We start from the raw sequence: 144,179 nt of genomic DNA on the forward strand, positions 1-144,179 counted from the left end.
CCACTCCAACTCTGAGCCCATCATACATCTGAACCCCCCTCCCTAAGCACATGGCATCCCCAAACTCCTGCACCACCCACATCCCAAACCTTGTGCCACAAGGTTTATTTTCCGCAAGATCAGCTTAGATGTAGCCATAGAGACATAGGTTATACTACCCAGAGGGCTTTTGCCAGTGTACCATCCACACACTGCAAACCTGTGCCCTGAGCTCATCATACACCCAACCCCTCTGCTCTGAGCCCATCATATACCCTAACCCAAAATCCTGTACCCCCACATCCACAAGCCTGTGGCTTGCTCCAGCACCCCAACACTCTCCAGCCTGGAGCCCTTTCCCCAAGCCAGCATCCCCTTCTCCCATCTCTTCCTGCACCCAAATTCCCTCCCAGAGCTTGTACCTCTTACCCCTTCCCACACCCAAATCCCGCATTCCCACCCCAGTCCTGCACCTCCTGTCTCAACCCAGTGAGGGTGAGTAAAGGCCGAGGACAAATGAGGAAGAGCTCTTGTGCAAAAAGGCTTATTCCTCAAAGAAAGAGGAATAACTCTTGCACAAAAAGCCCTGTCTTCTGACAATCTACTGTACTTTTTGTCGTGCAAAAACGCGCTTGTAGTGTGGACACTCTGCGAATTTTTGTGCAAAAACTCTGCACTGTAGGGCTACATCTAGATTGCATCCCTTTTTCATAAAAGGGATGCAAATTAGACGTATCGCAATTGCTAATGAAGCGGGGATTTAAATCCCCCCCCCCGCTTCATTAGCATAAAAATGGCTGCCGCTTTTTTTTGGCACGGAGCTTTGCCAGAAAAAAGCACCAGTCTAGACGCGGATCTTTCGGAAAATAAAGCCTTTTCCGAAAGATCCCTTATCCGTCTTAAAATAAGGGATAAGGGATCTTTCGGAAAAGGCTTTATTTTCCGCAAGATCAGCTTAGATGTAGCCATAGAGACATAGGTTATACTACCCAGAGGGCTTTTGCCAGTGTACCTCACTAGTTCCCCCAAACAAAAATAAGGTCTACTGACAAACTGACTTCTTTTGCTAGTAGAACTGAACCTCTCTTATCTGGGTGTCCCTTATCTAGGAACACCTGTGGTTTAGACCTTGGCAGGGGATGGAGGAAGTGGCTCTGTGCACTGCTGCTTTCACTCCTCCCCAATGGGGGAAATGGCAGCGCAGTGAAGTGCTTCTCCAGAGGCTTTTCCCCTCCTGCTCTCATGGCAGCAGGAGGTGGTGCCTAGGAACAGCAGGGGTGTGTGGAGCCACATGTGCCCACAGAAGTGGGGTGCCAGATAAGTGCTCCATCCTCTTCCTACACTCTCCCTCCTTCCCAGATCTCACCCTAATGCCCTCAAATGGTCTGAAAAATTCTTTAATCTGGCATACTTTGTTTCCCAGGGTTGCTGGATTAATGAGGTTCAAGTGTATTATATTAATGTGTCAACACTAAGATTTTTGCCAACACAGCCATGTGATTTAGGGATGCATTTTTCTTTATACTCTTAACTAACATAACTGTTGTTGGCAAAACTGTTAAGTTCAGGCCAAGTCTTAAGTGGCACTAAAATGTTGCCTAAACTTTCCAGAATGTTTTATGTAGCAGGAGCTAACCCTAACTACAACAGCTGGACAAGTTTTCTACACTCCTTGAAGGTGGCATCCTCTGCCAAAAATAGCTTGAGTCCTTTTTCTTGAGTGTAGGTTCAGCTTTAGAGCTCATTCATATGGTAGACTAGAGAAACCTGGATTTCCAATAGGGGAAATGTGTCTGTTATAGTACAGACCCATATTTCATAAAGGTATGGGGAAAACCTATTTCTAGCTTGCAATTTAAGCAATTATGACACGTCATTAAGCAGAGTCTATATTTGTATTAGGATGGTTTCAATTACCCTGGTCCTTAATGAGCAATCATAAACTCTTAGCTATGGCTCTAACCGTGTCTCTGGTGGGTAGGACTTCAAAGTGGTGGTGGCCTCCTCTTTGTGTTTCTGGACTATTGAAACCATGAGACTATTTGCTGTCTTAAGGGCACACAAACTGCTGTTCATCCAGTAGCAAGGAGCGGCGCTACTGGAGCAACCCAGCAGCACCCAAGCTGCTCTGCCCCAGGCGTCCCCAAGTCAGCCACTGCTGAAACTGACCAGCGCTGACTACAGGAAGCCCGAGGCAGAGTTGCTCTGCCCTGGGCTTCCTGGAATTAGCCACTGATCAGTTTCAGCAGCAGCTGACTTGGGGACGCCTGGGGTTCTTAAGTTGAATCTGTATGTAAGAACTGGCATCCAGATTCAGCCTGTTGAAACTGATCAACGGCTGATTCCAGGAAGCCCGGGGCAGAGCAACTCTGCCTCGGGCTTCCTGTAGTCAGCCGCTGATCAGTTTCAGCAGCAGCTGAATCTGGATGCAAGTTCCGACTTACATACAGATTCAACTTAAGAACAAACCTACAGTCCCTATCTTGTACGTAACCCGGGGACTGCCTGTATTGATGCAGCTGCAGATCTGAAAACATAAGCAGAATATAAAAATAGACCAATCTCCCACTGACTTGCTACAAATTATGCCTGAGAAAAGATTAGTGCCTAAAAGTTAATAAAAATCATGGTCAGAACCTTTTCCCTGTTGAAAGGTCTTCTGGGAATGGCAGTTATCTGCTGAAGATCGCTCTCACTTACTGGTCACAGCAAGCTGGTGAGGAGTGGGGAAAGACAGCTATAACTACCTGGTTTTTGAAGAATATGTGGGCCATATTAATCACAGTTAAAACTTCCTGGTGATTAAAAAAACCCAGGAAAGTCACTTATATACAGCCTGAACAAAACAATACTACAAACAAGGATACAAGGCCTGATACTTTGACATGCATTTGTGAAAACTAAATAAATGATCTCTTTCTGTTTTGAAGGTAATAGCTGATGTGTTGATGTAAAAGGTGTTCTCTGTGCTTTTAATTGTTTTGCCTCAGTTCACTAGTCAATTCTGTAATCTGTATATTAGGAATTACCTAGTGTTAATTCAATTATTTCCTAATGTGGACTAAAAACAGTTTTATGCTAATTTCAACTGTAAAACTTCTAGCAATTCAGCTCTGTATTGTTCTTGTAATGATCAGATTAGGTTCTGGCTACGTTGGGAGGAGAGGTCTGAGATCTTGCTTTGTCAGCTGCTGGCTAGGACATTCCATCCTCATGAAAACAATCTGCACTTTGAAATTCTGGAGATAATGGAATGTAAATACATCTAAAAAATGACAATTGTTTAAATGCCACTCATCCTGTAACCTCTTAGACCTTGAACTTTGTGTATTGGGTTAACAAGACTGTCTTGAAAAGCTAAGTACTTACACAAATACCAAAATTTAATGATTACTGGAATTTTTTTTACAAGGTCCTGTTGTTGTTAAAAAACTGCATTTGTCCAGTGGACAAGCCTGGACATTTGTCTCTCCAGTACAGTCAAGGGAATAGCTATACAGGCAGTCCCCGGGTTACGTACAAGATAGGGACTGTAGGTTTGTTCTTAAGTTGAATTTGTATGTAAGTCGGAACTGGTACATATTGTAGGGGAAACTCTAGCCAAACATTTCTCCAGAGCTCAGTTTTATTCTCCCACACCTCACTTCCCTCAGTCCTTTATTCTCAAGCTGAGGTGTCTGCTGAGAAAAGCCGCTCTACGTCTCCCTGGTCTGCTGGGGGGGGCGCTAGCTTTGTGTCTCCCTGGTCTGCTAGGGGGAAAAGCAGCTAGTGCGGGGTTGCCTCACCCCGTTTGTAAGTAGGGATCCGATGTAAGTCGGATCCATGTAACCTGGGGACTGCCTGTATTATAAATGGCTACAGCTGGGCCATTATAGTGTCATAACATAGATGGTTCCTGTATTGATGGAAGAGGTTTTTCTGTCTCTGTAATTCATTCACCTCTCTGAAAAGTGGTTGGTAGCTAGGTTGATGGAAAAATTCTTCTGTTGACTGAAATGTGTGTACTGTGGGGGCTACGCTGACCGAATTGCATCAAACAGGGAGCGAATTTTTTCACAGCCCTAAGCAATGAACCTAGGTCAATCTAATTTTTAGATGTAGACCAGGCCTATATTAGTTGTCATGAGCATGTAGCTTTATTGAGCTTTGGTAGCTATTACTCATTGCTGACAGGAGTACATCCTTAAACACAGGATCACGTCGTACAATGAAAATGTTCTTAATATCCAAAAACATAATGATCAAAACTTACACTATTAAATTGGTTACATAATAGCATTAGAATTAAACATGCACTCCCACCTTTATTTGCCTTGCACTCCCAAATAATTCAGGTTAGCTGACCTATGTAATTAACAGTATAATTAGTAAATACTATTACTAGAAACAAATTCTATTATTTAAATTAATTTAATTTTATCTTTTTAATTAAAAGGTCCTCTATATTTAAGTCTTGATTACAATATTACAATTAGAAAATTAGAATCAGGGATTAAGAGAAGGGGAGGATAAAGCAGCTTCCCCACCTCTTTTTGGACCGAGTAAGCAGCTTTTTCCCACAACTTTAACCACTGTTAGTAAACATCAGCAATGAGTATGGCTATTATAGGGGAGTTTGGAAACCAAACTAGTAAGCAAGAGTGTCTTCATCTGGTACCAAATAACTCATTCAATGCCAGATTAAAGTAAATTGTATGTTGCTAATATGAAAGGCTCTGAGCTTTTATTCACCTGGATGAAATGCCATGGGTCACAGTCAGTTGTTCTATAAATAATACACTGTATCTGGATGTATTAAAGGATTAGAAAACTTTAACATCAATAGTAATAATTTCTACAGAAATAAATGTAATAGAATCGTATACTTCAGAGTTTAAGATAATTGGCACAGAGGTCAGAGAGATTCCCTTTCCCCCATCCCACCTGTATGACATTGCACAACACTGGCAGTGTTCATAGTGGAAGCAAACAGTTAATACAGGAACTACTAGATGGCCCAATACAGTATAAAAATTATGTTCTTAATAAAAAGGTGAAAGAAAGATTTTCAGGAAAAACAAGAGGTATAGAGTAGATTTGTTATTAGTGCTGGTCCCTAATTTTCTTCATAAGTTCCCTTAACTTGTCGTTGTCACGTTGTTGGATTTTAAACTGAGCAGACAGATCACTGCTGCGCCCACGGAAGGGTGTTTGCCTTAAATTCAGTACAAAGTGGGCCAACTGAGGTATCAAATGAAAGCTTATGCTCTACTAGTCTGTGTATGATACTCATGTACTTATATGATGTTTGTATGTGGAGTTATAAATATGGGCTCTATGCTGGTACTGTGAATGTTCTCCATCTGAGACCTGGACTGCCTGTCCTGAGGAAGTAGTAGAGATCTTGCTAAAACAAAAGTCTGATCTTGCTAAAACAAAAGGAAAAACTATGTAGCAGTTTAAAGGCTAACAAGATGGTTTAATAGGTGATGAGCTTTTGTGGATCAGACCCACTTCATCAGATCATATTCTGGAAGAGAACTGGCATGACCATATATACCAAAGGAATACAAGGAAAAAAAGTAAACACATTATTAAACTGACAAATCCGATTTAGAACAGAAGGTGGGGTGAGGGAGAGGGGAAGGGAATAGCTGTTTATAAGTCAATGCATGGCTAATCATGGGTGATAAGTGGGGAAGCTGTCTTTATAATAGCGGCAAAGAGTCCTGTGATATCTTATAGACTAACTGAAGTGTTGGAGCATAAGCTTTCGTGGGCAAAGACCCACTTCGTCAGATACATGCATGCATCTGACAAAGTGGGTCTTTGCCCATGAAAGCTTATGCTCCAACACTCAGTTAGTCTATAAGGTGCCACAGGACTCCTCGCCGCTTTTGCAGATTCAGACTAACACGGCTACCCCTCTGTCTTTATAATGTGTAATGTAATTAGCATCTTTGTTAAGGCCCATTTGTAAAGTGCCAGATTTAAGCATGAATGAAAGTTCTGAAGTTTCGTAATCTGGTGTTAAAGTTTCTTTGAAGTAAGATGCATGTAGTAAGGTCGTTAAGACTGTCTCCAGTAGGTTGAAATGCAAACTGACAGGTTTTTCCTTCAGAAGATGTCTGTCGCCCTAGTGCCTTTTGTGCATTTTGCCTTCTCCTTGCTGTGCCATGGAGCCAGGGGTGGCCCTGTGCCTGCTCTGGCCCCACATGGCCATTTTGGAGTGCCTGCAGCTGTTGCTTCATGCTGCTGCGCTACTTCTGCAGGAGCTCGACACTGAACTCTCTCTGGACTCCTTTTCCCCGGATGCCTTCTCCAACCGTGGACAGGCGATATTGGAGACTGGACACCAGTACCAACTGGTGGGACCGCCTGGTCCTAGAGCAATGGGATGACCAGCAGTGGCTCCGGAACTTCAGAATGCGAAAGCAGATGTTCCTGGAGCTGTGTGCCTGGCTCACCCCTGCGCTCCTGAGACGTACCACCCAGCTGCGGCCTGCCATCCCGGTCAACAAGAGGGTCGCCATCGCCCTGTGGAAGCTGGCCACCCCAGACTGCTACCGCTTGGTGGCACACCAGATTGGGGTGGGCAGGTCCACAGTCGGTGCTGTGTTGATGCAGGTAAGTCCGGGGTGGAGGGGTGCTGCACTCTCTGCCCAGGGGAAGGGGAAGACTCACGGCTGGAGGGATAGGGAGAGTGGGGGAAGCCCCGTCACCCAGGGCTTGTGCCATCCCTTCCTCATACAGGCCTGCGGGTATGGGGGAGCTCTGGGGTGAGGGGGCATCACGGGGGCGAGCATCCCCCAAGGGCTCATGCACCTACCCTGCCTCATTCAGTGCATTCCCTTTGTTTATGTGTGCCCTTCTGAAAGTTGCCCGTGCCATTAATAACATCCTGCTCCAGAGGGTCATCCACCTGCGGGATGTGGCAGCAATGGTGGCTGGCTTCGCTGCCCTGGAGTTCCCCAGCTGCAGAGGAGCTGTGGATGGGACCCACATCCCCATCCATGCCCCAGAACATTGAGCAGCCCATTTCATAAACCGAAAGGGGTACTTCTCTGTAGTGCTCCAGGCCCTCGTGGACCACAGTGGCCGCTTCACAGACATTTATGTGGGGTCGTCTGGCAGGGCACATTATGCCCACATCCTCCATAACTCCAGCCTATATTACAGAATGGAAGCAGGCACTTTCTTTCCCCAGTGGGAATTTACAGTTGGGGATGTCCACATGCCTCTCATGCCCTGGTTGATGCGGCCATACACCAGATGGATGGACCCTGGCCGGGAACATTTCAATCAGCACCTGAACCGGGCCTGCAACCAGATTGAGTGCGCCTTTGGACAGCTGAAGGCACACTTCCGTTGTCTGCTCACCCATCTTAAGATGTGTGAGCAGAACATTTCTGAGGTTGTAGCAGCGTGTTGTATGTTCCACAACATAGCGGAGCAGAAGTGAGAGGCCTTCCTCCTGGCATGGATGACAGCTAAGGGCCAAGCGTTTGAGCAGCCCTGCACAGCCGCCAGGCGCACCATGATGGTATGTGCATCCAGGAGGCCCTGAAGGACATGTTCTCCCAGGCCCCATAGTAGGGTCACTTCTGTCTCCCATCTGCATTTCCCTCCCATCCCTAATCCTTCCCTCCCCCGCCTCCCCTCACCTTCCAATAAAAAAAAAAGTTTTTTTGTTCAAACAAGAGGCAACTTTTATTTTTATTTACAATAGGGAAGAAGTGTGGGCAGTGGGAGGGGGCTCTGAACTGGGAGGTGGAGGAGGAAAGGGCTCTGAACTGGGAGGGGGAGTTATTGCTGGGAGGAGCAGCTCCTGCCAGTGCCTCTGTGGGTGCGGAGGCCTCGGTGTCCTTCAGGCCAGGTTGGGGCAGGCAGCCTGGGACAGGACGGGGTGCAGCAGGTGGGGATATGGCAACGACATCTGGAGGGGCGGCTGGAGGGGACATGGGCATGCCAGGGGGCTGAGGCAAGGCCATGCCATAGTGCACGGCATGACCAATGTGCAACATCAGGGTGGTAATCGTGTCGCACATCTGTTTGCACCTCTGGAGGAACTGTCCCCACGCCTGCTGCCGCCACTCCGGTTCATCCTCGATCTTTCTGCTGACCACCGCCTCGACCCTTTCGATGGCCTGGCCATGCCGCTGGAGGAGCTGGTCCTGCTGCCAGGCCTGCTGGTCTGGTGCCTGGATGGTTGGTGGTGCCGCCACCGCAGGGCTGGAGAGTCCTTCGCTCCTGGGTGGTCCTGCTGCAGAAAACACAGAAAATGATGAGGCGCTCAGGCAGCCCTGCCCACACTGTCCCTGCGCCCCCTGCCCTGAGCTCCAGGCGACACCAAACAACTGTGGCTTGGGCCCAATGTTTGCATAAAGGACTCCCTGGAGTAAACTGATTCTCCATGGATTGTAACCCTTGGAAGACATCACTGTGAATGAAAACCCCTTGTCTGTGTCCTGGCCACTTGGCACGTGGTGTGTCATCCCGTGGAACTTCTTGCCAGGGGAGGCTGTGAAGGCTAGGACTATAACAGAGTTCAAAACAGAGCTCGATAAATTCATGGAGGTGAGGTCCATAACAGGCTATTAGCTAGGGGGTAAGGAATGGCGTCCCTGACCTCTGTTTGTCAGAAGCCGGAGATGGATGGCAGGAGACAAATCACTTGATCATTGTCTTTGGTCCACCTCCTCTGGGGCACCTGGTACTGGCTCCTGTTGGCAGACAGGATACTGGGCTAAAGGGACCTTTGGTCTGACCCAGTTGGGCCATTCTTATGCGTGTCTGCACTGCACTGTGCACGCTCCCTCCAAAGGTAGAGCACATGGCTTCAACTCTTGTCACTGTCTGTGAGCAACACACAACTGATGCTGTAGTCAAGTTTGCGTACACATTCCCACATTGCAGGGGAGCAGATGTGGCAGACGAGGTCTGGGTTCTTGGACCATTGTCAATTGATGTCCTTGGAGATGGAGCCAGGGCAACTGGGGAGTGTACTGGCCATGCAGCAAAACTGAAGTGGCCATAGGCCCAGGCTGGCCACTTCCCCGTTCCTGCTAGCCCTCACACAAGTAGCCCAGGGAAATGTGTGGCTGCAGTAAGGGGCTTTCACCAGGAGCAGCCGAGGGACTCCATGGGGGCCGTGCTCACAGGGCTGGCTCGCTGTGGTTTTCCCAGGAGCAGCTGCTGTGTCACATGGCCAGGTACTGTCTGTGTGCAGCACCCTTTGAGAGGTGTGGGGTCTGGCCTGAGCTCTTGGAGCCTTGGTTGCTTCCAGCCAGCATCCCCCCTGGGCAGGATGTGTGAGAGCAGCAGGGTCCCAGGTGCGCCCTGGAGCTGCCTGCCACATCCACATGCCATAGTCAGGCTGCACAAGGTTGCACGTGCTGCGTACTGCTGCACAGTGTGCAGCTCAAACTGCCTGAGTGACACTCCCTCTCCCTCCCCCCTGGTTACCTGTCTCCCCCTGCCCTTGCGAGTGAGAAGCATAACACTCACCAGAGGCTCCATCAACAGCCTCAGATGAAGCCCGGGAGATGTCCTGGCTGCTAAGCACTGGTTCCAGGTGCAGGGTGACGGTGCTGCTGCAGTCATCACCCTCATCCTCAGACCCGGACCCAGACCCACTGGGAAGGTCACCCTCCTCCTCTGCATCAGGTGGCCTGGTCACTGGGGGGTGCAGGCTGGTCCACTGTCACCAAGGGTCCTGGGACTGCTGTCTCACCCGAGGATGGCGTGAAGGCGGTTGTAGTGGGGGCATGTGTCGGCTCCTGCCCCCTCACCCTCGATGGCCCGGACATAGCCCAGGCGCAGCTCCTTAACCTTGTCCCGGGCCTGTTCAAGGGTCCAGGCCAGATGGCCTTGATCCGAGAACACCTGGACCATGTGGCTGAAAAAGTCCGCGTTGCGGCAACAGGCACAGGGTCGTGGAGGGCTTCCTCTTCTGCCTCCAGGTCCAACAGGGCCTCTGCCTTAGCCCAGGACCAGCAAGGTGCACATCGCTTGGTGCCCCTCTGGGCCTACTGAGAGCCCTGGGATGGCTGCTGGGTGCCTGTGGAGCAGACATCTGGGCTCCTGCATGCAGTAGGGCAGAGCCACGTAGTGGAGCTGCTGGCTGAGCTGCTGCTACTGTGCGGCGTCTGCAGGCTGCATGTAGTTTTAAGGGGGCGATCTGGCAACCAGGAAGTAAGGAGCTGTGAGTGTGGGTACGGAGTGTCCAATCAGCCACTTGGGTTTTTTCCTGGGAGGCCAGTTCTTGCGCAAAAACTCTTGGCTGCCTGTCCGCACTGCCCTCTTGTGAAAGAATGCATGCGCAAGAAGGCTTCTTCCTGATACAGAGCGTCAGTCAGAGATCTCGCGCAAGAAGCCCTTTTTTCCAATGCTTTACTGTAAATTTACTTGCACAAGAATGCGCGTGCAGTGTAGAAGCTCAGCAAGGTTTTGCACAAGAAGCCTGCAATGTAGACAGCCTGCGATTTTAGATTGTAAAGGATTGGCTCAGCATGTCTTTTGGGTAAGATCCAAAGTGCAAACTGACCAGGAACTGTGGCTGGTTTTTTGGGATGAGGAAGATCTGTTCAGGATTGGTGAGATTGTGTTCTGTAACCCCTTACCTGTGTGTTGGCCTAGGGCTGATTGTGCACAGGAGGGCGAGCTGGGGTTTCTGAGGGGTTTTGCCCATAAGGTTTCCTGCTGGCCGGATTGACAGCTGAAGCACTCTGTGTAACTGGTTTGTGGCTGTATGTAGCCCTGGTTTTGAGCAATTCGTCCTGAGCTGATGCCCTCAGCGGTGCCCAGACCCGGCCCAGCCCATCACAGTCATGTCTACATCCAATTCATTTGTAATGAAATACTAGATAGTTTTACTAAAAAGGTGGACTTTGTGAGGCAAGAGGGAAAACATGAGCTGGAAAGGAAATGACTAGATACCTATAACATGTCACTCTTCCTTTCCTTTCCTGCCATTTTCCACATTACAGTTGAAACTGCTAAAATTGGTTCAACTGTTGTTCAAGTCTCAGAGGGATAGTAGACTTGTTAATCTCTCTCTCTCATATATATCTCATGAGCTTTCCTGGGCAAAACCCACTTCCTCAGATGAGCAGAGTGGAGGGTGAAAAAAAGAGCCTTTTTTTCCCCTCCAATCTGCTCATCTGAGGAAGTGGGTTTTGTCCATGAAAACTCATGATATTATCTAGATATTTGTTAGTCTCTGAGGTGCTGCAGGACTACTCCTTGTATTGTTGTTGAAGTGTGTTTTCCCTGTCCTCAAGCCTGGCTCCGGTAATATGCTGTAGTCCTGCAGAAACCAAGGTCTACGATGCAGGCTGCTACAGCCCAGTTCACCAAGCGGGGTGAAGGCGCGTGCCCCGGGCTCGGGCACCACCGCATCGGAGCAGGCAGCCGCCCAGTTTCGCAGCCTACTGGAGGACACGTGAGCGGGCCCAGGGGGGGCTGGCGCGGGGCTAGCGCAGGGGGGTGGCGGCGGGGGAGACGTGCAGAGGGCGGAGCGAGGCGCGTTGCGGGCCCCGCCGTGCTGGGCTCCTCGCGGCCGCTCCGTGTGTCTCGGCGGGCGGAGACAGCGCTCCCCGCCTCCCGCGGCTTCGAACAACAACAAGCCCGGGCTAAGCACCGGCCCCTCCCCCCGCCAGGTGGCTGCCTACGCGCAGCGAGGCCCGGCCCGGCGCAGGGACCCGGATGCAGCTGGGGCCGGGCCGCTCCCTTGGCCGCGAGGGGGCGCCCGTTTGCCGGCCGCGCCGCGCGGGGGACACGGCGGCGCTCGCAGCGGCCCTGGCCTTGGCCGTTCGCGGCGGGTAGCGCCTCTGCCCCAGCGGGGCCGCGCGGAGAGCCCGGCGGCGGGCGGTGCGTGGGGGCGGGGCGGGGCTGGCTGGGGGGGGGTGCCCGGCTCCGCGGAGGGAGGCCGCTCGCGGGGAGGCGGCGGCGGCGCGGGGCGGGGGCTGAAGCAGGTTGGCGCGGGGCGGGCCGAGGCGGCCGCCGCCCCAGCCGCGGGGTGACTCAGCAGCGTCGCGCCCGGGTCGTGCTCGGACATGCCGGGCCGCGGCGGGCGGAGGAGCTAAGCCCCGACTTGTCCGCGCCTGGCGACGCTATTTAAAGGCGGCCCGGCCCCGCCGCCGCTCCGAGCCAGCGCAGCGCTTCAGCTCGCGCCAAGGGGGCGCGTGAGGCCGGCTCGGCTCGTGTGGCTGCTCCGCGCGCTCCCTGCCGCACCCTTGCGGGGCCCGGGTTGCGCTGTCGGGCGGGCTCCCCGCGGCGAGCTGCTCACGCCGGCCGCCTTCATTTCAGGCCAATGTGCAACACCACGATGTCAGCTGGGTCGGACGACCAACTGGCCGCCTCTCCCGCCCCTCCCGCCGAGCAGGAGGCACTGGTGAGTAGCCCCCGGCTCTCGGACACCCACCTTTGGCTGCTAGCTGCGGGGCTTGGTTGCAGCGGTCCTGCTGGTAGAGGAGGCCGGTGTCGAGAATTTTAATGCCCGACTGATTGCTACTGTATAAATGCTAGGAAACTACTGGATTAAAACTAAGGAAGTGAAGGTGGATTCTGTTCAATCGCACAGTGGAGGAGCAAATCTGCTTTCTTGGGTGGGGAATGAAGGATGGCTCAGCTTTGTGTTTCTGGGAATTTTTTTTGAACATTTAAATATGTTCTCAAAGAAATGTTTTATCACCAGTGTTTGATTTGAATTCCACATTGGAGCCCCAAATGTTAGTCTGTATCTGCATAAACCACCAGAACACTTGTGGCACCTTAGACTAACAGGATTTATTGGAGCATAAGCTTTTGTGGGAAAAAAACCCACTTTGTCAGATGCATGAGTTCTCAGTCCATTAGCTGTAGCTTTTGGATATGTCACAGTACTATCTTACCATAGAACACTACAATTGGAAGGGACCTCGAGAGGTTATCAAGTCCAGTTCCCTGCCTTCTGGGCAGAACCCAGTTCCATGAGTCATGTTATGCCATGTTAGATCTTAAAAGCAAATAGGGAAGAGACATAGACCTTCTAATGAAAAGCCCAGGAGTGTGATGATTCATTAACTGTGTCACTTTTCTGGCTGAGTACTGTACCAGTGATGCTGCAATAACATTTGTCACTGTTTTATGGTTTCTTTCACATCACGTGTCTTCAGTTATTAATCTGATATGATTAAGTGGGTTTTACCGGTTGAATCTGTTAGTCTGTAAGGGTGTGTCTACACTTTCACCGTCTTTCGAGAGGGATGCAAATGAAGCCGGGATTTAAATATCCCATGCTTCATTTGCATATTTGCATTATGGCGCTGTTTCGCCATAATGCAAATATGCAAATGAAGCGTGGGATATTTAAATCCCGACTTAATTTGCAATTCCAAATGTCTTCATTTGCATTCCTCTCTTGAAAGAGGGTGCAAGTGTAGACATAAGGTGCTACAGGACTCTTTATCCACCAAAAAAAAAAAGTAACATGGCTACACTTCTCTGGAAAAAAAATATAGATAGAGAGAGATTATTTAACTTTTGAGTTTGATGTGCCTGTCTTTCTGTGTGTGTCTGCAAGTCCATTTGTTCAAAAATTCTTCTGATCCCTGCTGTGCCTCTGCTTAGCTGTTACTATATTTAAAATGCAGAGCTGCAGCGCTGGTGGCTTTGGAGTGGGTATGAGCCATGACTGCTCAGTCCCAGCTGGAGTCAGCTACTCTGGAGCTACCCCCACTGTGGTTGTGCAGGCACTTATCAACTAAATGTATAATCCGTACAAATTGTATCAACTATGGGATTAGCCATATAATCACATTTTAACAACCGTGGCCCAGTCTCACAGTTTTGTGAGATCCCTTTGTAACTCTTCAGAGTCAGCTTTGGATTTAACAATCTTGAGTATTTTTATACTGTCTGCCAACCTAATTGTTTACCCCCTTTTCTAGATCATTTAAGAATATATTGAACAGTACTGATCCCAGTATCCTTTAGGAACCCTGCTATTTACCTATTTCCATTTTGAAAATTGTTCACTTATTTCTATCCTTTGTTTCATATATTTTAATACTGATTATGAGAACACGTTCTCTCTTATTCCATGACTACTTAATTTGCTTAAGAGTATTTTGGTGAGAGACCTTGTTAAAGGCTTTCTAAAAATCCAGGTATTTCCCCAGGATCGATTTTTGTCCACATGTTAAACACCTTCAAAGAATTCTTCTAGATTGGATTCTGCATGTTTTCCTTTTACAAAAGCTATTTTGATTATTTCCCAACATACCCTGTTGAAATATGGGGGTGGGGAGTAGTCAGTAGGTGAAATCTGGACTGCCAGACACTTGAACAAACAACAAAATCTTTTTTTATTATAATTATTGTTAGTGTACTATATTATTTTCTCTGGAGTCTGGACTTTTGCCTATATCTTGACCAAGATATTTGGACCTTGAGAAAAAATAAATGACTGCCCTTGATCTATAGTAAAGAACACAATTATCAGAAACCGTTTCAGCCAGTTTCCCTAGTACTGAAGTTAAGCTTTCCATCTTGGAATTGTACTTGGGTTTAAGAAGTACAAAAATGCTGTAAAACTTGAAACAAAAATGCAGTTTTCTCCAAATTTCAGTTGTGTTGACGTACCCCCTAGACATCTCTCGAGTACCCCTAAGGGTACTCATACCACTGGTTGAGAGAACTTACCTAGCTAACTAAAATCTTGCAGGACCATGGTTGTCAGATTGGAAAGATTCTACTTGTACTTGCTGCTTCAAATGCTTTCTTGGACTCTTTAATTATTATTCTTACACTTGATTTCACAGAGTTCATGTTCCTCTCTGTTCTATATCCATCTTGCGTTTCAGTGATATGTTTTTTATTGTTGGGATGAGCCAGCATTTAGGTTCCTGTGGCCTTTGTGTTTTTAGAAGCTGTAACAGAGTCCTAGTTTGCATCAAATGTTTGAAATATGGCAGAAGGAAAATCCTGATATGTTTTTTATTGTTGGGATGAGCCAGCATTTAGGTGCCTGTGGCCTTTGTGTTTTTAGAAGCTGTAACAGAGTCCTAGTTTGCATCAAATGTTTGAAATATGGCAGAAGGAAAATCCTAGGATCAAAGAGCTTTCTATTTTACCCCATGATATTGTTAAGGTTTTTACTTAGAGATTCATTTTTGGAAAAGGACATTTCCCTTCTTTGACTTGTTCTTCAGAAATATTTTGTCACAATTCAGAAATAATTAAACATATTAGGATCCAGTTCATGTATGTGTTAGGAAACAGCAACAGCAGCATTACACTCTGTATTGGGAACACTAGGAACTCTTACAGCAGCTGTAGCCAAGAAGATGAGGGGAAAGAGACACAGGGGCTTGCACGCAAACCCAGCAAATGGCTCTAATGAGCTATTTCTTCCCCTCCCTTTGGGGGTTATCATGTGGGACAGAAGCTGCCACATCTCCTAGTGGTGGAAGAGATCTAGACTAGGTCCCCTCCTCCCCCTTTAGGATGACAGCCTTCTACTTACTAGCTAATGTAGTGTCTTGTAATTTACGGAGAAGCAGCTTTTGCTACATTGCTGAAGGTTCAGGGTTCACACCCAAGTGATGAAGTATGATTTGGGGGATGAGGAGATTGTTATATTTGCATGTAATAGGATTTGTTTATATGAGAGAGGGAAAACGGAGAGGGTAATGTTTTTTCTGCGGGATGACAGAGTGACCGTCGTCATGTCATTCTGCATCCCGCAGTCTCTGCCCTCCCATGACCTCCTGCCCCAGACACTGTTCAGGGACCAGCAAAGCCACCTGGTAGCCCAGCCTGAGCAGATTTTGCTTTCTGAAAGGCTGCGGGCAGGACCCTTCAGAGGCAGAATCTGCCCAGGCTGGGCTGCCTGATAGCTTTGCCTGTCCCCAAACAGTGTCTGGGGCAGTGAGTGATTCCATTTAGGGCCTGGGTGCTGCTCCAGATCAGCCTGCCTCAGGGAATGGGGCTGTGGCAGCACCACCGCCATTACTCAGAGAGGAAATTCCAGGTAGAAGGTGTGGGGCGGCTCGACCCTGGGATATTGGGGACCTTCCAAGCGTCCAGGGAGCCTGCGGTGCCACATGGGAGCAGGGCCACAGGGGAAGCGGTGCGGGGCCTGGTGGCTAAGGGAAGGTTCTGGCTGTGCACCATGCTGGCCCTGATGGCCTCCTGTTCTGGAGAAGCACTCACTGATCCATATCCCCTTTTGGCAATTATCTTTGGTGTGCAACTGCATGTGTGAGGTGGGCTGAGTTTTGTCTTGCTGCCTGGGGACGGGGGCCGCAAGACTGTGCTCCTCCCAGGTGGGAGCTTTCAGCCCCCTATTCCAGAGGGCTGCTTCAGCTGGTGCAAGGCCCAGGGCACAGTCTGCTCAAACTGGGCTCCCTGGCGCTCTTTCCATCCTCCATGTGTGTCCTCAGCCCCTCTCCTGCCCCCTCACAAGCTCCCATCCTCCCTTCTTAACCTGGCATACCAAAGGAGCCCCTGGTCTCTGACTATCCCTCCAACCTCTGTCTCTGCATCCTTTCCATTTCTTCTGCCCTCAGACATCCTATTTCACAGCACCCCAGCAATGCCACCTTTGCTGCCCCTTCTCTCTAGGCAGCTTCCCAGATCCTGCTGTCACAGCCTCCCTCTTCCCCCCTCTTCCTCCTCCAAAATTCCTGCACATGGGTCTGGTGCTGTTTCTTTGCTTGTTGGGTTGCCTGTTCCTGGGAGGGAGGAAAGGTGATAAGGGTGTATGTGGGGATGGGTGATGTGGTAACGGGGGCTGGTGAGGGTGAGAGGGGTATAGGAATGGAGGCGGGGGTTGAGGGGAGGCAGTGTGGGAGTGCAGAGGGAGAGAGGTTAGGAAAGGATGGGGGTGTAGGAATATGGAGGAAGGAGGTGGGAGGGAAATGCAGGGGGAGGAAGAAGAGGGATTAGGGAGGATGGTGAGGGTAGGAATGGGGAAGCAGGAGAATGGTGTAGTAATGGAGGACAGAGGTGAGGCTAGGGGTGAAAGGAGGGGGATGGGCTGTGGTCCATGGAATATATTATTGGCAGGTGGGGCAGGAGTGGGAAGGGTGCAGGCAGGGAAGACTGGCTGGCAATTGAAGGGCATGAGTGGGTGGGCTGGACTGAAAGCATTCAGATAGAGGATCCCATCCAGGGATGTGAGTGATGTGGGGCCATGGAGAGCTCAGCTGGGCTTGGTGCAAGATTAACAGACTCTTTAGCCGCAAAATCAGCCAGCCAGAAGGGGAGGCTGGCTAGTGTAGCGAGCAGGGGGCAGAGCCTCCTAGTTTTTCTTGAAAAGAAAAACCTAGGAAACACCATAAGTATGTTAAAGAATCTAATTTAAGTTGCAAAGAGTGGTGTTGTCTGTGCAACCTTAATTTAATCTCCATGCACATATGTATTTTGATACAATTTTCATGATTTGACACTTATTTTTCACAGGATCCTGGTTTTGTTACAAACAATAAATTCATTGCAGGGGAGGGGCAGACAAAAAATTAAAGTTGCACAGTGAACCAAAATTTGCTATGCCCTACCTTTGCGGTGATTTACTTTTAACATAATGTTTGTGGCTGTAATACACATCTAATCTATAGTGCTTTAGACTTTGTGGGGAGGATATGCACTACAAAATTGAAATTTTGCTTGCTTGCTTTTTTTTCAGTTTAAACCGAAGCCGCTGTTGTTGAAGTTGTTAAAATTTGCTGGTGCCCAAAAGGACACTTTTACAATGAAGGAGGTAACTTATCATAGCTTCTCATTAATAATGATGGATAGCGATAATATAATTTTCACTCTTACAAGTTTACTATACTCACTAGTTACTCTATAATGAAAGAGAAATAGTGTGGTTTATTGGATAGGACATGGGTGCAGAAGTTGGGAGGTGGTTCTATCCTGGCTTTCTTGTAAAATGGGGTACTGTTAGGGATGTTAAATTTAGTTTAATCAACTAGTTGATGGATTTTCTATCAATTAGTCGAAAAGTGGGGGAGCTGCCCACTGCAGCTCTGCCTTTTAAATGTATTAAGAACCGGCAGGCTCTTAATACATTTAAAAGGCCAGAGGCGCAGTGCCTGGGACTGGGAATCAGCTGATTCTCAGCTCGCTCTTGATACCCCTACCCCGTGCATTCTGCGGAGATAGTGCTTGAGGGGGAACCAGCTTTTAAGCCAGCTCCCCCCAGCTCCTGCTCTGCCACCTCCCCTCCCCCTGCTGCCTTTGGTAAGACAGCAGGAGGGCTACTAGTGGAGGGACTATTCGACTATCTGATAAGCTTTTGCTTATCGGATAGTTGACAAGTCGTTCAGATTGCTTACATCCCTACTGTGTATAGCTCGGAGAACTACATATGAAAACTGCTACATTAAGTATTTATTTATAATTCTGTTAATATTACTGTGGAGTTGCAGGTGATAATTGAAAGGAGAATAGATTCTTTGAGGGCTGAAATTTGTTTTATATTATCAAGTTATAAAGATATTTAATATAGCTATATTTGACTTGCATTGCAGGTAATATTCTATCTTGGCCAATATATTATGTCTAAACAACTATATGATGAAAAACAGCAGCATATTGTCCACTGTGCAAATGATCTTCTTGGAGATCTTTTTGGCGTACCAAGCTTTTCGGTAAAAGAACACAGGTAAATTTCACACACTCATTGTGAGAGAGATACGTATGAAATGTATTGTAACACACAGAATGTCGGTATTGGTTTGCAGTTTGTTGCATATTTTATTTGCCTACGTTATGACAGATGGAATTTTCATAATTGTATCTCACCTGGGCAGGGAGGCCCAGTTCAGCCTCCATTTATAGCTAACTGCCAGACCTCAGAAGCAAAATAGACTTCCGAGATTCAGTAATCTTAGAGCCTTTGTCTACTTTGAAGAGAGATTCTCCCATTTAGAGTAGGGATTTTAGCATATAGTTGTTTAAATGATTAACCAATGAGTTTGGGCTTATCAATTAATCCAAATTACTATACGCAGCCTCTTGCCCTCCCCCACACTGCCTCTGTATCAGAGAGAGAGGCGGGAGCTGGTGCCCAGGCTCTGCGGAATTGCCTTCTGCTCTCATCCTGCACTGTTGCTTCTGTATCAGAAAGTGGGGCTGGAGTCAATCTGCACAGGGAGCTAATTTTTAAACTGGTTCCCCTCACGGACTGGCTTTGCCTGCCACACAGCGCTGCTGCCTCTGATGCAGAAGCAGCAATGCTGGGTGGCAGAGGGATCCCCCGGAGAGGAGCCGGGAGCACACTGGCTGCCTGCCCTGCCCCCAGTGAGCATTTTAGTTACTGTTGTGGTTACACAATTACTAAAATACACAATATCTAACATCCCTACTCCAGACCTTGAGTTAATAGCAGCATAATTTAGACATTATTCAAGTACTTCAGACCATCTCTTTCCCATTATGAACTCTTTTACTGAACTTGGTCTCATGAATAAAGAGGTTGCAGAGAAGAAGCATATGCTCTTTTGTTTTCTCTGAGCAGCTATGCCAGGGGAAGGGAACGTGTTTGGATTGGGGCTACTGACCCACAGAAAAATGCAAGTGAGAAGGAAAAAAATATCCTCCTGGACATGGCCTACAACTGATAAGCAGAAGGGAAAAAAGACACCTCACTCATGCAAATGGTGTGCTAGAGTTCCCCTTGCCTTCCAGTCTCATGGGAGGCCAAGGCACCAAGTCTTAGAGTCTTCTCCCCACCCAGGGCTGGATTAAAACTTGTGGGTCCCCCTAAACTCTAGCGTGGGGCCAAAAATCAGAGGTTTGGGGTAGTAAGGAGGTTGCTTTGGAATGGGGTGGGGATGCAGGTAGGGATGTAAGTGATTAGTCGACTACCCAATAAACTTGGGCTCTTACTACATTTAAAAGGCAGAAGTGCAACAGTTGGGGCTTGGCATAAGCAAAGACTGCTTGAGTCCCCATTCTCCCCAGGTTGCCCACTGCGCACTACATTTTAAATGTAGTAAGAGCCATCGGTAGCTCTTAGGGAGGTGAGGTGCTGAAACGGGCTAGGGAATCCCAACCAATGGGAGTGAAGAAAATAGAGCCTGCAGGCCAGTGCAGGGGACCGAGCTTTCCTGCACAGCCATTCCCAACACAGCCACTTCTTCCCCTGCTAGGCAGAGCCTGCAAGTTGGAGGAGGCTCACAGTTTGTCTTGATCTGGTCCATAAGGTTCAGGTGTCTCTCCACTCTTCCCCCTCTCCCTCCCTAGCAGCATCGAGTTGGTGCTGCAGCCACGCAGGGGAGGAGGGGTCACCAAACCTCAGAGCTCCTCATATGGCTGGAGTGCCAGTGTAGACTTGAACTACTGTTGAGAGGGGTGGAATTCCAAGCCTCACTGGCTGGATCAAGGCAAGCTGCGGAGCCATAGGTTCCCCATTCCTGAGCTATACAACTCATCAGCACACAAAATCTTTGCAACACCCTACACTTTTTTCTGAAATAGGTATATTGCTGAAAAGCCCTTATGCATGACCTGGACCTTGCCATATCCCTACAAATTGAAGATATTATTTTTCTCTAGATTAAACCCTGAATGGTGCTGTATAAGTTTTATTAAAAATGCTTTCAATCATGATTAGTGATGGTCCAACTTCTGGTTGAGAATTTTTTTTGACAAAATTGAAACTTAAAATTTCTGATCTTGATGAAAATGTTTCATTTGTTAAGAAATTCAAAATGGATTTTGAGAGCTTTTTTTTTTTTAAGCAAAAACAAAGTTTGTTCCGTTTGTTTTGGTGGTGGAAAACACTTTCACTTTTTCTACTGTTTTCACTTTTTATAATGAGGTGGGATAAGAGGAGAGGAAAGCTTAAAAAGCGAAGTGTTAATGTAATTCTTCCCCACCAAAATAAAATGAAAACATCCAAAAAAAATTTGAAGAAAACAAATGCTCTCATTTCTTTTTAATATTTTATAAAATGCACTTCCCTCTTTTTTAGCTATCTCTAATCATGGCTTACAAAATAAACAGTGTTTTCAACTTGGTCTTTGCTCTAGTTTGGCTAAAATTATCACAGTAAATATGAACCTTCCAATTTTAAACATACAAAAAGTCTATTTTGTTCCCTTTAAGGAAAATACACTCAATGATTTCCAGAAACTTGATAGCAGCCACTCAACAAGGTAAGTTAATGTTGAAAGGCCTTTTTTGTTTGGAAGGGAAAGGAAGTGGTCTTTATTAAATGGAAGACTTCTGAAAACTGTACTACCTTGCATTGCAGCCATTATTCATGTAACTTCACTCATTAATAGATGATGTAATTATTGTCCCTTTTTTAAAAAAAGTGGAGGTGAATTGCATCTTCTTGTAAATAAACTGTTTAAAGCCCTATGGGTCTAGCACAGAAAATTGGCTTGAACTTGCTCATAATGAAGTCAGTGGCAAAACTTTCATTGTCTTCAATGGAAACAAGATAGAGCAATGTGTGTAGACTTTGGTTTTGTGCTCTTAGCATACTCAGTTTGTACAAAGAAATATATTTTAAAACAAAATATTTGAAAATTGGTTAATCCTTAGCTATCTGGTCTAACTTGAGTTAACATTTCTTTTGTAAAAGTTGACACGGTAAACAATAAATGCAGCAGGAAAGAAATCTATATACTTCCATTCTTATGAGCTTAATAAATCCATATATAATGAATTAATAAAAGAGACTATGGTTTATTTAAATGTATTCACATTGCAAGAAAAGGATGGGATGGTACTGCTGTGATGTAACTTAAATTTAAGAAGTGATTGAAATGAAAGTAAAAAAGTGGATGAATTTTTTTTAAAAAGCTCTTAAGTCTATATTTATACACATAATGTGTTTGATTTTTTTTCAGTGTTCCCCACCTAATATCTCCCATTGGCTTCAATGGGTGCTGTTGGGTGTGCAACACTTGGAATATCAGACAAGTGCCTAAATATGGACTTTGGGGCTTAACATTAGGCTCCTACTTTTGAACATCTTGTCTTGAACAGCAGAATAGAAGGATAAAAATAGAGAAGTTCTCAGAGATAAAATCTAGTTAATTCAGGGTCCATTCTGATTGTGTAGTTAGAACAGTTATTCCTGTGTCTTAGTATATTAGTGACGGTGAATGTCTCTTAGAGAACTTGATGTCATCTTTTGTAAACCAGTGGATAGTATATATAGTGTAGTATCAAATTTTAAAAGGGTGGATTTTTATAAGAATATTTCCAAAGATGAAAGAATAGTGGGAGAGATTCCAAAACACATACAGCTACATTTCTTTTTTCTTGCGTTGTGTATGTAATATAAAGAAAACCCTGAACATTCTTAAGAATATAAACTGATATATTAAGTATTCTCTGAACTATGATTTAAAACAATATGTATAAAGTATTTGCAGTTTTTTACAACTTTCACTTATGTCCCTTGAGCCTGCAGATTTTTTCTTTTCTGATGCATTGTATTATGTATTTTTCTTTTTAAGCGTCTATGGAAGCTAACACATCTGAGAATGAGACCAGGAGTGAGCTTGAAAAGGGCAATATTCTAAAGGTGATCTGTCAAATATACTCTTTCAAATGTCACCACTTTATTTTCTTTACCATTGCGATATGGATGCAGTGAAAAGATAAATAATTTAGTGCTATCCACAGTAATAGTATGCTTACTTAGTATTTGTGTTAAATAGGAATCCATGCAAGAGTTAGTGGAAGAAAAACAGACATCCCCAAATTTGACTGCTAGACCAGCTACGTCTTCTAGGAGGATACACAGTGAATCTGGTATGTGCACATTTATAATGCAGGATTTTCAATATTTTTATACCTTTCAAGGGTGTGTTATCATAGAGCATACTTGTACATCTCTGGTTCTTGTCATCTTTTTGGGGAGTCCACATTTTCATGTTTTTTTAACCATTGTGAAAGGTACCAGATAGACATCAGTCTCCACAGCTGAGATCCTCTTTTTTCCATAGAGTAGATGCAATGTTGTTAATTGCAGTATAGCCTTCCCCACATATTTGTACATATCCTACCACAGCAGTCTTCAATATTGTAGGACCCTAAAATATTCTGTACTTGCATTCAAACCTTCTTGGGAATCTTTGACACAGTCTGCATTCCCCCAGGAATCCATGGACTGCAGATTGAAAACCACTATCCTAGGACAATGGGGCCTTGATCCATGACTAAAGCTTCTCAGAGCTATGACAATACAAATAATAATCTCACTAGCATGGTACAGTCCTTATCTTCAAGGACTATCAGTAGGATAATGGAGTAACTCGGTCTCCATGCCTGTTCAATCCTCTACCTTTCTACTGGTCTCACTAACCCGGATATTGTTGTGTTTTCATTGTGGCCATCTTTTCACACTCTGAACTATCAAAAACGGATGTCAGGTAACTTTTCAAACAGTCACCAGATTATAACATTTGGGCTGCTGTTTGTAACCTGCTAGTATTGGATTTAAGCCAGTGATGTGGGGTGAAAGCCTCTATTTTATCCTGCTATCTTGGTCCAGATTTTGAAAAGCATTGTCACCTAAATGTCTGCGAAAATTTGGCACTCTGATTCTCTTCTGTACTTCTTCTGTCTGCATGGAAACTTAATATTTACTGGATAATGCATTTCCGAAATCTGAGGTATTGATGCTGATATTTAGTAGCTGTAATTTGTAGGGGAGTTTGCGTTGGTAAGTTATGTTTACCATTCAACCTCTTGGTGAAGACACTTCATAACTTTTAATTATATGTACTATGCACTGGAAACTTCCATACCAGTCTTCATTTTATCAATTATTAATTATCTGGTGGTTCTTGATAGTTGTGATTAAGTAATATTAACTTTTCACATTAAAATCCCGGAATGCAATTTTTATTTTGTCTTCTTGTGCACAGAAAGTTGCTTGATCTATGTAAGGTATTTTCAGTATGCTCATCTTTGTAGTATTTAGGCAGCAGTCATCTTGGCCTATCATAAAACTGTACTTCAGTTATAAGCCATTTATACTATATTAAAAGAACTCCTTAATGTTGTAATTCAAACTGATAAAAGGATGAAAATTCACAGGCCAGGATTATAATTTGTATTACAGGTTGTCCCCAACTTACGAACGAGTTACGTTCCAAACGCTTGGTCGTAACTCGATGTATTCATAAGTCAGACCCCATTCATTTAAATGCGACTGCGCTGTTCATTAGCGCAGATCGCGTTTGTAACTTGGGGACCAGTTTAATGGGAGGTTGATCGTAAATATGAATGATCATAAGTCAACACGTTCGTAAGTCGGACGACCTGTACACACAATTCAGGGTTATCAGTCTCTGCTTGCTTATTGCAGATTTAATCTTTAGCTGTTTTTGCATCCTTTTGTCAGTTTATTACAGCCTTAATTCTTTTAATATAGTGGTTTTATTTACACTGTTTTTTTAATTTATAGGAAATCTTCCCCTTAAACCACTATGTTTGTTACATTGGGATGGTAGCGGCTCCTTTGGAGCCGCTACTATTTCACTGTAAATGTTTAAAAACCTTGTGTTGGCATGTCATCAATACATCATGGAGAGATGACAACTTAATGAGGACAACGATGGACAGGAGCAACGGTTGGGCCTGGGGGCATCTAAGTTTGAAGGTTGGGGCTCTCAGGGCGAAAAAAGAAAAGAGAGGGACTGAACCAAGAAGCATCAAGGGAAAGTGAGAGGAGTCACAAAGTATGTACAAGTTCTTTTTTCTTTTAAAACTAAAGATACCAGGCTTAGAGGCCCTGGGATAGATTTTTTTCAAACTTTTTTTTTTAACAGTACAAAGAAAGGATAAAGTGATTGTGTGAAAGGCACCTGTAGGTGGAAGCAAGCTCTATTGACTAGTCATTGAACCAATTTGACAATCTTGGTAGGCAGTTTCTTTTCACTGCATTTATTACGCATGGACTAAGCAGTTGTGTTTTAAGTCTTTAAGTTCTTTTGTAATACCTTTTCTTACTGTCAGTGGAGTTGAATTTTGATATATTTATCTCCTCCTCCATCTCTCATTTGTACTGCCAGAATCCAAAATATCAGAAACATTAAAAAAGCAGAGCTTTGCTACCTTCATACCAAAAGTTTTGAGTTTTTCAGCTTAAAATATTTCCACAGTTGACATCTTGAGCATCATGATTTAGCCTTGAAGGAATTCTGTGTGGACTTTTATGTCCTCTGCAAATTGTGGTTCCAGTAGAAATCCTGATACCTTATAAAATACACTGTTACATGCCAAGTTAAAATAAAATTCTGGATTTCCAGAGGCAAATAGGAGTTTGTTCTTATGATTTCTTAAACATAGTATCTGCTGCCTGTGGAAATCATCTGTACATCTTAATGATGGGGCAGTCAGTGAAAAACAGCCCAGAAGTGTTAGTCTTGTGCTCATTTTACGCCATTTTCTTTCAGGAATATGGCAAGAATGTGTTTCATTGTCTTTTAAAAATTGGTTAGGTGCCTTTGTTTAATTTTCCGTTGAAAACAGTAATTGATATTGAAGTCCTGAATAAATAAAATCCAGTTTAAACATTTGCTAAAATACATGCACATTGTGTACTTCATAGATACCTTTGTATTAATCAGCTTTTTGTCTTTGACACAGAAGAAAGTTCTACAGATGGGCAACCTAGTGAAAGAAGAAAACGCCATAAGTCAGACAGCATATCACTCACATTTGATGAAAGCCTTTCTTGGTGTGTTGTAAGTGGGTTATGCTGTGAAGGAAGCAACAGCAGTGACTCAGACTCTGCAAGTCCTGTAAGCAAGATGTGTTTTTAATTATGTTGAGAGTTAACACATTTTTCAGATGTGTATTTTCAGTATTACGTTCATATTTAAAACAAATAATGCTTCTAGTTTTATTTAAGAACTTGAAGTGTTGTTAATTATGTGGGTTGGATCACAAAACATAAATGAATTTTTCTTAAATATTCATGAATATTCAGAAGAGAAAACAAAACAAATGAATTCTTAGAGCTTGGTAAAGTAGAAAAAGACAAGTGGTGCCTTTGAATTGTGTATGAATACCAGAGAGCACGTTTAGTAACTGGAGTAAGTTATTTACATTCACTTCCATTTCTCATCTGTAAAATGTGGATTAATGTTTACACACCTTTGTTAAAGCATTGTGAGATTTGATAAAAGATGCTGTGTATGTATTATAAAATTTCAGTCCATAATAGGGATATGATAGTGTATTTGATTAACATAAGCTTTTGCTTATTGGTTAATCAATGCTACAGACTACATGCATTTTCCTTCCCCTTCTTTCCCTTTCCAGTAATTTTTTTGGCCAGCAGCCTGGTTCAGTCCTAGCTCACACTGGATCAAGGACCTACTCTGACTGTGGCTCTATGTTTAAAGTGTATTAGGAGCCAGATGGGCAGGCAGCCCAGCTCAGTTCTGACTTGTGCCAAGTCTGGGAGCGCAGCCCTTCCACCTTCCCCAAACAGGGGCTAGTGCCTCTGTATCAGAGGCAGCAACACAGGGTGACAGGCAGCCGGTTCACAAGGGGAGCTGAGTTTTAAACGGACTCACCTTGAAGATTAGCTCCCATCTGGCATCCCACGTTGCTGCCTCTGTATCAGGTGGAGGCACTGAGTGGCAGGGGGCTCCTCCAGAGTGGGGCCAGAGCGCACTGGCTGCCAGGGACTATAAAATAGTCGAGTAATTGATAAGAATTCATGAGGTTAATTGAATGTTCAATTAACCAATATTTAACATTCCTTATACAGAAGTGAAGTATCTGTTTAAATTCACACACACTATCTGATTTTGCTATCATTTAAAATATATAGAAATGTAAGTTTAAATGTCATTTGTGTTATATCTCCACATGGTTTTGGAGTCTGTTTTAATGTTTTTTGTTTTAAAATTTTAGAAATATATGATTCGATGCACATTTTAAAAGATTCATGTAACTGAAACATAAATACCAACTTTAGAGTGGTATGAGGATTTGGCTGAGACAAATATTTTATCTCTACCAGCCATTTGAACAGTGTCTCTATTTACTGCTATGTTTAAATACATATGTAGTGGTATGAGTCATAAGAATGGATTAATAAAGTTAAATATATTGCCTCCTCCCTTTTTATTCAGAATCTTCATGCCAGTTCGTTAAGCGGAAACTCAGATGATTGGTTTGACCAGAGTTCTGTTTCAGACCAGTTTAGTGTGGAGTTTGAAGTTGAGTCCGTTTATTCAGAAGATTATAGCCATAATGAAGAAGGGCAAGAGCTCACAGATGAAGATGATGAGGCATGTATATATATTCCTCCTGTCCCAAATAGGAAATGTTATTGCAAAAGCATTTTGTTGGAATCCAGCATGAAACATTTCCATAATATCTTTCTTGTCTGTATGTTTTGTGGCAAATATGAACTGCCATTCTTTATACTGAGGTTTTTAATCATAGGAACTTAGCCATGATTGTTCAAGAAGCTCCATGTAGGTCATTTATAGGGCCTGAAGGAGTCATTATAATAGTTTAATTTGACTTTCACCATAAATAACATAGGTCACAAAATTGTATCCAGTATAAGTTGTTGAATTTCAGAGCAGGCTCGGAGTCCACTTATGCATCGTTTCTTGAAGGATAAAAAGCCTCTTTGCTTGGAATATGTATCTACATAGTGGAAGAAAACTTCCTAATTTTTGAAAGGAAAAATATATTGAGTAGGATATTTATCTGCATAAAGTTAAAGGTCAATAGAAAAATGTTCAGAATATATTTTGGAAAAACTATTTAGGACTTTTATATTGGGGTTGCCAAACTTACTGGCTTTCTGAGTAGAATATGATAATTTAAGAAGTTAGAGGGTAGAGGCACACCTGCCTGAGCTTAGCATTCAGCTCTGCGACAGGGACCTGCCAGGGCTTATGGTTTCAACCCTGTACCCACTGAAGTCTCAAGCCTTGTCAGGCATGCACTATAGGGCTGAAACCAAGACACACCCTTCCTGCTTAGCAGAAGCCTCTATCTCATCACCCTGCTGCAAGGCAGAGGGCTCCAGCTCTTTCCTCTTTTCCCCCCAACTCTGGTAAGTGGAGAATGGAGGGAGTGAGAGTGTTCCACAAGCCACATTTTAACATAAAAGCTACCTGTGGCTCATAAGCAACAGTTTGGCCACTTTAGCTGTCTTTTAAAGATAAGAAACTGCATAGGTAGCCTTAAAAATGACAAACTCTACAGTGATCTCTCTGATACAATGTTAGAAGAATTAATGTCTTTCAATTTGGGGGTTAAATATTTGTATAGCTAAATTGTTTGCTCACATCTGAGCGAGGCCTGTTGTTTGTCTGTATTGTGCATCTTTCAAGAGGTTGTTCCCAAATGAGAACAAAAATTTCTAGTGCTAGTCTGTATTAGGGATGTATAATTCCTTTTAATCAACTAACTGGTTAAATATATTGTTTAACCAGTTAAAGAGGGGCAAATGGGGGCTGTTCCAGCCATGCTGGAGCAGACCCTGACCTGCTGTAGGGCTGGAATGCCCTCCCTTCCTGCCACTGGCAGTGGTTGCTCCAGCTGGCCAGAGCAGCCTCTGCCTGCCCCCAATTCCCCCCAGCCATGGACAGAGGCTGCTCCGACTGGGAGGAGTCTCTGCTTGCGGAGGTCCAGGGTGCACTGCAGGCGGGGGCTGCTCTGGAATCCTGTTTGGAGCAGCCCATTTCTGAAGCAGGCCTCCCTGAGAGGCTGAAGAAGCTCCCTGCCCGTGGCAGGTAGAGAACTGCTCTACCTCCACCAATTAACTGGTTAAACCTTCACATCCCTAGTTTGTATCCATAAGTGATAGTGCTCCCTCTTCCTTCGATAGTACGTAGTATATACAGTTACATCATATTCTAGAACAAGGGTTCCCAAACTTACGTGGACCAGTAAATCCATTCACGAGCTTTTGGAGGACCAGTAACTTTCATTTGCATATTTGCCTATTCAATAAGCAAATGATGAATATTCAAATAAGTTGTTTCTGGTCCTCCCAAAGCCCCCAGTGCCAGCGTTAGCAAAGCTTTTGATACAGTCACCCACAATATTTTTGCCAGCAAGTTAAGGGAATATGGATTGGATAAATGGACTGTAAGATGGATAGAAAGCTGGCTAGACCAGGGTTTCCCAAACTTTTTAGTAGAGTTGGAACCCGGTTTTTTCAGTACTGTCTTTTGCAGCCCAAAAATATAAATGCATATTTAAAAAAAAAAAAAGAAAAATGAATAAATTTTCAGTGTTTCACCCGGCTGCATCCTCCACCCAACCTGGGCCAGGGCTTGGGGGACCCGGTGCCACATGAGCACTTCAGGAGGCGAGAGCAGGAGCAGATTGTGGGGAGGGTATCTGGCTAGGAGGGAGGATGCAAGGAGAAGGGTAAGGTTGCCAGGTGTCCGGTTTTGTACTGGACAGTCCAGTATTTGAAGATTCTGTCTGGGAAAGAAATTGAGAAATTACCAGACACATAAAATGCCTGGTATTTTCTAATTAGATACGTTTTATTATAATTAGGAGTATTAGTCCTTAGCTGCCTGGCTGGTAGATGTGCTCACGCTGTCTGAGTGCGTCTACCTGCCAGCCAGTTTGCAACTACTCCATGGAGGGTACGGGGGGGAGAGGGCAAAATGGAATCCCTGGCCAGACTCACTCATCTGCCAGGGTCTGCATGTGCCCAGGTAGGTCTCACTCCCCCCCCCTTTCTCTTCATGATCTCCCCAATCCAGCCCTGCTGCCCCCATCCAGCCCTTCTTCCAGCGGCCAGTTCTCCCCGCCCCCCCGTCAGCCCTGCTCCTCTGACGACCCCCCCCCACCAGCCCCGCTGCCCCCATCCAGCCCTGCTTCCAGCAGCTGATTTTCCCGTCCTCCTCCTCCTAATCTCCCCTGGCCAGCTGCCCCTCCCCCCTTGCAGCCCTGGTTCCGCCGCCTGCCGTCTCCGATCGCCGCCGCCGGACAGCCCCGGTATCCCCAACTGTGCTTCTGCCGCCCGCCCCCCCGCCCTTCCCATCTCTGTGGGACAGCCCCAGTGCCCCCAACCCTGCTTCCGCTGCCTGCCCACATCTCCACAGGACAGCCCCGCTCCCCCAGCCCTGCTTTCGCTGCCTGCCCGGATCTCCGCGGGAGAGCCGTGCCGCTCCCAGCCTTGCTTTGCCCGCCTGCCCAGATCTCCACCAGGACAGCCCCGCTGCCCCCAGCACTGCTTCCCAGTGGCCGGTTCCTCCCTGCCTCCTCCCAGCCTACCCCGCTCTGCTCTCCTCCCAGCAGCCATGCTGAGGCCCAGTATTTTTTTCCCGAGCCGCAGCCCATAAATTGGAAAACACTGTTCTAGAACATTTGTATAGTATTTCTATTTTCTAAGTTGTAAAAAAAATAAAAATTAAACATCAAGTAAAAGGAATTTAAAGTATTTTCTTCCATCAGGTATATCAGGTAACTATTTATCAGACTGAAGAGAGTGATGCTGATTCATTTGATGAAGATCCTGAAATTTCACTAGCTGTGAGTAAATCCCTGGTTAAAATCTGCCTTTTTCTTTCATTAAAAGGATGATGATAGTTTGAGACTTTTTAGTTACTGACCTATAAATTAATCTTTCCCCATGCTGTGTTAAAGTCCTGGACACTGGAATTTCATATTTCACTGGCTCCTTCAGAGAGAGGGGCATACAATATAGAGCCCAGATCTAAATTTTTGTATTTAAAAGGGAAGATTTTACAAAAAAGTTTGTATATTTTTAAATAAAAAAATAGCATTGTTTTTGTCTGTAAGAAACCAAAATAAAATTGTCCGCTGTCCACTCTGAATGAAATAAAGAAAATAGCTAAAAGCTGAGTATTGAAAAAAATCACTAAAGATAACAGGAACAGTTTTTAAAATAGCCTTTGTATATAGTAAAGTGGTGTTTTTTTTTTTAATTTTCACACATTGGCTTGCCAGAATATCTGTCTAAAGTCAGAATTTGACAGGTCTTTACAACTAAGTACTAAAGTATGGAACATTTCTTTGAATTGACACTATGGACTCAGAGGTACATAGAAAATTAGTCATCTAAAACATATCATTGGCTGAGCTGCCTCAACCGTGCTTGTACTTTGGAGCCAGATGTAGTAATACCTCTGGAATATAATCAGGTTATTTTGTCAAGCTGAATATTTTTAAAGTTACTGTGTGTAGATTTAAACAGGCAACATATGTTTGTTTATTTGCTCTTCATTCACATTTCATATTTGAGTAGAACAGAGACATCCAAAATCAGCATTTTAATTGTGGTGTTGCAAGTGCAGCCGCCCTAATTAATTTTAAATTTTGCACTTCCCCAAAATTACAACACCCTGAGAATGGAATTTAAATACCTGTACGAGTGATCATGAATTTTAAAATGTCTTAGCATTCACTGTCAGACTGAGGTTTTGAGGGAAAGAACCTTGAATAATGCACACACTTCAAACATTTCATATAATTCAAACTCACTGATATCTGGAGCATAGACTACACTTGAACATTTATTTTAGAAGGGTGGTTTTTTTTTCTTCGCAGTATTCAAAATTGGAAGCTTTTCTTTCCACAGATGAGAGAATAATGAGAATTATTCAGAGAATTTCAGAAAAGTGCTCTCTTAAAATAGTTTCCACATTCAGTAGTACTGGTAGAAGCAGCAGCGCGAGGTGGCAAGGAGTTCCCCGGAAGTGGAGCTAGAGAGCACACTTGCTGCCGGCCCTGCCCCCAGAGACTATCAAATAGTTGTGTAACCACTAAGATTTGATGCAGTTAATGCCTATTCAGTTACATGCTGTCTAACATCCTTGGCTGCTAGGTTTTTTAAGAGTGGGCTGTTTTCCTACTGTTGCTTATTGGTGACATTGGAATAAGCTGTCCTGGTAGATTTCAAATCTTCACAGAGGGATTTTTCCTTTTGTACGTGCTTTGAATAATGAATTAATTGTGTTGACATTTAAAGTATTAGATGATAGTATCCAGTAAAACACATGAATCAGGGCACGTACCTCTTTTGAGTTTCAAGTTCAGCAAATGCAGAAGGCATCATTGCATTGGTTACATTGTGTTCACATTTTCAATGCTCAGTACCCTTTCAGCTATTTTAAGAAACATAAGTTCTGAGATAATAAAAGCAACATAAGAGAGTTTCCAGTATGATGTGCCGCTGTGTACAACCTAAAATACAATCAACAAGGAATCTGGTGCCCCTTTAAAGATTAACAAATTTATTAGAGTATTCGTACATAAGCTTTCTTAAGCTACAACTCACTGCCTCAGATGCCCATGTAACACATTTTCCCTTGCATTATTATTTCTTCAGTTTTGAGGTACAGTAAACGTCTGATAATATGGCACCTTTAGGACCCAGGGGATGCCGGACTATCAGAAGGGGGGCTTTGAGGGGTCTGGGGTAGGGTGGAGGGGATGCCGCTCCAGACTCCTCATAGCCCCCCCTTCCGATACTCCGGCTCTGCCCCAGGCATCCCTGATTCAGCCACTGCTGGTCAGTTTTAGCAGCGGTTGAATCAGGGACGCCTGCAGCAGAGCAGCTGGAGTGCTTCCGGGTTGGTCCGGTAGCGCCGACCCTTGGCACTACTGGACCAACTCAACAGCACCCCAACTGCTCTACCCCAGGTGTCCCCAAGTCAGCTGCTGCTGATACTGATCAACGGCTGACTCCAGGAAGCCTGAGGCAGAGCTTCAGCCGCTGGTCAGTTTCAACAGCAGCTGAATCAGGACACCTGGGACAGAGCAGCTGGGGCGCTGCCGGGTTGGTCCCCGCAGCGCCCCAGCTGCTCTGTCCCAGGTGTACCCAAGTCAGCTGCTGCTGAAACTGATCAGGGGCTGATTCCAGGAAGCCGGGGCAGAGCAGCTCTGCTTCGGGCTTCCTGGAGTCAGCCGCTGATCAATATCAGCAACGGCTGAATTGGGAACAGCTGGGGTGCTGCCGGGTTGGTCCCGCAGCCCCGAGGGGCAGCGCAACGGGACCTACCTGGCGGCACTCCAGCTGCTCTGCCCCCGGCTTCCCCGATTCAGCTGCTGGTCAGTTTTAGCAGCAGCTGAATCGGGGAAGCTGGGGGCAGAACCGCTCCAATGGTCTGGCTGCAGAGCACTTCTGGGTTCCTGATGGTGCCTGACCATCAGGAGTGCCGGACCATCAGAGTGTGTGTGTGTGTGTGTGTGTGTGTGTGTGTGTGTGTGTGTGTGTGTGTGTGTGTGTGTGTGTGTGTGTGTGTGTGTGTGTGTGTGTGTGTGTGTGTGTGTGTGTGTGTGTGTGTGTGTGTGTGTGTGTGTGTGTGTGTGTGTGTGTATACTTTTTCTCCTAGCAATTAAAAATTTTAGTGCAAAGATCTATGTGCTATCAGTACAAAATTGAGAAATTATGGTGCAATTGATTTGATCTTACTAAAGCGCTTTCCAGCTATTTGAAAATGTGATTGACCAATTTTCTTTACAAATATTGAGTAAATAATTTAGCAGTAATATAGTTTCTTTATAATCTCCTTTAATTTTTTCGGCTATAGTAGGAATGCCAAATAGTTTAACTGTTTTAACTTTTAATTCACTAAAGGATTATTGGAAGTGCACTAAATGCAATGAAATGAACCCTCCCCTTCCACGGCATTGCCCCAGATGCTGGGCTCTTCGTGAGGACTGGCTTCCTGATGAGAAGAATAACAAATCTGAAAAGCGAAAATTGGAAAGTTCCACACAGCTAGAGCACGAAAAGGGTTTTGATGTTCCTGATTGTAAGAAAATGAAAATGAATGAAGATAAAGATGTAAGTGTCGACAAAAATGAGGATACACCAGCACAAACATCTGAATCCCAGGAGAGTGAGGAATACTCTCAGCCATCTACATCTAGTAGTATCTTTTGCAGCAGCCAAGAGGATTGCAAAGAACCTGAGAAGAGAGAGACTGAAAACAAAGAGGAAACTATGGAATGCAGTCTACCCCTTTCAAGTATAGAGCCCTGTGTCATATGTCAGAGCAGACCTAAAAATGGCTGTATAGTTCATGGCAAGACCGGACATCTTATGTCATGTTTTACTTGTGCAAGAAAACTGAAAAAGCGGAATAAACCCTGTCCAGTCTGTAGACAGCCAATTCAGATGATTGTGCAAACTTATTTTAGTTAGAAGGAACTTAAGCATTACTGTGCAACAAAGTTTCAACAAACCTTCGATACAAGCTTCTATAGACTTATACAGTCAGAAAATAAGAAACTATTTTTGTATATTTAACTAAAGATGCTATATTTTGGGTGATTTTTCTTTGTTTGTTTTTGAATTAATGAAAAGTTGCACTGGAATTGATAGTTTAACTCTATATTCATTAGACTTTTGGTGGGAGGGGGAACTTTAAAATCCTCTCATGGAAATAAGTTTCAGGAACTTTGGGTATTTATCACAGGAAAAATTTCAGTGTCTGTTCCTTACCCAAGTCATTGGAAAATCAGAACTTCTTGAGAAGTCCCCAAGAAAAATAAAGTTTCGACTCTATTATGGGTGAGACACATATTTATTTATCCAAGTAGGTAAACTTGGGGGAAAATATTTCTGAGACTACTTCAGATCACGCAGAAGATGTGATGGTAAAGAATTGAAGTAGTCACAATTTTTATGACATTTTTGGGGGGGGGAAAAAAGAGATCTGTAAATTAAATATTTTAAACTAGTCTATCCAGTTTCATAGTAACGCTTTTCAGTAATGAATTTTTTTAAAACGCTCACCATGCTTGCCTTCTCTTCCATCTACCCATCCCCAAATTCACTCTCTTGAAACTTCTATTTTGCATGTTAATACAGAAAACATTCAGCATCTTTATCAACTGAAATGTTTGTGTTTCTGTGGTGAATTCCAAGAATGCAAGGAAAGTATGTTTTTATATACTTTTTTTTTTGCAAAACCAGAAATTAGTCAAATCTTATTAAACCACAGTCTGTGTAACTTGCACAATAAGTAGTCTTCTGTCCTCACTTCCAAAACAAAGATTGAATTGCCAAGCACTGTAATGAACTTTCATTTTACTAAGACTTTTTTTTTTACATTTTCTATTCATTTTTTATTTATAGACATAATTCATATTGTACTATAGTTGGCAAAATAAGTAAAGCAAATCATGTACTATTTTTCTCTTTCTAAATTTTAATGACTTACAAATTACATTTCAGTAGTTTACTATCAGGAAGGGTAACGCCAGTCTCTGGTTAAAACTATTTGACCTACAGTTCGTTCAGCTTTGTCCATTCTCTTGGGGTATGTCTACACAGCAGGGCTTAACTTGAAATAAGCTAGGCAAATTGAGCTACATCAATTGTGTAGCTTATTTCGAAATTGGGAGCATCTACACTTATTTTGTGATAGAGCCCTCTTACTCCTTGTACGATGAAGGTTACAGGAGTCTGAGTAAGTCCTCCAACTTGACAGTATTTCAGCATTATTTCAAAATAACTGCATGCTGTGCAAATGCAGACTAAGTTCTATCGTAATAACGCCAGTTATTTCAAAATAATGTTGCTGTTTATATGTGCCTTCAGTCATCTGGGGAGTACCACCATAAATGCTTTCACAAGAAAGTAACCTGGGTGCTTTCTTTCAAAATAATCTGGTTGCTTCTCTTATATACAGCCACTTCTAATCAATGCACATTGGAAAGAAGAGTCCAGACATTTAAATAGTGGCGGAGAAATCTATAGAATTTTGGAATAGGCTATAATGATGGGTGCAGGATTTCTATGATGCTGCTTTGGTCAGAGAAACACCTTTCCATCTTCAGATAGTGATGCTTTTTTTTATAGTTGAGGGTTATTTTTAAGCCTACAAGCAAGCCTTTTTTAAATATAAAGCATCTCCCTGCACATCTGCTGCTGCTTATTATGGTGTTACTTGATAAACATAACTGTGATAAAACTTGCAGTCAACTCCTGTGTTGGACACATAGGAGGTCAGATAGCAAAGTGATCCAGGGGCTGTTAGCGTGGTGTGGGCTATAGAATACAATATAAAGTCATATGCTCAGGAAGAGGCAAATGAATACAGTTGCTATTAAGGGTTTTAACACTCCTATTCTACAGTCTCATTATTTACATCATAACAAAATATTGCTCTGTCTGATAAAGAATTGCACCTCTAGCTAGCACAATGGGTACCTATTCATCATTCCCCCCTTTCAAAAATGCCATTTATATAATTTACTTTTATAAAAGAATATTATTCCCAATAGTAGAGCACACTTAGCTTAGTTTTCCACTTTACAAAGGAATAAAACAAATAAGCAGTCCACAAAGTTGGATTCCAGTTATGGGTTATTCTGTGTAACTCTTGGAATGCGAAGAACCTGCCCATAGCCAAATTGATTTTGTAGTAGCATGAGTAGGAAATCTGACAAAGATTAAAGAATTATTTTATACAAATTGTGGGACATCTTTTGCCCTCTTCACAGTGCTGTGGAAGTGAATTATTTCAGGGCATCCATGTCCTTGGGCTGACTTCTGAAAATTGGTATATTTCTGTCTGGAGTACTATGTGAACTCTTGAGTGCTGTACATGAAGTAGTCTTCATCACCCCCCCAAAAAAACTTTCCTCAAAATACATACATAAAAGCAAACTCGCCTAAGACATGATAGCTGTCCTAAAAAACCAGGTTATCCAGATTTTCTATTAAATCCTCTTAACAGTCTAGTCTAATGAAGCTTTATTTCAGGATTCACAGATTGAAAAGAAAGCGGAGAAGATCCATGTACCCACATTAAGTTTTCCAGTACTTTACTAATAAACCTCACAGGCTAAGTGACTTTGATAAACTTGTCATAAAAAATAAATTGGAGCATCTCAGTAATACTATCAAATGCCAAATTTTCTATATTTAAGGCCCAAGTTAGTCTGGAGTTTTTCACAAGTATCTGACCTGTACCTGAGTTCTTAGTTCATCATGAATTATACCCCCATTTTTCTAAAATCAGGGAAATTAAACCAAAAGTAGGGATAATGGTGACCAGCCCTCAGTACATGCTCATGTCTCATTTATAATACATATAACATATTGGCAAATTGACATTTGTTTAGTTTGTCCAGTCATCACTGCAAACCAGAGTTCATAAGCATATTACTGGTAGGGTGAGCTTTCTGAAATTCTACTTATTTAATGTCAGGTTGGTTTTAACTCTTAATTTATTATCACTTGTACATATTCTTGTATTTTTGGAGATTTATTAATTTTTGCCCATTTTAATTTATTGTGAGACGTGTGTGCGTGTGTGTGTGTTGGGGTGAGACAAGCTTCTGTTGGGGTGAGACAAGCTTTTGAGCCACCCAGAGCTTTTCTTCAGGTCTTAGACAGGTAGTTCTGACACCACAGCTTAATGCAGGTGGAACAGATTGTGTAGCATAAATTATAGATACTTTAATGGACCATTCAAGTTAGGATGGTCTATCAACACCTGCAATCATAAGACAAAAAGGGGGACTTAGTGGATTGCAGATTGTTGTAATGACCCGCAAATCCAGTGCCTGTTCCACCCATGAATTTTACCAGAGTTTGGAAATTAAGCTCCCAAGCTCATCTAGGCAGCTCAAGCAGGGATGTGCAAGCTGGTTTCAGGAGTCTACCAAACAGAGCAGGTGTTAGACATGCTGAGGTCTGGAGCAGAAAGTTTGAAACCCTGAGCTGCACTGCCCAGCGGGGCGGAAGCCTGGACCCCTGGCATTCCATGGGGCTAAAGACAAAGCCTGGGCAATTTAATTTCATAATGCCCTTGGGGGTGTGAAGCTCAGTGAATTCTCTTGCATGCTACCTTCTAATGCTGGCCTTCGCTTGTATATGCAGAAAAAAGAAGTTGTGGAACAGATAGGCCATGGTGTTTTTATAGCATGTTGCTGGGAGCCTCAGAAAGTTTATATATATTTAAAAGGTGTATGTTTAAATAAATGACTGAGTTGTCATGACAGTAAAGGTTCTTAACAGCATGTTAGATAGATACTTAGTACTCTTTTTTTTTTTTTTTTTTTTTTTTGGTGATCCTTCACCACATCTGGTACAGAATGATACAAAGTGTATATTTGGATGTTCATTCACGTGCTGAACTAAAATAACTACAGTATAACATTTGTGTATTTGTTACCTGAAAATATTGCATGTCTTTATGCAAAGATTTCAAACCTTGTTCACTCCCTGATTTGGAGAGAATTTCCTTGTTGGCAGTCTTCTGTTTGTGCTTAGAAGAATTGATGAATGTGGCTCAACAGGAAAAACTAAAAATCCACACCACACCTGAAACTAAACTCCTGAATATAAAAGTTCTGACATAGCTTAAAAATTGTGGTGTAAATAGGATATTAATTTTTTTTTTAAATCACAGAAATGTTGCTGACCTCTTCACAATTGACTAACAAATATAATTACATAGGAAAAAGGCGGGGGGAGAGAAAAGAAGCCCAATCTGCCTGTCTAGTTACTATTTCTAAGTGACCTATCTTGTTTTGTTCTAATAGCACTGATGCTATAAAACTTCCGGTAATCAAATCTTTGTAGTATACTATAAGCATTAATGTTTATTATTAATACTTTAAAAATCTGGTATTTTCCCCCTGGGTCTTTGAAAATATTTGTTCTTAAGTGATTTTTGTAAAGGACAAGCTTTCTGTTTGCAAACTGAACTATGTAACAGACAACTTGGTGGATTAAATAAATCTTGAAAATATTTGCTCAATCCTACAGTTTTTCTGCATGCAGAATTCCTTTTGGTCTGTGACAATGCAAATGGATTACAGGATTGGGACCTTGCTAATTCAAAGTAAGACAACACATCTCTGTAGTGATTTCAACCAGCTGTGCAATATTGTCTATCCTAATAGTGCATAAATATTGTAATGGCTTAAAATTGTATAATATTTTAGAGAAGATTTGTAATAGAAAATATCAATATTTCGTCAGTGGCCATAAAACTTGAATAGAATTTAAAAAGTGCACTTACAACAGTTTCCTTTAAGAGACATAAGTCTTTAATTGCTGGAAAAAATATGCAGCATATATTTGAATTATTTTAGTGTCCTTTGTTATATGAAATCATAACCCTGAAGGAACTTAAGATTTTATTTTCTGTGTATATAATAAATCACGTGTAATAAAGAATCTTTCAGTATCCCTCCTGACATTTTTTAAATTTTTTGGTTCTTAAATGTGTTGTATAGTTATCTAAATGATTTGAAGGTTCAGAGAATGAGATTTTTCCTCTGTTGCGAGCATATATTTCATTTTTTAAATTAACTTTTTGTAAGTACATTGATATGCGGCCTTGAGTCAAAGCCATTTGAAGTTAGTGGGAAACTCTCACATTGACTGCAGTGGGCTTTGGATCAGGCCTTTGGACGTGTACTACTTATGTCAATTAAGTTGAAAACAAAACTAAATGTCTATGAATACTGCTAGCTAGAAGGTTTCTGAGCTTGCTCCATTACAGGCTTGTGGACTCAGCCTATGATCTTGCTCAGTCTATAAGTACCTCATCTTTGTGTTCTTATGCAACCCCAGTCCATTCTATAACGGGGGAAAAAATAAGTACCTCCTATAGAGAACCTAGCAAATACAGGAGAATTCTTACAATTTATAGACATGCAAAACTGAGTTATAATTTGTATGTACAGAGATTATTCTGAATCCACTTTGTTTTTGACAGATTTTGTTTTACTTTACCTTGTACACACAAAGTGTTCTAAGTCACTAGAGAACAGGAGAGACTTCTTGTGGCTGTATTTTTATTAATATTGCAGTTTTCCCCCCATTGGTGAAATATTGTTTTTATACCAAATGATGTATCTCCGTACCTACAATAAACCTGATAATTACTGGAGGGAAAGACACATGTAGCATTTTGAGGGAAATGAGATTTAAAATCCATGAGAGAAATCATTACTCAAATTATACAGGTTGCATCTCTGAAATCTGGGATTGTCTAGTCCAGCAACATCCGTGGTCCAGCATGACCATGATTGCAATGGTCCAGGACACTCTGATCCTGGAACAGAGGGGTGGAAGGCCTGGGAGCTAGTGCACAGCTCATCTGGGCTGCAGTGGAGGGGGGCTCCAGGAGCTGGCGTGTGGCTCAGTGGATCTGCGGGAGGGAGGGTGCCAGGAGTTGGTACATGACTCAGCTGGGCTGTGAAGGGAGCCAGGAAGCCCAGTGGGGGAGGAGGTCTGGCCGGAGGAGCAGTAGCAGGGGTCTTGAAGGACGCAGTAGCAGGGGGTTTGGAAAAATCCCTCATCCAGGACCAGTCAGGTACTGAGGGTGCTGAACCAGGGAGGTCCATCCTGTATAAGATTTTGCTGTAGAAAAGGTTTGTCTACCAGAACTGGAAGAAGGGGGAGAGAGCAATTAATTAACTGTTCTCTTATTTGAGAGACCGACATCGGATTTCTGCCATCCAAGTGATAACTTTATGGTAGATACTGTATTGAAATTTCTGCTTACTGATTTGTTAATGCCTTGCCTTCAGTTCACCTCCAGTGTAAATTACAAACATGGTTATTCAGGTTCACATTTCCCCAAGCAAAACCAACCAACCAAACAAAAATTAACTGTGCTGTAAAACAAACAGGTATATTATAAAATTGATTGTGAATGGCATGATCATAAAATATGCTCAGAATCAAAGGAGCTATTGAAAAGCTAACTAAAATCAATACATTGGAGAAGTTTGGTACACAGTAATACTATATACAAAATTAGCAAAACATTAGCAACTATACTATTCTTTAGCAGTTATTGTACTTTGGGGTCGCATACATAATATCTGTGCTCAGCACACAAAATAATCTATCGAGTTATTTACATGTCTATTTTTAGGGCATTCCATTTCATGTAACCATATTTCTATAGAACAGAATTATTTTGCAGCACTCTAAAGCTGATTTAGTCCACTGAATATTTACCCCTCATAATCAGAGTTCTTTGAGATAGAATTATAGAATATGAGAATTGGAAGGGACTTTGAGAGGTCATCGAGTCCAATCCCCTGCCTTCATGGCAGGGCCAGGCACCTAGGACCAAGATGTGTGGTCCCCAGCTGTTTTCTACTACCTGTCGTCCTTCAATTCTGTTTCAGATCATAGGTTCGATTCATGGTAGGAATAAGATCCTCCGGAAAAGGGGGCTTTTTCCGGAGGATCGGGGCCAGTGTAGACGCTCTTTTCCGGCTTTTCTAAAAGCCAGAAAAAAGCGGCGGACATTTTTATTTAAATGCCGCGGGGGATATTTAAATCCCCCGCGGATTTCCCTATTACGATCTCTGAGATTAACATGCCCCTTTCGGAAAAGGGGCCAATGTAGACGTAGCCTATTTGTTCCATTGTCACCGGGTTCCCCATGTGAGAACACCATTCTTCAATAGTAGGGTGCACTTGTACTTCCACTATTGTAGGATTAAATCGGGACTCTCAAACTGGGGGTCATGAAGTTATTACATGGGAGTGGTGGGGGTTGTGAGCCATCAGCCTTCACCCCCAAAGAGCACTTTGTCTCCAGCATTTATAATTGTTAAATATTTTAAGTGTTTTAATGTGCCCTCAGAAGTTTGCTGTGTGCAAGGGGCCACCAATGTAGAAGTTTGAGTGCCACTGAACTAGATATTTGGCTGTGATCAAGTTCTACCCAATTATACTGTTTCAAAGGCCTTCTCTTCCCAATATGGGATTGGTTAGGATGGTGTGACCAGCCTGCAGTTCTACATTGACGGACAAAAAGAAACTGACCCAATCCTATGCATTTACCTCTGTCCAGAAAAGATAGCTCACAGGATAATCCTAAAGCCTAGGGTGTAATTTTAGCACCTGTTGCATCACAATGCCAGCATTTGTCAGACCTTGGGACTTTGGACTTAAAGTCAATATGGATGAGTGCATCCTTCAGAGAATTTGCTGTTGGGTCTGTTTTAACATTTCTTGTGCAACTTGAGGTTGTGTAGGGGGAATAAATCTGATACCACTAAATTATTAGTAAGGGAAACGGATTACTCATGTTCCCATTTTTTTTAACATTACCTGCTATTGCCAATTTGACTGGTAGGTTGCAATAAACAATACACAATGGCTGTGTCTAGACTGGCAAGTTTTTCCGCAAAAGCAGTTGCTTTTGCGCAAAAACTTGCCAGCTGTCTACACTGGCCACTTGAATTTCCTCAAGAACACTGACTTCCTACTGTCTGAAATCAGTGCTTCTTGCGGAAATACTATGCTGCTCCCGTTCGGGCAAAAGTCCTTTTGCGCAAAGCTTTTGTGCAAAAGGGCCAGTGTAGACAGCTCAGATTTGGTTTGCGCAAAACAGCCCCGATTGTGCAAATGGCGATCGGGGCTTTTTTGCGGAAAAGCGCGTTTAGATTGGCACGGACGCTTTTCCGCAAAAAGTGCTTTTGTGGAAAAGCATCCGTGCCAATCTAGACACTCTGTTCCGAAAATGCTTTTAACGGAAAACTTTTCCGTTAAAAGCATTTGCGGAAAATCATGCCAGTCTAGATGTAGCCAATGACTTTAAGTAGACTATGTAATGTTTTCAAAAGTTAGGGAGTCTTGTGCTGCAAAGGCATCTGAACCAAATTGTAGAACATGAAATTATTGCCATTCGTTCCTTAGGTCAACTTGGAATTTCTTCCTGAAACAAGCTATTAGCGTACCCTCCTTTATGTTTGCTTTAAACTGTTCTGTCTTTTGTGTCTGGAACGGAATCAATAAAGTTGCAGCCCTCGACATGTGCTGTATTATTGTGGCCCCCAGGGCTTCTCAAGTTGAGTAGCCCTGCTCTAAACAAAGCAAATTCAGCCTGAATCAAGGTTAATGTATTAATTTCATAGCTGATTGGTCATATTGGAGTTTATCAGAAGAGAGAGAATCCGCATTGCTGAGGCCTGCCTCTTTGAGCCTTTACGTTACATTCACATGCTCACCCTGCCTCACTTTCTTTGAGATGCTAGATTTTATCCTTTCCCTTAAGTATGCCTTGTAAACATCCAATGAGATTGCTTAGGTAGAAGATCAAAAAGTTGTCACTGGTCTCAAATTAAAATAGTATTTCTTTCTCCACAAACTTTTAAAATTGTGTCTAGCAGTAAGAATTTAACCTCCAATTTGGGGCGATTGCACAATAGTGTGGCACATACCAGTAGCTGAGAGACTGCTATTAAGAATCACCGATCTGGTGTGCAGTGGCGCTGACAAACCTAAACGGAGCACCCACAGCGACCCTCAAAGAAGAACTCCTTATTTTTCAGGAGATGAAAACAGCACCAGCACAGATGAGTGATCAAAACTCCCAATAAGTTTGATTTCATTATTAAAGATATGCCAAGCCACCCGATACCAAATAAATAAATAAATCCCTCTGTGATCTGGGATACAGGCGTGAGAGAAAGGCATTGTTTCTACCTCTTGTGTGCTGCTGCCTCTGTAAGTCCTTTAAACCCCATTTCCCCATCTGGGAAATAATGGTCTGCCTCACAGGGAATTGGGAATGGTTGGATCTGCTTGCTCTGTCCAAAAGCAGGCCTAGCAATTTGTTGAAGTCCCTTATTATAATCAGATTTCCTAGGGCAGAGGTAAGAGGAGGTTACTCACCTTCCTGTAACTGATGCTCTTCAAGATGAGCGTCCCTACGGGTGTTCCACAGTACGTGTAGGTGTGTCCAGTGTCTCAGAGCAGATTTTTCATAGCAGTGCATTGGGGCCGCACATGCGCGGCACGCAAGCCACCCCAGTACCATCGTGCATGTGCGGCCACCTCCCTTCAGTTCCTTCTCTATTCGGAACCTAGTATAGGAGAACAGCCTCCTTTTTTTTCCTCCAAAGTAAAGGGAAGAAAGAGAGTGGAGCACCCCAAAGGAAGCTCATCTTGAAGAACATCAGTTTCAGGAAGGTGAGTAACCTCCTTTTCTTCGAGACAGACATCCCTGGAGGTGCTCCACAGTAGGTGACTGCAAAGCAGTTTGTGTTAAGGAGACAGGTACTTCGGCTCAGGTAGGTAAGCTGTTTGCAGTACGGCTTTTGCTACTCTTTTGCAGTGGAGAAGTCTGGAGGAAAGTGCATAGCGCTTCACAAAGGTGTGTTCTGATGCCCAGGGCTCGCCAAGTGGTGGCGAGCCCCATTCGCCAGCTGTGCGGAACCACACGCTGTGCACGCGCAGACCGCGCTGTGCTGACCACGCTGCGCGGCTGTGCCGGGCTAAAATCTACTCACCTGGCGAGTAGATTGCCTTAATTGTCAAGCCCTGCTGATGGCCCATGTGGCAGCAGCACATATGTCATTGATGGAAACCTTCCTAAGGTAAGCAACCGAGGTGGAGACCGTTCTAGTCGAATATACTCATATTGAGGTAGGTGGTGGCAAATGGTTGAGCGAGTAGCATAGGGCAATCCAGTAGGAAATCCAATGAAAGAATCTTTATGATATGTGGCTTCCCTTGTTGCGATCAACAATGGAAACAATTTGTGGAGATGATCTGAAGGAGTTTGTTCTGTGAATATAGAAGGAGAGCACTCTTCTGACATCAAGGGTATGCATTTGTGCCTTGAAGGCGGTAGCATGAGGCTTTGGGAAGGATACAGGTAAATGTATAGTGTAAGTGTATAGTTTGGTTTAAGTGAAAGGAGGAACACATCTTCGGTAAGAACTTAGGGTGCGGTCACAGCGAGTCTTTATCCTTAAAAGAGATGGTAAATTGCAGGTCAGCCATTAGGACGGCCATCTCACCCACTCTATATGCTGACATTATTGCGACACGGAATGCTGCCTTTAGGGTTAGGTGGAGTAGCGAGCCTGTGGCCCATAGGTTCAAATGGAGGTTTCATAAGTGTCATCACTATCAGGTGAAGATCCCATGGTTCCTGAGGAGTGTTAATGTCGGGGTATAGGGCCTGTAAACCTTTTAGGAAGCGCTTAGTTACAGGATGTGCAAACGTTGTAGTGTCATCAACTGGCATGTGAAAGCTGATAGAATTTATGGGTTCAATTTTTTTATTGAATGGGCTCGACCCCTCCCTAGCCTTGGCTGGGTAATTATTCAAATATTCTCAATGAGGTGGGGTTCCTGGAAGACTGTTAGATCAGCATTCACCTTTTTTAAGGGAGACTTTTTTCATATTTGATAGGGTTGCAATGACCCAAGAACCTCTTGATGCCAACTGGCAGAGGGCACAGGAGCATATATGGGCACAGGGATCCCCCCCCCCCGCCCGGGTTTACCAAAAAGGGATCATGAAAAGTCTTTTCTGAAAGCCTGTTTCACATTTCTTCATCATGACTGCAAATGTACATACTGAGCCTATAATAAGTAATCCTGTGGCACCTTAGAGACTAATAAAAATATACAGGGTCATGAACTTTTTGTGGGCAAAACCCACTTTATCAGATGAGCTGCAGTGGAAATAACAGGAACTCAGAATTTATAGCAGAAAAAGAAGGGAATGGGGGGGAGAAAGGTATCTGTCAATTGTAGTACTGGTGCTTATGAGGCTAATTGAGCTGCAAGTGTCCCAAACTTAGCTTTTAATATCAATGAGGTGTTAAATACAGGGAAGACTGGCTTAATAATATGATATCCAGTTAATGTATTTGTTCAAGCCCAGAGAAACAGTGTCAAATTTGCATATGAATGTCATTCCGCATTCTCCCTCTATAATTGCTGGTGAAATTCCTTTCTAGAAGAATGGCTGTTTTTAAATCCATTAATGAGTGCATAGGCAGGTTAAAATGTTTCCCTACAGGTTTATGTGTAACCTTTCCTGATATCTAACCTTGTGTCCATTTATCCTTTGTTGTAGAGACCATCCAATTGGACTAATATACATGACAGAGAGGCATTGTTGACACTTTGGGTATGTCTAAACTACATGGCTCAGTCGACCGAGCCATGCAGATTAGTTTACTCGAAAAGGGGAAATGAAGTGGAGATTTAAATAATCGCTGCTTCATTTAAATAAAAATGGCTGCCACGCTGTGCCGATCAGCTGTTGGCACAGCATGGCAGTCTAGACGGGGATCTGCCAACCCCAGAACGCTTTGTCGGCAGATCCTGTAAGCCTTGTTTCACAAGGCATAAAGGATCTGCTGACGAAGGGTTCTGAGGTCAGCAGATCCCCGTCTAGACTGCTGTGCTGTGCCGACAAACAGCTGATCAGCACAGCGCGGCAGCCGTTTTGATTTAAATGAAGTGGTGAATATTTAAATCGCCGCTTTATTTCCCTTTGTTGTACTGCCTTACCCTTTGTACACACCCTTTGTGAGAGATTATGCATATATGCTGAAAATTATGTTCTCTAGGCAATATAGATAAAGGTACAATGCCTTGAGACATACTTCTCCAGACATATGTGGGTGACATGTCCCTGGTGGACCATGGTGTTACAACATGCTCCTAGATTTCTGAATCAAATGTTAATGAAGAGCTTATTGGAAATTTCAAAAGGAAATTAACAAGAAGAGGTACACAGTGTAGGGCAGTGGTCAGCAACCTTTTCAAACCAAAGAGCCAAACTACATCAAAATTCAGAGCAAGTGGTTAATACAGAGCCATATAAGAATGCCCATTTGCATGACTAAAAATATATAACTTAATGTTATTGGTAATTGACATGATTAACACCATAAATTAAATGTACTCACAGACTTTATTTAATGGGACTTCTGATGCTGCATCTTTTTGCACATTTCTTTGAAATTTACATTATAACTGGTCAAATTCAAGTTCATGCACACATTCAAACTATATGAGTAATTACGCGTTTTAAAAATTTTGAATTTTTCATTTTAATTTAAAAACGGCATGTATTTTGGGAATGACGAGAGAGCCATATTTGGTTCCATACTGAGCCACAGGTTAAAGACTCTTGGTGTTAGAGGATGACCCTGTTTCAGGTGAAGATAAAAGTTCTGGCTCTGGTATAACCGGGGTGCAGACAAACTGGCTGCAAACTTGATTTTATGAAAAGGAGATGGATATCAGCATTATTATGCATATTTAAACAGTCAAGCCTCTTATTGATTGTCTAGCCAATATTTTTAAAATATAGTAAACTTGATTTTAAAAATCATAGGCATTCAATTATACAATAATATACACTCTTTTTTGCACAACTTTTAGCTTTTAAAAACACATTTGTGCACTGATGTGTTTGATTGCCTTCAAGTTTCACCTAATTCATCTTTGGCTTTATTTGAAAACTGTATACAAAACAATCATTAAAGCCAAGAAATGCAAAGTAGGCTTTACTGCTGCTGAAAAACTTTCAAAATGCTGATAAAGAGGTTTGGTAGGGCATGCAGCATCTCTTGCTGTGACGGAGACCTCTGGGAAAGTAAAGTCATATTTCAAAGCTTGGAAGTTTTCAGGACCATTTGTTACTGCCAGTGTCTTTAGTATTGATCCAGATCCGGGTACTGTAGCCTAAGGATAAACAGGAAAATGTTCTTACTAGCTTGTTCAAAAGTTTCAGGGGGTAGCCCAGTTAGTCTGTATAGGATAAACTTAAAAAACACACATTAGTCTGGAAGCACTTAGAAGACTAACAAAACATGTAGATGGTATCATGAGCTTTCGTGGCTGTGTCCACTAAAGCTCACGATACCATCTACATGTTTTGTTAGTCTTTAAGGTGCTACCAGACTATTGTTTGTTTTTTAAGTTTATCTTACTAGCTTGGTTTAACATGCCAGCTCTAGTCATTTTAGATCATAATTTGAATTCAAATAGGCAAATCTGCATACAAAATAAGAAGGTGCCATTTTTTACATAGTCAGTTAACTAGAAACATTCATAGTAGTAGGGCTGTCTGCACTTGTGTTTTGTATTTTGATATTTTCTATGAATACTATCAGTTTATTTTTAAGCCTTTATTTTAGATTTGAAAAACAGTTAGCATGTCATAAGGATATTTCCTTTCTGTATTTTATCAAGCTCTAGTAATTTCTTAAACACCATTTTTCTTTGCTTTTGTACATTTTAATTATTAACAATTATTTTTGTTGGGTTGTGTGCGATGAAATTGACATTTATTGACACTTACCCAATACAAATCTGATTCCACTCACCCTAAAACTAAGCAACTACTATTTCTAAAGGCCTAAGAATGGAAGAGATTTTGTTGTCTCTTGCCATTCCTCCTTCCCATTGTTCTGTGTCCACATAAGGTCTTTTGTACGTGTAACCTGCTCAGTTTTCCAAAGTCATTGGATAAATATTGATTGAGATCATGAGGTAAATGGCTGTTATCAGCAGGTAGTGGAACTCCTGCCCTGGGTGGACATTATACATTTATTTTATTAAAACAAACAAAAAAAATCCAATCCCCAACACCTTAATTTTATGGGCTCCTGTCTCTGGCAATTTCAAGAACTCTCAAACATAATTTAAGAATTTAAGATTTAGCAAAGTAGTCATCTTACATTAATCACATAGCTTCCAGGCAGGAGGAGAAGGTAATACTCTCCATATTGATTGGTTCGATAAGGACAGATATGTTCCCTTCCTTTGGCTTCCACTATTACATTTGGCATAGGCTGTCCATTCCTGTCAAGAACTTGACCTTTGATACCTATGAGGCAAGGAGAGAATATGTAAATGTGACTGATGATGTCATTTTTTAGTCCAGAAAAGCCAGTCTTTTCATCATTCATTGTAGCATATGCTTTCATTGATTTCTTCCCAAAACTAGACAACAGAGCCAGTTGCCTACATATTACTAAAGAAAATAATTAACAGTAGCACATAATCCTGTTGATCAATCTAAAATGGCTATCCCCCAATTACTTCCTTCACTTTTTGAAACCTAAATTGTCCCATATACATTCCAAGAACATACTGAAAATTTTGTATTCTGCTCTATTTTTTTCCCCAGATAACTGGAAAATTGGTCCCCCATTACTACCTGGTTTTGTATTTTGGATATTTGTTTGCTCTAAAAACACCGCATCCACTTCCTCGTCCTGATTTGGGTCTCAAGAATAGTCCCCTACCATGATGTCATGCCCATTTTTTCCCTTTTATCTTAAGCCAGAGACTTTCAATTGGTCTGACTCTTACCTCTTTTTAGTCCCCAGAACAGTTATACCAGTTCAAATTGTATATGTAGAGTCCCATTTCAGACAGAGATGCAATATAAAGTAGGGCCATCAAAACTTTTACTCAGCTGGGGGACCACATTAAGAACAGCTGCATCAGGCAGTTAGGCAAATTTCAGGCAGTTTCATCTTTAATATGAGAAACAGGGCCAGTGGATATCAGTGGCGTAGTGAGGAGAACATAGGGAGGCAGTTGCCCCCAAGCGCCATGCTGGGGGGAGAGGCCAATTTAGTTCTCCTCCGCTCCCCCTGTCATCCCTCAGCTTTTCTGCTCCTCCTCCACCCATGAGCTGGAGCCTCTTCTCCGCCCCCAGCCTGACCCTCCTCCATCTCCGCTGGCGGGTCAGTGCGTATAGGGGCCCGCGCCCAAACTGGAGGGGATGGGGAAGATGTGGTACAAGCTCTCCCCCCTGCCAGTGTTGGGCTCAGCCGTGCGCCAGGTTTGGGGCCCTGCCACACAATGGCGGCTGGGGGGGGGGTGCACAAATTTTGCCTTTGCCCCCGGGCACGATACCCTTGCTACACTTCTGGTGGATATTACAAGTTCTGGGCTGCAATGCTTTATTAGCATCTAAAGGCGCACACGGAGATTTTTTTAGGAATATGTTTTTGCATGCAAGCTTTGTCAGAATAACAAATCTAAAATAAGCACCTACACTGAGACCACTAGTTGCTGAAAAAGGTCTTCTTGAATATGAAAGAATAGTGCACTGTAGAACTCTGTGAGCTCCCCTCATGTTCTACTATGTAAGGGAAGAAAAAACCCATTTTGGACACCTACTACACTGCTTGATTTCCTACAACTCAAAATAACCTAGCTTTTTTTTTTTAACTATTCAGAAAGAGAAGACTACTTAGGCCAGTGTTGCTCAAGATTTTTCATACCAGGAGAGTCAGATGGACTTGTTTACACATACTCATGCTAGGTTTCATCAATGTATGTGTATATGATTAGGAGAAACACACACCTTTAGGTCACATAATAGATGTAGTCTCCACATTACAAGCAATCTGGGCTGTAACAGATTTTTTGTGTCCATACAATGCCTAGAACAATGAGGTCTCGGTCCATGACTGTGACTCTGAGGATCTATGACTGGTTTAAAGGGCAGTGTGTATTTCTGCCTGACAATTTCCTGACCACAGGCATTTTATAACAAATTTTACAAAAATGCTAATTCCATAGTATGCTATAAAATACATAATTCTGTCAACTAGTAATTTGCTCTTATATTTTCCTTCCAAGTTATGGAATCAGGGTCCATATAAGCAGACCCCTATTTAAGCACAGAACGCCCATACAACCTGTAGGAGCATTCATACCCAGATGAAAACTTGAAACAAGCTGTTGTACAGGGCTCAAAGTGGAAATGTCTCATGTTAATGAGAGTACTCTGCTGTGGGTTGGTCTGTTAATTCACTGCTCACTTTACTACACTCTAGCATCACCAGCCTTTGTCCACATGGTGGCAGAGTTGCTACATTTCACTCAAAAAAAAATTCCTTCCCTTCTGGCCATGCTGCTTTTTCCTGAAGTGAAAGACAGTGTCTTTAATTAGCGAACATCCCAATATAACTGCCAGCTCTAATCCCACACAGCCCACTGTGAATAGCTCAGGGTCCCCTCACTCTTTGAAGTCTGGGGCATCACTTTTAAGTGTACCATGCAGAAAGCTCATTCTAAACCACAATTTGCAGATTTAGGGAAAAAAAAGTTTCATTGGGGTGAGTTCTGTAGCTTTTATCCCATTCCTGGCTCACAGAGGGTCTAGAAGGGTTCCATTGTGATGACAAGAGAGAACACTCCTCCCTCAATCCCTGCTGGGCAAATAAGGCAAATTTTCCTTTCTCCGTCTGTTGTATACTAGGGAGCAAGTGAAGAGCACAAGTGGATGGTTTTCTTAAGGGCTAATATCTGACGTCTGTTGCAATGTTGTCAATTACTGCAATATTTGATGTCTTTCTTGGCGTTCATAGACTCATAGGCTGTATCTAGACTGGCAATGGCGATCGGGGCTTTTTTGCGCAAAAGTGCGTCTAGATTGGCCACAGATGCTTTTGCGCAAAACTGCTTTTGTGGAAAAGCGTCCATGCCAATCTAGACGCTCTTTTCCGCAAATGCTTTTAACGGAAGACTTTTCCGTTAAAAGCATTTGCGGAAAATCATGCCAGTCTAGATGTAGCCATAGACTTTAAGGTCAGAAGGGACCATTATGATCATCTAGTCTGACCCCCTGCACAATGCAGGCCACAGAATCTCACCCACCCTTTCCTAGAATAATCCTCTCACCTATATCTCAGATATTTAAGTCCTCAAATGGTTTAAGGACCCCAAGATGCAGAGAATCCTCCAGCAAGTGATCCGTGCCCCATGCTACAGAGGAAGGTGAAAAACCTCCAGGGCCTCTGCCAATCTACCCTGGAGGAAAATTCCTTCCTGACCCCAAATATGGCGATCAGCTGAAGCCTGAGCAAGTGGGCAAGACTCACCAGCCAGACACCCAGGAAAAATTTTTCTATAGTAACTCCTATCATCCCACCATTGGCCTATTTACCACTGATAGTGAAAGGTCAATTAGTTGCCAAAATCATGTTATCCCATCAAACCATCCCCTTCATAAACCCATCTAGCTTAATAGGTTGGCGCCCCAGGCAGCTGCCCGGCTAGCCCATGCCTTAATCCAGACCTACCCCAATCCCATTACCTTGTCTTGAATATGCGCGGCAAATTGTTTGCACGCGTTGTGTACCACTCTGAGCTCTAATAGGTTGATATGGAATGTAAGCTCTTGGCTATCTTCCCTGTATTGACATTGCTACCATAACTGCTCCCCACCCTATGAGGGAAGCATCGGTGGTTATGTGTATCAATGATTGGACGCAATGGAAAGGCATGCCTTCCAAAAGATTGGACGGTTTGGTCCACCATGTGAGGGATCGTCATACCCGTGATAGAGGAGGAACCCGTTTGTGCACTTCTTGTTTTCAATGAAAGTAAACTGTGGCTATCCAATGTTGGATGCATCGAAAGTGCAGGCATGCGTGTCTGACTACATATGTTGTGGCCGCCATGTGCCCCATGAGTTGAAGGCATGTAAGTACTGTAACTGTGGGGCTGACGGTAATAGTGGTTACCGATTCTTGAATGGTATTGAATCGCTGTAGTGGCAAGTAAGCTATTGCTGTTACATCTAACGGGCACCTATGAATTCAAAATCCTGTGTTGGTAGCAGGGTAAATTTTTGGACATTTGAGTAAGAGGCCTAGACATTCGAATACTTGTCGTGTTATGTAAATCATGCATCGTGTTTCCGCTTCTGACGTGCCCTTGACTAAGCAGTCATCCAGGTAGGGGAATATGACTACTTGCTGTCTGCTAAGGTATGCTGCCATCACTGCCAGAGTCTTTGAAAATACCCTGGGAGCTATGGAAAGGCCAAATGGGAGGACCTTGTATTGGTAATGGTCTTGTCCTAATGTAAATCGGAGAAAGCATCTGTGTGCCGGATGAATGGTCACGTGAAAATACATGTCTTGAAAGTCAAGAGCCGTGAACCAGTCTCCCCTGTCCAGTGCCGGGATTATCGTTGCCAGGGTAACCATTTTGGATTTTTGTTTCCGCAGGTAGCGGTTCAATCTTTGGAGATCTAGAATCGGTCTCCATCCTCCAGTTCTTTTTGGGATGAGGAAGTAATGTGAATAGAATCCTCTGCCCCGAAATTTGACGGGAACAGCCTCTATTGCTCCAAGTTCTAGTAGCCGTTGTACCTCCTGTCGGAGCAGTATCTCATGGGAAGGGTCCTTGAAGAGGGACGAGGAGGGTAGAGAGGTTGGAGGTAATTTGGTGAATGGTAGGATGTACCCTGATGTTGTTATTTCTAAAACCTAGCGAACTGTCATGATGGTATTCCATCAATGTCGAAAGGGTCGTAAACGGTGATGGAAAATCGGACCAGGGTGTGATGGCTGAGGGGAGAGTGGTAGGTTTTGCAGGCCCTTGACTAAGGGGTCAAACCTGCTGCTTGTTGGCTTGACTGTTGATGTTGCAGTTGTTCTGTGGTTGCTTTCTTTGTGAACGCTGTCTCAGTTTGGACTGATCAAATCCCCACTCGTTATACGTTGGTATCTGAATTCTCGTTGCTTTTGATATGGGGTGTAGCTTTTGTGGCGGCATGGTGGTGTGGACATCCCCAACATACGTAGAGTGGTCCTTGAGTCTTTACTTGAGTGGAGTACATCATCCATCTTTTCAGCGAATAGCTTCAATTTGTCAAAGGGAAGATCTTCCACCTTCAATTGTAATGCATGGGGCACGGCTGCTGACTGTAGCCAAGATGCCCGTCGCATGACTACGGATGTGGCCGTTGCTCTGGCCACTGTGTCGACTACGTCTAAAGCTATTTGCAAGGCTGTTCTGGAGGATGCATAGCCTTCTTGAACAATGGACTTTAGTATCAGATGTTTCTCCTCTGGAAGGTGTTCCATTAATGCAAATAATTTTGAGTAATTATCGAAGTTATTGTTGGATAGTAATGCCGAATAGTTAGCTATTCTCAAGAGGAGTGTAGCGGAGGAGTATAGTTTCCTTCTGAATAGATCCATGTGCTTGTTGTTGTTATTATTGAGTCTGTGTTGTGGGAGTTTAGATCTTTGTTGTACCGCATCCATAACTAGTGAGTTGGGCTGCGGGTGCATAAAAAGAAAATCAGCGCCTTTTTGAGGAAAGAAATATCTTTTATCCGCTCTCTTATCCACCAAGGCTGGAGTCTGCCATATATCATCCGCAGACTCCATAATAACTTCGTCTATTGGTATTGCAATTCTACCTCTCTGGGAGGGTGGCAGATTTTTGAGACGCTTATGCTGTTTTTCTGGCACCTTGGACAGCTAGATACTTTGGGATTGGGCTACTCTCTTAAAAAGGTCCTGAAATTGCCTGACATCATCAGGTGGTGACTGATCTCCAAGTAGGACGGCCACATCAGGCAATGAGGAGGACATGTCTGTTAGGGAAGCACCCTGAGGTTGTTCTGCGTCCAAGAGTTGTCCTTCTTCTGGTGCTGAGTAATGAGATGTAGAAGGAGCACTGGGTAGTGTCGGACCTGGTGTTGCTTCTGGGCTTGTTGTGGTGAAGCTGAGGCTGCTTTAGCGTTTGAGTAGTTGGTGCAGTAGGAGTGTCTGTGGTCCACGTGATGTTGGTGATCATCATCATGGCGAGAGTAGTGTCTATGGTAAGTCGGGCTATACCTTCTATGTAAGGAAGGATAACTGTAGTATACTCTGTGACCATATGAGTATGTAGATCATGGAGATGCCCTTGATGAGGGAGGGGGAGAGTAGTCATATGCCCTGTATGGCGATGGAGTATCTGGACCTGTAATACCTCATGTGTCTATATGCTCTGTCCCTATCTTCTCTTGTTAAGTAGGGTGAATATGGTGAGGATGGTGTTGGGGAAAAGGGCTCTAGGCTCAGTTGTTCGGGATGATTCTGCCTTTTGGCCATTCCGCTTGGTGTGGGTGGGATCCGAGGGCTATATGGAGTCGGAGACTGCGCTGGTGATGTAGTTGATGATTGCGGCACCGAGCCCCTCCATGCCAACAGTGCTGGTTCCGGGCCTGAGATAGTCGGTGCCGGCACAGTTGGTGCCGTACATGCTCTCGCAGCTGTGCTCAACACGAAGTCTGACAGTGCAGACGTCAATGGTGCTGATTCTAACGGTGCCGACTCAGGTGGTGTCATAGTGGTCGGTACCGAGCCCTGTTTGATGCTCGGTGTGGTTGCCGGCGATGCCGAGCGACGGACCATTATAACAGTTGGCGGCACCGAGGACGGTTTTTGCCGCGGTTTTGGCTCTGAGGCCGATTTTTGCCTGTGCCCAAGTGTACCTGAGGTGCCGGGTTTGTCTCTTATGCTCACTCTGAGTGGAGACAGGGACCGGGCTGGTGATGGTCTCTTTCGGTCTGGGGCTCGCATAGGCGAGGTGGCCCGTTGTTTTTCAGGTCTGGGAAAGCGTGGGGTTGACGCTTGCTTTGTGAGCTCTGGAAGCTGCAGAGCTTTATTGAAGAGTATCATCTTCAGCCTCATTTCTCTGTCTCTTCTAGCCCTCACAGTAAGTTTTGCACAGTGCACACACTTCTGTGGGACATGCGCCTCTCCCAAGCACTTAATGCAGTCCAAATGGCCGTCCAAAGCCAGCATTACATCTCTGCAAGTGACCCACATTTTTTAAAACCGGGGGAGTCCGGCATGACTGTTTGCTACCTATAACTAACTAGCCAACGATAATTTTAATTTTTTTTTAACAATAACACTAAGAACTATAAGGCTATCAAAACTAACAGTGAAACTAACTAAGAACTATTAACTTTATATAACTCCTGACAGGGTTTTGTGAGGAGAAGAAGCTTGCTCCGTCTGCAACCGTGGGTGGTGAAGAAGGAACTGAGGCAGGAACCAGACCGCACAAGACTTCAAAGAGCGCCAACAGCTTGCAGAGCATGCCACGCATATGCGGTCCGGCTGACAACTGCTCAGCAAAGCTCCAAGCTGCAGCACCAGAACAACCCAACACCAAGAGTGGAGCACCCACAGGGACACCGCTCGAAAAAGAAGCCATGTGCAGAGAACTGCTGCAAAAATGGGCCCTTTTGTGTCATCAATGGCTTATGAGATTTCAGTTGATTCTTTGAAATCTAGAAGGCCATCAGGAATAAGGAAGGCAGATGAATTTTAGTCTTAATAGTTCCAAAACTTAAACGATAGTGAACCCACAAAAAAGTAAGCCCCAATCTTTTCCCCATCTGACACAAAAGTATTCTGTCAGTCTTCATTTAAAAATGCTTTTTTATTAATGTCTCTTAGCAAGGCTGTCTTTCCATAGCTTTTTTTTTTTTTTAATCAATGCTGCTCACTGCCCCTAATAAAAGTGAAAGCTGGATGTACGTGCTTTGACTGCTGCGTGTCTTCAGTGTGGCCTTACCTATCCAACTTGAATATAGCTAGATAAATGAATCTGTTCACATACACTTAGTCTGAAGATTTCCTCTCTTCTCCCAAACCCCAAAGTCAGGTTATATGTGGTTCACCTATATAGTTCAGAGCCATCTATGAATAAATGAATTCACGATGCTATAATTCCAGGTATCCCAGTAGCTTCTTGGCAGCATTCTCTATCTCACTATCCTCCCTTAGCAGCCATTGTTTCTAAAATAAGGTGGGTACACACAGCTCTCTCTCTTAATCAGAGGTTTAAAGTAAGTGGGTGTACCCAAGTGTGCAGCTCCGGCAAGAGCTAGCTGAGCTTTAGCAAATGCCAGCAGGGAACTATTTAAAGAGCTGGCAGGTACCCAGGTTGTAATAGTAAGAAATTTTAAGTTACTTTCACTGCTGCTCTTAATCAACAAAACTCAAGAAAACCCTGATTTCACACTGAAAGGCAAACTCTCTTGGGGTATGTCTACACTACCCCGCTAGTTCGAATTAGCGGGGTAATGTATGCATACCGCACTTGCTAATGAAGCCCGGGATTTGAATTTCCCGGGCTTCATTAGCATAAGCGGGGAGCCGCCATTTTTAAATCCCCGCTGCTTCGAACCCCGTGCAGCGCGGCTACACGGGGCTCGAACTAGGTAGTTCGGACTAGGGTGCCTATTCCGAACTACCGGTACACCTCATTTCACGAGGAGTAACCTAGTGGGGTAGTGTAGACATACCCTTGCAGAAGTAGTTCTCTTGCCTCAATCCTGCTGCTGGAGAACCTGTAATATGTCTCTGTCATTACAGCAATTTAGCTCTACTGGAAGCTGATCAGAATAAATTCAAAGTACAGAACTCTACCCACCGAGATGAACTTGTTTAATGTATTCAATTAAAGCAGCTTTGTTGTCATTCCAGAAGGCGTGAAGTTGACTTGCTGGTGGATATTTACAACATGACAGCTCCAATGTAATTTCAAAACATTGTCCCCAGATGTAGTTGTAGTCCTGCATCCCACCTTAAAAAAAAAAAAAGAAACTGTATGATTATTACAGTGAGCGCCAGAGTAAGAGCCAGAAATGGACTAGGAGACTTGAAACTTTTCCTAAACTCTAGCTTTCTTGGAGAATTTCCTTAGATTATAATGCAAGGACAATTCAGTCAGACAAATTATTATAAATTGGGAAGCGCAATTGCTTTTTTATCCCACATTTGGTTAGCTTTATCATCCTCTGAAGGAAAACTACTTAATTATTTTGAAAAGAACCCCAAGTATGGTATAATAATTGATGAGGAAGGGGGACTCTTGGATACCAAACCTCTCTTCAAATACTCATACCTCTACAGGGGAGAAAAAATTAGACCTTGGCAATAACTTTATCATGTTCAGTCAGATGCCTCATTCATACGATGGTTCAGGGCAGCTGACCCAGGCCCCCTTTTTAGGGGGCCCAACAATGGCTGCCTCAACCTTCCTATGGATGGGGCCCATGGTGGCTTGGGAGATTACTGGGGGGGACCGGGGGAAGCCTGGAACAAGGAGGCAGTAGGGGTTGTCCCCCCTACTTACTGACCATGGTAGCAGGAGCCAGAGTGACCAGTCAGCCAGCTCCGCTGTGCCTCAACTCTCTCCCAGCCTGTTGTACAGGCAGTCCCCGGGTTACGTACAAGATAGGGACTGTAGGTTTGTTCTTAAGTTGAATTTGTATGTAATTTGGAACTGGTACATATTGTAGGGGAAACTCTAGCCAAACATTTCTCCAGAGCTCAGTTTTATTCTCCCACACCTCACTTCCCTCAGTCCTTTATTCTCAAGCTGAGGTGTCTGCTGAGAAAAGCTGCTCTGCGTCTCCTTGGTCTGCTGCGGGGGTCGCTAGCTTCGCATCTCCCTGGTCTGCTGGGGGGAAGCAGCTAGTGCAGGGTTGCTTCACCCCGTTTGTAAGTAGGGATCCGATGTAAGTCGGATCCATGTAACCCGGGGACTGCCTGTACTCCACATTGCTCAGGGAGGGGGCTTCGGAGAAGCGTGTGGAGCAGGGGAAGAGGTGGGGGGGAGGGAGTTTGCCAGTGGCCCCACGCCTCAGTTACTGCAAGGGGTAGCAACACACCCTGCACCTCCCTAGGGATGGCCTTTTGCTCAGTTGTACCTCAAAATCCTCACAGATTTTTGTATATATGAAATGTGCTTTCTTTATAAGAAGAACATTCTTTGGCTGTGGGAGTTTTCAGGACCAAAGTGAATTGATTTAAACAGGGAAGATACACTATATTTTACACACATTTATCTAAGCAATGATTTAGCTTAAAATACATTTATTATTCTTTTTAGTTTTTACAAATGATGTTAGAAAATGGCAAATTATATTTCTTATTTACTAGAGTTTAATATTTTATTTTGTCAAATTATTTGGATGGAAATAGGAATTAAATTAGAAACTCTCAAACAGCATTTAACTGATTTTATAGTTAAATTAAATGTACCTTTATTTGTGCTGAACACAAAGGGAGACATGTTTTTTATTAAAGTGTGTGCTGCATTTTAAAATGCCTTTATTAAACAAAGGAAGTATTATCTATAATTAGTGAATGCAGCTGATTGTAGCCACTTCTTCAGATGACTGGAGTTTTGAGTTTAGGAACTGTGCCCATGAAAGCTCATAATACCAGCTACATGTTTTGTTAGTCTATAAAGTGCTACCAGACCATTTTTAGTCACTATGTTCTTCAAGATATTAGAAGTAGCAGAACTCACTCTCTTGCAATGAATTTTTATTCATAGATTTGAAAAATGAAAACAAGCTTCTAAATTTTCAACTCCTGATTGGTTTCTTAACTTTGAATTCAGCTCATAAACTGAACTACTTGAATAAACTGTAGCAAAGAAAATGTTCTCTACCTCTGTTAAAGGAATTATTGCTGTCAAAATATGTACTAGTAGTAAAACTTCTGGTTCCAGGGGCTTAGCCAAAACCTTCCACCAGTTCAGTGTTTTGGCTTTCTTTAAAACGTTGACAGCATACATGTACTGTTTGAATATGTTTATTATTTAAATTATTTGAATAGGTTATAGTAAGTCTGTTACTTTTTTCAATGAAGACTGACAAAAATATATAATTTTTGTCAGATGTGGAAAAGGTTGGGGCTTCCATTTAGTGGTTTCACTTCATTTAGGTTCTGGGAAATAAGAACAGAATTACTCTGCCTTCCTTATTTCTGATGACGTTCTCGTTTTCAAAGAATCAATTAAAAGCTCAGAAACCACTGAGCACATGAAGGGCTCATTGTTTTGCAGCTGTTCTCTTGCACAAGTCTTTCCACTGGCTTCTATGTTCTGAATGCAGAATTATGATCGAATCCAAGTCACCAGCTTGTCAATTTCAAATGTACAGGCAGTCCCCGAGTTACGCGGCTCCGACTTACGTCGGATCCACAGTTACGAACGGGGCCCTCCCTCTCCCTGGTCTCCGACAGACCAGGGAGAGGAAGCAAAGCGGCGGAACACGCGGGCAGCGGACAGCCCAGACGCATCTGGGCTGTCCGCTGCCCGCGTGTTCCGTCGCTTTGCTCCCCGTCCCCCTGGTCTGCAGACCAGGGGGACGGGGAGCAAAGCAGAGCAAAGCCACAGAGCCCGAGGGCAGCAGGACAGCCACGGCGCGTCTGGGCTGTCCCGCTGCCCCCGTGCTCCGCGGCTTTGCTCCGGACGCCTGTGGTACAGCAGCTGGGGCGCTGCCGGTTGGTCCCGTAGCGCCGCTCTGGGCGCTACTGGACCAACCCGGCAGCACCCCAGCTGTTCTGCCCCAGGCGTCCTGATTCAGCCACTACTGGTCAGTTTCAGCAGCGGCTGACTTGGGGACGCCTGGGGCAGAGCAGCTGGGGTGCTGCTGGGTTGGTCCAGTAGCGCCGAGGAGCGGCGGCGCTACTGGACCAACCCAGCAGCACCCCAGCTGCTCTGCCCCAGGCGTCCCCAAATCAGCCACTGCTGAAACTGACCAGTGGCGACTACAGGAAGCCCCTGCCCCGGGCTTCCTGGAATCAGCCGCTGATCAGTTTCAGCAGCAGCTGACTTGGGGATGCCTGGGGTTCTTAAGTTGAATCTGTATGTAAGTCAGAACTGGCGTCCAGATTCAGCCGCTGTTGAAACTGATCAGTTTCAGCAGCGGCTGAATCTGGACGCCAGTTCCAACTTACATACAGATTCAACTTAAGAACAAACCTACAGTCCCTATCTTGTAAGTAACCCGGGGACTGCCTGTAATTTTGTGTATTTTTTTAAAAGTATTTAATACAATTCCATTATATATTTTATTATGATTATTTTATCCATCCTGCTGTAGGTTTTAAAAATCTGAATTTGGCATTTGTAATACGGAGAATTCTCGGAGGAATGTAGGCTCTGCCAAACTTGGAATAAGGCTTGTTGAATATCTAGAAATAGCTTACTAAATATGTGCAAGGTGTCTGCCTGAGAAGGCTACTAGCCAGGAGTTGAGCAAGTAAGTCTCTTGGCCAGAGCCTGCCCCTGATACCCCAACACACTGTTTCCCCTCCTGTACCCATACCCTCTCCCAAATCCTGCACCCCAGTCTCCTGCCCCAGGTCACAACCCAAACCCCTGGACTTCCTCCTACACCCTAGCCCCCTGCTCCAGGTCACAAGCCCCTCTTGCCTTAGGTCACAGCCCAAACACCTGCATCCTAGTGTCCTGCCCCACGTCACAACCTCCTCCATCAACCAAACTCCCCCCCCAACTTCACACCACCTCCTGCACCCCAGTCCCTTACCGCAAGCTCCCTTTCTTCACCCAACCGCCATCCCAGATGCTGTACCTCTTCAATTAATATCATAGAAGAATGCGACCCTTGACCACTTTCCAAATTCTTGGAGTACCTCCCCCATCAAAAATGACTGCCCGCACCTTCCCTAAACACTTGTTCTCAACATCGCTTTCACAAGCTAAGTACCCTCCTAGCCTGGGCACAATTCTTCCTCCTGTTCAGTCTTAGATGTTTCCAGCAGGCATCGTAGGTGGTAAGAAACGTCTCCGGGCAACTGCCCCTATTTTTTGTTTCCCCCTCTTACATTCCTTTTGCCCAAGACAGGATTCTTTGTGCTCAATTCAAATTTTTCTCACCTTAAGTGGAAAAGTACAGAATCCAAAATGGATTCCAGCATCAGATGGCCTGCCTGGCAACACGTTTTTCTGGAACCAACCACAGTTTGGGCTCACAGGACAAACAAGACTGTTCACGGGTTGTTGGTTTGAATACTGAATCATTAAGTTTCTGCAGCATCAGTAACAGTCTTTATTAGCACAGTCACACTTCATATTTCTAACTTAATATACAAGAATGATACATGCACAAAAATAGGAAGTACAGATTCAGCAAAATGACATGTCATATGATCTATTTTCGATAAAGCATAATCAAGTTATTCCTTTTCATACACATAAGCCAATGTTCATAACGCATGGGGGCTGTGACAATGTGCATCTATATTAATGCATAAAAACTAATCTCTTCTCTCTGTTTGTGTATTGTGGGGGTGGAGAGGAAGGAGCAAGTGCAAATGGAGGCAATGGGTTTGCTATATTTGAGTGGCAGAAAGCTGTCCTGACAGCAGTAAGAGAGGGGGAAGCCTCAGTGGCAGCTTGCCAATAGATAGATAGCTGTACCAGCTGGCTAAGGAGGAGCTCTGGGGAGATATAACAGTCATGTTCTGGACAAACCTTATAAAACTAAGATATAATTTACAGCCGCTCCCCGACTTAAGGCCACCTCCACTTACAACCATCTGCACTTACGACCAAAGTGGTCATAAACGTGGATCCGAGTTACGAACTGCGATCCGCACTTACGAACAGCACGGTTGCCATGTAACTATATGGGATCCGAGTTACGAACAGTTCAAGTTACGGACCAAGTGTTGGTCTGTAACTCGTTTGTAACTTGGAGAGCGGCTGTATTGCAGTAAGTATAATACCTTGAGGGGGTGCATTATATTAAAAATGCATATATTTACGAACTGTTGTGGAATCGCATGAAACTTTGTTAGCCAGAAGACATGCAATGGACAAGTGATAGGAGGAATGTCCAAGGACTGTTTGGAACAATGCATGTAAAGTGGATTTCCTAGGAAATATCTGAGTAAAGGGAATGCAAAATAACCCACTTTAAATCCATCCCTTTGAATTTATGCCCTGGGTGGAGAAACCAATTGTGTGATAGAAACTCCAGATCAAAGACCCGTGAACTGTATAAAGGGTGGATTAAGCTTGTCATGAATGTGCCTGTTCTGAGCTGAACCTGTGATGAAGTTGAAACCAGAAGGAAATCCTTTGGGTGTGATTCTGAAGGACTCCTCCTTCCAGAGCTCATGATAGGGTTGAGTGAACGCTAGTTACTTTATTAGCTTGTATGTAGATTATTTGATTGTTTTTAATGTTTTCTCTTTAGTATTTTTACCTTAAGAATAAAATAGGCCTGCATAGGCAATGCTGGGTGGTTAACTTATAAAAGTTACCAATCCTTCTGTTAGTCTCTGAAGAGAGAACAAGAGAAACTTACTTTGGGAGAAATTGGTTACTGATGATAGGATAGTGAAGGCAGAGAACTGTTCAGCCAGAGATACCCAGTCAGAAGGGAAAGAGAAGCACCCAAGAGAGGTGACAGCAAGGGGAACCAGAAGCCTGAGAGCAAGTACGCTTGCTGGACCATAAAAGGGAAATACAGGTGCAACTGACAGGTGACACTGCTGGCTGATGGAGCAGTAAAAGAGATGGGCTTGAGGGCAGGGAGGAACAGAAAACCCAAGCAGTGGAAGCTGGCCCATTAACTTGTGTTAGCTAACATATTTGTACATGCTACTCTGGATGCTCCACAAATGCTTGTGTCCTGAAGTGCCCAGACTAGCACTTGCAAATATGTTGGCAAATTCAAGTTAATTAGTAATCAGCTCACTTGAGTTAAACTCCATTGTGGACAAGCCACAGAGCTTTTGCTATCTATGAATGTAGAGGTGTGTTGGCAAGTACATGTTGGAAGATAAAATAAAAGCAGTGAAGATCAGAGAAAATGGGAAAACACTGAATTTTTTACCTTGCAGTTGATACCAGGCATACCCATTTGTAATGCCATGTGGAAAGACTGGTTTATTCTCACACTGATTCCCTTTGTACATGCTGGCATGGTTGGAAGAGTAGATTTTTGCAAGGTGTATGAAAACATCATCATCTGGGGATCTGCTATAGTCTTCTAAAGAGCCAATAGCTGTATAATAAAGATGGTACAGACCAAGTTAATGTTAAGACACACTATACTGTCTTAGATAAAAAAGCATATGAAGTTCCAAACCTACACATCAGTTTGTGTGATCCAATGAAATTCTTAGTACTGATGTAAGTCTGGTGCTTCTCCCCCAACATATTAGGTATTTTGTTTTGCTCACGCCGAAGCTGCCAGAAAAAGCTTTCCAAAGAGGAAACCCTAATATTAGCTTACCTGGGTTACCATTATCAAATGTGTAACTGGCAACCAGTGCTCCACCATGCAAGTTAGCGGAAAGCACAAATGACTCGTCTTTTATCCAATTTATCACGGCTTGAGTCTCTGGCTGGATTGTGACATTGTTACTGCTGAAGACATCAGGGAAATTCCTATTCAGATCTTTCCCATTCTTGTTGAACCTTTGAAAGAGAGAATACAGTTCTATATTTGTTAATCTAGTGCCTCTGAATAGATTCACAATGCTTTGGATCTGTGTTAGTGACAACTAAGAACAGAGTTACTGGAACAGTACATGGATGGTATGAGCATTACAAAATGGCTGTGTCTAGACTGGCAAGTTTTTCCGCAAAATCATCTGCTTTTGCAGAAAAACTTGCCAGCTGTCTACACTGGCCGCTTGAATTTCCGCAAGAACACTGACGATCTCATGTAAGATCGTCAGTGTTCTTGCAGAAATACTATGCTGCTCCCATTCGGACAAAAGCCTTCTTTCGCAAATGATTTGCGCAAGAGGGCCAGTGTAGACAGCACAGTACTGTTTTGCGCAAAAAAGCCCCGATCACGAAAATGGCGATCAGAGCTTTTTTGCGCAAAAGCGCGCCTAGATTAGCACGGACGCTTTTCTGCAAAAAGTGCTTTTGCGGAAAAGCGTCCGTGCCAATCTAGATGCTCTTTTCCGAAAATGCTTTTAACGGAAAACTTTTCCGTTAAAAGCATTTCCGGAAAATCATGCCAGTGTAGACGTAGCCAATATGTTTTCACAAATCATGAAATAGTGACGTTAAACTGTACTGGGGATACTACTAGCCTCTGCCCACAATAGGTGATTACTGTAAAGTAATTAAAATACTGATAAGTGGAGACATTGGAAGTGATGCTTGAAATGTCACACATACCATAGTAAAATACCACATTGTTGCATAAGCCAAATAAGGGTGGGTATGGCATAAAAGGATTTTCTGCTTCTTTTGAAAGAAAACATGACTCACACAAGACTGCCAGACTGTAATGCAGTCATCCCAAACATGTGACAATAAAAACTTTATATATATCCAAAGTATTTTTTTTCTTCTGACAGTGTAAGTTTAAACACTCCTTCCCTCTGTATTTTAAATGCTGCTTTCTTTATTTTTTCTACTAGGAGGACAGTCTACCCATCTGATTAATATTTAACTTTGGTGTTAATTAAAAAAAAATCTCATTGGGTTAGCTCAATTTTTTGGAAACTTTCTCTAATGGAAAAATAATCTCATCCTCTATATAAAAATCATAATAACTTGTTTCAGGAATAAATCTCTACCTTGCTCCAAAACAGGGCTTGCACTAGTTCAATAGTCCTGGTACAATCAGAATGACTACTTGCATGAATATGAGTTGAAGGAGTGGGCACTGTGCTTATTTAACTTCCCAACTTCATGAATTTGTTCTCTGCCACTGGGCATTTCTCTTCCTTATCTTTTTCTGTCCTATCTCTCTAGCTGTTAAAAATGTTCTAACACTTTTGGTCTCTGTAGGGTCACCAGCAATAGCACTAGAACATACAACATGCAGAAGTGGCTCAATGATTGTGGGGTTTTTGGCATCAAATACTTGACACATGCAGAGTCAGCTGCCATTAGTGCAATACCCCTTAAATGCTCCATTTGTGTAACCTCATCCACATTATCAAGACTGTTTTAATACAACATTGTAACTCTGACTTTCAATAGCATAGATGGGCTTTGTCTTAATTGGGAACTTGACATTTCTCTTTCCAATAGTCAGTGTAGTTTCATTGCAGCTAATGTGAACATCTCTGATGATATATTTTTATCTTGTTTTAATAGGATAAAATCAACATGGACATAGAGGGTATGTCTAGACTACATGGCTCTGTTGACAGAGCCATGTAAACTAGCTTACCCGGCATAGTCAATGAAGTGGGGATTTAAATAATCCCTGCTTCGTTAAAATAAACATGGCCACTGCGCTGGGCCAACAATCAGCTGATCCGGCACAGCGTGGCAGTCTAGATGCGGATCTGTCGGCTGGGGAAGCCTCTGCCGACTGATCCCTTATGTCCCGGATCAGCTGATCGTCAGTACAGCGTGGCAGCCAAGTTTATTTTAATGAAGCGGGGATTATTTAAATCCCCGTTTCAGTGACTATGCCGGGTAAACTGTTTACATGGCTCTGTCGACGGAGCCATGTAGTCTAGACATACCCAGAGGTATAAAAATGCTGTGGGCACTGGTCGTCTATGCTAGCAACACTGGTGCTAGACCAACTGTCAAAGAATTGCCTAAAATTCTCTGTGGAGATGTGCTCTAAAAGTAAAGCCAGCCCTGCTTTAGAGGAAACATTACAAAGAACCTTCCTAACTATGAAGAGCTCCCTCTATAGTTGTCTGTTCCATCTTTGCGCCTAAAATTGGCTCAAAATAGAAATCCCAACTGAGGCACAAGAAGTGTGGGATGGAATCACCTGTGCTTTTGTACTGTATAAAATGTCCAGTTTCAATGTGAACACTTAAATTTTATTTCTTGGTGGATCTGGTCAGGAGTGGAGGCTTCACCCAGTTTGGCATAGGCATTGTTAAAATTGTATTCATGTCTCTCCCCCTCCCCGAAAACTTAAAATGAATCTCTCATCTACCTCATCTTAAAAAAGGGTTGGGGGCAACTGCTCCTGATTAGGAACATTTGAGATTTTCAATTGAAGTCCTTGTGATTGTCTTTACTTTTTGACATCTTAGGATCCTGAAAAGTTATACTATAAGTCTGAATCCAGAATAATCCAAGGATATATCACTTAAAAAACGACAATCATTTGTCTCTAGTTCAGTGCTGACATTCTATCTCTCCTCCCTCCTGCCTTTGATCTCCAAGCACATTTGCATATCCACACTTTCTCTCTCAGCAGACAGCCTTTGCAGACCCCTAAGCAAATGGGCCTACATGGCCCTGTCTCATCACTCCCAGAAGGGACGGGGTTAGGGGCAGCTATCCCTCAGTACTTCCCAGAGTGCGAGGCGCTAGCCCTTAGTGCTGCAAAAAGTACATGGTGCAGCACTCTGGCAGTGTTTTAAAGGGTCCCGTGTCTTCAGCCACTGTTACTTTGGCAGTGGCAGTGACCAAAACCCCAAACCCCTTTGAATTACAAGGCCTGGGGTAATTGCACCCTTTGCTCTCACCCCACCCCCATCGGTGGGCCTGCCTGTGCCCCATTAATGTGCTTTCTAAAGATTGTGGCTCAAAATATATCCCTAGTGTAGCTTTGAGGCTATTTTATCCAGCAAGTTTGATCCAGCCACTTAGTTATCTCTAAATGTTAATAAAACAACAACTTCTCTGCTTACGGTTTCCTCTGCCCCCTCCCTCACTGTCAAATAAAACCCACACATCCTTACCGTCCTTCTGAGTAAAAACAATCAGGCTCCGTTGTAGCTTCAAATCCATCTGGGTTCATTGATGGCATGATATGAATCCGAGTACTATCAATTAGCTTTGTAACAACCGGATCGCTCTTATCATTGGTGACCAGGAAGTCTATCAAATGGAGCAGCAGCTCCCTCCCAACAGTCTGAATTGAGAAACACAGTTTTTATTTTCAAGTACACTGTGACTAAATGAAGATGCTCAAAATGGTGCTTATTTGATCTGACAAAGATAATACTTTATGATATAACCATAACAAAATTTTAAGACTAAAGCAAATGCACTTGGGTCAACATTATTTTGTTACAGTTCTTGGCCTCTAGAAAATTAAATGTAATTTAACAGAAGAGAAAATATTGGGGAGTAGTCACTTCTAACAAATGATTTTAAATTTGGATTGGCAAGGGTTTCTTCTGTAGTGAAAACTGAACTGCACCACCTACAATGATGTTTAAGTATACAGATAGGTCCCAGACAAACAATGCCTATCTGAGAACTATGCATTGTTAGATTTTAATATTCTAACATGCTATCAGTGATGTAGGTTGTCTGTGCTAGGGAACCTCACTGTTGCATGAGGCAATATATTCTTGAGGCATGGTATCTACAAACACCCTCCCATTCAGTTACTGGTGGGCCTGTGGATTGCTGCACTGAGCTCATACAGCCTGTGGGGAAGGCACAGAGGCTGTGTCTAGACTGGCCAGTTTTTCCGGAAAAGCAGCCACTTTTCCAGAAAAACTTTCCAACTGTCTACACTGGCCACTTGAATTTCCGCAAAAGCACTGACGATCTCATGTAAGATTGTCAGTGTTTTTGCAGAAATACTATGCTGCTCCCGTTCGGACAAAAGTCCTTTTGCGCAAAAGTTTTGCGCAAAAGGGCCAGTGTAGACAGCCCAGATTTGTTTTCCGCAAAAAAGCCCCGATCACGAAAATAGCGATCGGGGCTTTTTTGCGGAAAAGCGCATCTAGATTGGCACGGACGCTTTTCCACAAAAACTGCTTTTGCGGAAAAGCATCCATGCCAATCTAGACGCTCTTTTCCGAAAATGCTTTTAACAGAAAACTTTTCCGTTAAAAGCATTTCCGGAAAATCATGCCAATCTAGACATAGCCCGAATGTCTATGGTATATTTATATTTTGCACCTCCTTATGCTTGTGTTCCCATGGATGTTGCAAATAGTTTGTCTTCCCAAGATTGCATGCCTGTGCTGTAAGGGCCACAGCGTGCACCCCACTGCATCCTTCCAGTCACATTGCTGTGACTTCAGCTCCACCCCTGAACTGCTGACAGATTGATACTAGGTCTGGTGTTATATGAAGAAGTAGGGCGCTTGCATGGTATCTAAATTATTTTGCACTATGTTGTGCAGCTGTCTAGTTGTTTCATTTCTGTTGCTGACTATTTTTCTCCCTTTGGCTTCTCTTTCGGATGGATGCAGAGGCAGGAGGTCCAATCCTAGTTTGGGAGGAAGGTGATCCCACTTGACCCATCCATGAGACTCAGTCCCACCACATGCCTTCTCCCCCACCTCATGCAGTCATGGTGGAAAGTGTGAGAAGGGGGCAATAAGGCATGTACTAATCATCATGGATGGAGAAAAGGAATGGGTGGATCCACAAGCTCAATGATGAGAATATTTGTACAGCATTGCAGGTGCTGTGCATGGACGTGTGGTATTTATAATGCCAAAATGCCCTAAGCAAGGGTTTGGGGGTAACTTACAGTATGCTTTGAACAATATAATTGTTATGGGGGGGACAGGGAATCCTGTCCACACTAGTCAGGAAAAGCATATTAGTGTGTTATCAGCTACAGAATTGAAACAGTTGTATCTGTCACAGTATTTTTCCCAGCATGGAAGAATCTAAAACACTGGTAAGTTGCAGAATGAACTAATTATATTACTGATCTCTGCCAAGTTGTTGTTCAGGATCTTCAGAATGTTTATACTGTAGAAGTTCTATTAATAAAAGATGTTTATTCCCTTCAGAGATGCTAGTGCTGATGTTAAAGCTGCATGGGGCTGTTTGTGCTGGAGGTGGGCCTAAATGCTTTGGAGATCTTCAAGCATGAGGAGGGGTATTGCTCATAAGAATCACAGAATACTAGAACTTGGAAGAAACCTTGAGAGGTCATCAAGTCCAGTCCTCTGCCCTAACTGCAGAACTAAGTACTATCTAGATAAAGGGTGGGGAAACTGGGGGCTGGAAGAGGCTCCTGGGTTGCCTGGATCTGGCCCTTGAGGCTTAGGGCCTCTCCCAGCACAGCACTCCAGCCCCCTTGCTGCCTCCTCACAGCCTCTGGATCCCAACTGATTTTTCTCTGGGTCACAGCCCCCAAACCAAAAAAGGTTGCCCACCCCGATTTAGATCATCCCTGAGAGATGTTTATCTAACCTGCTCTTAAATATCTCCAGTGATGGAGATTCCACAACCTCCCTAGGCAATTTATTTCAGTGTTTAACCATCTTGACCATTAGGAAGTTTCTCCTAATGTCCAACTATGATGGGGGTGTACCAACCCCACACTGGGCCTGAAAGAGTTAACCAGGGCTATCTGGCTGAAAGAGCCCTACCCCCGCAGTACTACTGGGCATGCTCCAACTGGCAGGACAGGTATAAAGGCTGGCAGAGCAGCTCTGGCTGGCTGACTGCCATGGAGGAAGGAGCTGCCACAGCTCTGCAGGAAGAGCTACGGATGGACTGAATTGTGGAGGGTAGTCAGCAGGGAACATCCAGAGTAAACTGGCAACATTTCCCTTGGTGAATCTGGTAGGAAGTAGCCCAGGGCGGAGAGGTAAATCCCTGACAGCTCAGCCTGTTTCAGGCAGATTCCCTGCTGAGCTAGTTTCAGAGGGGTAACTATGTTAGTCTGCTATAGAAAAAACTTAAACAATTACTAGGCCTGCAGCACCTTAGAGACTACCATTTACACAGTCCAAAAGGACCTGAAACAAAATTCCCAGCTTGGGTTGCACTTTATTAAATAAAAAAAGTTGAAATAAATCTCTCTCTCTGGGGCTCAGGTGTTGCAAACTGCTTCTCTGTGAGGTCTGCAATCCCTACAAGCTCCTTTCCCTTAAATGCCATCAAACTGAGAAGTTCTTCTATCAGGCTCAGATGTCTTTAATTGCCTAGATGCTCTCATTCTCTTTAAATTTAGCTCTTTGTGGCTAGTCTAGACTTGGACTTCCCTTAAAAGAGCAAGCAACGCAATGACAGGGAGATGTAGGGAAAAGGAAACCAATTTAGATGTTAGGGAAGAGTGAACATTTACAGGGAAGAAGGCAGCTGATCCAGGACGTGTATGGTGGCGTATTTACTCAAGGGTATAACAGATGAGGTTCTTTGGAACAGACCTGTAACAATCTTGGGATTCACTAAAACAGCAAACCCTTGAATGAGAGGGGAATAAAACTTTAATAAAACCGGAGAGCTTCTATAGTAAGCTCCTGCACTCAGCCATATGATGTTCCCAACCTTCAGGGCACATCTCTAAATTCCCACACTCACAGCACTGTCCCTTATGAGGGATCAGCTCTAAAACAATCTTTAATCTTCCTTATTAAAGAAAAAATACATTGTGTGTGAGTAAAAGTAAGAGTTAAATAGTTAACAATTGACACACACTAAAGTCTCCCTCCATCTACATTCTATTACATTTCCATAAGCCCACTGTGTCAACTACCTAGAAAGGAGAAGTTACCAGCACTTTATTCTTGACCACGCACTTTCCTCAAATACCCCTTCTCCTATTCTGTTCTCAGTTTCAGTCTTTCATTAGGGTTTGAGTCATTTTCTTGTTCCCTGAGAGTTGTTTCTTTGTGCATCCATGGTAAAGGGTCATTCAGATGGGAAATACCATAGTCCACTTCAGCTGTCAATAGGTTTGAACTTTCTGGGATTACTCATCAGGATCAGAATCAACTTTTCTGGGTCCTAATGTGTGGACATGGCCCTGCCCACTATCAGCTTCTTTCCCCAACCTTGAGGCTCTGTCCATTACTCACAATAGGAGAGGAGAAGACAGAAAGGAGCAACCAGTGGGGAGGAATGGAGAGGAGTGAATGCCAAGAGGCTGAATGGGGACAAGACCTCAGAGTGGAGTGGCCCAGCCCTGAAGCGCCATTGAGAATCCAGTACTGTTACTCAGAGCCTTTTGATTGTGCAATCTTTTAGCCTGTATCTAGAAACTTTTATTGTTTTTATGATACTCATCACTAGTTGGTACTCTCAATGGCTGGCAATTACACTGTCGATAGCCTTTGAGAAGAAAGCAAAGTGAAGACTGTTTAGGCAGTTCAGGTTGCTCTGGATATCTGAATGCATGGACCTGTGCTGTCTGGAAAAAATACTAGTGCAGAAGGAGAGACATTGATTTTCACCAAAGAGAGGTAATGGCTGAAGAGTCAGCTGGAGTGTCCAGCTAGTCCCTGGCTCCACTGCGCTGCCCCTTTGAAGTGCCGTTCCTGTGCTTTAAAGGGACAGCACTGCATGGAGCCCAGGGTCAGCTGGGAACTCCAGCTGATCTCAGGCTCCTAATGCACTGCCCCTTTGAAACACACTGGTGGCATTTCAAAGGGGCAGCGCAGCATTAACACCTGCGATTAATGAGTTAAAAAATTAACGCATTAATTCTGCCCTGCATTAATTGCAGACGTTAACGCACATCAAAAGACATCCCTAATTAAAAGCACTATGCACGTTATGGAAGAACATTAATCCTCTGCCTTTTTAAAATGTCACATTCTGTTGAATGGACTTTGAAGATTTCCAAAGTATAACCCCCCCCACCCCAAACCAAATCTATCATAGTGCTACTGGCCTTTCTAGTTACAGGGTGGGAGGAGACTTTGCACAATTCTCTGCCCCCAAGCCCTGATTGGCCTGGAGGCAGGGGAGCATAGGATGTTTCCTCCCACTGCTAGGGGCATGGGAGCCTAGGGGAAACCTAGGGATGGGGGGGCAAAGGCACTCTCCCACCCCCAGACCAATCATAGTCTGTGGGTAGAGAAGCTCAGAAGAATCAGGGCCGGCTCTAGGTTTTTTGCTGCCCCAAGCAAAAACATTTTTGGCTGCCCCCTCCCCTTTTTTGTTGGCTTTTACACCTTTGCACTTCAAAATTTTGTTTTGTTTTGTTTTGGTGACAGAGACAAGATTTCCAGCTCACACAAAGCTCTTTTTCAAAAGTGGGAAATGTACCTTAAATCTCTACTTTATTGTTCTTATAGAAACAGGCTACTTTTTAATTGTGGTTTGAATGCATGAAAAACTATTAACACAAACAGTTTATATTTCCTTAACTAAGTACCAAAAATAGAAGGGAGAACTTGTGCCACATCTAAAACTTAAGTCGTTTATGGCTATACTTAATCAATCTTCAAACTAATTACAATCAGCTAACAATGCCACTGTTTTAACATACTTGTCAACCAATTATGTTAACTATAGCACATAAGACATCTAAACTACATCAATAAATAGTTGTATTGTTAAACTAGATTTGTTTTGGAATGCTAAGCTGCGGCGAGCCCTGCTCACTAGCCGCGCTGTACAGTGATCTGCACATGGGTGAATAGATTACATAGATTGTCGAGCCCTGGTTATCAGATAAACTGAGATCAGTGGGCGTGCATGTGCACAGTATTTTTGTGTGTCCATCTTTTTAGTAGCCATTATATATTCAAGTTTATGAGATGTTAGAGGGAGTAGAGAGTTGTATGTGCCCAATACAACTATATATGGAATGAAGCTTGCCTTAGAGACATCAAAAGAGAAGTTACTCACCCTGTGAAGTAACGATTGTTCTTCGAGATGTGCCCCGTGGGTGCTCCACTCTAGGTGTCGGGTCCCGTCCCGGCGCCGCAGCTCGGAGACTTTTCATAGCCGTGCTCCCGCCGGCTCGCGCATGCGTGATTCACCAGGATAGCGTTCGCGCCTTTGATCAGCCGCGCGCGAGCCGGCAACCGTCCGTTCCTCTCATCCGCTCATCTGAAAGAGATATTAAAAAGAGAAATTTTTCCGGAGCAGGGAGGAAGGGCGGGTCGTGGAGCACCCACAGGGCACATCTCGAAGAACAACCGTTACTTCACAGGGTGAGTAACTTCTCTTTCTTCTTCGAGTGGCCCCGTGGGTGCTCCACTCTAGGTGACTTCGGAGCAGTACACAGAGCAGAATCACAGCGCTCCGGAACCAAGACTATCAGCACGGTTTAGTACTGCTGTAGCTACGGAGAAATCTGAAGCAAAGTGTTCTACTATAGCGTAATGTTTCATAAAAGTTCCATATGAAGACCATGTTGCTGCTCTACAAATATCGCGAAATGACACTCCACTGAGGAAGGCCGTAGTGGCAGCCACTGCCCTAGTTGAATGAGCTTTAGGGCGAGAGGGGAGAGGCTTCCCTCGCAGCGAATGACACATTGATATACATAAAACTATGAGCTTAGAAATATGCTGAGAAGTTAAAGGCTGTCCTTTTGAGTGACCCGCTATTGCAACCAACAGACGGTCTGTTTTCCTAAAGCCCTGTGTTCTGTCGATGTAGAACGCCAATGCCCTTCTCACGTCCAGAGTATGTAAGTGCGCTGCTTGAGTTGAGGTATGAGGTTTCGGAAAGAAGCACGGTAAGACCACCGGTTCATTTATGTGGAATTCAGAAGACACCTTTGGAATAAACGCTGGATGGGTCCTCAAGGTTACTGATTCTTTCGAGAAAACTGTGTATGGCGGAGAAGCCATGAAGGCTGCTATCTCACTCACTCTGCGAGCTGAGGTGAGGGCTAAGAGAAAAACCAGTTTGAGCGTAAGTAAGTGTAGTGTTACTGTCGCTAAGGGCTCGAAAGGGGGACGAGTCAAAGTTTGTAGGACCAGGTCCAGATTCCATGCGGGGGGGGGGGGAAGTCTCCGCGGGGGATGGAGATTCAAGAGCTCCTTCAGAAATCTCTTCGTAGTGGGGTGAGCAAACAACGAACTATCGCCAACCCTATGATGGAATGCATTAATTGCTGCCAGATGCACCCGTAGCGATGCAATTGTCAAACCATTGTCATGAAGTTGCAAGAGATAGTCCAGTACACAAGGTAAGGGTGCAGAACGCGAGTCCACTTTATTGTCTGCACACCATGCTTGGAACTTTGCCCACTTAGCTGTGTAAGCAGTACGAGTAGATTGTTTCCGGCTATGCATCAACACTTGTTTGACTCGTTGGGAGCAGGATTGCTCGGAATCGGTAAACCAGTCAGCATCCACGCAGTGAGGTGTAGGACCTCCGGTCGCGGGTGACTGAGGAATCCATTGTCCTGGGTCAACAGATTCGGAAGGGAAGGTAGAGGATATGGCACTTTCACTGACATCTGGTGAAGCGTTGAGAACCAAGGCTGGCGAGCCCATGCTGGCGCGAGAAGGATTACCCGAGCTTTGTCTACGTTGATCTTTTCGAGAACTCTGGGAATTAACACTACTGGTGGGAAAGCATACAGTAATGACGTCCCCCAATGGAGAAGGAAGGCGTCCCCCAGTGAATGACGTCCTATCCCGGCTCTTGAACAATAATTGGGACATTTCGAATTGAGTTCTGTCGCAAACAGGTCTATCGCTGGAAATCCCCACCGACCGAAGATGCGATTCAGTATGTCCGAGCGAATCTCCCACTCGTGGTCGTGTGGAAAGCGCCTGCTGAGAGAATCCGCTACTACATTGTCGGTACCCGGCAGGTAGGAAGCTGTTAGAACAGTGTTGTTGGTAATACACCAATTCCATAAACGGATGCTCTCCGTGCAAAGAGAACGGGATCGCGCCCCTCCTTGCTTGTTTATATAAAACATAGTCGCCATGTTGTCTGTTAAAATCCTTGTCATTGTATTTCGAATGCGTGACTGAAAATGCCTGCACGCGTGTCGCACCGCTCTCAATTCTAGCACATTGATGTGCAAAAGCATTTCTCTTGTCGACCACCGTCCCTGGACCGTGAGATTGACCATGTGGGCTCCCCAGCCTATGAGGGAGGCATCTGTCGTTATTTGTATAGTAGGTTGGGGGCGATGAAATGGAACGCCCATGAGGAGATTGGTCGGGTTGACCCACCACTGGAGGGATTCCCGGACATACTGCGGCACCACTAGAGGTCTGTGGATACCGTGCTTCAACGGGATGTAAACCGTAGCTAACCAGTGTTGGAGGCAACGAAAACGTAACCTTGCGTTGGGCACGACGATGGTGGCAGCAGCCATATGCCCCAACAGTTGTAAACAGACACGTGTGGGAATCGTTGGAGCGTGGACCACCATGTGCACCAATTCCTTGATCATTGTAAAACGTTCCATCGGTAAATACGCGCGAGCCGTGGTTGAATCGAGGCGTGCACCTATGAACATGAGATTTTGGGATGGAACTAGTGTTGACTTCTTCAAATTTATGAGAAGACCCAGGGTAGCAAACTCGTCGGACACTGTCCGAACCATATGACACGTTTCCATGTTGGTCGTACCTTTTAGAAGGCAATCGTCCAAGTAGGGAAATATCGTTACCCCTAATCTGCGTAGGTGGGCCGCGACCACTGCTAGCATCTTGGTGAAGACTCTGGGAGCACATGCCAGGCCGAATGGAAGAACCCTGTACTGGTAATGTTCGCTCCCCAGTTGGAACTGAAGGAAGTGTCTGTGTGCCACGTGAATCTCTACGTGGAAATAAGCGTCTTGCAAGTCGAGGACTGCAAACCAATCTTTTTCGTTCAACGACGGCAGAATGGTCGATAAAGCTACCATCTTGAAACGCTGCTTTCGAAGGTGCCGGTTCAGTCTTCGAAGGTCCAGGATGGGCCTCCATCCTCCCGACTTCTTTGGTGTGAGGAAATAACGGTAGTAAAAGCCTTTCCCCCAAAACTGCTTGGGAACTCTCTCTATCGCCCCGATGGTGAGCAAACGTTGAACTTCTTGCTCCAATAGATTCTCGTGAGAGGGGTCCCTGAAGAGGGACGGGGAGGGGGGAGTGGTAGGGGGAATAGAGAGAAAAGGGATGGAGAGGCCGGATTGAACTACCTCTAGCACCCATCTGTCTGTGGTGATCGTAGACCAATGGTGGTAAAAAGAGCGTAAACGATGGTGAAAAAGATGGTGAGATTCCGCATTGACTATGGAAGATTGGTTTGTATCCTCGACAAGCAAGTCAAATCTGTTGCTTAGTAGACTGTTGATTGCCCGAACGGTTCTGTTGTGGTCGCTTGCGCTGGGGGCGCTGTCTAGGACGCTGGTTGTCGAAGGGCCGTGATTGTTGTCTAGGGAAATTGAAGTCATACCTCCGTTGGTATGGGAAATAACGCCTACGTTTGAAGGAAGGTGTATACATCCCCAGTGTACGTAAAGTGGTGCGTGAGTCTTTTCCCGAATGGAGGACCTCATCGGTGTTTGCCGCAAAAAGTTTAAGTTTGTCAAAGGGCAGATCCTCCACCTTGCTCTGCCACTCCTTCGGTGCCCCTGCGGACGAAAGCCAAGATGATCTCCTCATGGCTATACCAGTAGCAGCGGCCCGAGCTGCTGTGTCAGCCACATCCATAGCGATCTGGAGCGCAGCGCTACACGATGTGTACCCTTCCTGCACTATTGCTTTCAGGAGTGGCTTCTTGGTGTCTGGGAGATGGTGCAATAAATCCGCTAATTTGGAGTAATTATCAAAATTATGGTTTGATAGGTGGGCTGAGTAATTCGCAATGCGAAGTAAGAGTGTAGCTGACGAGTACACTTTCCTCCCAAATATATCCAATTTTTTATTGTCCTTGTCTGAAAGGGGATTTCTGTACTGTGGCGCCTTACTCCTACGTTGCGCTGCGTCCACTACTAGTGAATTGGGTTGGGGGTGATTAAATAAAAAGTCCAACCCCTTCGCTGGAACAAAATATTTTCTATCAGCCTTTTTACTTGTAGGTGCAATTGATGTTGGGGTTTGCCATATGTCGTCCGCTACTTCCATAATCGCCTCATCGATTGGTAGCGCTACTTTCGCACGTTGTTGTGGGCGGATATTCTTCAGAAGGCGATGTCTCTTAACAGGCACATCTGCTAATTGGATGTCCTGTGTGTCTGCCACTCGTTTGAAGAGATCCTGAAAATGTTTCAGATCGTCCGGTGGGGAGATTTCAGCTGGGCAAATTGCTTCATCCGGGGAAGACGATGGGCAGTCCGCCGGGGAAGTTTCCGGTTTAGGTTCTTCCGTTTCTGATAGTTGACCCTCCTCTGGTTCGGATTGGTCTAACTGAATTGTTGAGCTTTTGACTGGAGAAGGTGAGTGTAGTGATTGTGATTTATGGTGTGAGTAGTCCGTTAACGGTGATTGGCAGATGTGAGAAGACCCTCTGTGCGATAAAGGTGAACGATGACGGTAGAGGCGATCGTCATACGATCTATGATATCGGTCACAGCAACGTTCAGAGCGTGACGGAGAGGGGTATCGGGAAGAACGTGCGCTATCATGCTGGATATAATAAACGCAGCAGGGGGAGCGCCTCACCGATCCGTATCTCGAGAGACGGGAGGGCGACCGGGATTGTGAACGGGATCGATGTGCATCTAAATACACCGCATCCCTATAACCATGCCGACTGTACATCATCCGAGCGGGGGAAAAATAGTCGTGATAGCGACTCCGCCCTCTTGGTGAAGCAGATGGGGAAAAAGACCTGTGTCTGTGATGGGTCTTTGATAATGACTTCCTATGTGTTGGAGTCTGATCTCTACCCCGAGGTATAGGGGAACCAGTCACCGATTGAGGATGGGACGGTGCCGGAGAGGCCAGCTGCTGCTGATCTAATGCCGGTGCCAGCAGGATGCCCGGTGCCGGAGTTGACAAAGGTGCCGAGCCTGAGGCATTAGCGTGTTCTGCCTCAGGTTTCGGTGCTGGGGAAGACGGTGCCGACGTCACCGCTGGGGCAGGGGAGACAGGCGCCGATCCCCCGGGCGCCGTTGAAGCCGCTGAAGACGGTGCCGGGACGCTGGTCAGTTGCGGTGCCGGCGCGCTTGTCAGTTTCAAGGCACGGGAAACTGAAGCCGCTGCCGGCTTGCTTGTCAATTGCGGCTCCACTCCCTGTGTTGGTGCTGAAGCCGCTCTGGCTCTAGATGATGAGGGCTCCTTTGTGCTGTTCCCCGTGAGTCATGTGGACCCCCCGGAGGTCACTTTAGACGCCGCTGCCGGGGTTGAAGCTGCCGCAGGGAGGGAGCGCGCCCGGGGCGGCTTTGCCGCTTGGGAGTCAGTCGGTCCCGGAGAAGCCACTCTCCGCTTGTGCTGGGAGATTTTTGTGGCTGCTGGAGGGGTAGGGTCAGGCTGCAATGCCTTACCGAACATGAACATACGTAGTTTCATCTCCCGCTCCCTCCGGGCTCTCGAAGTTAGTTTGCGGCAATGGGTGCACTTGTCGGGGACATGAGTGTCTCCCAGGCACCTAATACAAGTATCATGGCCGTCAGCCGTTGGCATGGCTTCTCGGCAGACCGAACATTTCTTGAAACCAGTTGATCCTGGCATTTTGAGTCAGAGTTATGGAAAGATTGAAACTTGTTTAACCCACTGCGGTTAGTCAATTTCACAGCTTCGCGCTTAGCCACAGCGCTTCAGAGTGAAAAACAGTTTTAAGAACTACTTTTTTTTTTTTTTTAAACAAGAGAACAGGTAAAGTGAACAGGAACACAGCTAACCCTAAGAACTCTAACTATTTACAGGTAGACAACTATCTAAACATGACTAGATAAGAGATCAGGGAGCTCCGACCGCGACCTGAGGCGGTTGAGAGGAACTGACGGTTGCCGGCTCGCGCGCGGCTGATAAAGGCGCGAACGCTATCCTGGTGAATCACGCATGCGCGAGCCGGCGGGAACACGGCTATGAAAAGTCTCCGAGCTGCGGCGCCGGGACGGGACCCGACACCTAGAGTGGAGCACCCACGGGGCCACTCGAAGAAGAACACAAAAGTTTATCCAGATCAACGAAGTTTAATTCTTTAAAGACAAATCTATGAAACCACATGTGTGGTTCTTTGTAGAGCGTAGAACAGTTAATAGTGTGTGTGTGTGTGTGTGTGTGTGTGTGTGTGTGTGTGTTTGGTTCTACTTCTACTACAACCATGACCAAGAGAAATATACTAGGAACAGACTTCAAAGGGTCCGTAAGGCTGAGGCTGTCGGGGCCTAGGGGCTAGGGGGAGAGGCCGGGGGCTGGGCCAGCGGGCTGAGTGTTTGTAGGTTTGTCAGGTGTCTGGTATTTTCTGATTTTTTACCGAACAGGCAAAAATACTGGACACATGGCAACCTTAGGCAGAAAGGGGAATCTTACCTGGGATTTCCATACGACCGTGGTCCCCAACACGGTGCCCCTGGGCGCCATGGCGCCCGCGGGGGCATTCGTGTGCGCCCGCCACGTGCTCGGGGCTGGCCTGGCCCTGGGCACGTGGCGCATGCACAGTGCCAGAGCCGGCTCCAGGCGCATGGTGAGCACCGGCCCCGAGCGCTTGGAGGAGGGGGGGGCGCCGGCCCCGGGCGCTTGGGGGGAAGGGGGCACCGGCCCCGGGCGCGCAGCGCTTGGAGGGAGGGGGCGCCGGCTCCGGGCGCACGGAGCTTGGGGGGGGAGGGGGCGCTGGCCCCGGGCGCGCGGCGCTTGGAGTTGGCCCCGGGCACTTGGAGTTGGCCCCGGGCACTTGGAGGAGGGGCGGGGGGCGCCGGCCCCGGGCGCGCGGCTATGGGGGGGGGCGTGCGGCTATGGGGGGGCCCCGCCCCCTGGCGCCCGGTGGGCGAACGGCCACGCCCCCTGGCGCCCGGCAACCTCCACAGGTTGAGGACCACTGCCATACGATGTAGGTGGAGGGGTGGCTGATGGCTTGGAGTGGGGAGGCTCTCGGAGGAGGTAGCGGCCGCCGGGGAGGAGCAGGACTCAGGACTAGGAGACAGGGGTGGCCAGCAGACTCCGGGGTAGGTGCACATGGCGCCAGTGCTGGCTGCACAGCCACGGTGTCTCCTACAGCCCTTTAAATTGGTGGGGCGGGTCAGGGAGGGGCTAGGTGTTGCTGGGGAAGGGGAGGAGCAGCGGAGGAGACGGGGGCGGCCAGCAGGCTCCGTGGCACATTGGGCCACGGCCCTTTAAATCAGTGGGGCGGGACAGGGCGGGGCTAGGCGTTGATGTGGGAGGGGAGGAGCAGTAGAGGAGACAGGGGCGGCCAGCAGGCTCTGGGGCACATTGGTGCTGTCAGCTGGCTACGCACACCTGCGGCGTTTCCCAGCCGTGACTCTTTAAATCGGCGGAGCGGGGCTAGGCGTTGCCAGGGATGGTACCAGCTGCTTACCTGAAATGCCGTTCCTGGCAAAGTGTCGCCCCAAGCACCTGCTTGATTTGCTGGTGCCTAGAGCCGGCCCTGGGAAGAATCCTGTCCCTATTCCTTCCGTTTGAGGCCGTGCCCCTTCTGGTGAGGCCCAAAAATTTCTGAAGTGGCCCCTGGCAAAAAATTATTGCCAATCCCTGCTATAGAATGAAGTCTATAGAATTCCCTGTCATATTTGGGAGTCTACATCAGGGAGATATGATCAGTTCTGAGGGAAAAATTCAAGGTATCTTGAACATGCCTATTAAAAGTAGTTACAGCTTTGTTTTAAAAGGGACTTGAGAGTAAGAAATAGATGAAATAATTGAAGAAAGGAGAAATAAGTGAAAAAATGAAATCCGAACCATTCCATGATAGTCTGGTATATGCTTATAGATACAGTAGATATTGCATAATAGGACTACAGTGATAGCCAATGTATCTTTAATAAATACATTCTTTCCACACTGTGTTGAGATCTATGAGTTTGTTTTGTATTCATAATGTGGCTGAGACCAGTTTATGTGCTGCATTTATAGTAATGGTCACCAATGCACAGGCTGCCTTCATAAAGTCTGCTGACTCTAAAGAGGGCAAATATTTCTCACTTTTGACCTTACTTGGTGTCTCTATTACTGCTGATAAGGCTGTAGTACTTTCCCAGGGTATGTCTACACTACAAAGTTAGTTCGAACTAATGGACGTTAGTTCGAACTAACTTTCATAGGTGCTATACTAGCGCTCCGTTAGTTCGAATTTAATTCGAACTAACGGAGCGCTTAGTTCGAACTAGGTAATCCTCATTCCACGAGGATTAAGCCTAGTTCGAACTTACTAGTTCGAATTAAGGGGTGTGTAGACCCTTAATTCGAACTAGTGGCAGGCTAGCCCTCCCCAGGTTTCCCTGGTGGCCAGTCTGGTCAACACCAGGGAAACTCTACTGCCCCCCTCCCGGCCCCGGACCCCTTAAAGGGGCACGGGCTGGCTATGGTGCCCGTGCCAGGTGCAAGCCTGCCAGCACCCAGCCAGCAGACCCTGCACCTGGCACGGCACAGAGCCACCCACCCGATGCCCCCCAGCCCACCCCCTCTTCCCGGGACCAGGCTGGCGGCTTCCGGGAGCTTGCCCTGGACCGCAAGAGGCGGGCACCTTCCTGGGCTAGTGCGGACATCATGGACCTCGTCCACGATCTCCGCACTAGGCACAGGAAAGTGGCCGTCTAGGGCAGGAGAGCTGCCAGCCTGGCCACCCAGGAGCAGGTGTGCATGAAAATCAAGGGGGTCCACTGAGACCCCCGACCCTGAGCTTACAATGGCCGTCCTGGGTCAGACCAAAGGTCCATCTAGCCCAGTAGCCTGTCTGCCAACAGCGGCCAACCCTAGGGAGGGGATGGACCAAAGACAGTGACCAAGCCATTTGTCTCGTGCCATCCCTCTCCAGCCTTCCACAAACCTTGGGCAGGGACACCACTGCTACCCCCTGGCTAATACCACTCCATGGACCCAACCTCCATGACTTGATCTCACTTCCCTTTAAACTCTGTTCTAGTTCTAGCCTTCACAGCCTCCTGCAGCAAGGAGTTCCACAGGTTGACTCTTTGCTTTGTGAAGAACAACTTTCTGTTACTAGTTTGAAGCCTGCTACCCATTCCTTTCCTTTGGTGTCCTCTAGTCCTTCTATTATGGGAACTAATGAAGAACTTTTCTGTATGCACCGTCTCCACCCAACTCCTGCTTTTAGAGACCTCTATCCTGTCCCCCCTCCGTCTCCTCTTTTCTAAGCTGAAAAGTCCCAGTCTCTTTAGCCTCTCTTCATATGGGACCTGTTCCCAACCCCTGATCATTTTAGTTACCCTCCCCTCTCCCAGCCTCTCTCTTCCCCTCTCCCACCTCCTTTTCCCAGTCTCCCCCAGTTTTGTTCAAGAAAGACAGATTCCATTTTGGAAGACATGTTATCTTTATTTTGTACATCAAGAAGAGGGGCTAGGGAAGGGTAAGTGGAAGGAAGTGAGGGAGGAATGGGGCACGAGCCCCCGATGGGGAGGACTGGGCTGGCTCTGCAGGCTTCTGGGGGTGGAAGCTCTCCTGCAGCCCCCCAATTGCCCCCTCTCCCCAGATGGCAGCCTGCGGCAAGTGCAGCTGGTCTGATGGCCGAGTGCTGTGATGTGCCCAGTGTGGGCACTCAGGGCACTTCAAGCCAGGACTGCTTTGCAAGCGGGGCACCCCTGAGAACTGTCTGTCCAGGGTGGGGATCGGGACCCTTTAAGCACAGCCCTCGGCTAGCCTGAGGCAGCATCTCCACGCTCTAAGTCCTCCTCTGATGCCCTGCCGGCACTGCTTCCGGCCATCCTTAACCCCCCTTCAGGGTCCACTTAATGTGGACGCACTAGTTCGAATTAGCAAAACGCTAATTCGAACTAGTTTTTAGTTCTAGATGCGTTAGTTCGAATTAGCTTAGTTCGAATTAACTAATTTGAACTAAGTTAGTTTGAATTAGTGCTGTAGTGTAGACATACCCCCAGAAAGGTTGTTACATCTATGACTCATTGCGAGTTATGTTAAGATCTCCAGGCATTATCCAGAATAAGGATATGTAAAGATTCCTCCATGTCTGCCAGCTCACACAGGTATCAACTGATGCAAGAGGAAGTCTAACGTGCTCTGTGTAAAGTGCTCAACTCTGCAACCTAACATTTAACTTCTGTGGACTTTCTGAACAAGGTCCATATACCATGCTCTGAATAATTAATGTGTTCTCTTACTAGTGGCCCTCACTGGTGATTTATAATGGAGAAAAGAGAAAATGGAGAAAATGCCTTCTCTTTCTGATACATTAAGGAGGCCTTGTTTTCCTCAGGGGGAAAAACTATTAGAAATTCATCTTTTTCCTGGAGTGGAAAAAGAATGGAGAACTAATGAAAATGGCAGTATTACAGACCCAAGGGAGAGAAAGTTGAGCTATTAAAGAGAAATTTTATAGTAGACTGTTAATCTTTTTGAAGGTTTTTATTAAGTGAAGACCTCACACAGTGACCTTCCAGCAATCAATCTCTCTGTCACACACACCCTCAGCCAGCTCTTGCAGAGCAATCTCTCTCACACACCCTGCACCCTCCCTCCTGGTGCACGCACGCACACATAGAGTCCTTAGCACTACTTGGGCCATAGCTGAGCTTTTTTAGATTGAAGAAAAATAAACATATTTATACATATATCTTTAAGAGATACAAAGGGCACAGGGCCATTTCAAGTCCTCTGTATGTCACCTTTTAAGAATTTGTAAGAAATTGTTAGGGCACAGCAAGCCCTAATAATTAATCGGAACATAAACAAAATTCCTTTTAAGATCTTTGTAAATGTTTTTTTATAAATTTTATTTTTTTAAAATTGAAATTATGGACATACCTCATCCCCATGCATATTGGCAATATACTTGAACTCCGGTATGCCAATTGTATGTTCAGTTGGAAATCTTCCCAGAACAAGAACCCACAGTTCTCTACCTTTAAAAAGGGGAAGGGGTAAAGTACTGTTAAGTGTAAATTTACACAAACAAAAGGTTAGAAATCCTACATATTCTCCCACTTTTTTCCCAGTGTACCCTTCATATAGCATAAAAATGTTTTTATAAGACTTCAGAACTGTACTTTGTCTTCAAAGTAGGGATGTGAAGGACTAGTCGACTAACCAATAAGCTTTTGACTAGTCGCTCCTCCCCTTTGCTGCCTCTATCAGAAAGAAGCAGCAAGGGGGGGGGGAAGCAAGAGGTACTGGGGTCAGACCTCCGGCTCCCCATGGCACTGCTGCTTTGAAACCCCCTTGTGGGCTGTTTCCACACTTCAAAAGGTGGAGATGCCCTATCAACTAGTCAAATAGTCGATGCATTTTGCATTCGATTAGTCAATTACCTGCAATTTAACATCCCTATTTCAAAGCCCAAGTTAAAAAATGTACAAAGGTATTCTTTTGTAAAATACTCCTGAAAATGCAGGTATTACTCACCCAGATAGAATAGCTCAGAAAACTCTTTTAAATTCAGGTTTATTGAATGAGAGAGAGGATATGGTTAGGAAAACTTACTGTAAGTGACAAGAAAACAAAACAGTTTCCTGAGAGACAGGAAAAATATTTCAACGCCAGTAAAGTAGGAGCATCATCTTGCAAAATAAAATATAATTAATTGTTGGAGAGACGTCTGGAGCCACTGAAGTAACTATAAAAAAATTTCTCTGAGATCAACAAGGATAAGAAATGAGTCTCAAAAACAAAATTAACTGTAATGGATTACCATCTATAGCAATGGCTTTTTGTTGTTGGGGACCTGTTTTGCTACCATTATTCATGGGAGCAGTCTCATTGCAGGATCAGGGCCTAGATTATCAAATTTAAGCCTGGCTGCCAAAATGCAACCAGATTTAGGTAGTAAGTCTGCCACTATTCAAAGCTACCAACTTTACTTTTCATTGAAGGGAAAGAGGTGACAGGAAAAAATAGATTTTCTGAAACTAAATTATTTCTAGTGGACCCAGGAACTACCCATATCAAAGCATCCTGTGTAAAATAAGCTAATGGATGGAGAGACAAGACCTGTCATATTTATACATGTAAATAAATGGATTCTGGGAGAAGTGTCTGGTCCAACTAGCAGCATGTCAAAGCTATAAAATTTTGAAGAAAAAAATAAGACTATATCTATTTTTTTTTAAGGATAGTATATTGAAGCATCTGTACATATTATATACACGAAGTTCTGTACCTGTATTATAGCAAAACTAAAGGTACATACTAACAGAAAACACTGCCTCACCTGATGGCTCCCTGGGCCTTTTTCCATATATTTAAACTTAACATGTTAAACCAAAAAAGCAGACCCCATGTAATGGATCACTTTGATACACATACACAGTTAGCCCTAAATCTGTCTTCGTTAAAGCTGACAGAATATTTGAACACACTAAACAAGAACTTTTGTGACTAGTCTAGCTTCTATTTGAAAATTAGAGGGATTTTACATTTGCGAATCTTCAAAACTGATCTGCATAATTCATTTAAAAAGAAAAACCTAAGTTTATGCCATACTTTAAAATATTTGGCTCATCAGTTGTGAGTTCTAATACCAAATATGCTGGATGATTGTTCAATACCAAACTGCTTTGCATAAAATGCTTATTTGGGAATATGTCAGTATACAATCCCCACTATATAATCTCCCTACCCCAAAAAAACCCAACCCAATAAAATACAAACTAGAATTTACCAACATTTGATTTAGGTTATTGTTCAACCAGATCTATTTACACCAAGTATGTGCCACAAACTTATTCACAATTAGTAATAACAGTACAAGTAGTCCCATGGAAGTCACTGGAACTGCCTTCCAAGTAAGTAATTCAATGTGAGGAAGAGTGGCAAAATCTGATTGCTCTTAATAAGGAAGATAAGAGACAATAGATTTGCATGCTGTAACTAACTATCTGAAGATATTATACTGCTACCCAACATCATAGTAACTGAGTGCCTTCTGTGTAAAATCTATAGCAATAGTGAAGTCACTAATGGACCTAATAGAATCTCTGGCACATATTCCTTGGGATAGGATGTTTTTTGGGGGAAAGAAAGAAGGGGAATTAGTAGGGGGATTGAGAATAAAAGGGCTGTTTAGATTGTCAGAACAATTTAAGATGGAACGTTTTGCAACACATCCTAAAAGATGGCAAGACTGGACTCACTAGATCACCCCGGAAGACTGTTTTACAGCTGGATCTCCTTGTCAGAGAATACCTGGTCCTCACCCTTTTTCACATGCTTCATTCTGGGCTGTGTGATCTGCCGTGTTCCAGAGAAATACAGCCTTCACAGTAGTTCTTAGAGCAAAATTTAGTCTTTGATGTAGCTAGGGCTTGACTCATTACTAATCAGCCTAAGATCTATAAAAGCATTATTTGTTATAGTATTCAAAACTTTAAAGCAGGATTTAAAAAATAAATTTCTCAATTTTGAAAAGCAAAGTTACTCACCTCGGTGCAGTAACTGTTGTTCTTCGAGATGGTCCCTGTGGGTGCTCCACAGTAGGTGCTGGGCTCGCCCCGGTGCCACAGAATGAAGACTCTTCAGTAGCAGTGTTCGGCTGGACTGTGCATGCACGGCAATGTCTTGCGGTGTTCGCGCTCTTTTCTATGCTCACGCGATCCGTCCCCTTCCAGTTCCTTAAGGCTGCCTCGGAATCTGAGAGAAAGAAGAAAGAGAGACTCCGAAGCGGGGAGGAGGATGGGTAGTGGAACACCCACGGGGACCATCTTGAAGAATGACAGTGACTGCACCAGGGTGAGTAACTTCGCTTTCTTCTTTAAGTGGAGTCCCTGTGGGTGCTCCACAGTAGGTGACTGAGCAGCAATACCCCCATGAGCAGGAAGGTGAGATATGGAGTCCCTACTTGTTCGCTGATAAGAGCACTGCTGACACCACTGCAGCGTCTGAGAGCCATTTTTGTTGGATTGCGTAATGTTTAACAAACGTATCGTGATGACCAGGTGGCTGCCCTGCAGATGTTTTTCAGGGAAATGCCTTGAGGAAGGCTGTTGACGCTGCCATTGCTCTCGTAGAATGTGCTCAAGGCTGCGCTGGAAGTGATAAGCCCTTGGTGACATAAGCCTGGGTTATGCACGTGGTTATGAGTTTAGAAATACGCTGAGATGATAAAGGCTGTTCCTTAGATTTCTCAGCTAAAGAGACGATTAGGCGGTCTGTTTTCCTAAAAGATTTCATGCAGTCTATATAAAAGGCGAGGGCTCTACAGATGTCAAGTGTATGGAGAGACGTGTCACATAGTGAGGCGTGAGGCTTGGGTTAAAAGGAAGATAGGATAATAGGTTTGTTGATATGAAAGGACAAACAAACTCTAAGTATAAACGCTGGATGAGGCCTTAGGACTCCCGCATTTTTACTGAAGATAGTGTACAGCGGTGTTACCATAAGTGCTGATAACTCACTGATTCCGCATGCTGATGTAATTGCGAGAAGGAAGGCTACCTTCATAGTTAATGTTTGCAAAGGTATGGTGGCCAACGGTTCAAATCGTGGTGTGGTTAAGGCCCCAAGAACAATGTCCAAGTTTCATACTGGGGGAATGGATTTACAAGGGGGCTTAGATTCACAAGGTCTTTCATGAATCTCTTGGTAGTCGGGTGGGTGAAAAGGGAGGTGCCTTCAATCAGTTGTCTGAAGGCGGAAATTGCAGCTAGATGAACTCTGAGAGATGCTGAGGCTAGGCCTGTGTGTTTTAGGTATAGCAGGTAGTTGAGGACAAGGTGAAGTGGAGCGGCATGCAGGACCAGCTGCTGCGTGGCACACTAGGAGGCGAACCTGCGCCATTTCGAGAGGTAGGTATTTCTGGTCGTCTGCCTTCTACAGTGAATTACTACGTTTTGGACCTGAGAAGAGCAGGAGATTCAGAAGGGTTCAGCCAACTAGGAGCCATGAAGTGAGCCGCAAGGTATGTATTTGGGGGTGTCGCAGTGTCCCTTGGTTCTGAGGAGGTTCGAGAGGGTTGGCAGCTGTTACGGTCTGCATGATGACATGCGTTAAAGGAAGGGGAACCAGTGCTGACACACCCATGCTGGTAATATTAGTATGACTGTGGCACCGTCCGTTTTGATCTTCTGCAGAACTTTGGGAATGAGAACTGTAGGTGGAAAAGGAGGAGGAGAGGTCTGCTCCAGTTGAGGAGAAATGCATCGCCTATGGTGCTTGGGTCAAGTCCGGCTCTGGAACAGTATTTCTGGCATTTACGGTTGTGACACATAGCAAAAAGATCTATATGGGGAGCGCCCCAGAGTCAGAAGAGAATATGGAGGACGCCGTCGTGAAATTCCCACTCGTGCTCCAGAGCGAAATGTCTGCTGAGGAAGTCTGCATGAATGTTCGTGACGCCAAGCAAGTAAGATGCCACAGGTGTTATGCCGTGGCGAATGCACCAATTCCAAAAGCGGATCGCTTCCATTCAGAGGGAGCGGGCTCTGCCTTGACGGCTCATATAATACATTGAGGCGACGTTGTCTGTGAAGATTTTTACTGAGGTATAGCAGATGTAACTGAGGAAATATTTGCAGGCATTGAAGATTGCCCGGAGTTCCAGTAAATGTATGTGGAGTCGTGTCTCAGAAAGTGAGCAGTAGCCCTGGATTGAAATTTTGTCCAGGTGTGCTCCCCACCCCCAAAGGGAAGCGTTGGTGGTGATATGACGTGAGGGTTGTTGTGGGTAGAAGGGCACGCCAGCAAGAAGATTCGTGCGGTTTGTCCACCAATGGAGTGATTGGATAACAGATGGCGGAGGGGTCACTGATCTGTAGAGGTCGTTCTTCGTATGGTTGTATACGGACACTAGCCAATACTGAAGGCTGCGAAAGTGTAGTCTGGCATAATGGACCACGTAAGTTGTAGCTGCCACGTGACCCATGAGTTTTAAACAAGTGAGTAACTGGATGGACGGACGGACTGTCTCAAACAACTTCTGTGAGGTCTTGGATGGGCTGGAACCTCTGGATGGGTAAGTATGCTCTTGTGGTGATCATATCTATGCTGACATCGATGAATTGCAATTCTTGAGTCAGATGAAAAATGGACTTTTGACTGTTGATGAGTAATCTGAGGGCATGGAAGGTTCTCATAGTGGTCTTGAGCATATCAAGAACATCGGTGTGAGAGCGACCTTTCAATAGGCAGTCATCCAGATAAGGGAATACGATCACCCCTTCTTGACGGAGGTGTGCCGCTACTACCGCCAGAATTTCTGAGAATACCCTGAGGGAGGTGGACAGGCCGAAGGGGAGGACTCTGTATTGGAAGTGACTTGTTCCGACCATGAATCATAAAAATCATCTGTGTGCTGGATAGATTGTGAAATGAAAATAAGCATCCTGGAGGTTGAGGGCCGCAAATCAGTCGTCTTGATCTAACACGGGTATTATTGAAGCAAGGGTCACCATTTTGAAACATTTTTGTAAAAACTTGTTCAAGTTCCAGAGAGCTACTATTGGTCGCCATCCGCCTGACTTCTTCTGAGTGAGAAAATAACGGGAGTAGAATCCCCTATGAATTGTGCTGGAACTGATTCTATTGCTCAGATGGAGAGCAGGTGGTCGACTTTGGTGCATAGCAGGGGTTCATGAGATGGGTCCCTGAAGAGGGACAGGGTGAGGGGTGGGGGTAGAGGGAATGGTAATGAAGGGTATGGAGTATCCGGATCGGATTATTTCATACACCCACTTGTCAGTGGTAATTGAGGCCCATTGGTGGTAAAAGGGCTTCAGGCGGTGGTGAAATTGGTGATCATGGTGACTTTTGTCGACATGTGCGTTTGTCTGCATATCCTCGACCGAGGCATCAAACCTGCTGTTTGTTATTCAGTGGGGTCTGAGTATGATTCTCCTGGGTTTTGTCGCCTCTAAGGTCTTTGTTAGTTAAGTTGTTGGTCGAGGGCCCTTTGTTGGTGCTGCCATTGTTGTCTGACATACAGACAGTCATAGCGTCGCTGATATGGAGGATAACGTCGACACTGTATGGTGGGGTACACATACCCAATGTTCAAAATGTTGTGCGATAGTCCTTTGATGGGTGTAGAACACTATCAGTCTTTTCCGAAAAGAGCTTGTCTCTGTCGAACGGCAAATCTTCGACTTTAGTCTGGAGATCTTTGGGCACTCCAGCTGATTGAAGATAAGATGCGTGTCTCATCACCACTGCTGTGGCGGTGGACCATGCTGCCGTGTCCGCCATATCCATCACTATTTGGAGCGCAGTTCTAGCTGGGGTATAGCCTTCCTGGATGACTGATTTGAGTATGGGTCATTTTGATTCTGGTAAATGGTTTAGCAAAGGTGTAAGTTTTGTGAAACTGTCAAAGATATGGTTAGAAAGGTGTATTGTGTACTTGGCTATCCTGAGCATAAGTGTTACGGATGTATACACCCTTCTGCCGAGTAAGTCCAATCTTTGTGTCCTTATCAGTGGCGGTATTTTTATATTGTGGAGTTTTTGATCTTTGATGTGCTGCATCCACCACTAAGGAACTCGGTTGGGGATGGGTAAAGAGGAACTCCATCCCTTTAGGTGGCACAAAATATTTTCGGTCTGCTTTTCTGCTAGTCGGTGGAGCAGAAGCTGGGGTTTGCCTTATCTCTTCTGCATCTTCAAGTACAGCCTCATCAAGGGGTATGGCTATTTTTGCTTTGTGTTGAGGCTGAAGGTTTTTGAGGAGATGCTGCTGCTTCTCCTTTATCTCATCCAGGTGTATCTCCTGGCTTATGGCTACCCTCTTAAAAAGCTCCTGGAATTGACGGTGGTAGTCAGGTGGAGAGACGTCCCATAGGATAACATCCTCATCTGGGGACAAAGAAGAGTGGTCCATGGGGGAAACCTCCTGTGGTCAGTCCTCCATGGTGGAAAGCTGTGTGTAGTCTGGCTCCGACAGTTGGTGTTGTGGAGATCTCAGGCTGGCCCACTGGAGTGGGAGGAGCCAGAGTTGGAGACTGTCTGGTGGACATGCAGTTTCAACATGACCTAACACGAGACCTAGACCTGTAATCAGGGTTCGCGGAACTGCAGCAAGCCCCGCTCGCCAGCCGCGCTGTCCGGTGATCTGCGCATGCGCAGATCATTCTGCGCATGCACAGATTGCAACTTGGAAGAGCCGGGTTCAGGCAATCTACTCGCCATAGGCGAGTAGATTGCATTATTTGTCGATCCCTGCCTGTAATGGTAGAAATGTCGATTGGGCGAGTATTGGTCGTAGTGGTCATCATGGTGGTAAAGTCTTTCAAGTGGTGACCATCTATTGTAATAAGTGTAACGGGGTTGTTCCCAATGCTATTAACGGACTGAGCGTGGTGAATGAGAGTAAGTGTATGAGGCTCTAGAGGATGTTGGAGACACAGAGTAACAACTGTGATGATGATGATGACTCCTGTGTGCCACTAAAAATGGTGAAGGTAGCCTTTGACGTGGAGAGTGTGGAGATCAGTGCCGGCTCGCATCACATAGTGTGGGAGACGGCGGTGCTGGTAGAGGCAGTAATGGTGCCAGCAAAAAAAATCAGTGACCATTAATGTGAGTGGCTTCGGTGCTGATGAGGACTTGGTGCAGTGCCCGGAGTATTGATGCCGGTCGCATGCAGAGTCAGTGTCACAGGCAGTTGCGCCGTCGAACTTGGTGCCATACTCCGTACCGAAGCTGCGGTGGGCACCAATGGCGAGCTTGGCACTGCCGGTGCTGATGATGTTCTTGGTGTGGATTCCCTCGGTGCCGAGGACGCGGCCGGTGCCAAGGTCGACCTCAGTTCCGGTGTCGCTTTTGCCGGCTTTTTTGGTCCCGATGCCGCAGGAGCCTTTGGACGTGGTTTTGAAGAGCTGGATGTACCGGACTTATCTCTTGAACTAACTCTGCTCTGTGAGTTAATGGGCAGAGATTTGGTAGGTGACACCCTATGTCTTTTGGGCGGTGCCATCATAGGGGAAGAAGCCCTATGCTTCGGAGGCTATCCGAAGGAGGTTGCACTTTCAGAGGTCTCCAGTTGAAGTGCTTTATCGAATAAAATCATCTGGAGCCTCATCTCTCTGTCCCGTCTGGTCCTCGCAGTCAGTTTTATGCAATGCGGGCATTTTTGAGGGACATGGATATCTTCCGGACAGCGGATGCAAGAAGAATGACCGTCCAAGGCAGACATTGAAGACCCAAAGAAGACGGCATTTCGTCAATAGTCTTATATTGGATGGGGTTGGGTTTTTTAAACCAACAAATCAACTACTTATATCTTTATATCTATGAAGAGAACAATCTCACGCTGAAGGAACAAGGAATAAGGTTGAGGAGATCAGTTCACTCCGTCTGCAGCCTGTGGCAGTTGAGAGGAACTGGAGGGGGATGGACTGCGCGAGCATAGAAAAGTGTGAATGCCACAAGACGCTGCTGCACATGTGCGGTCCGGCCAAACACTGCTACTGAAGAGTCTCCGTTCTGCAGCGCTGGGGTGAGCCCAGCACCTACTGTGGAGCACCCACGGGGACTCCACTCGAAGAAGAACTGTCACTTGTGTTCTGTACACAAGTTATAAATCAAACTATTTTAAAAGTTCATAGGCAGATTACAGAGGAGAGAAACCTAATATTTAAAACAACTTTTAAAGCACATATTCTCTTTCAAGATACAGGACAAACTTACTGTAGTAGAAAATCCCAAGCATGGAAACATCATTGGCTGCAGAAGTGCTACTTTTATTCCAAGGTGAAATCCTGGTGTGGAATATGCTGTCCAGACAGAAGAACTAAGCATTCACCCATGTGAACATGGGACCAAATATTCCACAATACTGTGCACTAAAAGTATTTATCAAGTTCTTGACTGGGAATAGTTTAAACAAGCTCTCCAAGGCAAGGACTATTCACTAACCATTGTAGAGCATCTTGTACTTGGTAGAGGTCTATAGGAAGTACTGTAAACCAAACATTGTTAAACTCTTGGGCTGTGTCTACACTGGCCACCTATTCCGGAAAATCAGCCGCTTTTCCAGAATAACTTGCCAGCTTTCTACACTGGCCCCTTGAATTTCCGGAAAAGAACTGACGATCTAATGTAAAATCATCAGTGCTTTTCCGGAAAAACTATGCTGCTTCCGTTCGGGCAAAAGTCCTTTTCCGGAAAACTGTTCCGGAAAAGGGCCAGTGTAGACAGCAGAGATTTCTTTTCCGCAAAAAAGCCCGACAGCGAAAATGACGATCGGTGCTTTTTTGTGGGAAAGCGCATCTAGATTGGCCACAGACGTTTTTCCGGAAAAAGTGCTTTTCCAGAAAAGCATCCTGCCAATGTAGACCCGCTTTTTCCAAAAATGCTTATAACAGAAAACTTTTCCGTTATAAGCATATCCGGAAAATCATGCCAGTGTAGACGTAGCCTTGGGGTATGTGGTGGTTCTCTTGAAGCTACAGTGCCTACACTTATGCTATTGTTAGAATCTGAGCATTTAAAAAAAATATTTCTAGCACCTATGCTTGCAAAGAAAATCCAGAAAATGTGAACATTCAAAGGCACAAAAGATAAGACCCCATATGTTATTAAAAATATCTGTACTCTTGGGGTTGACAATACTGTATGCTCTCTCTTATCCCAGGAGAAATTAGAAAAGAATTACTAAAATGCCTGCATGAGTCATCAAGATGTCATAGGGTACGTCTACACTTCATCCCTAGTTCAGACTAGGGATGCAAATGGAGACGACCGAAGTAGTTAATGGAGCGGGGATTTAAATATCCCGCGCTTCATTAACATGATCTAGCCGGTGCGCTAGTTCGAATCACGGCTGATTCGAACCAGGAAGTGCGCGCCGGGACGCGTTAGTTCGGACTAAAGCCCTTTGTCCGAACTAACGTTACTCGTCATTTTTTGTTACTAAGGGCTTTAGTCTGAACTAACGTGTCCCAGCGCGCACTTCCTGGTTCGAATCAGCAGTGATTCGAACTAGCGCGCCAGTGAGATCATGTTAATGAAGCGTGGGATATTTAAATCCCCGCTTCATTAATTACTTCGGTCATCTCCATTTGCATCCCTAGTCCAAACTAGGGATGCAGTGTAGACGTACCCATAGACGTACCCTTATAGCAGTGGTCCCCAGCGCGGTGCCCGTGGGCGCCATGGAACCCGCCAGGCCATTTCTGTGCACCCGCCGAGTGATTGGGGCCAGCCCCGCCCCTGGGCGCGTGGCGCATGGGCGGTGCCAGCCCCTGGGCAGCGCCGGCCCCGGGTGCACAGCACATGGGAGGCGCTGGCCCCAGGCGCGCAGCGCATGGACACTGCTGGCTCCTGGGCGCGTGGCACATGCGCTGGCTCCAGGCACGCAGTGCATGGGCGGTGGCAGCCCTGCCCCCAGGTGCACGGGACATGGGCTGTTCCGGCCCCGGGTGTGCGGCATGTGGGCGGCCCCACCCTTGGGTGTGCAGCACAGTTGCGGCGCCACCCCGGGAGTGCGGCGCATAGGTGGCGCCAGCTCTGGGCACGCATGTGTGGCCTCGACTCTGGGTGCCCTGCGTGTGAGCAGCCCCGCCCCGGGCGCTCAGCAGCCCCAAAAGGTTGGGGACCACTGGCTTAAAGTAAAGAGCCACAGCTACAAGATGACTGAAGTAATTTTTTTAAAATCAGACTAGCTTCTGTGAAAGTTTGTCTTTTTTCCTGATAGAACTCTTTTTCATCTAGAGCTATCATGTGTATTGACCAGGTATGTCAGAGGACATCCAGACTGCAATAGGGATGTGCTGAATACAGTGATCAGAAAGATCCCATGAAGAATCATCAGATTTTAGGTCTGCCACTGAAAAAAAAAAATCCATGAGATTCTGTTTTATTTCAAGGGAAAAATCTTAATTTTTGTTTACAATTGTTCTAAACAGACGGTGGTATTCAGAGATAATTAAAAAACCGGATTATACTTAAAACAGCATTTGCTGACAGACCAATGGAACATAAAGGCCACATTTTTTTGCCAGCACTATTGGACTTCAACATCATTGAGGAATATTTTGGCCTTGAATGTGACTATATCTACAGTGAAATAGCATGACAACAGAGAATAAATAACAGTTAAAACCATAACATATGAGATAGTAGAAGCATGCAACAATCCTCCATTTTGCTGTAACTGGTATATTATTCTTTTGCACGATTGTTTTTTCCATTACAGCAAGGTGATTTTACAGCTATTCTTGGTTTTGCTGTACTAATTAAATCTGAAAAAGTAGTGTCATAGGTGCAAGGACAAGTTCAAACACGAAGAGTGTGGCAACTCATGTGACAAGAAATTTCGAAGAATTTAATGCATCAGAATTGGTAGTATGACCAGATTAATAGGGTTATGATATTTCAAAATAGACCAACAACACTTTTGAATAAAAAATTGCTTGCTATGAGCAGAGCAAGGTTGTTGAAAGATAAAGAAAACAAGACTGAGTTGGAAGTTTTGTCACCTGTGCGGTCTATAAAAAGCTTTGTACAAAACACAAAAGGTTCTTAGATATATCTTTGAGAGAGACCCTATTAATACTCTTATTGTTGTTGGGAACAGACAACCTGTTTTATGATATAAAGGGCCCAATCATCTTAGGTACTGATTTTCAAGGCTGTCACCTATTCTGGCACTTTGGAGTGCAGAAGATGGAGGCCCACAAGAGACTTCAAAATACTCTGCCACTATAGGCTTCTGCTTAAACTTCAAGGTCACAGATTCCATCATCTTGTGTGCTAAGCTGCCACCACCAAAATGCAAAAGCCCCTTTGAGTTAATTGAATGTCTGGGATGTCCAGAAAAGGGTAGTACTCCTCCCATCCCATTCATTACACTGATGTACTGCAAGTGCTTGTAATAACTGTATATTACCAAACTAACTGCACCTCTGACCCCTCCCCATCCGAGTGCACCCCCTTCTCAGGTATCAGGTTTCAAGAAATTACAGCAGTGGGCTGGGGGAAATCATGTAATTCTCTACTCTTAGATGAGGTCTCAGGCTGCAGTCCTCTGGTACTAATTATGATTACCTTGAAAGCCTGAGTTCTGGCTTTAGAACAGAAATGGAGCGCTGCTGCCACTTTTCTGCACAGCCCACAGGGCTGCAGGGCAAGCTGAGGAGCCCGCCTGTGGCTCCCCACTGCCTGCATGGGCCGGATCTGGTGGCTTGGCGGGCTGGATCTGGCCCCTGGGCTGTATTTTGCCCAGGCCTGCTTCAGACGTTTGAGAGCTAAGCATGTTGGCCAGGGTTCCAGGACTGAGGCAGAAACCCTGAGGCCTAAGGCACTTCCCATGAAGCAGACACCCTACTGTCTACCACCCCACCAGTAGGCAGAAGCCTCAATGCCCACTGGGCAGAAGCTTAGAGTCTCCACCTTCAATCTGGTAGGTGGAGAATGTGGGAAAGAGGGCACTCCATGAACCATACTTTAACTGTAGAAGTGGCTCACAAGCTTGCCCACATCTGCTTTAGAGAAACAGACTATTGCACTGTATTCCCTCAAATATCAACATAAGTCACTTGGATGTTGGCACAAATGCCAGTTATTATAACTGTCCTATATATCTTCTTAAATGCATTACAGCAGTAAAAACTGCTTGCATGAAGTACAATTTCTGCAATAGGATTTTTTTGATATAGGTTTGTTATAAAAATACAATTGTAATATTCAATGCCATCATTACACACTAGTTCTTGGGTACAGAGCATCATAGTTACATAGAAAAGACCAGTTAAGGCTGAACAGGATCTCCTTGTTAGGTTCAACAAAAAGCCTGTATCTCTACTTTAATCAGCCTGTTTACTTCAGTTTCTGGGATTGCAAGCTGATGAGAAAAAACAATCCACTTTTACAATGAAGGCGTTGTTAAGTGTACATATGATTGTATCTAACAATACATAGCTGAATTTGCAATCTATTACCCTACTTTGTGGGAAATGTGAAATTGATGTGTGATTAAATTATGAAAAAATTAAAGTATGAAAAAATTGCTAAGGGCAAGAGTTACCACTATTACATTTCAAACTCATGTAATTTAAAAAAAAGTAGTGACCAAATTCTGCCAAGTAAAGATTGCTTACATTAAGCACAAATGAGGTTTTTTATGTGATCTACACTGGCCAGAACAGGATTGAATGAGAATACCACTTCATGATGATAAATTAAATTAGATTAACAACAAGTTTAATGTTACATCAAAGGCAAACACAGGCATGCACCTACACTGCACTGTGTCCTGGAATCCTTGGTGTTAAGTGAACTAAAACTACAGATGCCTCAAACTGCACAGATCCATGCCAGACAACGTCAGTGCCCTAATGAATAGTTAACACAGCTGTCTGGGGAAGAAATTATTTCCTGTACACAACCACACTGTTAGCCCTCAATATCTAGAATAACCTGTTTTGTTAAAACAGGAAGGAATAAAAAAAAACTTAAACAACAATGTCCTTGTAGCACCTTAGACTAACAAAAATATATAAATATAGCCGGTCCCCGAGGTACGAACGCATCGACTTACGACCGTTCGTATTTATGACCAACCTCCTATACAGCGGGAACCCGAGTTACGAATGAAACCCGCACTTACAACAGCGCAGCCGTAATGTAAGTGAATGTAATCCAAGTTACGAACAGATCGAGTTACGACCTAGTGTTTGGTACGTAATTCATTCCTAAGTTGGGGACCGGCTGTAGTATCATGAGTTTTCATGGGCAGACAAATGAGTTTTCTTCAGCAGACAAATAACTGAGGAAGTGATAAGTTCAATATAGCATTGCAAGCATGCTGGTCATACCAATTCAGTCACTGTTTAGCCTTATTTATCAGAATTTCATGAAAACGATAAGAGAAGTTTGTTTTTAAATTGCAATTTTAAAATCAGATCCATAAGTCTTAAATAACTAAATTAGAAAACAATCATTTTAATATGAACAGCTGCACTCATTTAAACAGGAAACAAGATCACATATCCTTGAGTGTTAATGACAGCCTTTCAGCAGAGACAACTTTTCTTTAACAACTTCTACAATAACTAAATTCTAAGCACTATGGCTACCTACAGAAATGGTGTAACACAGATCTTTGTCACACACAGACACATTCTAGTGTCCTTTGTTTCCCTTTGACTTTGAGATATCAGACTGAAGTTAGTGTGCATCAAAGTGAGCTTAGTACTTTAACCTAGTTTTGGGCTGCCAAGATGTGCAAAGCATACTTTTCCCAATTGTCAAGATACTACCACATCTAATCAATTCCTTATGAATATACAATCCGTAGTTGTCTGATGTATCAGAAGTATCCTTGTGACTTGATGAGATCATATGCAAAAAAATTCATTTGCCATGTTTGAAGTTCATAGGCGTGTTAACCTAGGACAATGGTTCTCAGACTATGCAACCCACAATGTGTTACAAGGGCCACAGGTAGATAACTGCAGTGTGCCCCCACCACTGCTAATGCCCTCCACAGACCCCTCTGCCCAGTGCCTTCCACCCAAAGACCCCCTCCACAAAGCGAGGCCAGGAGTGGAGCCTCAGACATGAGGTCTGGCAAGACAATTGGGACCAGGCGTACAGCTAGTTCGGATTAGGAAGCCTAATCTGAACTAGCTAGTCCGTGCCGCGTGTAGCCGCGCGGCACGGGGTCCGAACTAGCCGGCATTTAAAAATGGCGCCGGCCGGCTTTATGCAAATGAAGCCCGGGAAATTCAAATCCCAGGCTTCATTTGCAACTCCGTATGACTACATTAGCCCCCCCTAGTTCGAACTAGGGGGGTAGGGTAGACATACCCTGAGTGGGGAAGCAGGGATGTATCCTGGCTAGGGTTGCCAGATGGTTGAAGCAAAAAATACCAAAGACCCTTCCAAAAAAACAGGAAAATTCCGTTGATTCCAAGGACTTAAGCCAAAAAAAAAAAATTAAAATAAAACATCATTAAAACAGCATGTTCCCTTTAAAAGTGAGTGCAGGGATAGGAGCTGTTGACCACTAAGACCCAGGGGAAATCATTGCTTCCCCTAGGTCTTTTAGCCGGCAGCCATTTTGTGCCAGTAGCTTTGGGCAACCAGGTAAGCATGGGGGTGGGGGCGGGGGCTGGGGGATTGGGGGTGTTGGGGATCGGAGGGGGGGAAGGCCAGGCACTGAGTGTTTGTAGGGTTGCCAGGTGCCCGGCATTTTCACCTCCTGGCTGGGGAAAAATTTAGTGTCCGGTATTCTCTGAATTTTTTTTTTTACCAGACAGGAGCCAAAAATACCGGATTGTCCAGGTGAATACTGGACACCTAGCAACCCTAATCCTGGCCCCTTCCATTTGAGGCCGTGCCCTTTCTGATGCAGCTGGGACCACTTCAAAAATTTCTTAAGTGGCCCCCTGCAAAAAATCATTGCCCACCCTGCCCCAACTATTCCCTGCATGGACATTGAGCTACACCCATGCCTTTACACAGCCCAATTATCCCCTGCCTGCACCATGAGTCACAGCTCCTGCCTACACCTGTCCCTATACACTAAGGGCTATGTCTACACTGGCAGCTTCTTGAGCAAGAACTGTTTTGCGAAAGAGTTCTTGCAAAAAAAGTCTTCCACTAGAGCGCATCTACACTAGCATGTGCTTTTGTGCAAGACAGGGCCGGCTTGAGCCATTTTTGCTCCCCGGGTAGCGGGCACGCGACACATGTGCGGCTCCACCCCCCGGTGTGCTGCACATCTTACAGCTGCCGCGCCTGATTGCAGCTCTAAGGGGAGCCGTGCGGCCCCCGGAGCGTAGCGCCTGATGGCAGCTCTACGGGGAGTCGCACGGTCCCTGGCGTCCCTTACAGCTGCCATCAGGCACCCCCCATAGGTTGGCGCCCCGGGCAGCTGCCCGGCTATCTCCCCTCTTAATCCAGCCCTGGCGCAAGAGATGTGCTTTTGCGCAAGAGCATCCATGGCAGTGCTGATGCTCTCTTGGGCAAAAAAGCTCTGATGGCCATTTTAACCATAGGGGCTTCTTGCGCAAGAAATTCATGTTGCCTGTCTACACTGCCCTCTTGTGGAAGAGCTCTTGCGCAAGAAGGCTTATTCCTCGTGGAAAGAAGAATAACTCTTCCGGAAGAAGCCCTGTTTTACAACGCTGTACTGTAAATTTACTTGCGCAAGAACATGCATGCAGTGTAGACAGCAGGTACGTTTTTGTGCAAGAACAACTGTTCTTGCGCAAGAAGCTTCCAGTGTAGACATAGCCTAGGGTTATGTTTAGACTGCACCCCTCTGCCGGCAGAGGGATGCAGATTAGGCTGGGTGAAATTGCTATGAAGCGGGGATTTAAATATCCTGCGCTTCATTAGCATAAAAATGGCCACCACTTTTTTTCGGCACAGAGATTTGTCAGAGAAAAATGGCAGTCTTGACACTGACCTATCGCTAAAGAAAGCCTTTTCCATTAGATCCCTTATACCTGACCCCAGGCTCCGCATGGCATTTCAAAGTGGCACCACAGCTTGGAGCCTGGAGTCAGTGGGGAACTCTGAGTCCTCTGCTGACCCCAAGCTCCGTGAGAGTACTTCTGCTTTGAAATGCACAAGAGGCTCCACTGGGGACTCTTGTACATTTCAAAGCTGGCACGCCATGTGCAGCCCAAGGCCAGCGGGAAGTCCCGCTGACTCCAGACTCCACGGGGGTGCTTCCACTTTGAAATGCACAAGAGCACTTAGGGGCTCTTGTGCATTTCAAAGGGTAAGTACTGTAGTGGAGCTCAGAGTCAGAGGGACTTCCCGCTGGACCTGGGCTGCATGCAGAGTTCTGCATTCCTCCTTTGAAATGTACAAGAGCTCCAATAGGAGGAATGCAGAAGTGCCTATCGACTAGCCCAGTGGTCCCCAACCTTTAGAGGCTCTCAGGCGCCCGGGGGTGGGGCCACTCACGCGCCAGGTGCCTGGGGGGGTGGGGCCGCACGTCCAAGGGCACACCAGGCGACGGGGATGCCCTTGCACCTGGCGCCGCCGCCGGCATGTGCCCCAGGGCCGGGGCCGCCCGAGAGCCTTGTGCCGTGGGCCCGGGGCCGGCGCTGCCGCCCGAGCCGTGCGCCTGGGACCAGCACCGGGGCCACTCGAGCGCCGCGCGCCCGAGCACCCGCATATGCCCCGGGGACGGCGCCTCCCATGCACTATGCGCGGGGCCAGCCCAGGTTGTCGGCCAGCTCACAAATGTCCCGGCGGGCGCCATGGCGCCCGCGGGCACCGCATTGGGGACCACTGGACTAGCCAAACAGTCAATGGAAATTCCACTGACTAGTAAATTATTAGTTGGTTAACATCGCGAGACCAGGTCTGGGCAAAATACAGCCAATGGGCCAAATCCAGCCTACCAAAACACCAGATCCAGCCCACAGATGCAGCAGGGAGCTCTAGGAAGGCTCCCCTGCTTGCCTCGCAGCCCCACACACAACTCAGAGAAGTGGCTGCCAGGCCTTTTCTCTTTCAAAACTGTGACCCAGGGCGGGGGGGGGGGGAGGGCTTCAGGCGCTGCCCCTGCCCCTAGCACAATCCCACTGGCCATTTCTGGCCAGAAACTGGCCATTGGGCACTACTTATTTGAATAGCAGGCAGCACATGAAGCACCATATCCCCTCCTCCCTCCAGCTCAGTTATTCACACAAGTGCATGGCCCTGCAGCCTATCTGAGAAACATTTTAAGTCCTGCAAGCATTTAGATTTCCAGGCAGGCAGGCTGGTTGGGCTTCTGGCTGGTAAGGCTCAAACCAGAGCCTGCCTCTGGTACCCCAGTCCCTCCCTTCCTCAACCCTCTGCCCCCCCCCCACTCAAAATACCCAAACCCTCTGCCCCCCTGCACCCATACCCCCTCCCAGATCTGGCACCCCAATTCCCTGACCTACATCACAATCCCCTTGTACCATAGGTCACAAATCAAATCCTTGCACCCCAGCCCTCTCCACTAGGTCACAACCCTCTCCTGTCCTAGATTACATTTCAAAACACTGAACCCCAATCCCCTGCCTTATGTCACAACTTCTCCTTCACTCAAACTCCCTCCAAGACCCCATTTTCACTCCTGGGCCCCAATCCCTTATCCCAAGCTCCCTTCGGCACCCAACCTCCATCCCAGACCCCACACCTCTTCCATTAATATCATGGAAGGGTGTGGCCCTTGACCACTTTCCTTACCAAAATCTTGAAGGCCCCCCCCCCATCAAAAATTATTGCCCACCCCAGGGTTAGACAGACATCTGTAAGGGATGATCCAGATCAAGGGTCAGCAACTTTTCCCAAGTGGTGTGTCAAGATTTAACCCTCCTGTCCTGGGCTGTGCCATTCTCCGGAGGAGGGGGGGGGACAGGCAGCTGAAGTGCTCTGTGGGACTGGTTTGTGGCCTATTTGAGCAATTCGCCCTGTGTGGATGCCCTCAGTGGTGCCCAGACCCGGCCCGGTCTGTCACACCCATCTTAAAAATTTTAGCCTAGTACCTAGGGCACTCACCTGGGATGTTGAAAATCCAGGTTCAATTCCCCCCTTTCCTAAAAGGGGAGAAAAGTGGTGAGAGACCTATGTTCAAATTCTTTCTTCCCCTCTGGAATGGAGAAAATTGAACCTGAGTCTCTCACATACCAGGTGAGTGCTCTAGGTACTAGGCTAAAAGTTTTAAGATGGGTACCACTTCCTTCCTTCTCGTCTAACTGTTTTGTGCTGAATATGGTGGGGGCTTATCCCAGGTGAATGATCTAGCCACTAGCCTAAAAAGTTACAAGGTTATCAGCACAGCCACCTCTGGGCTACAATCCAGTAGGCAGCCTCCAACCACACTTGATGGATCAGGCATCATAGGTGAGACAGGTGGATATACATCACTCTCTCCCTATCTGGTGGATCACTCTGGGACTCAGGTAAGAGATAGTCATCCAAATAACTAGAGAAGGCAATAGAGTGCATGCCTAGAGTCAGGGCCTTAGTCAGAAATTTTACCCTCAAAACTTAAGGCACCAAGATAAGCTGTTGCCAGGATTCATTAGAGTTTTGAGGACTGCAGAGAAACCTAAAACTATTAGATCTCTAAATACTTCTGTGAATCAGGGGTTTTATACAATGGTCCTTCCATTTCAATGGAAGCTCTTCAGGCTTTAAACTACCCTCCATTGTTAACGTTCTGCTAGGTTCAATATTTCTCTTGACAGCATCTGTGTGTTTCAGGTGTCTAGAGAGCCCAGGCAAAAGCACAGGACAGGTTCACAGTCAATTTATCCCTCAAGACAACATGGAGTTTGAAGATGGATTAGTATGTCTGCATGTACCTCTATCACAGTTAGCACTTTTACAGCTAATCACTCTATTTCCACCCATAAGGAAAAATCAAGACCTCTACTCTCCAGTGACTTGTCAACCCGACTTGCCATCTTACCAAGAGTAGCCATCTCTGGGATGTAATAGTGTAGTCAATTAACCAATAAGCAAAAGCTTATAGGTTTATGATATAGACTACACGCATCTCTTCCCCTCCCCCCCGCCAATAAATTTGTAAGTGGGCTGGCCAGCAGCCTGGCTCAGTCCTAGCTCACACTGGGTCCAGGACCTACTCCCACTGTGGGTCTGCATTTAAAATGTATTAGGAACGAGGCAGGCAGGCAGCCTGGCTTAGTTCTGGCTCACGCTGGGTCCAGAAGCTCAGCCCCCCGCTCCCTGGACAGGGGCTACTGCCACTCCATGCTGCTGCCTCTGTGTCAGAGGCAGCCACGTGGGATGACAGGCAGCTGGACCGTCTCCAGCAGACCAGGGACACCGGGAGCAAAGCCGCAGCGGCAGCGGAGTCCCACGCCTCTGAGGCTTTGCCAGAGCAAAGCCTCAGAGGCGCGAGACCCCTCTGCCTCCCCGGCTTTGCTCCAGGTGTCCCTGGTCTGCTGGAGATGGTCCCCAGCAGACCAGGGGCACCCGGAGCAGCTTTTCTTGCCCCGGAGGTCGAGGTGGCGGGACCGCTGCGCTCTGGGCGGTCCCGCTACCTGCGAGCTCCGGGGCGAGAAAGCCCCGTTCGTAAGTGTGGATCCGACGTAAGTCGGATCCACGTAACTCGGGGACTGCCTGTATAAGATTCTAGAAAGTGACACTTTACAAGAGGAAAGCAAATTGCCATGGCTTGTTTGTTCCATGTTGCAAACACAAGTTCTTTTACTGTCCTCTTCATTAACTTACTTTCTAGCATTAGTTAAAGAATGGAACAAACACAAGTGCATGTTCAGAATTAAATTTACTACTTTTGTGTTTCACTAGACTTTCAGGTTGTTAATTTCACCAGCTGTGTTTGGTTCTCAGGTAAGAACTGTATTAACTATTTGCTTTGCCTTCTCATTCCATTCTTCTCAGCAAACAAGACATAAAAGCTGTAAGAATCTTTCTGACAGAAGGGAGGGAAATAAGGCTTTTGTATGTTTAAAAACCCTGGCTGCTCCCAAACAAGGCAGATAGGAGGGACAGCCTGACATGCAGGTTGGACCTCCCTAGTCTGGCACCATCTAAACCTGAGTGGTCCTGAACCAGGGAGTTTGCTGAACTAGGAAAGGTCAATGTTCCACTTCTGGCCCTGCTACAGGCTCCTTGCCAGGATCTGGGGCTCCTATGGCTGGGGCTTCCCATTCTGCTGCTGGCCACACTGATCCTGGCCCAGCCAAAGCTCCCCACCCTGCTGCCACTGGGGGTTCCCAGGAGTTCTGAGTCGGGTTCACCCAGCTACTGCTGGCCCCACTGGCACCAGGAGTTCCCAGCCACCACCGGACCCACTGCTGCAGAGGCTCACCAGGTTGGGGCTTTCCAGCTGCCACCTAGCACAGCTGCTGTTGACCTAGTTGGGGCTCTCCAGCCCCTGTGGGACTCCTGGCTGGCTCCTGCTTCTGTGGCTCTCTAGTTCAGCAATATCTGTGGACCATGGATGTTTCCAATCCAGAGTCTCAAATCTGTAGGGTTCAACCTGTAGTTAGAAACAAACCTGGAGTTGACCTCTTTTTATAATAAGAGAAAAACTGGATTTTTTTTCCACATGATAGTTTTGAATGACTCAGATTTCATGATCTGGATGATTTTTTTTTAAAGAGTTTGACCCAGTTCAGTTTTGGTCATTTAAAAATTGATAACTATTTCTGTAACAAATGCTGGTTCTATACAAATAGAAGGGCATGATTTGTTTTTGCTAGGCTAGGTTTTTTGTTCCTTTAGGCTTGATGGAACAGTATTGCTTTTTCTATGTCAATGGAACAGTATTACTTTTTCTACACAAGATGGACAAAGTATAGTCTGCGGGACAAATGAAGATTAGAGAGTACTATATGGCCTGTAGTCACCCCCATCTTCAGTATCGAAGGATGGCCCATAGAGGCTGATCTTGTTTGGATAAAGATACACATGCTGCATCTCAATATTTAGAAGGGAACAATTGCAATCTTCTCTTGCAAGTAGCATAAGTGGACATGCTTCCCATTATCACAGAATCACAGAACACTAGAAATGGAAGGGACCTTGAGAGGTCATCGAGTCCAGTCCCCTGTCCTCACAGCAGGACCCAATACCATCTAGACCATCCCTGATAGATGTCTATCTAACCTGCTCTTAAATATCTCCAGAGATGGAGATTCCACAACCTCTCTAGGCAACTTATTCCAGTGTTTAACCCCCCTGACAGTTAGGAAGTTTTTCCTAATAGCCAACCTAAACCTCCCTTACTACAGTTTAAGTCCATTGCTTCTTGTGCTGTCATCTATTTTCTCCTTCCTCCTTGAAGGTACTTGAAAGCTGCTATCATGTCCCCTTTCAGTCTTCTCTTTTCCAAAGTAAACAAATCTAATTCTTTCAGTCTTCCCTCATAGGTCATCTGTAATCATTTTTGTTACTCTTCTCTGGGCCCTTTCCAGTTTCTCCACATCCTTCTTGAAATGTGGTGCCCAGAACTGGACATAATACAGGCAGTCCCCGAGTTACGTGGATCCGACTTATGTTGGATCCGCAGTTACGAACGGGGCTTTTCTCGCCCCGGAGGACGGGAGCAGCGGGACGCCCAGATGCGCCGCGGTCCGCCGCCCCCGTCCTCCGGGGCGAGAAAAGCTGCTCCCCGTCTCCCTGGTCTGCAGGGAGACGGGGAGCAAAGCCTTGGAGCACGCCCGCAGCGGGACAGCCGCTGTCCTGCGGCTGAATCAGCCGCTGATCAGTTTCAGCAGCAGCTGACTTGGGGACGCCTGGGTTTCTTAAGTTGAATCTGTATGTAAGTCAGAACTGGCGTCCAGATTCAGCCGCTGTTGAAACTGATCAGTTTCAGCAGCGGCTGATGCCAGTTCTGACTTACATACAGATTCAACTTAAGAACAAACCTACAGTCCCTATCTTGTACGTAACCCGGGGACTGCCTGTACTCCAATTGAGACCTAATCAGCACAGAGTAGAGCAGTAGAATGACTTCTTGTGTCTTCCTCACAACACTCCTGTTCATGCATCCCAGAATCATATTTGCTTTTTTTGCAACAGCATCACACTGTTGACTCATATTTAGCTTGTGAACCACAAGCTAAATATGAGTCAATACTTTGTTTTGAGTCATTTCAACATTCAACTACATTTTTCCATTTTTAACTGGACTTTCAAGGACAAAAATAATAACATTTGTGGAAAAATTCATTTGTCAAAACCTTAAAATCAAAAAACTTTAAAGCTTTCTACACACCATCCTCACCACAAAATTAAAAGAAAACTATTTCACATTTTGAGAAGGGGGATAAATTTCTTAATCAGCTTTATTCACTAGGATCAAGAAGGACACAAACAAATGTAACCTTTATAAATCATGCCTATATAAAGGTTTAGTCATACTGATAGGCTATCAATGCTTATTAAATGTCATGAAACTATGGAAGTGAGGTAAAACCCTGTATTTCTCAGAATTTGTTATCCTTAGCAGTTCACAAGTGTCTGGGTCAAATTATTATAGTCACTCAGAGCCGGCCCAAGCTACGGGCTGACCAGGCAACAGCCCGGGGCACCCAATTTTGAGGGGCGCCGCACGGTGCTGCCTGACGGGGGCGGGGGTCTATGTATAGACCCTAGAAAATTATAGTTGTAAGTTAGTAAGAATCAAATTAAATGTCTCAGTACTTTTCAATATATGATTAAACGGTATATTTTAAAATTTATTAGCTAAAGTGTTGTAACAAATAGGTCTTAAAAGGTGAAGATATGATAAGTGGTATTTTACTGTGGCTTGTATAGGTGAATTCCAGCTTCGAGCCAATGGTTTCAAAGAGCTAACAAATATATTTTTAAAAAACTTCACCTTTTAGTCATGTCTAGACAAGCTTTAAAGGGTCTTTTTTCCCCACTGTTTCTTTTTTCTCCCACCACACACACAATACATCACGACTAGATTTCATAAAAGGTTATATCCATTTTTTAAGTTAACATTTATGTATTATCTGGTATCTGTAAACAGGGGCTTGTATGCCACATACACTTGTAAGCCACAAAAACCAGATCAGTGCTAGCTGGGAGGGGAGAGGAGAGGAAAGCTAGAGGAAAATATCAGGATCAAGGGAAGATCAGGAGAGCCATATTCTCAAGAAGAGTGGGCAAAAGTTCAACTAAAACATAAAGCCTGTGTCTAGACTGACCAGTTTTTCCGGAAAATCAGCCGCTTTTCCGGAAAAACTTGCCAGCTGTCTACACTGGTCACTTGAATTTCCACAAAAGCACTGACTTCCTACTGTAAGAAATCAGTGCTTCTTACGGAAATACTATTCTGCTCCTGTTCAGGCAAAAGTCCCTTTTGTGCAAAAGCTTTTGCACAAAAGGGCCAGTGTAGACAGCTCAGATTTGTTTTCCGCAAAAAAGCCCCGATCGCGAAATGAAGCACGTCTAGATTGGCACGGACGCTTTTCCGCAAAAAGTGCTTTTTCGGAAAAGCGTCCGTGCCAATCTAGACGCTCTGTTCCAAAAATGCTTTTAACGGAAAACTTTTCCGTTAAAAGCATTTCCGGAAAATCATGCCAATCTAGACACAGCCAAATTGTAGAATGCCCCACTTTAGTGAAGGTCTGATGCAGACTCTACTGATGTGTAAAGTTTTTCATTTAGAATGAATATTGTAAACCTCAGTGACTATGTCCATATGTCTTGTGTCATGTCTAACTAGTTCTGTGAAATAGCAGCTCAAGATAAATGTGGAGGGAGAAGTGCTATGAAAAAAACAGTAACTGGAGAGAAGAGCCGCATCTGTATTAAGCAGTCAAATGAAACAACAGAAGGCAAGATTCTATTATACAGGAATGTGAAAACACAACATATCCCTGAGAAAAGATTTGCATCATTTTCTTGGTTGGCATTGTTCCTTCTGGATTTTTTTTTAATACCTTAATAGTCAGCCATAAATTCATACTGATCAGTCTTAAAGATCTTGTAAAATAATCTGCTTTTAAGAGGCACACACATATCAGCAATAGCTGAGGTTGTGGTCTCATGAGGAGCTTTCACCAGACACAGCACTTAGGGTATGTCTACACTGCAAAGTTAATTTGAAATAAAAGTCATTATTTCGAATTCACTTTAATAGCATCTATACATGCAAACCGCTATTTCGAAATTAATTTGAAATAGCGGAGCACTTAATTCGAATTTGGTAGACCTCATTCTACAAGGAGTAATGCAAAATTCAAAACAGCTATTTTGAATTAAGCGCTGTGTAGACACTTAATTCAAAATAGGGGGCCTCCAGCCTTTCCCAGGGAGCCCTGGTGGCCACTCTGGGTACAACCAGGAAAACTTACTCTCCTCCCCAGCCCCGGAGCCTTTAAAGGGGTAGACCCAAGCCACAGTGCCTGTGCCAGCTCCAAGTCTGCCAGCCCAGAGCCAGCAGTGGCCACCGGGGCCCCTGACCCAGTGGCCCCAAAACATGAGCCAGCAAGTCACTGGCAGCCAGCCCTCCACCACTCCCGAGGAACAGTCTGTCAGCTCCCAGGAGCCTGACAGGAGCTAGAGAAGGTGGGTGCCTTCCTGGTCCAGGGTGGAGATCATGGACCTTATTCAGGTTTGGGGAGGGATGTCCCCAACGTCCATGATCTCCTCACTAGATGGAGGAATGCGGCCGTCTATGGCAGGATAGCTGCCAGCCTGGCCATCAAAGGCCACATGCAAACCCAGGAGCAGGTTTGCATGAAAATCAAGTTGGTCCGGTGAGACCCCCAACCCTGGGCCCTGAGCTTCCCCTCCTCCTCCTTCTTCCCCTTGCTTCCCTCTTCCAGCTCCCTCCTCCCAGGTTTCCCCCTCCCCTCTTCCACCCTCTCTCTTCCCCTCTCCCACCTCCTTTTCCCAGTCTCCCCAGCGGTTCATCCCCCTCCCCCCCCCAGTTTTGTTTAATAAACCCCGTTTCTATTTTTGAACAGACGTGTCTTTTGTTTGACATCAGGAAGGGGGGCTAGGGAGGGGTAAGTAGAAGGACGTGAGGGAGGAATGGGCCATGAGCCCCCAGTGGGGAGGACCATGCTGGCTCTGAGGGCTCCTCGGAGTGGACGCTCTCCTGCAGGGCCTCCTGGATCCTGACAGCCCCTTCATGAACCCCACAGATGGCAGCCTGCAGCAAGTGCAGCTGGGCTGATGGCAACGACCCCACAAGACGCATGGGCGTGCCCAGGGGAAGCTCTGGCTCCATGTGGCCGAGTGCTGTGGTGTCCTGAGTGTGGGCGCTCCAAGACAGGACTGCTTTGCTGTCCCTCATCGAGGTAGACAAGCAAGCAGGGAACCCTGAGAACTGTCTGTTTGAGGTGGAGGTAGGGTCCCTTTAAGCACTGAGCTCAGTTAGCCTCAGGCAACAGCCCCACACACTAAGTCCTAACCTGATGCCCTGCCGGCACTGGTTCTGGCCAGCCTTAACTTCGGTTCAGGATCCACTCAGTATGAACACGCTATTTCAAAATAGGTTTTGTGTGTAGATGTGTTAATTCAAATTAGTTTAATTCGAATTAACTATTAACTCGAATTAACGCTGTAGTGTAGACGTACCCTTAGCTACTTTTAATAATGAGTGCTATAGAGAAACATTTTATACACATCACACACACCAAATGGAAGTTATTTGGGGCAGGCACTATTTTTTTGGTTCTGTGTTTGTACAGTGACTAGCACAATAGGGTCTTGTTCTATGGGCACATCTATACAGCAGCTGCAAAATGTATTTCCTATATTGGGTAGACATACTCATGCTGATCTGTGCCTAAAAATAGAAGTGTGGCCACTGTGGCCCAGGCACTGGCTTTAGATTAACCACCCAATATATTAGTCTGTATTCGCAAAAAAAAAAAAAAAAAAAAAAAAAAAATCCCAGTGTGCCTTGTGGTACCTTAGGATATGTCTAGACTACAGGCATTTGTCGACAGAAGTTTGTCGACAGGTACTGTCAACAAACCTTCTGTTGACAAAGAGCATCTAGACTACAGCCAGTTCTGTCGACAAAGCAAGCCACTTTGTCAACATGACAGTGTAGACCCAAAGGACAGTGTAGATGCAATAACACCTTCTGTCGACAGAACTCTTTCGATAAAAGGTGTTATTCCTCATAGAATGAGGTTTACAGCCGTCGACAAAACTGCTGAGTTCTGTCAACATTAGATTTGGTTTTGATTTTTGGTATATTTATTTATGGAGATGGAAAAAGGGGCAATTACTCTCTCATTACTATCCAATAATACTGCTATGTATAATGCAGTAGTACCTAGGATCTCCAGTCATGGAACAGGAATCAATTGTGCCAGACTGTGGACAAATGCATATCAAAAAGGTTGTAAACTTTTAGAATGAGGAACTTAGTGTAAAAATCAGGAAACAACAGGTGGATACAAAACCCTATTATGAGCACAATGAAACAGTGTTTTGTTTGACCCCTTTTTATTGCCACTTACCATGTGTTTGTGCTAGTGGCTGCATCCACCCTGACTCACTTAGCCTAGTTAGTAGCTGCCCTTCACTTGATAAAGTAACTTACTTTTTTTCCATGTATTTATGCATGTTTCTATGGTTTCCATAGAAATGCATCTGACAAAGTAGGTCTTTGTCCACAAAAGCTTATGCCCAAATACATCTGTTAGTCTTTAAGGTACCACAGGACTCCTCATTGTTTTAGGAGGAAATAAGTTTTCTGTCATGCAATGTGTGTCAACTTGTATACCCTTCAAAGCCGTCCTAAAAATAAAGCAGAGAAACAGTGGATCTATTATTGGTGAAGACAGACAACACTCTCAGGGAAGGAATGGTACCAGTAGCTCTAAAACAAGCAATTGCTTAAAAAGTAAAATTTTGACATGTCCAGTCATCACCTCGTTCTAACCTAGCTTTTTCTGGAAAGATCATTGTTAAAGCTGAGGCAAGTCAGCTCCACTAATACCTGCATTCCTGAGATTCTACAACCCTTTAAATACAGAATTAGACCTGGCTATAACGAAGACAATCCAAATCTCACTGGTTTATTTTCTCCTTTTGGTGCCTAACAGGTATCGCATACCCCATGCTAATTCCTTTGAATTTATTGTATGCATTGGATACCATTGATCAAGAGGTTTTCTTGACATGTCTGCTGATACTGACAAGGTTAGATGGAGTGATACTTTTGTATTTGACAATACAGAGGCCACCACTCTTCTGGCTGCAAAGCCTACATGTGTGATAAGTTCTGTCTTGTGAGAGCCCTATTCCATGTGGCTGCGTCTAGACTGGCAAGTTTTTCCGTAAAAGCGGCTGCTTTTGAGCAAAAATTTGCTAGCTGTTTACGCTGGCCGCTTGATTTTGCACAAAAGCACTGACGTTCTACTGTCCGAAATCAGTGCTTCTTGCGCAAATGTTTTGACGTTCCCGTTCGGGCAAAAGCCCTTTTCCGGAAATGTTTTTGCACATGAGGGCCAGTGTAGACAGCTAAAAACTCTTTTCCACGAATGCTTTTAACGGAAAAACTTTTCCGTTAAAAGCATTTGCGGAAAATCATGCCAGTCTAGACGTAGCCTGTGTGTAAAGCCATAGGGATGACGGGAAAGGTGGAGTACCTGAGCTGTTAGATGATCGATATGCAAAAAGCACTCAGCTTGGTTTACTTTTCATTAGATCCATATGGTGAAGTCTTTTAGGTCTCCAAGAGCTTTCCTGGGATTGGGGCTACAAGTCCAACTCTGGGAAAACATCAGTTTTGTTACCTGCTATGGGTATTTGCTTATTCAACTGAGGGAGTTTGCATTGTTAGTAAGGTGAGCTATCTAGGGTTCCAATTAGGTCTCTGGTAACTGTGTTGGCACATAAGAAAAAATGTGGCCTAGGGATGTTAAATATCAGTTAATTGAATAGCCGAGTAACCTCATGAATTCTTATTGGTTACTTGACTATTCTATAGTACCCATAGGTGGGGCTGGCAACCAGTGCACTGATACAGGGGCAGTAGCATGGGGTGGCAGCGGCCCCTGTCCAGAGAGGGGGATCTGAGCTCCCAGACCCAGCGTGAGCAGGAACTGAGCCAGGCTGCCTACCCACTTAGAACCCAATGCACTTTAAATGCAGAGTTGCAGAAGGGGTAGGTCCTGGACCCATTGCAAGCCAGCCTGCTAAAAAGTTTACTGACAAGGAGTGGGGGAGGAAGAGTGTAAATGCATGTGTGTAGCCTATAGCATTAACCTATAATCTTCTGCTTATTGGTTAATCGGTTAATCAACTACACTATTACATGCCTAATGTGGCCAGCCACAAACATACATACTTTTGATGAAAAGATTGTGACCTTTCTTTTGATGTGGGTCTTGCCACAGTTATCCATGTCTAAGTAACTTTCAGACAGGATTAATGAAATGCCCTGGATCTGAACAGCTATACTTGAAGACCACACTAAAGTTGCAGATTGTACTGAATATGACTGCCTCTCCTTTATAAGAGTTCCTTGGATGATATTTGTGTACTGTGGTCTCTGCTGGCTTTTAGTTTACATCTAGATGGAATTAATGTTGGTATTTCTGCTACGTACATCTTCATTAAATCCCATCTCCCCTTGTTTCATATTGACAGGTTATCAGCTAAAATGCACAACCCTCAGATTTAATGTTTCCAGTCCTCAGACATTTCTCAAACTAGAATTCTTCTCACTAGCCTCTCAGATTTGCTGTTAGGGACAGGGTAAATGAGGAAGTATCTTCTACTGGACCAACTTTTTTGGTGGGAGGTATAAGCTGAAGAATAGCTCTGTGTTGCTCAAAAGCTTGTACCTTCAACCCACAGAAGTTGGTCCAATAAAAGATATTACTTCACCAACTTTGTTTCATAGCTGGGACCAACACAGCTACACCACTGCAAAAGCACTGTTAATGTTCCAGAAACACATTGAGTCTGCTCTGCTTGCAGAGGGAAGGAATGAAAATTTCATTGATTTCTTTAATTTGCCAAAGTCCTTAATATTGGATCATTTTCTTGATTTCTTTAGCATGGAAAGTTTTTTATGCATGTGCTTAGAAGTACATTTTGTAAGTTTAAGATACAATATCTACTTTGGCCATATTATGTGTATGAAATGTGATATTACTGTTTTATACATATTCCTGTTTTAAAGAAGTATAATGTCTAACCTTACTAACCAGTCCCTACAAAGAAGACACATCGCTTGTTTAGTCACTATGACTCCAACCGTTTGATGAGCTCAGTGAGTATGGACCCTTGCATCATGTGGAATTCACTACAGAGTGGAACTTTCATGAGCTGGTCAATACTCTGTTCAAGAGAGGTGCCTTAATTACACTTAAATATTCTTCATAATCCCAATCAAAGATGCAGTAAATAATCCTAGGATAATAGTTAGTGTTCCCTGTATGCTGTGTGCTTGTGCAGCCACTCGGGATAAATTTAAATGACACCAAGCTGATTAGCAGAGCACCCACGATTAGATTTTCTGTTTCTACAGGTGGTACACACAAAAAAGTTATTCCACACATGGTTGGAAAATACACACATGCATGAAAATGATTAGAAGGAACATTGATAATAGCTATAACCTTGGCTTCCTTCTCTCAGTCATGTAAAGATCATATAAGAACGTTAATGCATTGCAGCAGAAAAATGGCATAAGAGCTATGTTTATAGAAATAAACTATGTAACTATTTAATAAATAAATAGCAGTTAGTAGAATATATCACCTTAAAAATTCCACTGGAAGTTTTGTATTTATTAACGATGCCGATGACCATATAATTTTTCAGATTGTCAGATGGAACTTTTCCAAATACATGTACTGCAAAAATCAATTTTGGACTTAGAACAGAGATTGTTACTTTCTCATCACCAGTAAAAAAATTCTGCAATCAGAATTCAGAAAATAATTTTGTTGATCTTAGAGACAGAATAGAACTTAGCTCTCTTTTCCAAAGCGAAACAGTGCTAAGTATGGAAGAAGAATCTGTTTTATTCAGCGTAAACAGACAACAAAGATAATGGGTTAAAGCTTCCCCTCTGTTAAACCAGTTCCCACTAATTGTATTGTAAACATAGAAAAAAAATGCCCATAGAGCAATTAAAAATTAGGAAACTGTCACTTTTACACAGACATCTTTGATAGTAATCTTAAAACCTGATTTTCAGGTCAGCATTCCAAAAGCCAGGTCCTCATTCTGTCCCTTTGCATATATAAATATTAAAATAAGGTAATAATAATAATAATAATAATTAATAAATAATGGTTACACCCTTAAACCTAATTTATAAAATACAAAATGACACATGCTGATCTAAAAATCATAGCATAAACACCAAATTCTCAACTAACTTAAATTTCATGCAAATCTACTGACTTAAACTGTATTGAAGGAAATGTAAACCAGGACAGATTTTGCACAGAAGAGGATAGAATTAACAGTGACTAATGAAGTCATTGTACTTTTGAAAGATGTTAAAATTCTAGCCCTGTATTTGAATGACAGCATGAAAATTATTCCCTTTTTTCCCTCCCCGTATTAGTTCATCTTGTTTTCCTATTTTTTTTTTTTACCAGATTGGTATAAGGTCTTAGCATACATTGTACAGAACCATATGTTTAGATAGACTTTTTAGTAGAGCCCTTCAAATCTGCAGAAATACACACTTCATATCCATAGACCATTTTTGCAGACAGGAGATTGGATGCAGTTGCCTCCCAAACTGCTGGCTCCTGAACAGCAGAATCCACCCTTGGCCACCGGGACTGGAGCCCTTCTGTCCTGCAGAGATGCAACACACACTGCCGCTACCTTTGCTCATGAGCCCCTGAGAGTAGCATACAATTGGCACCCCTTCCCCCAGCCCTTGCCCCTTCTCCTTGAGGTCCTGCTCCTGTATCTCCATTAACCCAAAACCTCACCCTCGTGCAATCTCTTCTCTTTAAAAAAAATCATAACACTCATTTCTCCCCTTCGATCCCTTCCTCGCTAGCACTCATGAGATGTCTTGCTACTGAGGGTGCAGGTGTGGATACACATAAAAGACACCTAGCAAACAGTGGGTCGGATGCACATTGATTCTGGTAGACGTTGATTGGCAGCTGCTTCACATTTTTGTATCTGTGCAGGGCTCTATTAATCATAAGAACAGCCAAACAGGATCAGAGTAATAATCCACTCAGCCCAGTTCCTGTCTTCCAACACTGGTCAATGACAAGTGCTTCAGAGAAAATGAACAAAAAAGGCAATCCAGAGATCCAACCCAAGTCATTCATTCCCAGTTTCTCGCCAACACAGATTATATTTCAGCAAGTATGTGAAATCTCACTAGCTCAAGTGGTGAGATGCAGATGGTATATATGTAATACTGTTCTTTTAATTTTAGTGTATCTACTGCTCGGGGCTAGTGTTTTCATAATAAACTAATTTTTTAGTCTTTCATGGACCTTAATGTGTTATAATTATCTCTTGACTGTTTTCTTCAGTTGGGGAAGAAAATTGATACTTATTTTTAGCTGTCCCCAGAATCCTGTTGAGTATATAAAGGGTGATAAACTTTAAAAGTATATATATGTCCCATCTCCTTTGATAGGGCTGCTTTAACAGAAGCCTGAGAACAGTGTACCAGGTGTTATTTGGTGATCCAGTGACATCGTGAAGGGGTAAAGTAATCTTTAGCTTCCACATTCTGGAAGCCAGTAAACTATTTGCAGTCATGTGGGAGGATGTCTAATTGTCATTAGTGGGAGTGGGATGGGAGAAGATCCTCTGCTGGATGCTGAAAAAGGAGGAACCTTCTTGCTCTCTCTCCTCCAAATCCCAGATACTCCTCCTCCTCACCCGCCTCATACACTCAACCAAATACTCGTGGTTGATGAAAAATGAAACACTGCTGGTCTTCTGCAAGGTTCCTTTCTCAGCTTCATTTTTCCATCTCACCCTTCTTTATGTGGTATTGATAAATTGTTCAGTGCCCAGCTACTCCATTCACTACTCTGCTTAAAGTGCTTAGGAAGGGCAGGGAGCAAAGTGTTTCTCTTTTCATTTTGCATGATGCAAGTTCAATAGGCAGAACAAAGTGGTGCTCCTGAGAACACAGCTTCCACCTCTCCCCTGTGCAAAAGCAAAGCAAGAAAAACGGATGCCAAAATCTTTGGTATGGCTTTGCTCACTGACAAAGGATAAGGGCATTTCTAGTTTTGGGTTTTAATCAGTAGGAGTTGTGGGTACTCAGCCCTTCTAAATAAAGGGATCATATTTTTCATGTACCTACATATTAATTTAGGGACCATATTTTAAGCACTTCAACTAGAAAAGTTTAGCCTTCTGTAAGGGTCCAAATTCAGCTTTAGTTTTTACATACAGAAGCCAGTGGGGTCCACAAATGGCAGTGAAATAGGCCCTATATTTAACAGTTAAGCTCCCTCAAGAAGATATTTAAATGTCAGTATTAATTATCATTAATATTTGGGAACAAACTTCTGTTGAAGTAGATCGTCTAGAAGACCTATTAGAATTCGTCCATCTCTGAATTCTTTGATTCTCTGTTTAGTTTGATCCCTCTTCATTACTTGAAGACTGGTTATTTAAATCCAGAGGGAGATAGTGGTCTGGCAGCTGCTTTCACAGTTAATACCAAGGATGATTGATATCTAGCCAAAACAGAAGAGCCCCACTACTTTAAAAATCAAATTCTCCTTCAGACAAGTACGGTTCTAGTCACAAAATGTGAAGTCATACATTTATCTTTACTTTTTACCCTACATAAAAGAGCAGCTCTAGCTACTACAGTTGTTCATGTTAATCTGCCTATAGTGATGACACTTTATCTAGAACATAGATCTGATCATTATTACAAGAGCTCTTGCTTAAGCAAAAACAGATTAATCAGGATTATGTGAACAGATGTTTCTCAAAAATCTAATTCCTCATCTTAAGAGTACATTACTTAAGAGTAATTTCACTATTCCTTGATGAAGTAAAAAGTACAGTACATACATTTCTTTTCATTACGCTTGAGAAGATGTGTATAAATGTCCGTGTTCTCAGTCCTTATTAAAACTGAGTTTCAAAATGTCTTTAAACAAAAAGCCTAGGCACATCTATGTATATCTTAGAAAAAGTGTTGAAATCTAAAATACAAAACAAGCTAAATAAAGGCAGAAACCTCAAGCTGTAACTAGCTATATTTTCTCCAAGGAGTTTGAGAGCGCCTGTTAAATGAGAAATGCTATAGTATTGATTTTAGCAGGTAATACTATTTTACAGTCAGTCTTGTATTTGTTAGACTAGTGGGTGAATCCCAGAAGAACATATATCTTTGGAAGTTATCCATAAGTTACAAAATGCACATTACAGTTTCAGGGCTGTAGCCCTGACTGGCTTAGACATTCAACAGTTTGGACATCTTACCTAGACCCATTTTAAAAACACTGGATTCAGCTCAATTGTTGAAGTGGTAGCCAGGAAACGTCTAACTTCAGGGCAGTCCATCAGAGGAGAGGTTGGCTGAACACACACTATGGGACATGTTGCATTGACAAGGGGTGTTCCTTTACCGTTTGAGATGGGAAATGTAAACACACACATCAGAGAGACGGAAGCAGACCACGGCTAGCTCCCCAGCAAACACCCGAGCAGAGCAGCTGCTCCCAGGCAAAGAGCACTGGGCTCAGCATGAAGTGGGGTTTGGCTAGAAGTCACAAGCCAAGGTGCGGTTTGCTCGGACACGGTCCCCTCTCGCCCTTCCTCAGAGGTGAACGAATGACACCAGAGGGAGCATGTGTAGACGCACTGTGACTTCTCGTCTGGGCTGCCTACCTGCCACTGAGCGCCCGACGCTGCGCAGGGCGGTGATGGAGGGGTGCCGCTGGTGCACCTCCTGCAGGAACGCGCCCAGCGCCTCGCTGTGGTGGTAGCCGAAGTCCAGCGCCAGCACGGCGGGGAAGAGCAGCGCCAGGCACAGGCTGCCCGCCTCCTGCAAGCAAACAGGCGCCGTGTGACACGGGGGCCCCGCTGGCCACGGCCCGCGGGCTCGGGGGACTCAGCGCCACCTTGTGCCCCCGCCAGACGCCGGGCTCAAGCCGGCCGGTCCCCTCAAGCCGGGAGGCCCGAGCGCAGAGCCACCCTTCCCGGCAGCAGCATCCCGGGGCGCGCTCCTACCCGCATGGCTCTGCCGCCGCCTCACAGCGCTGCCGCCCCCTTCCCGAGCCGACCTCAGCAGCCCTGGCAGGAGGCAGTGTAACCCCTCGGGGGACGTGCCCGGCCCGTTGACTGACGTAGGAGTCGCCCACTCAGGTCCCCGAGGCCCGCCCTAAGGGGGGGGGGAGGGTCCGTCGCTCCCGCCCTCACTGACCCCGAGGAAGCGCGAGGCTCTGGCGGCCGCCGGGCGGCGTGGGGCGGGTTAGGGAGAGCGCGAGGCAGTTGAACGCCCAGCAAACTGTCCCTGGCGTGGCCGTTGGCTGAGCGGGCTAGTGGGAGGCGCAGTGGCTCGAAACGGCCCCTGATTGCAACGTTCTGACCAGCCCATGGCTGGGCTTTTGCACCCCACTGATCCCCCTCTCGCCCGCTTCTCCAAAGGGAAAGCTAGTCCACAAACACATGGGGAGGGGCGAGAAAGGGGCTGGGTGCGAGACTAGGCAGACGGGGCAAGTAGGGATGGCTGCTGCCTCAGTTTCTCCACTGGCAAAGGGTGGATAATATTCTTGCCTCTGCAACAGGGGTGCTTCATATACTTAAAAACAGGCAAGGAGTTAAACAGAAAACAAATATTTTTAATGGAAAAAATGGTAAGAGGATGAATGTAAACAGTGCAACTTTAAAATAGAAAGTACTTATGTGTTGTGTGTATACACAACCATAAAGAACACCAGCTAGCTGCTATGAAAAGCTATATGTCATGTGTTGCTGCATGCACGTAAAATGTCCTTGAGACAACATTTGCTTGGTTAGGTTTGCCTCTTCCCCTTTTGCTCCCCTCCCCTATAAGAAGCCCTTCTTAAAAGTTACTGTTTAAGTTTTAACAGTTTTTAGATGTTCACTAGAGAATATTAGCCCCGCACAACTGCAAAGACTTAAGCATACTTTTAACTTTCTACACCGAGTAGTCCAATTAAACCTGTATGGTTTTGCCCACTAAAGAGAAAATGACAGATTTTGTTTCATTTAAATCCCTGTTTCTTGCATGCTCATAACTAGGGGAGCCTGGACAACCCCATCTTGACCAGTAGAATAATGTCTGCATTGTCCAGCCCTTCCTTGACTGGACTAACAATGGCTGTCTTGCCCAAAGTGCAGATTTCTAACAAAGCAAACCCAGGTCTGATTTAAGTCTGGTGCACATAGACCAGGCCAAGATGTGAGGGGGACTTTGAGAGTCAGGAGTGCTTGCACAATCGTGCGGAACTTGTAAAGTACTGGGAAATCATGCCAAGAACATTGGGAGAAACCTGGTACTGATATATCCCATTTTTGGTAAGTGAAAAATTTCAGACACACCCATAGAACTGTTAATTAAGCACTTAGTCTTGCAACATCCTGGATGTACCCCAAATACTGGCATAATAAGTATTTTATACAATATGCAATTGATTTGTAGATATTACTAGAACAACCAAATTGAGTATAAATATAGGCTTAGAAAAGATAATCAGTGGGAGGGAGGGAGCAGGACTGACCCACAGATCCTGCTCTTAATGTAAGTAGAAGTAATGGACCCCTTTACACCAGCAACCCCAGTGCATGGCGTTCCTATGCGTGGGAACCAAAGGAACCATGACCTCCTGCTTGGTACTATAGGTAGCATACAGGTGAAGTGTAAGTGAACTAGGCTTAATTATTGTATTACAGGCAGTCCCCGGGTTACGTACAAGATAGGGACTGTAGGTTTGTTCTTAAGTTGAATTTGTATGTAAGTCGGAACTGGTACATATTGTAGGGGAAACTCTAGCCAAACATTTCTCCAGAGCTCAGTTTTATTCTCCCACACCTCACTTCCCTCAGTCCTTTATTCTCAAGCTGAGGTGTCTGCTGAGAAAAGCCGCTCCACATCTCCCTGGTCTGCTGGGAGGGGTGCTAGCTTTGCGTCTCCCTGATCTGCTGGGGGGAAGCAGCTAGTGCGGGGTTGCCTCACCCCGTTTGTAAGTAGGGATCTGATGTAAGTCGGATCCATATAACTCGGGGACTGCCTGTATAATAATCTTCTATACATTGCTTTTGCATTGCTTTGCACTGTATTAATTGCTTTACATTTTAAACCTTAAATACTTGCAATTGTACAGTATAGTAATTGTTTTTAAGGCTTGTAAAATTTAAACAACTATGCTAACTCCGTAAAGCTCGTAATAAATAAGTAAGTGGTTAAGTGTCTCTGGAGTGTCCTGGTTTTCCATTGATCTAAAAATCAAACCACACGACAATAAGACACTTTTCGGGGTTGAATTTGTCCATATCCATGACTGATGTGTGCCTAAATGTGCTTTGTTGTTTGTTTAAATTGAGCAAATCTTTTTCAGTAGTTTGAGTTATGAGTGTGAAAGTAAATACCATTCTCCTTGTTAAAAAACAAAACTAAATGTACATCCAAAAACAGAGCTACAGTAGAAATCATTGCTGTTTACAACCTCCAACTTGGTATGGGCAAATCCTTCGTTGAAGATTAATGTTGGTAATAATAATTTATACAATTCTGTAAATGTCCAGGGCATTGTACAATTGTTAGTCAGTGTCCTGAGGCATTTATAATTTAAAGACACAAATTAAGCAGTAAGGGGACCAGAATATTTGCTGAATCCCAACCCCAACTTGCAATGATATGGAACAGGCATTTCCAAAGGAAAATTTGAAAAGCTCTTGTCCACTGAGAGAAGCACTCACATCCCCTCCATAGTGTGCCAGAACCTTCCCCTGAAAATGTGCTTCCCCTCAAAGTATGCTCATCATCACTGTGCACCAGAAGTGGCTGGCAACAAGCCTGGCACCTAGGTGGGGGGAGAAGACTGCAAAGGACTCCATTCATTGCCCCTGCCCTGTGCACTAGCTTTGCATTCCCATTGGCTGAGAACCTGCTTCTAGCTGCTTCTGGAGCACTGCATGTTCTGTGGTACCAGGAGAGTCAGGAAGCCTGCCTTAGCACCCCTGCTGTACTGCTGGCCAGGAGCCACTCGAGGTAAGCCCCTCCTGCCCCAGCCCTGACTCCCCTCAAAGCTGGAGCCCCCTCCTATACCACAGCCCTCTCCTGGACCCCACACTCCAATTATGTAGGGTCATGGGCATCAACAATTTTCTTCAACTGCATCATGAGAAAAAAAGTTTGAAAACCACAGGTCTAGGTCGTAATAGTTCATAGTTCTATTCATGGTCATAAAAACAATCAGAGAAGTACATGGCTCTGAGGTAGAATAGAATACAAACAGCATGGTGAAACAAAAAGGATGTAATTACTTAACTTTGGAGCAATTAAAATCACATCTGATATCATGCAATCACAGCTGTATATCACCTTTTTGAGATTATGCAATCTCAAAATATACCTATGGGCTGTGTCTAGACTGGACAGTTTTTCCAGAAAATAAGCCGCTTAAATACTTAAATAATGTTGGGACTTTTGCCACACTTTACATAGTTCTCTACCTATAATAATCTTTTATTTCTTTTTCAGCTACATGGGCCAGAAGAAATGTCTTTGTGGGTTGGAATTAAAAGCTTGAGTCATATATAGAATTTTCTGAGCTGTAATCATTTGATTTATGATGTACAGAATTGCCAGAAATTACCAATTTGCTTTGATAGCTGGATGTGTTGATATATTCACCAAATGCATGAAAGAGAGGTTAACATAAATAGCGAGGTCCAGGCCTTGTTAGTCCCTAACTTTAAAAACAACGAGCTGTCCTGTGGCACCTTAGAGACTAAAAGATATTATATCATGAGCTTTTGTATTTGTTAGTCTCTAAAGTGCCACAGGACGGAGCGTTGTTTATAAACAGAATGGGTAAAATAAAGTAACTGGCTTCCGGAGTTCGATGGTTATCTTTTCTGTTGATTAAATTCATATATTACTTTACTCCAAATTCCAGTTATATCTAGTATTATTAGATGCTATCTTTGAAGGAAGATGTTTCAGACCATTGGAAAAAGATGAGAGAAGAGGAGATGGCTGCCATGAATTTCATTTCTTTGTCAGTCTGCTGTTTCTAAACCAATTTTCTCTGACCAAGTTCATTTTCTTGCCTTTTTTTTCCCCCAAGGAAGGTTGCCACTTTTCAGTTTTTTGTGGCTTTTTATACAAATGTACATCAGCTGGGAACAGAAAGAAAGCAAACATTATTTTGCCTGGTTGGGTTTTTTTTAGGGTATTGTGGCCCCTAAGTGAGAGAGGGAAAGATGATTGAGAACTCAAAGACTCACTAAATACCAGGCAATATCTTTGGTCAGGCCCTTGTAATATGGAGGAAGGAAATCTTAGCTGGGCCTCTGATGAGGCTGCCTTCACTTCTATTCCACAGACAGCAAATAAAAGAGGGGAGACTCAGAATACTAGTGAAACTAGTTTGACTGGACTGGAGATAACATTGCAAGTTTGTGGTTTTAAGATTGCCAACTTTCTAATTGCACAAAACTAAACACCCTTGCCCTGCCCTGCCCTGTCTCTTCTCTGAGGCCCCACCTTTGCCCTGATCCTTCTCAAAGGCTCTGCTCCGACTCATTCCATCCCCTTTCCTCACTCACTCATTTTCACCTGGCTGGAGCAGGCAAGCTCCCAGCCCCACCCTTCTGCCAAGGCTCTACTCCCACAAAAGCCTCTGTGTGTGTGTGTGTGTGTGTGTGTGTGTGTGAGAGAGAGAGAGAGAGAGAAAGAGAGAGAGAGAGAGAGAGAGGCCGGTTCTGGGGGAAGCAACACTCTGCTCCCAGTATGCCTACAGTAGGATGTGGGGGCAGAGTGTGGACAGGGCAACATTAGTGGTTTGAGCCTTCCCCCACTGACCATACCAGCTGCCAATGCAGAAAGGGGCTCTGGAATGTTACAAGGGGCTGGAGTACAGGCTCTGGTGTGGAGCCAGGGATGAGGAGTTTGGGGTACAGAAGGGGACTATGAGCTGGGGGTAGAGCCAAGGATGAGGAGTTTGAGGTATAGAAGGGGGCTCTGAGCCGAGGATGGAGAGTTGACTTCATTTTTCAAAAATGTACAAGAATAGAATATCCAGTGGAACCACTTGTAGATTCTCTTCTCAGTTCCTTTCTAGCTGTAGAAAAATATCACCCTCGCTCAGTCATTAGTCAACACAGATCACCAAAACTAAAGCAGCACAATACGCTAAAATCTACCAAGATGAACTAATCAGAGATTCATTCAGGAGTAGGAACATGGGTTAGAAAGTGTTTCGTGAGAAAGTGTTTGATCCAAGTCAGGCTTCATCACTCCAAATTTAGAGGGCAAATGAGGCCTTCTATGACAGGAGCATCTGAGGGACATTTTTATGATTAGGAGGCATGATCTACAAATTTGTGCAAATATTATTTTGACCCAGCAAAGTAGTTTGTACATGTGACAGCTGCTAGCCAGAATATACAGTAGGAGCATATGCTGCTTTTGCATTAATATGCATCCGTTTTTTTCTGGACAGATACAATAGTTCCAAAGTTTGCTTTGTATTGTGCATTTACTAAGCAATCCTATGATTACTGTGCAAAAGATCTCAACTATCTAAGTCTTGACAGAACTTGTTCTTAAAGTATCTTCCTTTAAATATAACATATTATTTCTACTTGTACTTCAAGAATGAACAACTTGGTATTCAATATGTAAATATTTTGGCATACTAATAAAAATTAAGACTTCTAGCTCTGCCTTATGTATGAGGGTGATGTCAATACAAAGCTGGTATTGTTCAGGATGAGCTGTACCTCTGCCCTTCCTGTGTCCATTTGTGAGAGAAAGAGAAAGAAAAAAAATATTATTAACGTCTGTGCCGCGTTGAACTTAATGGAAATTGAGCATTGAAACTTTGTTCTTTTGTATCCATGTTCTGGTGGTGGGTTGAGTACATGTGGATGAGTTCAGGTCAATGGAAGTAATGCATATGTGTCCAAAGCCAAAATATGCTGGTGTATGTTTTTGCATAGATATAATCATACTAGTATCATACACAGATTATAAAATGACTACGCAACATTTAAAAGCACCCACTTGCAGCCTGCTGGACACATGGCCTCCTTCCCATTGAAGTGATGGCTGGCCAGACATAAATGGCTGTTCTTCCCTTTGTTTTAAAGCTCTAGCTCTCTCAGCTAAAAATAGACAGGTCCTGTTATGTGAGTTTCCTGCTGAGGTGAGGTGCTTATTCTCTGAAGATGTTAAGCTGATGTGGCTTAGATAACTTTTGTTAGGATAAGCAAATGTGGTTTAAGAAGCTTCTTGTTGTGTCAAAAGGTTGCTATAATGTTAAATGTTTTGCAATTGTATTCCTACTTATAAATATGTATGGAACCTATGAAATGAGTGAGGAAGTGTGAGTGAAAAACATCCAATTACAAGGCAGTCTAGCTCTCTGTGACCTTTTCAGGCAAGGAAGGACAGGACTCTGCAGGTATATAAATTAACTTGATGAATGGCCAGGAGTCTCTCTTTCTCTGGACAAAATGTAACATCACAGCAGAAACCTGGGACCGTTAAAGAGAAGAAAGCCCTCCCACAGATCTGAAGGGATAGCCAAGTATCACTGTGGCCTTGCAGTCAATCTCTGGGAAATTGTTGCCTGGCTAGCTCCAGGTGCCTGTGAAATCGGAAGAAATCTACGCAACACCTTTACCTTGTCTCATACTGCTAGTATGTGTGTGATGCATTTCGTCAATTTACATAAATAAACACCCCTCAGTACTGTTCCAGTTAATTCTTTGTCTGAATTCATTCCCTGGCTGGTCTGGGCAGGGCAATACCACCCATTGCTGTAATAATGCAACAGTTCAATTATTTATAAAAAGAAAAATTGTTTAAGCACACACTGGAATCTCCACAGAGAGAAGCTCCATAAATTCTATGTATTTGAGAGAGTTTATCTTTTGAGTGTCTGTCTGCGTGTCCATCTGTTTGTCTGTCCAAGAACTCCTCCTAAACAGTAAGAGCTAGGACCACCAAAATCATTAGACAGCTTCTTCTTATTGTAACTTAAAGCAAGGTCAGGATTTAGTTGTGCCAGGAAAATGGGATTGTTTCTGATAAAATCATAGGGTGTGTCTAGACTACAGGGTTTTGTCGACAAAAGTGGACTTTTGTCGACAAAACTATACCTGCGTCCACACTGCCTTTGAGATATGTCGACATAATGTTGACAAAACTCAGCAGTTTTGTCGACGTATGTAAACCTCATTCTACGAGGAATAATGCCTTTTGTTGACAGAGTTCTGTCGATAGAAGGCATTATTGCATCTACACTGTCCTTTGCGTCCACACTGTTATATCGACAAAGCGGCTTGCTTTGTTGACAGAACTGGATGTAGTCTAGACGCTCTTTGTCGACAGAAGCTTTGTCGACAGTATCTGTCGACAAAACTTCTGTCGACAAAACCCTGTAGTCTAGACATACCCATACAGAAAAAGAAAATCATCAGGTAGGTAAAAGGGGCTGCTTGGTGGGAGCCCTACCCCGTGCAGGACTGCGCCAGCCCCGAGCCTTCCACCCCACCAGCACCCATTAGGGAGGGTCAGGGGCTGAAACTTCCATTCATATGGGAACATTGCTGGCTGTTCATTTTTGTCAGGGAGCAAGGGGAAAGTGTGGTGAGTGAGAGCTGGGGTAATCTTCTCTCCCTGGGGCAGCCTGTATACTGAATCCCTCATTCCTCAGAGCAATGATTTAAATGGCACATGTACATTTTTATTTTATTTTCAAAAAAATAAACATTAATATAGGACCTGAGCAACTCCAGGTAAATCTTCTACTGTATGCACTAGAAGATTTACTCCCATCCCACAAATACACACTTCCTTGCATCACTGACAACCTGATACACAGGATAATTTTTGTAATAGCTGGGCCTTTTTTAATGGCTTGACTCAATTATACTGTTATCTGTAATTAAAAGTTTCTCTTTTAGGCTGGGTATTGAGAAATGTTAGTCAACCAGTTTTTATGCTGAGTGTCCCTGCACTACTGTAAGATGAGTGTTTTTAAAGTAGGTTGTTAAGAAAATGTAAACCGTAAATAGTTAATAACACAGGGATGGTCCGCATACATTCCAAGCACCTACTTTAATTAAAGTAAATGTGACTGGAACATGAGAGAGGTATGCTCAAAATGTGTGTAGACCAGCCCACAATAAGGTTCTCAGTACTTGCATGGTCACAATTCCGTGGCCATCTTCAGGCCCCAATGCTGCATTTGACAGCTTTCCTTTCAAACTCTCTTTAAAAAGATTCAGATGCTGTTTAATCACCACCAGAGAAAAGTAGAAACTATTATTCACATTCTCTCTTTTCTTCCTTTCTTTTTATTTATTTATTTATTGGTTGATTTATTATATTTTATTTCTATCCTTGTTTTCCTCTCTGGTCACTAATGTAAGGAAATTTCCCCCCAACTTTCAATCAGAGCCCATTTTAGATACTCTCTCAGGTCAGAGACTACACTAAAATAACCAATTTTCATGTTAAATTATGGTATGTTCACATTTTTCATATAATGTTTTTAATATTAATAATGGCTAAGTACGAAACTTTTGATGATGAACTGGGTAGACAGGAGTGCAAAATAACATTCAGAATTAAATTCTCCTGTCTATTATTTTGCTTCTAGTTTTCTACCATTTTGATGAAATCAAGCATTGAACTAACCTACTTCACAAACATAGATTTGCAGTAAAAATATAAATCTTCAGTTTTTAATGTTACAGAAAAAGAAGGAACTCAGAATTACCATCTGTCAACCACATTTCAGTCTGTTCCTGCACTGGGCTCAACCTATGACCTTTGCATTGGGGTCAGTCATTTGGCTAAGTAATAGAAAAGAACCATTGCTCTCAATTATTTTTTAAAATTTTTGTTTTTGGTGGCACTAGTTCAGAACAGCATTCCACTAAGACTGTTATGATAATGTACTTTAGTTAGTCTGGTATCCATCAGGATCAGATTTATCTTTTGATGTATTATATTATCTTTGGGTATGTCTACACTACAGCGCTAATTCGAACTAACTTAGTTCAAATTAGTTAATTCGAACTAAGCTAATTCGAACTAACGCATCCAGACTAAAAAACTAGTTCAAATTAGCGTTTTGCTAATTCGAACTAGCATGTCCACATTAAGTGGACCCTGAACCGGGGTTAAGGATGGCCTGAAGCACTGCCGGCAGGGCATCAGATGAGGACTTAGAGTGTGGAGCTGCTGCCTCAGGCTAGCCGAGGGCTGTGCTTAAAGGGACCTGGCCCCCAACCCGGACAGACAGTTCTCAGGGGTGCCCCGCTTGCAAAGCAGTCCTGTCTTGGAGTGACCTGAGTGCCCACACCGGGCACATACCAGCACTCGGCCATCAGACCGGCTGCACTTGCCGCAGGCTGCCATCTGGGGAGAAGGGGCAATTGGGGGGCTGCAGGAGAGCTTCCACCCCCAGAAGCCCGCAGAGCCAGCCCAGTCCTCCCCATCGGGGGCTTGTACTCCATTCCTCCCCCACCTCCTTCCACTTACCCTTCCCTAGCCCCCCTTCCTGATGTACAAAATAAAGAAAACGTGAGGTCAAAAATAGAATCTCTCTTTATTGAACAAAACTCGGGGAGACTGGGAAAAGGAGGTGGGAGAGGGGAAGAGAGAGGGTGGGAGAGGGGAGGGAAACTAAAATGATCAGAGGTTTGGAACAGGTCCCATATGAAGAGAGGTTAAAGAGACTGGGACTTTTCAGTTTAGAAAAGAGGAGACTGAGGGGGGATAGGATAGAGGTCTATAAAAGCATGAGTGGGGTGGAGAGGGTGCATAAAGAAAAGTTCTTCATTAGTTCCCATAATAGAAGGACTAGAGGACACCAAAGGAAAGGAATGGGTAGCAGGCTTCAAACTAGTACAGGCAGTCCCCGACTTACGCGGATCCAACTTATGTCGGATCCGCACTTACGAACGGAGCTTTTCTCGCCCCGGAGCTCACGGGCGGCGGGTCGCCGCCCGTGTCCTCCAGGGCAAGAAAAGCTTCTCCCGGTCTCCCTGGTTTGCTGGGGGGGTCCAGCAAAGCCGCTGGACCCCCCCCCCAGCAGACCAGGGACACCCGAGCAAAGCCGCCGCCTGGGCAGCTTTGCTCGTTTGCCCGGGAGCAAAGCCGCCCTGGCAGCGGGATCCCCGCCGCCTGTGCGGCTTTGCTCGGGTCTCCCTGGTCTGCTGGGGGAGGAGGGGGCACAGCTAGTGCGCCCCCTCCCCCAGCAGACCAGGCTTTTGTTGCGGGACGCCTCAGGTAGAGCAGCTGGGGTGCTGCCGGGTTGGTCCTGTGGGAACCTACCGGGCAGCGCCCCAGCTGTTCTGTCCCAGGCTCCAGATTCAGCAGCTGTTGAAACTGATCAGCCTGATTCCAGGAAGCTGGGGGCAGAGCAACTCTGCCTCCGGCTTCCTGTAGTCAGCCCCTGGTCAGTTTCAGTGGCAGCAGCTGAATCTGGAGCCAGTTCCGACTTACATACAAATTCAACTTAAGAACAAACCTATAGTCCCTATCTTGTACGTAACCCGGGGACTGCCTGTAACAGAAAGTTGTTCTTCACAAAGCAAAGAGTCAACCTGTGGAACTCCTTGCTGCAGGAGGCTGTGAAGGCTAGAACTAGAACAGAGTTTAAAGGGAAGTGAGATCAAGTCATGGAGGTTGGGTCCATGGAGTGGTATTAGCCAGGGGGTAGGAGTGGTGTCCCTGCCCAAAGTTTGTGGAAGGCTGGAGAGGGATGGCACAAGACAAATGGCTTGGTCACTGTCTTCGGTCCATCCCCTCCAGGGTCCCTAGGGTTGGCCGCTGTCAGCAGACAGGCTACTGGGCTAGATGGACCTTTGGTCTGACCCAGTACGGCCATTGTAAGCTCAGGGCTCAGGGTCGGGGGTCTCAGTGGACCCCCTTGATTTTCATGCACACCTGCTCCTGGGTGGCCAGGCTGGCAGCTCTCCTGCCCTAGACGGCCACTTTCCTGTGCCTAGTGCGGAGGTCGTGGACAAGGTCCACGATGTCTGCACTGGACCAGGTGGGTGCCCGCCTCTTGTGGTCCCGGGCAAGCTCCCGGGAGCCGCCAGCCTGGTCCCAGGAAGAAGGGGAGGGCTGGGGGACATCGGGTGGGTGGCTCGAGCCGTGCCAGGTGCAGGGTCTGCTGGCTGGGTGCTGTCAGGCTTGTACCTGGCACGGGCACCGTAGCCATCCCGTGCCCCTTTAAGAGGTCCGGGGCCGGGATGGGGGCAATAGAGTTTCCCTGGTATTGGCCAGAGTGGCCACCAGGGAAAGCTGGGGAGGGCTAGCCTCCCACTAGTTCGAATTAAGGGGCTACACACCCCTTAATTCGAACTAGTAAGTTCGAACTAGGCTTAGTCATCGTAGAATGAGGTTTACCTAGTTCGGACTAAGCGCTCCGCTAGTTCGTATTAATTTCGAACTAGCGGAGCGCTAGTGTAGCGCCTATCAAAGTTAATTCGAACTAATGTCCGTTAGTTCGAATTTACTTTGTAGTGTAGACATACCCTTAGTTATTTACTGTAAAGCCCCCCTTATTTTATAAAATGCAAGTTACATTTTGCTCAGATTCCTCCTGGTGCTCACTGCATATTTCAACATGTAATACCTGAAAATATACAGGACTACTATTCTGTATAAACACAAGCTAATTGTCTTTACTGTTAAGACCTTTCACTGCCTAACTTGCTTTGGCTGTCCTCTCATATCCTATTGCTGACCCATGCCTTGTCAATAATATCAGCTCATTGCCTATTAGTTCCGTTTTGTCTTTATCCTTTTTTTATGCTGTCCCTATGCATGAGAGTTTTTCCTTCTCTCTCTCTCTCTCTCTCTCTCTCTCTCTCTCTCTCTCTCTCTCTCTCTCTCTCTCTTTATACGCAGTATCTAGTTATGAACCTGAGAACTAGAATCTATCTGGAGGAGTAGTGCCAGGACATAGTACTTCATCCATTTCTTTAAATTGCTCATTTTGTGCTACCTTGAGAGGGGTGATATTAGTATGAAAAAACTCTCTTATCAAGTTCAAATGTTTGTCTTTCATTTGTTTAATGGTATAATTCATACTAATTTTTGTCATTTTTTGTATGTAGAGGACCAACAGTTCCTGAATGAAACTGAAATTGAAAAACTACTGAAAAGCCTAGAATGGGGACTTAAATTATTATTGTGTCTATTTTTATGATTATCAGTACATCTCTCACTTGGAGAGTCAACAGACTCTGTGTTCTGCTTTTCCACTTCAGTACACAATTTCATTCAGTTGCACATTTGAAGAATAAAAAAATATATATTTCCTGCATAGATGAGAAGAGCACAGGTCTTCTCTATGGCTATGTCTAGACTGCAAGCCTCTTTCGAAAGATACTTTCGAAAAAGCCTCTTTCGAACGAGAGCATCTAGACTGCACGCGGAACTTTTGAAAAAGCAAGCCGCTTTTTCGAAAGAAAGCAGCAAGTGAGTCTGTATGCTCTCTTTCTAAAAAGCCCTGTTTGCTTTCAAGAATGCCTTTTTTCGAAAGAGCACTTTCGAAAAAAGGCGTTCTTCCTCGTGCAATGAGGTTTACCGCCGTCGAAAGAAAAGCCGCGTTCTTTCGATTTAATTTCGAAAGAACGCGGCTGCAGTCTAGACGCAGGTGAAGTTTTTTCAAAAAAAGGCTACTTTTTTCGAAAAAAACCCTGAGTCTGGACACAGCCTATGGGTATATCTTCACTGCATGCTTATTTCGAAATAAACTATTCAGGACGAAATACTCTGAAATAGCTTATTTCAAAATAGCACATCTACACTACAAGGAAGCCTCAAAATTAGTCCGAGGCGGGCTTCCCAAATGTGAACATGCTACCTCAATTTAGAGCCCCACAAGGCACTGGGGAGTTTGAATGGCCCCGTAGAGGAGCTATTTCGAAATAGCAGCAGTGGAGTGTACACACTACTGCTATTCCAAAATAGCTATTTCCGAATAGGCATTATTCTTTGTGGAATGAAGATTATAGAAGTCAGAATAAGACATCCATTATTTCCAATTTATTTTGAAATAACAAAACTGCTGTGTAGATGCTCACGTTGTTATTTTGGGTAACAGCCATTCTTCTTAAATAATGCTGCTGTGTAGATGCACCTTATCTTGTTATTTAACAAATATTTACATTTTATTTAGACTATTTTTTTACATCATTTAATTCATTTGCTCATTCCCTAGCACTTCTTTTTACTATACCCATGTTATATCAGATACATTACACTGATATTTGGTAATCATTGATCACCCATTTGCAACATTGGCCAATAGTTTTCACATGTACTAAAAATAGAATGAAAAACAACTTTAATGAATTCAACATTCTGAAGATTGAAAAATAAGATAAGCAAGGCAACTGTACATAGAACCCACATTGGGCTTGTCTTCAGTATACTTTATCAATTAACGTAAGGTACCTTCCACATTTATAAATGCTAACAAGGACAACTCCCAGCCATTTCTTGGCACTCATTTATTAGATTTGTTTCTTATCTTAGACTGATTCTAGGGAAAATCTGATGCTCTGGCCACCTTCCAGAAGTATCTAGGTTCTAGCAAGTAACGCCACTTTCACACATCATAACTCAATGCATTCCCTTTTCTTTGGTATTCATTGCCGGCTGATTTTTATCCACTAGCCACACCTCTCTCCAATAACTGACACGAGGCTTCATCGTGCTTCTGTAACCTATTTATTGTCTCCTAATATGTCTAAAAGACATTATAAATGCTTTGTTCAATTCCCTTTTAATTTTTTAAGATAATTAGTTTCAATTCACAGACTGATATTGCAATCTAATTCTTTGGTATAAAAAAACCTTTCTAATGAAGTTTATGCTCATGAAAGTATTTCAGAGTGGCATACAGTTTTTAAAAATGGATAAAGCTGGAAGTACTAGAAAAAAATTAGGTAAAAATCCCCACATTGGGCTGGGCTTTCAAGAGGATGAAACATTCAAAATGGACTTTTTACATTCCTAGCTGACTGGTTTAATAGACCACACTGAATGTTCCCTTTTTGGATGTTAAATCAAAATGTAAAGTCTTATTTTAAAAGAATTGCATAGTATTATAGGCTATCAGGTATGTAAACAAGATGTCTTTATTCTCATTTCCAAGGCAAATTTTTCCAAGTCCTTTGGGTGTAATTAATTTTTATATTGCACACAAAAACAATGTTTGTGAATATAAGACAAAGACAAACACATAATAGTACAGCTAAGTAAATAAAAGGATTCATGGGCAATTAGTGCATGTGGAAGGCTTTTTAAAGTACTTGTAAAGACATTTGTAAAACTGTTCCGTCTGTTTATTCAGTAACAGTCACAGTATCTGGTTAGTGTGTTAATGCTTGATTGTAGCTTAACACTTCAAAGTTTTAGCAGTAGACTGAAAATAGAGCTTTGTTACTTGAGACTGCTGATACAGAATACATATTTTTGCAATGTTGATCAGCTGGAATGTCCATAGCACAGTAGGTCAATGGGCAGTTAGTTGTTTGGCCAGAAATAATCAGGTTTTATTTAATTATATTTTATAGTATTCCAGTGGGAAAAACTCCACTCCATATTTGACTGAATTTTTGTTTTAAAGAATACTTTTTTAAGAGTGTCATTTAGTATTATAGTGATTAAAAGAAAAAGTGTTGCCACTGAACTCTTATATTGGGGATATTTTATTTAAATAAAGGATTACATGTAAACCATTCATACTTTAGTATCTTTCTGTTTCCATAACTTGAAAGAAAGGGGGAAAGGAAAAAAATGATTTGGATAGAATGCTCTTTGACCTGAGGTCAGTTCTGATTACTATAGAAATGGAGAGCAACAGTGGGAGGGAAAGAATCATGATCTATTATTAAAAGGGAATGATAGATCCTGGGAAAGTACACAAAGAATGAAAGCTGTAAGAAAGGACAAAAATTATTTGGGAAAATAATGAAATGAAAAGCAGAGGAAGTGAGGTTCAACTAAGATAAATGCCTGAAAAAAATTAGGAAAGAAGAAAACTTACCCTGAAGATGTTCACTGATGATATTTAACACAAATTTTCTGATTGTGGTTGATGTATATCATCCATCAGCACATCACAAATTAAATAGGTTCATGAATTTGCCTTTTTTTAAAAATACTTGTATCCTGAGGATTATATGCACAAATCTGGTTAATAAAGATATGAACATGGAAATAGTTTCTATTATACTAACTAATAATTCAAGGATTCTAGGTTCTGATTCAGTAAGTTATTTTGGTATTTAGCAAGATGCTCAAAATCCTCAAGTCTTTTCCAAGGATATAGCAGTTAAGGATACTCAGCAGTATATAAGATCAGGCCCTTCAATCTGTGAAAAAATCCATGAATTGCACTATTGACTTCAAAGAGCGTATCCATGAGCTTAAAGTTGCATGAGCAAATTATTCAATTGAGGTTTTAGTAATTCAGAAGGGAAACTGTGGTCCAGGGTCAGTTCTGGCATAACTAGGTACTGAGTTGCACCTATTTATACAAGACCCGATTTAGCACTAAATCTATGTTCTCTGAAGCTTAGATGTGGGATTCATTGAAACAGCATTACGAAGAATGTAGAAAAGATATGTTACTGCATAGTAAGTACAAAAATATAAGGGTTCGTGAACTTAAGAAATCAAAGTAGATTTTATTTACATATAGAAATATTCATATTAGAGATGGACCTGCATGAATATTCAAGACCAGAATATACCTAACTTTGTGGAGGAGGAATTCTCAGAATGCAAGATCATATCTGAATCTGAATCCCCTTTCTCATCACTATACAAAAATACCTGAATTTTGGTGGAGCTCAACATATAAATCTTGTTCTCACCTCTAGGTAACACAGTCCACAGAATGAATTATCAAGGGCCGCTTTAAATGCACCCAGATACATTGATTTTAAAAATAGGAAAACTGCTCTGTGAAGTATTTCAAAAGGAGAGGCATGGTACAAAGGACTTTTTGACTAACATTTTCCAGCACAAAAACATTTCCCTCCACTACAGAATAGATATTACCAGTTGTTTCTTGTCAGGACAGGCTTTGAATTAAACTAACAAGCAAATTGAATTACTTCACCATTTCAGTGTGAGATTGCTTCAGGGAACAGAATAGAGTTTACATCAGTACTATCGCATCTGTATCTCTTTCAGGGTACTTCTTGGCTGCAAGCTTCTTTGAAAAGAAGCTTTTTTGGAAGAGAGTATCCACGCAGCACAAGAGAAAAAGTGATCTGCTTCTTTAAAAGATAGCTTCCACACTGATTGGATGCTCTCTCGCATAAAAGGCCACCCAGAACCACTTCAGCGATGGCATTAGGTCAGCAGTTGCTTCCAGATGCTGTTTCCTAAGGCTGTCTGAGACACATGCTTAAAGGGACTCTCCTGAACAGCCATTTCTCAGGTTCTGCTGTGTGCTTGCCTACCTCTACAAGGGACAACAAAGCTTTAGCAGTGCATGCTCTGATTGCCCAGCTTTGTTGGATGCCATAACTTTTTTAAAAAAATTTTAATTATTTTGTTTGCTATGGAGCCGGAGCTTCCCCATGGCATGGTTCTCCAGCAGTTTGAACAGACCGTCTTGAAGATCCTGCCCCAGCTCGACTCAGAGCTTATCTGTGAGTCCCTTTGCCTGGGAGTGGAAGCAATGCCCTGGCACCCACACCCCACAGTTGAGAGACGATTCTGAAGACTGGACACCAGTTCCGACTGGTGGGACCTGCTGGTGATGGAGCGGTGGGACAATCAGCAATGGCTCAACAACTTCCACATGCAGAACGCCACCTTCTTGGAGCTGTGTGCCTGGCTTGCCCCTGCCCTCCAGAGACGCGACACCCACCTGCGGCCCACCATCCCCCTGGACAAGCGGGTCGCTATTGGTGTCTGGAAGCTCACTACTCCCGACAGCTACCGATCAGTGGGCCACCAGTTTGGCATGGGGAAAACTGCTGTTGGGGTCCTCCTCATGGAGGTAAGGCACTCTCAGGCTGCAGTCCCTGCAGAGGAGGAGGGGGAGTCCTGGAAAAGATGGACCCTAGGGAAAGGGGTGTGGGGGATGGAGTGGGGGTGAGGGGAAGCCCCATCCCCGGGGGGGTTGTGCTGTCCCTCCTTCACACAGCCCTGCTGCTGGGTGAGCGGCCTCATAGGGGGTGGCTCCAGGGGTGTTTGAGGTAAGGAGCAGAGGGGAGCAGGAACCTCCTAAGGGCTCAGGCACTCCTCTCATTCTCTGTTTTGTATGTGTGTTTGTCTCCTTCTGCAGGTTGTGAGGGCCATCATCTCCATCCTGCTGTGCAGGGTCATCTGCCTGGGAGACCTGGACCTGATTGTGGCTGGACTTGCTGCCCTGGGCTTCCCAAACTGCGGAGGAGTGATCGATGGGATCCACATTCAGATCCACGCACCACAGCATCGAGCCACCCAGTACATTATCAGGAAGGGCTATTTCTCCATGATGCTGCAGGCCCTGGTCAACCACCATGGACAATTTCTAGACATTTTTGTTGTGTGGTCGGGCTGGGCACACAATGCCGCATATTCAGGAACTCTAGCCTCTCCCACAAGTTGGAGGCTGGCACATTCTTCCCCCAGCAGGACTTTCGAATGGGGGGACATACAGATGCCACTGTGCATCGTTAGGGACACAACCTACCCACTAATGACGTGGCTCATGAAGCCACATGGCCACCAGATCCCACCAGGGAACAATTCAACGCACACCTCAACCGGGCCTGCATGCAGGTTGAATGTGCCTTCAGGTGCCTCAAGGCCAGGTTCAGGTGCCTCCTGAGCCTGACCTGCCTTGATGTGGGGGAGCGCAACATCCCCAAGGTGATCATGGCATGTTGTGTTCTCCACAACATAGTGGAGAGCAAAGGGGAGATGTGAGGGGCTGTTTGAAGGCTGGGAGGGAAGGACCTTCAAACAGCCATGGACGGCTGCCATCCACTAGGGCCATCAGGTAGGGGTGTGCATCCGGAAGGACTGAGGGAGAGTTTCTCTGAAGGACCTCAGTAACTCTCCCCAGGGCCTCCCCAATGGGGGCCTATGCCTTGCCTCCTTATACCTTTCCCACCACAAACCCTCCCTGTCCCCCTTCCCTGTACAATCAATAAAATCAACAGTTATGAGTTGAACAATGAAAACTTTGTATATTTTTTTAACAAAAAGTAACTAAGGAGGAGAGGGCTGAGAATCTGGATGGGAGAGTGAAGAGGGAGGATCAGGGCAGCGAGTGGTGCATGGTGCGGCTGCAATTGTCACCTCGGGTTCAGGGACCTCAGTGAACTCAGGGTTGGGTGGGGCCTGGGACAACAGGGGGGAGGGTAGGGAGGAGCTAGAGCAGGGTCAGGTATGGCGGGGAGCAGGGCATGGCAGGGGGAGCTGGAGTAGGGGGAGGAAGAGTGAGGGTAGTAGGACAGGGAAGGGCTATAGTGGGGACATGTGTGCCTGGATGGTGGCACACATGTTTTTGCCCTTATTGCACGAGCTGCTCCTACATGCGGTTGTGCCACTCAGAGTCATTGTGGACCCTTTGGGCCATGGCTTGCTGCATGTCACACAGGACTGCAGCGTGCTCCCTCATGAGGTCCTTGTGGACCCTTCAGCACTTGGCTCCCCCTGGTTTGGGCAGCTGCCTATGATGGTGTGGATCACCCCTCAGCGACAGCTGGTCCAATTATGGAAGAAAAGAGGGAGAGGCAGTCTGTCATCCATGCAGACATTGTCCCTGAGGCTGTGCCCTCCTCTGTGAGTAGTGAGCAACAGTCCTTGGAGCAGGGGAAGGTGATGTCCTGAGAGCAAGGCCATGTGTGAACTGCACAGCAGGCCCTGCCTCACAGGGGCCCCGAGGTGCCCAGGGGACCACGCTGCCTGCTTCTCTACCCCTCACCCCTCCACCATGGACAAGCAGGCCAGGGAAGTGTCCGGCCACAGTGGGATCCCACGTGTGGGCGAGGGGCCTGGCCCTCCCTGGGGCCCACACACACACACACACACCTGCACCTGGCAGCACTGTCTGGGGGAGAGGGTGGTGCCTTGCACATGCAGGCGTGGCCGTGTGCTATGTGTGGCACTCCTCGGTCTATATGGGGTCATGTGTGTGCTCTTGTGCCCAATCTGCTTCCAGTGGTGGCTGGTGGGGGAAGGATGTCTCGCCCAGGGGTCGGATGTGTGTGGTGCCTCCCCCCAGCCTGTGAGCTGCAGCCCGTGTGTGCTCCAGGGCTAGCTCCTGAGACCATGTGGTGCATATAGCTGATGGAATGTTTGGATAATGCACAGTCCACTTTTTCTTCTTTGACACACCTTTCCCAACTGGAGGCACCATGCAGAAGTAACAATTGCTGGCATGATCTGTTGGCTCTCTCCAAATAATTGGCACTGCAAAAGGCATAGATTTCCTTTTCCTGTTCAACAACTGGTGAAAATTTGTTGCACAAGTGTTGCAGCATATGTGTGGGGCCCACCTCTTGTCCTGATCTCCAATTTTGCAGCCAAAATAAAGGTGATAGGCTTTCTTAACCATAGTGGTTATACTGCACTTTTGTGATGCAAAAGTCACTTCACCGCAAACATAGCAGAAGTTTTCTGTACTGTTCACACACGCACGAGGCATCTCTGGTCACTTTGGCTAAACAGAAATGTGTCCCTTTGCAAACTCAAACACTGACAAATAAGAGAGCACGACACTGTATAATTTCTAGAGCTGATATAGAGCAATTTGTTCAGCAGAGTGATGTAAGCTTCGTTATGATTGCATCATCCATGATTTCTAGGAATAACATGATGCAATTCATATCATGTATGACACAATACCAGCTTCAGATTGCATCATTCATTGTTTTGCCTAAAAAGCAAGTACTGTCCAAACCCAGTCATAGATTTATTCATAGATCCAGTCAAAGATGTATTTTAGTCATTTCTGGTTTAAATTGAGATCCCTTCCCTTTATAACTCACTTATCCTCTGCCATTCGCAAGTCAAGGGTTGTATATACTGACCCAATAGCATATCTTGAAAACTAGAGCCAATCAACAATTTTAAGCATCATTTTCATTCTCAGTGACCCAGAATTCATAAAGTTTGACTACATTTATTTCAGAAGCATTTTGGCTGTAGAGCAGTGAATGGTAGCTAATAAATAGGAATGATTCTTCTTCTCTGATACTTGCTGATGGCTGGAAGAGACTCTGCATTCTCATTGCTTCTGGGGCGGGCAAGAGACAGCTGACTTCACTTGCTGCCTTTTAAAGATTTCTTGGCGGGAATCTGAAGCAAATTGAACTCTTAATACAGGTAGGAAAATCTGGATGGTTCCTGTTCCCTGATAGTCACTAAATGTTCCAGAGAGGTGCAAAGCCCAAGATGGAGTCTTAGGACTAAGACTGTCAACTCTATTTTGTTAAACACAAATCATTGATTCATAACACTGGAATCACTCACAATAAAGCAAATTAGATGCAAGTTTTTATATATGCATTGTTCTTATGAAAATAACCTCTATTACTAGAGGGTTTGGTTTAGTTTGGGTTTTTTTGTCTCTCTGCAGCATAGGGTCATTTGAAGGTTTAAGAAGTATAAATGGCAGATGCTCTGTAACTCAAACTCTTTCAATCATGATTTGAGACTTCAATATCTCATTCAGAGGCTATGGGACTAATACAGGTGTGGGTGGGTGATATTCTGTGGCTTGCAATGTGCAGAAGGTTAAACTAGGTAAATGGCCTGTGTTACAATAGAGATACGACATTTGACCATCTGACTAAAGAACAAAATACAGGACTATGTAGCACTTTAAAGACTAACAAGATGGTTTATTAGATGATGAGACTAAAGAACAGGTACTCTGCCCCATTTATGTCTAAAGAATGCCTTTGTTATCTGATAAGTCCTTTGCACCCCTCTATCGAAGAATCCTAGCCATACGTTCAACCGCAAAAACATCACACTACTCATGTCTATAACAGTGCATATACCATCTAATAGTGCATTAACTCTGGATAAACTAGAAGTATACCCTTAATTTAAAATACTACTGAAATAACAAAAATATAATAGTAACCTTAATATCTAAACTTCCTCTAAACTCTGATATAGCATGACTCATTCACATGCTCATTCATATTCAGAGAATTATAAGCATGAGACATTCTTACCCTTACCATACACAGTGAATACATTTTCTATTTATAAAGCTTATTTCCAGCTCTTCCAGAATGCAGCTTCCTTTAAATTAGGACTTTCAGCAATATGTAAGTGAAAAGCTGTTAAAAAAAGGTTTAAGCCATCAGAAAAGTAAGTGTGTAATGAACATAGCCTTCAGGCAGTCTTATTAAATTCCAGCAACACTTAGGTCTCCCAAAATTTATTTGGTGTGCTTCTAAACAAAAAAAAAAAAAAGGTATTTTTGTACTCCTACTTGATATTATACAGCAGCTTCAGGGGGTAGGCGAGTTAGTCTGTGAGGGTATGTCTACACTAGCCCCCTAGATCGATCTAGGGAGGCTAATGAGGGTGACCGGAATTGCAAATCAAGCCCGGGATTTAAATATCCCGCGCTTGATTTGCGTGTTCCCGGCTGGTCTCCATTTTAGAAATTGACTAGCCCGAAGTAACTGCCCCCATCTACCCGCGGCAGTGAAACGGGATTCCGGAATAAAGCCATAAATTGAATTAAGTGATATTCCTCATGGAATGAGGTTTACCACCTAATTCAATTTAGTGGCTTTATTCCAGAATCCCATTTCACTGCTGCATGTAGACGCGGGCAGTTACTTTGGGCTAACCAATTTCTAAAATGGAGACCGGCCGGGAACATGCAAATCAAGCGCAGGATATTTAAATCCCGGGCTTGATTTGCAATTCCGGTCACCCTCATTAGCCTCCCTAGATCAATCTAGGGAGCTAGTGTAGAAGTACCCTTACAGAAAAAAACAGCAAGCAAATGGTCTGGTAGCACTTTATAGACTAACAAAACATGTAGATGGTATCATGAGCTTTCATGGGCACAGCCAACTTCTTCAGGTGACCGGAGTTATGGCTAGAGGATAAGAAAACTCAAAATAAATAGAAGGAAAGACGGGGGGGGGGGGGGGGGAGAAAATGCTCTGTCGTCCACCCCCTACCTCTATATATAAAGTATCAGGAGAAAGGGTGCTAAACCTGAGTAGATAAAGATCAAAGTCAGTGGATGGATTGCTAAAGCAGGAAGGATACCATTCAGAAAGTTGTTAGCACCTTCAGTGATAAAGGCTCCACCACCCCATATCTTGATTAAGTTCATAAGTAATTGAATTGAATTTGCATATGTATTGTAATTCCAAGCTTTCCCTGTGGATTTGGCTTGAGGAGCTGGCCTGTGACAAGACCGCTACCTTCAGATCTGTGAGATTATGGTTAGGTAAACAGAAAGTATTTTCTTTATCAGAGGGGTAGCCGTGTTAGTCTGAATCTGCAAAAGCGACGAGGAGTCCTGTGGCATCTTATAGACTAACTGAAGTGTAGGAGTATAAGCTTTCGTGGGCAAAGACCCACTTCGAAGTGGGTCTTTGCCCACGAAAGCTTATGCTCCTACACTTCAGTTAGTCTATAAGGTGCCACAGGACTCCTCATCATATTTTCTTTATGTATATCCGATTTGTGTCCATTGATTCTTTCACGTAGAGAACATCCAGTTTGACCAATATATATAGGAGAGGGGCACTGTTGGCATTTGATGGCGTAGATCAAATTACTAGATGAGCAGTCAAATGACCCTTTGATTTTGTGGTTTATACAGTCATTATTGTAAATAGGTGAATTCTTTCAATAAAAGTTGCTGTAGAAGAGCCAAGTACTATTGTTTATGTTTGTTAGAAAACTCCATCCCTTTTCTTTACCATGACTTGCTTTTAATTTAAAAAGTAGAGGATAAAAATGTTCTCACTGCTTTTTCCTTATAATTTTTCCCTTGTGTCTGATCATCCTGTAACTGACTAGTCATAGCACTCAAGAGTACATGGTATCCTTTATGATGATAGATTTTCAGTAGAAAAAAGTCTGAAACAGGGGATGAGGCTGAACAATTTGGGGATATTTCCTTCAATTTGGAAATCTGAATGTAGGGTGCATAAACTAATGAAGACTTCTAGACCTGTTTGGACTCTGGGGTATATGTCAACATTGATAGATAATGAGAACTGGGTAGGGTGCTTAATAATTTTATCGATTTAATATTGAAGTTGAAAAAGATGTAATTTGTTCTGGTTTAGATTATAGTGTGACCTGGGTTGGATTACAAAAGTTTATATCAGTGTCACATATTGAGGGTGACAGCTATATGTTCCATTGATCTGAATGATATTCACTAGTGGCTACTGGTTTTTCCTTTTTAATGAAATGCAGATAAAATAGAACATCAAACAAGGTACCATGACCAATGGAACACGTCTAGGATAGAGGTCAGGACAAACTACCCAAACTCTTCTGACATATGAGATTATTATTCTGTCTGGTTTTGGACATCGCCAATAGACACTCTCTGGCTGTGTCTAGACTGCATCCCTTTTCCGTAAAAGGGATGCAAATTAGACACATCGCAATTGCAAATGAAGCTGGGATTTAAATCCCCCCCGCTCCATTTGCATAAACATGGCTGCCGCTTTTTTCCGGCTTGGAACTTTGCCGGAAAAAAGCGCCAGTCTAGACGCGGATATTGCAGAAAATAAAGCCTTTCCAGAGGAATAAGGGATCTCTCGTGGAATGAGGTTTACCTAGTTCGTACTAAGCGCTCCGTTAGTTCGAATTAAATTCGAACTAACGGAGCGCTAGTGTAGCGCCTATGAAAGTTAGTTCAAACTAACGTTCGTTAGTTCGAACTAACTTTGTAGTGTAGACATACCCTAAGAGATGATGCACTCGTATTAAAAATGGTGTTCCTTGGGGTTCCCAGGGGCACTGTGTGGTATGGAGGAGCAGATCCTGTGAGGTCCAGAAGTACTTGCTAATAGCTACTTCCACCATGAACACTTCCTATCCAAACAAAGAATCTGGAACCACTAAACCTGTTACATGCCAGTAAGCAGCTATCTAACCACTTCAGGCTCTGCAAGTAGCCGAAAGATGAGTACAATCACAAGGAGGGAATTGAGTCAAGGATGGTCCCATTGAAGAGAGTTGCTGTGGACACTTCAGAAATCAAGACCACAGTAATTACTATGCAAGTCACTCTTGCATCAATTGATTCCACTCTTCAACCACAGACAGGATGGATGAAACAAGATAAATAATGGTGTATTAGGTACAAGGATCTTTGCCCAGGTGCAGAGAAGCTTCAAAGACATCTTCAATAACATCTAAATTGGAAGACCTTGAGGTCTTGTTATAATAATCTGAGAATTGTAAGGGTACCGGAAGGAGCAGAGCAAGGCAAAACCCTAAATTTTGTCCCCCAGCTTCTTACAGAAGGGCTTAGGCTACCAGATGGTTTTAAGTTTCTGCTACAAAAAAAAAAAAAAAAAAACGTAAGTACTTGGCTCCTATACAAACTCCAAATGCCAAATCTCACACATTGATTGTCAAGTTTGAGTCACTCTAAAAGCAGAAATAATGCAGCTAGTTCACTAAAGAGATTATTGGGGGGGATGCGATATAATGAGAATTTTTCAGTGTTTAACAAAAGAATGTCGTAGAAGAGAGATCATCCTTTAGTGGGGCTAGGGTACTGACAACGGCTTATATTTCATTATGTTTTCCCACTCAGTTCTGTTGAGGACATGCATCCATTCCAAAAGCCACATGAAGCAGAAAGTCTTTTTAAATGGCCTACATAAAACTTTATTATTAATGATGTTTATTTCAGACAAGAGACTAATGGGTCAATCAAGAACGGGGCCCCATTGTGCTAGACATTTTACAGAGTAGCAAACTGTCCCTGCCATGAGAAGTTTATAATCTAAAGAGACAAGACAGCCACAGGGTGGAGAAGGAATAGAAATACAAGCAGAATAAATAATCTGATGAAATGTTCACATTAGTGGGAGGATTTTATTTATCTATTGGGCTGGGTTTAGGAAATAATCTACATAAAAGGGAAGGGGAATGAAGAGGCCAGGACAGGGCAAAGGAGGGGCAATTGTGGAGCAGAGCTGAAGTGTAGAGACCCTGAAGGGGAGGGAAAGAGTTGGCCATTTGTTGTCATCAGCACAGGATAGAGAATGTCTAATAAAAACTGCAGAGTTCTCAGAGCCCTGGTCTACATTAGGGAGTTATTTTGAAATAACTCCCCTTATTTTGAAATAACAAGCGGAGCATCCACATTACCAAGCCCGTTATTTCGAAATAACGGGCTGGTTATTTTGAAATAATAATTCCTGCTTTCCACAAGGAATAACGCTTATTTTGAAGTAGTTATATTGAATTAGCATTAGTGTGGATGCTCCACTGCTGCTATTTTGTAATAACTACTCCCCAGAGTCATTCAAAGTAATTACTCCCTAGTGCTTGCTGGGGCTCTAAGTTGAGGGAGCGACCACATTAAGGAAGCCTCCTTGAACTAATTTCAAGGTTCTCTCTAGCATGGACATGCAATTTCAAAATAGTTATTTCAGGAGTTATTATTTCAAAATAATAATTTCCTCATGTAGACATACCCTGAATGTCTGAGTATTTGTTCTGTGTCATCAGAGACACTTCCCTTGAGATCAGTTGTTATATCTGCCCT

At 44.5% G+C, this 144,179-nt stretch overlaps 3 protein-coding genes across 9 annotated transcripts; 1 reads left to right on the plus strand and 2 right to left on the minus strand.

Annotated features, from left to right (window-relative positions):
• The first annotated feature begins 11,199 nt into the window (after positions 1–11,199).
• On the plus strand, positions 11,200–39,100 carry MDM2 (MDM2 proto-oncogene). Of its 4 annotated transcripts, none has more exons than XM_075931494.2 (11): positions 11,200–11,401; positions 12,268–12,352; positions 17,630–17,704; positions 18,480–18,613; positions 21,061–21,110; positions 22,428–22,495; positions 22,632–22,725; positions 25,570–25,724; positions 27,069–27,227; positions 30,376–30,453; positions 33,524–39,100. In XM_075931494.2, the coding sequence occupies exons 2-11, from the start codon at positions 12,272–12,274 to the stop codon at positions 34,091–34,093; spliced, it is 1,464 nt and encodes a 487-aa protein (XP_075787609.1). In that variant the 5' UTR covers positions 11,200–11,401; positions 12,268–12,271; the 3' UTR covers positions 34,094–39,100. The 4 variants fall into 4 exon arrangements, with proteins under 4 accessions (XP_075787609.1, XP_075787619.1, XP_075787605.1 ...); XM_075931504.2 differs by lacking the exon at positions 11,200–11,401 and adding an exon at positions 11,490–11,618; XM_075931490.2 differs by lacking the exon at positions 11,200–11,401 and adding an exon at positions 11,687–11,829.
• A 7,485-nt stretch (positions 39,101–46,585) lies between these two features.
• Positions 46,586–118,624, minus strand: CPM (carboxypeptidase M). 4 transcript variants are annotated; one of them, XM_075931535.2, is made up of 9 exons: positions 118,438–118,624; positions 118,096–118,252; positions 83,698–83,795; positions 66,925–67,097; positions 63,531–63,715; positions 63,129–63,299; positions 56,897–57,049; positions 48,379–48,527; positions 46,586–47,380 (listed from the first exon to the last, which is right to left on the minus strand). In XM_075931535.2, exons 1-9 carry the CDS (start codon positions 118,441–118,443, stop codon positions 47,147–47,149), a joined length of 1,326 nt encoding a protein of 441 aa, XP_075787650.1. In that variant the 5' UTR covers positions 118,444–118,624; the 3' UTR covers positions 46,586–47,146. The 4 variants fall into 4 exon arrangements, with proteins under 4 accessions (XP_075787650.1, XP_006121643.1, XP_089635916.1 ...); XM_006121581.5 differs by lacking the exon at positions 83,698–83,795 and adding an exon at positions 114,001–114,095; XM_089779790.1 differs by lacking the exon at positions 118,438–118,624 and adding an exon at positions 117,688–117,827 and having other exon boundaries at positions 118,096–118,230.
• On the minus strand, positions 75,987–79,458 carry LOC149525578 (uncharacterized). The gene has a single exon (XM_089779786.1). The coding sequence runs from the start codon at positions 77,560–77,562 to the stop codon at positions 76,123–76,125; it is 1,440 nt and encodes a 479-aa protein (XP_089635912.1). The 5' UTR covers positions 77,563–79,458; the 3' UTR covers positions 75,987–76,122.
• Positions 118,625–144,179: the final 25,555 nt, after the last annotated feature.

Source organism: Pelodiscus sinensis, chromosome 1, assembly GCF_052426305.1.
Source record: "Pelodiscus sinensis isolate ZL-2025 chromosome 1, ASM5242630v1, whole genome shotgun sequence".
NCBI classification, from domain to species: Eukaryota; Metazoa; Chordata; order Testudines; family Trionychidae; genus Pelodiscus; species Pelodiscus sinensis.

Bases quoted from the DNA above. Each gene is read 5' to 3' on its own strand.
- CPM (XM_075931535.2), bottom strand. The intron at 83,796-118,095 runs GTAGGCAGCCCA...CCCTTTTTAAAG, and splicing joins CGTCGGGCGCTCAGTGGCAG to GTAGAGAACTGTGGGTTCTT. The intron at 57,050-63,128 runs GTAAAAAATTCA...TTTTTTTTTAAG, and splicing joins TGCCTGGTATCAACTGCAAG to GTGGGATGCAGGACTACAAC.
- LOC149525578 (XM_089779786.1), bottom strand. From the start codon at position 77,562: ATGATGTACAGTCGGCATGGTTATAGGGATGCGGTGTATTTAGATGCA.
- MDM2 (XM_075931494.2), top strand. From the start codon at position 12,272: ATGTGCAACACCACGATGTCAGCTGGGTCGGACGACCAACTGGCCGCC. The intron at 17,705-18,479 runs GTAACTTATCAT...CTTGCATTGCAG, and splicing joins ACACTTTTACAATGAAGGAG to GTAATATTCTATCTTGGCCA. The intron at 25,725-27,068 runs GTAAGCAAGATG...CTTTTTATTCAG, and splicing joins ACTCAGACTCTGCAAGTCCT to AATCTTCATGCCAGTTCGTT.